Source organism: Diabrotica virgifera, chromosome 4 (genome assembly GCF_917563875.1).
Source record: "Diabrotica virgifera virgifera chromosome 4, PGI_DIABVI_V3a".
Lineage (NCBI taxonomy): Eukaryota > Metazoa > Arthropoda > Insecta > Coleoptera > Chrysomelidae > Diabrotica > Diabrotica virgifera.
In genome coordinates, this window is record NC_065446.1 from 10,547,981 (window position 1) to 10,676,742 (window position 128,762).

Sequence of the window (128,762 nt, forward strand, 5' to 3'; positions counted from 1 at the left end):
GTGCTAATTTGTTTATAAATAAAATAACACACTTTCTGCGGACTTGTCATACCCCATATTACTAATATATGCAATCTTAAGATTCGATTTTAGCAATAAAATAGCTGGTAAATAATTTTTCCCAAAAATGGTATTTTTTCGATAATTTTCCCAGACTATCAACAAAATCCAAGAAACCGAAGCGCCAACCCAAATTCTGAGCAGTCTCAACATGATAAGGTTAATATCCCCAAGAATCGCTATACTCTCCGGCTGTCATGGCGGTGTCGAAATAAAATTGCGACTGTCGAAATGAATTAGAATCAGGCCCCAGTAATCACCAGTGATGTGGGAGAGAGGTAATCACTGACAGTGACGTAGTGACGTTGTCACTGATCATTTGTTGACGTTTACTAAAAAACAAAAATAAGATTATCTATGTATATAATAGTTTTTATTTTAATAATGTAATTATTCTCTTCGTATGAAAAATGTTTACGTTAGTTTATGGATTTTATAAGCATATGGTACAGAAAGATGAATATTGTGTATTAATTTTGGGCCTTGACAATGCAGGTAAAACGGTAAGCAGCATTGGAGTCTGTTCATAAATGTTTCTTTTAATAATAAAATTTTTGAAACTTTACAGACCTACTTAGAAGCTGCAAAAACTAAACTTACTAAAAACTACAAAGCAATTCACCCTACGAAAATTACAACAACTGTAGGATTAAACATAGGCAAAGTAGATGTAGGAGGAATAAGATTAAATTTTTGGGATCTAGGAGGACAAAACGAATTGCAGAGTCTTTGGGATAAGGTAACATATTGATCATAAAGTTTTATTATTGCCGTTATCCCTATGAGGGGTTGGTTTCCCAAATTGCATCTCTCCATAAGTTTCTATCTTAGATCATATTAACATCAATCCCCTTTACCGACATGTCCTGCCTAATTGTCTCCCCCCATATCTTCTTTGGTCTTCCTCTCCTGATTCTATCACAAACCCACAGTTCAGCAATTCTTTGTATTGGGTGATTAACGTCTTGAAGATGAACATAACCATATCATCAACATATCGTCGTCGTCACGGCAAAACTCACTAAGTCCCCTTTTGCTGAATTTGAGTTAAGTGTCCTGATAGATTCACAACATCAGTTTTCATAGTCTGGTAGAAATAACGAAGTCCTAGAAAGTACGTAGAGATGGTTGCCTAAGTCACATTACCATTTTGTTGTCAGGCAGAAGCCACTAAATGTTCGTTTTCTCAGATGTTATTTTGGACTTAGTGACTTTTGCTGTGACCCTGACGATATGCTCCATCATTTTGGCATAAATTAGTACCACCCCTAGACTTCCCCTAATATACTCATTTCTAATTTTATCCTTTTTGTTACTCCACTCATCCATCTACGCATTCTCATTTCTGTCACATGCATTTGTTGTTCCTCATTCTTTTTAACTGCCCAACTTTCAGTTCCATACCTCATAGCCAGCCTTATGGCTGTTTTATAGAATGTTCCCTTCAGCTTCATTGGAATTTTTGTGTCACACAACATACTACTCACTTCCTTCCATTTCATCCATCCAACCCTAAATTGCATGCATCTCCATCTATTTCCCCATTACTTTGTAATAAGAATCCTAGATATTTAAAACTCTCACTTTTCACAATCATTTCACAATATAAAGATATCATTTCATTTGTAGTAACTCCCCTGTAGTAACTAACAATTGGGCCCTATCTTATCTAAGTAATAGAACTCAAGTAGTCACAGTGGATATTGTAACGTCGAGGCCACTTCAATGTACGATGGGTGTACCTCAAGGCTCAATACTTGGGCCTTTATTTTTCATTATATTTGTAAGTGACCTAAACACGTTTTGCTCAATGCCAGATAAAATTGTTCAGTATGCTGGTGATACCAATATTCTTATCTCTCACAGTGAACCCATACAACTGGTGGAAAATACCAATGTTCCGTCTTCTGAATTTAGCACATATTGTAAAAATAATGGACTCAAGCTGAACATAACAAAAACACTTTTTATGCGTTTCTTACCAAACAACTTAACTCCAAATTCTGACTTTTATTTACATGTGGATGGCAAATCAGTAGAAAGTTATACTACAACGAAATTTTTGGGGGTAACCCTAGATCATAAACTTACATGGGAAACTCACATAAATCATGTATCAGCAAAGTTAAGTACATGTAGCTATAAAATGTGTAATTTAATATTTTGGGGTTGCTCATCTCATTTTGAACGGGCATTTATAGCTCAAAAGAAAGTTTTAAGAAGTATGTATGGCGTTCCATTTTCGGATAGTTGCGCCATTGCGGATTTTGATAGAGTAAGCCATTATTTTAAGAAGTCTAATATTTTAACACTACCTAGCCTTTTAATTTTCCAATTAATATTGCACATTGAGGAAAACAAGCTCAAGTTTGACAGAAATGAGGACATTCACTCACATGATACTAGAGGTAAATCAAATTTTCGACAACCTTTCTCTAGATTAGGTGTATCCCAACATGCACCTGAATATATTGGATTAAAATGTTACAATAAAATAGTCAATATATTAACTCTCAGTAATTCTTCTCATAAAGGTTTTCGCCAAACTGTGTGTTCATTTTTAATGGACAACACATTCTACAATATTGATGGATTTTTAAATTTTTAACATTTTTGCAACAATAGTTGTAAAATTTTTATTTGTAACTTTTATTTATTTCTTATTTATTTTATTGTAATCACTGTTTTATTGTAATCATGTGTACTTTTACTATACAGTGATGAGTGCGCTAATAACCAGCAAAATAGCACAAGAGATGGAAAACGTGTATTAAGTTGTGAGATAAAAAGAAATGAAACTAGTTGAGTTGGGAAATTAGCGATATTAACCAATAAATTTACGTTATATTGATTGTTTCCCACATTCACCCATATCAGAGGAGTATGTCAACTAAAACTGTCACTATGACAGTGGTAGTTGCCAAACTCGTGCTATACGTCTTAAGGTGAGAAACAATCAACATAATGTAAATTTATAGGTTAATGTCGTTAAATTTCCCAACTCGATTCGTTTCATTTCTTTTTATCTCACAACTTAATACGTTTTCCATCTTTTGTGCTATTTTGCCGGTTATTAGATCGCTCATCGCTGTATATTATACTCTATTGTACTAAAATTTTGACTAGTCCGATAAGATTTATACATTTTTTTTTGTAAGAATTGTGTAAACTTTGTGGATGAATAAATTCTATCTATCTATCTATCTCCTTCTTTAAACAAACATTGCAAGTCTTTGTCCTACTAAGCTTTAAACCTTTTTCCTCAAGAGCTTGTCTCCACTGTTCCAGCTTTTGTTCTAAGTTGCCTTCATTATTTCCCACCAACACCAAATCATCAGCATACATTAAGCACCACGGGATTTTACCCTGTAGTTTTGCCGTTATCTGATCTAAAATTAATGACAATAAATAATGACTAAACACCGAGCCTTGGTGCAATCCTACTTTCACATGAAATTTATCAGTCTTTGCCACACCTGTCCTAATATTATTTGTTACTCCCTCATACATATCTCTCACAATCTTTAAATATTCACTGGTGACTCCTTTCTTATTTATTGCCCACCACAGAATTTCTCAAGGAACTCTATCGTATGCTTTCTCAAGATCAATGTGTACCATAGGAGCATTTGTTTCTATATTCATGTATTTTTCCATCAACTGCCTTATTTATTATAAATCATCATACCATTTATAATCATATTATTATAAATTATTATAAATTTTTATATTAGTATAAAATACCTTGTTCTATTTTATTTTTAGTATTATGAAGAATCCCATGCTGTAATTTATATAGTGGATTCTTCAGATAGAGAAAGAATGGATGAATCTAAAGATATATTTGGTAAGAAAACTGTAATATCGTAAAAATTATATTTATACTTTATTTAAAGGTTAGATAGTTGGAGAGTTCACAATTCAAAATTGTAAGAACAAGTAGAGTCAAATCACATATGGAGGAAGAACTGTATTCTTCTTCTCGTGTCCTTTTGCCCTCTCAGGCATATAATCGGGAGTCTGGTTCTTACTTTACCCATTTTTGTATGCATTTCTACTTTTGGCCATAGTCTTTAACTCTTTAATACATTTTTTATTGATTCCTATTTAATCTATCTGATCTGTCCTATTCCTTTTGGGTTTTCCCCTTCTCTTTTTCCTTCTAGTTCACAATTCTAATATTTGTCTTATAATTCTTTCTGGTTTCATTCAGTTAATATGTCCAAACCATAACATATGGAGGAACTGTATTTTAATAATAATATTTTAATAATTACCAAGTAATGATCAACTATACTTTGTTTTGAATATTATTGATAACATAGACAAGAAAGTATGTATTTTTATAGTTTTTCTTATTTGAACAATCTTGTATAAAGACTGTTCTGTCTTGTGTAGACTTGTGTGTAATCTTCTGTCATAAAAGCTGTGGTAGAGGTAATGGATTTTGACAAGAGCTATGACTTTGTAAATAACACTAACTAAAAACTAATTTAAAAAAGTTGAATGGGTTGCATATGCTAGTTCATTTTGAATGAAGTAAAAGACATATGTAAGTTAGTTTTTCCATTCCCTCAGGCAAAAAATATTCAACTACTACCTTGTCAGATTTTGACGTTTATTTGTGTCAGTCGAAACGAAAAAAAGCTAATGTCTAAAGGTGGGAAACTATCGTAAGTGGTAATGTTTTATAGGTTAATACCGATAATTTCCCACATCTACTATTTCCATCTCTTTTTATTTCACAACGCATTATGTTGTCCATCTTTTGCGTTATTTTGCCGGTTATTAGTGTGCTCATCACTGTATATACCTCCCTCCATGCTCCATGCAATCTTTAGGTGGAAGTGCAAATATATCTCTTATAGTGATCACTACTTTATAAGGAAAAATTTGTTATTCATATTCCAACACTGTGAGTGATTTTATTCTACCAGATGCCCTGTGGTTAAATGCTAATAATGATGTCCAGCTAGATTGTTCAAGAAATTCACCACACATGTATAAATATATGCTTTTGTTAATATGTATGAAGTGTTTGATACACCAAATAGCCTTCCCGAGACCCCAAATTCTTCCTGATATTTGTTAAGGCCAGTTTTATTATGCAAATAAGAATTTCTGTCTATTTGGTAGTCATCAGTATGGTGCAGTCAACTTAGAATAGAAGTATGTTAATTTGAGGTACATTATTTATTTTTTATTTATTTTTATTTATTATTAGACGGGAAACCCCCATTACAAAAAAAATAATAGTACATTTTTGATTAAAGGCTATATCAAAACTAATCTAAATAGCATCCTATTAAAAAAAGCTTAAAAGATACATATAGGTACAAATATATCACATACAGAATGAACAAAAAGTTATTTAAATAATAAATCCATTAGGTACATAAGTTATCACTAATAAACTGGCACATATGTAATAGCAATATAACATTAACATATTTCCAAGAGTTCTCTTAAATGACTGAAAAGAGTTATTAAACACATCCAATCTATCTTCTCTATTCATAAACTCTAGGGATCGATTCATGAATGAGTGTCTACCATAATTTGTTGCATGAAAGCCAATAAAAAATAAGTTATTTTGTCGAAGCATTCTCTGTGGAACAGCAAATTTGATTTGTGAAAGAATTTTTGAACATGATATATTTCCATTCAATAGTTTGAAAACAAAGCAAATATCAAACATGGTTCTTCTCTTCTCTAATGTATCCAGTTTAAGATACCTTAAAATATGAGAATAGTTGTGGTCAGGAATCATATTCAGATTGAACATATAATTATAATATCGTAGGAATTTATGTTGCACACTCTCCAGTAACGACTTATAGACATTATACTGAGGAGACCAGATAATTGACCCATATTCAAGCTGTGATCTGACCAACCCAACATATACTGTCTTCACTGCCTCCAAAGATAACCCTTTACAATTTCTTAGTGTAAAACCTAACATCCTGTTCGCTTTTACTGCTAGTTTATCTATATGATCACTAAAATTCAGTTTGGAGTCAAATAGTATACCCAAATCTTTAGCTACCTCATTTATTTTAAGATTTTGCTCATTTATAGAATAGAATGATGGTATTCTATTTTTTTTCCTATGAAATGAAATCTGAAAGCATTTATCAATATTAAGGTCTAAGAGATTATGTTCACACCACTGAGAAAGACTATCCAAATCTTTTTGTAGTAAACTAATGTCAAGATCATTACGTATAGTTAAAAATAATTTGAGATCATCAGCAAACATGAGAAAGTCACAATACTTCAAGACCTTTTTGAGGTCATTAACAAACAGGTTAAATAACAAAGGAGAGCAGTGTCCCCCCTGAGGAACCCCTGAACATACCTCAATCACTCTAGATATAAAGTTACCGATTTTAACTACTAGCCTTCTATCGCACAAAAAACTACGCAACCATTCCACCAATCTATCAGAGAAACCTATATTTCTCAGCTTCTCAACCAATAACAAGTGATTGACCTTATCAAATGCCTTGGAGAAGTCAGTATACACAGCACATATTTACTTTTCCTTTTTTGTTTTTAGATAAAATGATAGCCAGTGAATATTTAAAAGGCATTCCACTGTTAGTATTAGCAAATAAGCAAGATATACCAGAATGCATGGGAGTACGAGAAGTTAAACCAATATTTAATAAAAATGCACATCTCATTGGAAAAAGAGATTGCATGGTTATGCCGGTGTCAGCTTTAACAGGGTAAGCTATTGATTAATAGTTTATGATTAAATGACCCCGCAGAAACCTTATGGGAAATGGCTCTCTGTCAAATGCTCTGAAACTTTGGTTTCTGGTAGTCCTTGATGTGTAGAACAAAATACTCAATGGGCGCATAGCTCCAAAAAATCATGGTTTTAAGATATAAGCCTCTGAAGTTATAGGTACAGTGAGGACGTTTGAGTTGGAATAAATTCATTTTCTCGAGAATGGGCGACTCTGGAGATAAATTACAAATCAGGTCGATTTTTATTTTTAAATTATAATTTTTTGGCATATATCATACTAGTGACGACATCCATCTGGGCGTAATGGCGCAATTGATGATTTTTTTAAATAGGAATAGGGGTCGTGTGATAGCTCATTTGAAAGGTTATTAAATTCTCTATTCAATAATATAAACATGAACAATATTATTTATACAGGGTGCCCAAAAAATTTTTTTTAATTAAATTAATTGAGACAAAAAGAAGAATGTGTATAATTTATTTAATTCGAAATACATTTTACTGTTTTCCGAAACCAGGAAAAAATGTTTATTTGATAAATAAATATTGTTTTTCGTTTAATTTCAATATTAAAGCTGCCACTCACCTGCCTCTAAGCAGTTTGAACATTTAGTTTAAGCGAAAGGGGTCGTGTGATAGCTTATTTGAAAGGTTATTTAATTCTCTATTCACTAATATAAACGTTAACATAATTATTTGTACAGGGTGCCCAAAATTTTTTTTTGAATTAAAATAATTGAGTCAAATGAAGAATGTATGTAATTTATTTAATTCAAAATACATTTTACTGCTGTCAGAAAACAGAAAAAATGTTAATTTGAAAAATTAACAGTGCTTTTCGCTTAAATTAAATGTTAAAACTGCTAAGAGGCAGGTGGGTGGCAGCTTTAATATTGAATTTAAGCGAAAAACAATATTTATTTATCAAATAAACATTTTTTCCTGTTTTCGGACAACAGTAAAATGTATTTCGAATTAAATAAATTATATTCATTCTTCTTTTTGTCTCAATTAATTTAATTCAAAAAAATTTTTTGGGCACCCTGTATAAATAATTATGTTAATGTTTATATTATTGAATATAGAATTGAATATCCTTTCAAATGAGCTATCACACGACCCCAATTCTTATTTAAAAAAATCATCGATTGTGCCATCACGCCCAGATGGATGACGTCACTAGTATGATATACATGCCAAAAAATTATAATTTGAAAATAAAAATCGATCTGATCCGTAATTTATCTCCAGAGTCGCCCATTCTCGAGAAAAGGAATATATTCCAACTCAGACATCCTCACTGTACCTATAACTTCAGAGGCTTATATCTTCAAACCATGATTTTTTGGAGCTATGCGCCCATTGAGTCTTTTGTTCTACACATCAAGGACTACCAGAACCCAAAGTTTCAGAGCATTTGACAGAGAGCCATTTTCCATAAGGTTTCTGCGGGGTCCTTTCAGTAATCAACTATTTTTAATGGGAAATAAGCCACAATTTTACCAAAAAAATGATTTTATTAATATTTCGACGCCCAAGTCGGGTGTCGTTGCCAAAATACAAAATAATAATAATAAATTTCAGTACCAAATAAAAAATAAATTTTTTAATGACAAATAATAATTATTGTGAATTTATTATTACACAGACTGTTTAGGTTTATATTAGATGTACGTCATATAAATGGCAACACTGCTTTCCCGCTTCCCACCTAATCCACCTGATTCAGGCCGATTCATTCAGTCATTCGTCATTTTCCATTGGCAATGCAACTCATTCTCATAAACAATGTTGCCGATTTTAGCACTTCCTTTCCTTCAGTGGGATATGCAGCGGCGGATCCAGCATCGTTAAGAGGGAGGGCCGGTTGACTAAATTTCTATAAAAATAAATAAATGTTTTTATAATTTTATATATATAATTAAAAAGAAATTAAATCACTTGGTTTGAGAAGGCGCCCTGGATCCGCCACTGGGGCTATATCTAATCCAACACTAAACAGTCTGTATGTTATTTTATAAGCGATATACACACACTGGCAAAATTAACGGAACACCTTAAAAATGGGACATGTTAAATGTCTCGAATTTCCTAAACCTGTTGTCCGATTTGAGTGATTTTTTTAGTATGTTATAGCCTTATTCTTTAACAATATCGCTATAATAATATTGTTGCTAAACAGGTAAATTTTCATTGTATACCGGGTGGACCAATCAAACTGTTTTTTTCTCAAAGTTCGGAACACCCTGTGGAATATTCTAGCATTTATAAAATCATCATTCATCATTCTCTTTGCCTTATCCCTATGCGGGGTCGGCTTCCCTAATTGCATTTCTCCATACAATTGTATCTTGGGTCATATCAATATTAATCCCCTTTACCAACATGTCCTGCCTAATCGTCTCCCCCACGTCTTCTTTGGTCTTCCTCTCCTACTCCTTCCAGGAATCTGCACTTCAGCAATTCTTCGTATTGGGTGATTAGAATCTCGACGTTGAACATGACCAAACCATCTCAACCTATGCTCTCTCATTTTGGCATCAATTGGTGCCACACCTAGACTTCCCCTAATATACTCATTTCTAATTTTATCCTTTTTTGTCACTCCACTCATCCATCTAAGCATTCTCATTTCCGCCACATGCATTCGTTGTTCCTCTTTCTTTTTCACTGCCCAACATTCAGTTTCGTACGTCATAGCCGGTCTCATGGCTGTTTTATAGAACTTTCCCTTCAACTTCATTGGAATTTTCCTGTCACACAGCACACCACTCGCTTCCTTCCACTTCATCCATCCAGCCCTAATTCTACTGCATGCATCTCCATCTATTTCTCCATTACTCTGTAATACCATCCTAGGTACTCTGGCATTTATAAAATGCTGAAATTAAAACCCAACTATAGCCTCAGGTTTTCTTAACATTCTGTCCCGAGACAAGTCCGACAAACTTTAAGGGGTAATTCTGCATGAAAAAATAATGACCGTTTGCTTTATAAACATATGTCCGCAAGTGCTTCGTTTCCTAGATACAGGATGTTGAATTTTTTCTTGCAAACCGACGATTTATTTATTGCTCTAAAACCGGTTGAAATATGCAAATGAAATTTTTACTGATAATATGACCCGTATGCGCGCCAATGGAGAATATAAAATTCTTAATTGCATGTCAAAAATACGCAATAACTATTTCTTAAAATCTACCAAATTTCATTTGCATATCTTAACCGGTTTTAGAGCAATAAATAAATCGTCAGTTTGTAAGCAAAAATTCAACATCCCGTATCTCGTAAACGAAGCACGTGCGGACATATGTTTATAAAGCAAACGGTCGTTACTTTTTCATGCAGAATTACCCCTTAAAGCTTGTCGAACTTATTTAGAAACACCCTGAACTGATGAAGAGCACGGCTAGTTGTTGAAGTACCTAACTTTTGTATTATCCAACATAAGCGAATGGATCAAAAAACAGAATGTTAAGAAAACCTGTGCTTATAGTTAAGTTTTAATTTCAACATTTTATAAATGCTAGAATATTCCACAGGGTGTTGCGAACTTTGAGAAAAAAACACAGTTTGATTGGTCCATCCGATGTACAATAAAAATTTACCTGTTTAGCAACAATATTATTACAGCGATATTGTTAAAGAATAAGGCTATAACATACTAAAAAAATCACTCAAATCGGATAACAGGTTTAGGAAAGTCGAGACATGTAGCATGTCCCATTTTAAGGTGTTCCGTTAAATTTGACAGTGTGTATATTTTCAACTTTTATCTTTTTTTTTCAGAGAGGGTGTTGATGAAGGTATTCGTTGGTTAGTGGATTGTATAAAAAGAAATTCGTATTTAAGACCCCCCAGGAATCAAGAAGAACTGTAACGCAGTTTACAAGGAAAGTGACTGAGCTTTGTAAAAAGTATTACCTCATACTGCATATACGATGTATAAAACACATTCATTTAGTAAGAATATCGAATTATGAGTTGTATATATTGTATTGTACATTTTTATAATCAAGGAACATGTAAATATATAAAATGCCGAGTATTTTTTATTGTTCTTTATTAAAAAATCTGCGGACGGACCATTATTTGATTATATACAAATTGCTAATCGGTTAAGCATGTAAACCTAAGTAAACACCTATTTATATATAAAAATACGAATATACAGTGCGCCGGAATAAGTGTTACCCCCCCCCCCCCTTATTAACTTATTTTTAGTACATAAGCAAAACGCTCGGAGAGGTCAAAATAATCATAGTATAAAAGACTAAGTTTTCACTCTAATGGCATATAAAACAACATAATGCTATTCTACACCCCACCAGAATGAAAACAATGGGAACCTTCTCTGGTTACACCTCCGAGGCTTCTACAATTTGCAAGCCATACGGATGCTGAGACTAAGGAAGATGAGGGAATTCTAAAATTTACAATTCACGTCCCATCTGCTCAGCGCGGTAAAGTTCCAACGAGAATGGTTCCCTTCATACTCCACACAGAGTAAATGTAAATCAAAAATGAATAACCATTTTCAATTTCGTTGCAAAACGAAAACACAGCCGAACCATATTCTAGCCCAATCAGAGAGTGCTGCAAGCACCCCTACCGGTTTCGAAACTTATTAGTCTCTCATCAGGAGGCACATATAAGAAATAATATTTCTGAGTATATCTTTATCACTAATGTGAGTTGTTTCATAAACAACACTTAACTTATAATGCAAAGCTGGCATATCAAAATATTTTCATTATTTAATCCTAGTGAAATAAATTCCTCTGCGGGAAATTTTGATGAATTATAATTAGAAATATTAAATAAGAATATATTATATAATTCTACAAATTTTAATTCGTTAAAATTTTGAAAACGAAAATTCATTTTTTGTAGAATGTTATCAAAAGGTCTCTCTGTTGTCGACATTATCAATCTTCATTCTTTTTCTTTCATGTTCAAACCCCATATTTTCAGTTTTATTCCAAATATTTTTAAACTGCTTTCGTTTTTTAATTATCGTATTAATAAAGTCATCAGTTTGTCTTATACAAAATGCAATGTCAATTGACTTCATCTGTAAAATGTCAAATAAAAGATCAGTAAAAGGAAAAATCTCTGCAAAAAATTTAAATCGAAATATTCTTTAAGCGAATGTATGTACCTAAGCAGACTAAGCACCCCTTAGAAGCAGTAACAGTCAGAGCATCCCACTCTTGGAAGGCGATCGAACAATCGCTTCTGCAGGGTACCAAAATTCGCGCGACTAGTGGGTGCGGTCATTGAACCCTGACCAATTTTTATACGGGACAACTGCATGACAAGCGGCTATTTTGAGATGCGCTTCTGTCAGGGGTGGACCGAATAGTTGAATTGTGTGCATAGTGCATATCGAGTTCCTTCCTATGCGATTAATTTTTAATATTTTTCAATGCCTATTGCCTAGGTAATAATATGTATATTACTGGGATCGGGGAAAATTTTTGATAATTAAATATTAGTTAATAATATATTTTGTTATATCGAAGTATGTATATATTAATAGGGAAGCGGTGCTTCCCCCGCTTCCATGGACCGCACGCCTCTGATATGCATATACATATTGACATAGTATGTACTATTATAACGTATATTCGGTACACTTATTTCAGCTAGCCACCAATGATCGGTTATTAGAATATCCCGCTTATAAGAATATTTTTGCTTGGCACGAAAGCTATTCTAATAAGCGGGTTCAACTGAGTCTGTTGAAACGCTCAAAAAATTGAATTCTTATAGCTCCATGTGTAGTTCATCTCTTGCCATCGGTGCGATCACTCCTGTGATGATCGCTTCGCACTTGGTACACACAGACCCGAATTTGAGCTCAAACAGCTTCGATATTAATGCTGAGGAACAGTCAGATGTTTTAAAACTTGTATCGTGCATTGCTGTATGGAATGCAAAAGTAGCTTCTTTAGCAGCAATGGAAAGTTCTTTTCTGCGGGTTCAGAATTTTTGAAAAATGGTGTTATGGTATAGGGACTGATAGAAACCTGTCATTGAAATGTTTCACTAGCGGACGAACTTTATGTAGAGGATCGTATCCAGGGTTACCCCTTTCCGCAGCTACTGAGTTGTCATTATAGTGTAGGTACCGGCGTATGGATTCAAACCGAAGCAAAGGCATAGTCTGACGAATTGGCTCAAAAGAGTGTTTTCCCCAATATGATCGGACATTCGGATAGCGATAAACAGACATATATAGAAGAATGCCACCAAATTTTCGAATATCGTCGGACTGGATGCTGAATTTTGTTTGTAGGTATATCATTTTGCCGAGCGTACAAGTTTGTTTGTTCCACTAGATGATCAACCATTGTGTCATCCAGAAAATAAAGAAAACATTCGTATGGAGTGGCCAATTTCTTAATTTTTTCTGGAAACTGATTTTGGCCTCGAAATGCCACATCATTTACAAGTTGAAGGTGCTTACTTTCCCAAACAATAGATTCAAATTCGCTGGCTCATTTTTCATGGCAACAACATCACCTGTTCCACCACGAACTGCTACTACTGGACCACCATCTTCTTCCGTTAATTTTGACGTTCGAGGACGTTTCTGACGCCGGAAAGTGTTGTGTAATTAAGAATTTGGTATACAAAAATCAAAACTAAGAGCTAGGGAAATAATGTACCGGCCAAAAATGTCAAAAGACATTGAATTTTATATTGAAAACTGTGAACCAAGTCAGTTAAACAAACCTTTAAATCAAAATGAAACCTTGATTAATCACAAGCAACCTGAAAGGCCATGGCAATTTTTGTTCTCAGATTTTTTAGAATTTAAGTCAAAAAGTTACCTTTTAATTGTTGATCTGTACTCTCACTGGATAGAGTTATTTCCTGTGAATGATAAAACTGCAAATACAGTTATACGGTGTTGCAAAGAAACTTTTTCAAAATTTGGTATCCCAGATATATTTTTTTCAGATAATGTCCCATTTAATAGTTTTTGTATGAAACAATTTGCTCGGGAATGGAATTTTGAATTAGAGTTCTCAAGTCCTGATCACCACGAATCAAACGGTTTTACAGAAAAATATGTTGACATATGTAAAAATATGCTAAAAAAATTAGTACCTAACTTAAGGAGGGGGTATGGTTTGAAATCAACAAATCAAGCACATTTTTGTGAATTTTTTTCGAAGCTATGGTACAATTATTTTATTTTTAAATTAAATAAGCATATTAACTACAATTCAAAGAATATTTAGAAAAAAAAATCAATCCAAAATATTGAAAAATAAGCCATTGGTGACAAATTTTGACAGGCAGCTCACAAAAAAATGGATTTTGCGGTGGACATCAGAACTCGACACTCGATCATACGAATCAAAAAATTCAAAAAGATTTAATTAGATTATGAGTTTCACGAGGTCACAACGTCGAGTTTTTTATTTTTAATGACTTTTGAGTTTTTGGTATCACTCAGAAATCAAAAAAATGAAATTTTTGGTAAAAATTTTGTGAAAATCAACAGATTTATTATTGTTGAACAAAAAATAAGCAAAAAAAGAAAAATATCTCGACGTTGTTACCTCAAGAAATGTCAAAAGAAAATCTGTGCAAAATATCAGGTAGATCGGCCGAGTAGTTTTTCAGTTACAGTGTCCACCGCATTTGAAAAAGCAGTTTTGAGAAAAATGCGTTTAAAGTTTTGACAACTGCATCTTCATCTTCTTATTTGTCTGCCAAATCGTAAAGTGATGCACATTGGAATATGTTTTTTGAATCGAGGAGTAATCTACAAAAGAGAAGGCGAACAGTTGTTTAACGTTTCTCACTACGCTCAAGCGTGCTGGCGCGAAGTCGCGGCAAAGCGAGTCGAAGGTAGGGATATTCAACACCCTGTATCTCTGGTAATTTTACTCCGATTATTTTGAAATTTTCAGAGAGTATTCTTGAAAGTATGCACTTTTATTTGAAATAATAAAAAAATTTAAATATTTCAAACCATACCCCTCCCTTAAATGAGCTGCAAAACTGTTTGATGGAATACAGAAATACTCCTCTTACAGGTATAGGTTTTGCTCCCTCTCAATTATTGTTGAACCGCATTGTCAAAACAAAACTGCCAATTTCTTCTGAAAATTTAAAATCTAATATTGTTGATCCACAAGTAGTTTCAGAAAAATTAAAAGCAAATTCACAAAAAATGAAAGATTACTATGATAAAACAGCTAAAAACTTACCTATTCTTCAGAAAGGCGATAATGTATTAGTTCGGAAGAATAATTCATGGCAAAAAGGTAAAGTAGTTGATAGGTATAATGAAAGGTCGTATTTGTTAGTTGATACAAAAGGCCAACAATTCAGAAGAAATCGAAAGTTATTAAATAAAACCAACCAGCCAGTTACAGTTTCTGAGTTTTATTTTTCAAATTTATTATATGATGATACTCCTAGTTCTAGTTTCACGTGCCATGTTGAAAATGATATAGAGAAAATTCTCCATTCTCCACTGAAACAGCACAGAATGAGGAATCCAAAGATAATACTAATTGCTGTGGCAATCCTGTTGGTAATAATGAGGAACAGCCGTCCATCTCAGGTAACCATCAAGTAACTGAAAATAACATAGAGTTCATATTTGAAAGTGACTCAGAAACTTATAGAAATAGTGAAATAAGTGAATACCCTTCTTACAGTGATAAAAATTCACCTCTTATAAAAAGGAAACCACGTGAATGTAAAAAACCAAATTATCTTAAGGACTTTTTCTTATATTAATGTTTAAAAAAAAGAAAAAGCGTGTTGTGTAATTAAGAATTAAGTTTTATGTTTATTTGTGTTAGTTTGTATCAGTGGCGGTTATCCCTTTAGGTCAATTGGTCAATGACCTCCCTGTAATAATTGTACAATCAAACGATTATAATGTAATTATTTCCTTAAAAAAAGAAAATTTTCTGTATTAAAAATGTTCGGAATACAATAGTATCGTTAAAAGTTAAATGTTGCTTTTATTGTATTGACTTTTCAGTCATTTTTGTTGTTGTAAAATATAGCGACAAAGATGCGCCAAAAGATTACCGATAAATAAACATGAAATACGAGCTGTTTGACGTTACCGAAAAGCCAAATTTATCTTTGACTGAAACTACCGCAATATTACTCTTAAACAGCTAAATACGAACATTCACGATGGTCAAGAAATTTATTTGACCTCACTGTGAGAATACAGCACTGGAAATCCGAACGTTCACGAAAATACGCACTTATATGCAAGTTGGTACCAACTCGTGGTCATTGACCGTAGACCGTAGATATCGTTTTCGTTGTTGAGCGGTAGGTATTCGAACGATCACAAATTTCAACGAGCAAGTGATCGATCATTTCGCAAAATCTAAGGCCAGAAGAATCGATTTATATTACTTTTTAAATCCGCATAAAATGTAAGTTTTAGGTTTTGAGTTTAAGTAGTTTGTTGATGTTGTGGCTGTTATAATTACATATTATATCATACTATTTATCTGATTTATTTGACAATTAGTAATGAAGACTTGTTCCTTTTACTTATTTCATATTTACTTGTCAAATAAAGATCCGCTTAAATTTAAACAACATATTGCAAACTAAGTTATAAGAAACCAATACAGATGATGGAATAAGAAATTATTTAAAATGGGATTTGTAGGTATTGTTTTTCCAAAAAAATCTTGAACCACCGGATATGACCTCCCCCTTCACTTACAGACCAGCCGCCACTGGTTTGTATGCAGATTAAGACCATGAGCTTTAGTGTGTAGCGGGCTTAAGCTGACATCTCACAGACAAGAATGATGGCCGCTTGTTAGAGCCTTGTAAAATGTTATTAGATCATACAAAATAAAATAAAGTACTTATTTGTATAATATCCACCATCAATAAAGTAAAACACTTTAGATGGTCCTTGATCAATGGCCGGGGTGTAGGTGTTGTTCAAGTTTGACCGTGACGCTAATGCAAACCGGCCGGGACAAGGAACGCAAACCGGGACGTATGGTAAGCCTAGCTCTGGAGGTATTAAAAAACTAATTACAATAAGATGCCATCTTTAAGGAACTCTAGCTCCCTTAGGAAGCATTTTAGGACTAGGTGAATTGGGTTAAATTGTCTTAAAATTATCAGTAGTAATTGCACGAGAGCTCTAAAATTATCGATTTGTTTCCAGAGTGACACTTTGACAGTTTTAATTTCACGACCCGAAGGGGAGTGAAATTATGTCAAAGTGTCACGAGGGCAACAGTCGATAATAATTTTAGAGATCGAGTGTAATTCGCTGAGATTATTTCGTAAATAAAACTGTCTTTTTATATCATTTTAACTAATATTTTATTGATATCTTCACCTATATATTTGCTAAACCTGTTTCTTGATGTTCTCTGTGATACGTTGTAAAACATTAATCGTCATTCTCGTCATCTCCTATGAATGAAACAATCTGAGAAATATCAGTCTTCATTTGTCAAGAGAGTTTTTGGACACCCTGTATGTACCTACTTTGTTTCATAAAATACAAATCTGTATGTTTAAATTTACCGATGTATTTTTTTCAGGTATTAAATATTCACACTATTTTTTAAAACTTTTGCTACTTATTTATGATCCAACAACAACCTTAATATCGATAACATTATCGTTTATTGTTATTTAAAATACCTGGTGTTTACAAGTGTTTATTTTTAGTCGAAAGTGCATTGATCCTATTGCTTTTTTGCCTTATTTGGTGTTAATTATAAATTGAGTATTTTTGTATCAGTTTTATGTAAAATATTTTCCTTGTTCCCTTTTTCGTCTGTGTCCTACTACTACAAACGCTTTTTTTTTTTTCAAGGAGTTTATCATACTTCCGTGACATCGATATGTAAGTGTACTTTAAATACTTTCACGTAGAAAAATGTTGCTTTTTAAGCGACGTGTTTATCGTATTATTGACGTAAGTATGTAGTTTTTCAGTATTAAGATTTGATGTTATTATTGTGTAGAATATTGAATATATAATTAAGTTATTGACTGCAAGACAAATTTTTTGATAGAAATAAAATTCAAACAAATTGTAATTTGGTATATACAGGGTGTCCCAGACTAATTTAGCCACGCTATATCTCTTAAACGAATAGAGATTTTCGAATGGGACAAAAAGTGATATATTCTACTTGTAATACACTTTAATAAGCGTACAAAAAGATCATCCCCTAAATATTCATCCTTTAGTTACAACCCCTAACTTTAATTTTTTTAATAGCACCCTGTATATTTTTTTATAGTTTTGGATGTGGTCTTTTATCGTCTATTCAACACATTTTTTTGAAAATAAAATCGGTTCGTAAATAACCAAGAAACTATCAGTTTATCATTCTAAGCAAAAAAATGTTGTTACAAGTTTTTTCGTAGGATGCATAGTTTTCGATATAAACTATATATATAAAAAATCGAAAAATTGCAATTTTTGAACCCGAATAACTTTTGATTAAAAAATAAAAGAGCAATTCTGCTTACTGCATTTGAAAGTTCAAGTCAAATTCTATCGGTTTTGATTATTTCCATTGCTAAAAATTTATTTTTTTATTGTTAAACAAAGCTATAAACACAGAGTGCTTGAGTGATGTTTTCAATGCATGCATCTCTTATTTAAAAACGAACAGGCAATTTCTACGTAGCTTGCATTAAAACGTATGCATTTGGCACGGGAAACACTATTTGCTTATAGCTTTGTTTGACAATAAAAGAATAAATTTTTAGCAATGCAAATAATCAAAACCGGTATAATTTGACTTGAACTTTCAAATGCGGTAAGCAGAATTGCCATTTTAATTTTTGATCAAGAGTTATTCGGGTTAAAAAATTGCAATTTTTAAATCAATATTTTTTGTATTTTGACAACGGTATCCGATTTGGACGTCGAAACGTTAATAAAATAATTTTTTTAGTAAAATTGTCTTATTTCCCATCAAAACTAGTTAATTGCAATTTTTCGATTTTTTTAAAGTTCAACCGCGTTTATCTCGAAAACTATGCATCCTCCAAAAAGCTTATAAGAACATTTTTTGGTTAAAATGACCCAAAAAATACAAAATATCTTTTGTTTTCCGAAAAATCGCTGTTATGTAATTCCTCAAGTTCTTTGTTTATAACTACCTTATCGACATCCAGATCAACTGTTACCCAAAAAATTCGTGTTCTACGGGTCAAAATACATAAAAAACTTGGATAAGTCTATCTGAATAAAGGAGGTGGTTGTACCCCCCCCCCTTGGCGACAGGACTAATAGGTTGGGACAAATTTTATATCAAAGTTTAAGTGAAAACAAACGATATTTTCAAGAAAGTTTATGATTACTTACTTTACTTTATCGTGTCCGTACATGTCATTCATAGAATTTCAGCCCAGCATCGGGCTACGTCGGTTACATCTTTGTTGGCGAGCCACAAATCTTCGAGAGAGGAGAGTTTCTGCATGTAAGTAAGATGTTCCATAATCTGCGTTTCTCCACAGTCACAGTTCACTTGGTCTATTTCCCCCCATTTTACCATGTTTGATTTTACTGGAGCGACCCCCGTTCTTATCCTATTCATACTTTTCCACGTTTTGAAGTCTAGAAACTGGCCGGTCCATTGAACCTGAGGAAGAGGAAAATACTTAGACGGTTCATCCTACATTGTTCCAAGGAAGCTTTTCCTGGATTTTAGTCGCTTTCGTGGTGTTCGAGCTTTATACAGGGCGTTAGTAAATAAGTATGAAAATCTTTAAGGGGTAATTTTATATGAAAAAATAATGACAGTTTGCTCTATAAACGTATGTCCGCAAATGCTTCGTTTTCGAGATACAGGGTGTTGAAATTTTTAATTCAAACTGCCAATTTTTTTATTGCTCTAAGACCGGTTGAGATATGAAAATTACATTAAGTGGGTTTTAAGAGGTAATTATTGCGCATTTTTTGACAAACAAATAACAATCTTGTATTCATCATTGGCGCGCCTACGGGTAAAGGTCTGAATTTTTTTAAAGAAAAAAAATGGTACACCACTGAGGTATTTCAAATTAAAAATTGTTTTTGTATACCGCGTGTCATTTATGAAAAAGAACCTTTCTTGTATTTTTTCGTATGGTGCACCGTTTTTATGCGAAAAAATAAAACATCTTCGCGCGTATTTTTAATTTCTTAATACATTATCAAGAATTCTCCAATATAATACCACCAAAGTAGAACAATAACAGAAAATATTACTAAAAAGATTTTAACTAGGTGCAAAGCTACAACAAATGTTCAAAATGACCTCCTTTAAGGGGTGACAGAATAATTTTATATTCACTATTGGCGCCCGTACAGGTAGGTAATGGTCTGAATTTTTAAAAGAAAAAAAATAGTACGCCACTGAGATACCTACGTCAAACTAAAAATAATTTTTAAAGTCCTCGTTCAATTTACGACAAAAAATCATTCTTGTCTTTTTTTGATATGCGGCGCCGTTTTTATACAAAAAAATAAAACAACTTAACGCTGACAAATTATATTCGAGGTAGATATGCATAGGAACTTATTTCAAATACATTGTAGACGTTAAGATGTTTTATTTTTTTGCATAAAAACGGCACCTCATATGAAAAAAAGACAAGAACGATTTTTTGTCGTAAATTGAACGAGGAATCCAAAAATGATTTTTTATTTGACATATCTCAGTGGCGTACTATTTTTTTCTTTAAAAAATTCAGGCCATTACCCGTACGCGCGCCAATGGTGAATATAAAATTACTCTGCCACATTAAGGATGTAATTTTGAACATTTGTTGTAGCCTTGCACATAGTTAAAATCTGTTTAGAAATATTTTCTGTTATTGTTCTAGTTTGGTATTATTATAATGGACAGTTCTTGATAATTTATTACGAAATGAATAATACGCGCGAAAATGTTTTATTTTTGAAGTTATACTTCTTTACAATCGAGAGTGAAATTTTATAATGCCGGGCGCATTCGCACATAGACAGTATGTATTTCGTTGCTAATCTTTCAAGATATATATGTATCAGCGCTGTCAGCGCAAATAAGTCATATTATATCATAATATAAAAGGATCTATTAGTGTTCTTAGCAAATGTATTATTTATTATAATTTTTGTGTCTTTGGATTTGTCTTTCTCGGGAATAAGATATTTTATAATAATAGTAAGTATATTTAAAGTATTTATTCACTTGGTCTATTAAATTTGTCAGTATGTATGAGAAATCTTGTAACCTGTCAAAGCAAAAGGGATATAGCTCAGTGATAGAGCGTGTGACCGGAGATCAAGAGGTCCCGGGTTCAAATCCCGGACGATTCATATTCTTTTTTTTTATATTTTTAGTATCGTTTTAATATTTTTTTAAAGTGGTAGGTAAAGAAAGTTAGTTTAATAATTAAATAAAATACAAATAACCTGTTAAGTATATTCGTTTCGTTGAAATCATAATAATAGAAGTATAACTTCTTACGTGCATACAAAGTACACACATTCTTTCTTTTGCATAAAAACGGTGCACCATATGAAAAAAAGACTATTCTTTATCATAAATTTAAATACAAAGTGTAATACAAAAATAATTTTTACTTTAAAATATCTCAGTGGCGTACTATTTTTTTTTAATTCAGACCATTACTCCTAGGTGCGCCAATGCTGAATACAAAATTGTTATTTGTATACCAAAAAATGCGCAATAACTCCCTCTTAAAACACACCAAATTTAATTTCTATAGCTCAAACGGTCTTAGAGTAATAAAATAATTCGCAGTTTGAAATAAAAATTTCAACACCCCGTATCTCGAAAACGAAGCATTTGCGGACATACGTTTATGGAGCAAATTGTCATTATTTTTTCATGTAGAATTACCCTTTAAAGTTTTTCATACTTATTTACTAACAACGTGTATAGGCGTGCCGCTCGTCCGCGATCTGTGTATTTTCCCTATGTGCTCTGCAACGCCTATGCTTGAGGTTCTGCAAAACCCGCTGCTTTACCTATATCTATAGATTTGAGAGTGACGTTGGTTTCATGCACCCCGTTACTATCCTGCATGTCTCATTTAACGCAGTATCAACTTGTTTGATGTGGGCAGATCTGCCCCTAACAGCGCACGCATATTCAGCAGTTGAGAAACACAGTGCCTGTGCCGTTGTTCTTAAGACGCCAGGACATGCAACCCATTTACTTCCCGTTAGCTTTCTGAGTATGCTGTTCCTAGCTGTTACTTTCCCTCTCGTTTTTCTGCAATGTTGTCTGTAGGTGAGGGACCGGTTCAGAATTACTCCAAGATATATAGGTTGGTCTGTGTGTTCTAATGTATAACCATTCCACGCAATTCCGAGTTTTCGCTTGGCTTCCTTGGGTGGAAGGCGCAGACTTGGGTTTCAGAGGGATTGGGTCCCAGGGAATTCTGCAGGAAGTGCACGCTGTCATTGTTTTTAAGGCAGTTTCGAGTTTCTCCTGCACTTTTTCAAAACTATTTCCTTGAGCTTAGAGAAAGTGCTTGGTTTCAGTCGGCGTAGCTTGGTCGTTGGTATATACATATATTGAAGAGCATTGGTGCTAAAACACTTCCCTGTGGAAGGCCGTTATTTTGAACTATACCCACCTACTTACTTTGCCCTCTAGCATAACGAGAATACGTCTGTTTTAGAGTAAGGAATATACGACGTCACCCAGATGGTGGTCATTGAAAGTGTCATATAATTTGCGGAGCAATGTTTTGTGCCTCACTGTGTCATATTCTGCTGTCAAATCTTCAAAGTCCTCTTCAATGTGTTCTGTTAATACGAGGACTTGACAGGTGCAATATTTGCCGGGTCTGAATCTTCCGTGTTGTGGAATGAGGTGCTTGTCGACATTGTTTTCTATTCTGGCGAAAATGAGTCTCTCGTATATAGTATATAATTTGAAAAAGTGACACAACAGCGAAATAAGTCTATAGCTACTGGGATTTTCTGGGTCATTTCCTGGTTTTAACAAGGCTATTACTTTAGATTTTCACCGCTAAGTTTTTTTACAATGTTTCATGCTATTTTGCTACTATGTCATGTCCATTTTCCAGGGTTCAATCCACTTTTCCTTGCTGGCTTGACTTAGCTGTTGGAATAGGACTGCTCCGCAGTCAACCGTTTCTTGGCTACGAGGGTCAGTGGAATAGAGAGGGTTTAGTATGTCCTTATTAATTCTTTGAAATCGCTGGACATCCCGGGAACATTATTGTTGCCTACATCCTCTGGGAGTACCTTTTCTAGACAAATTCTTTAGTCTTCTTCTTCTTCTTGTAATAGGACTATGCCCTGTTTCTTCTGTTACAGTCTCTGCTGCGATCCGGAGCTCCAGTTCTCGTACCATCGTTTTTTGGGTCTTCCTATGGGTCGCTTGGTGTTGGGCTTCTGTGTCTTCGCTCATTGCGCCATACGTTCAGGGTCTATCCGATCTACGTGGTTTCTCCACATGCGTCGTCGTGCTCTTGTCCATCTCACTACGTCTTGAACGCCTAGCTCTCTCAATGTGTCTTCGTTTCGTATTCTATCTCTGAGTGTGATACCTCTTATGGATCTTAGGGTTTTAATCTCTGTTGTATTTTTTAGTACCTCTACAAATTTTTCGTAGTTCTCTACTTTTGATAAGAGACGGGTGCCACATATCTGGTGTCAGTTCAATAATGAGAAGGGTAAAAGAAGTAGGTATATCTAACGCACAATCCAACCAAAATAATTATGGTTTTTCTGATGTTTATACTCATACATCACCGATCCTCTCGTCATTTAATGATTTGAATAAATTAGGCATAACATAATTCATGCTCATAATAGTAAAACATAATATCACGTACCTACCTCTAGTTCATTAGGTAATAAACTATTTATATTTATGAATGGTGGATTTACTTAGCGAAACTCAAATATTGAGATACAGATGCATTTATTATTCATGACTAATGTTACTATTTGAATAGACAAAGTTTTTATTAGGTATTTAGGGGCACTGATACTTATCTACCATGAACAAATAGGTAGATAAAATAATAATTTCTCACTTACATAAACTTTACCTCTACCTATATAATTATGTAGTATACCTATACAAATATTTTATACATTTCACAATTTTTTAAAACAAAATGTAAGTAGCAAATGATTAATTAGAATATATCTTTAAAAATGATCAGTTTTCTCATTTCTAGGTAGCCTATCCCACACAACTGTTCAGGAAAACACAAATTCTGATATAAAACCTATCCGTGGTCTGATAAATTGATAATGAAATGTGTGTAACTTTCTTATCTCTATACATTTATTATTATCACAAGAATAAAGGCTTTTAATAGATATAGGTACATCAACGAACATGAAAATGTCTGTAAACACATCCCAGTAATTTGAAAAAGTGACAAATTCAAGAAGTATGTATCCTTATTACGAATCAGATTGGAGCGTATTGCCTCCGGAGGCCAACAGAAGGTAAGTATTTTAAATCCAACGATTTAAAAATTACCTACTAATATAAAGTCAGGTGTAGCTATGTAAATATGTTTAAGTTAAAACACGACACAGATATGAACATCTTCTACTCTGTCATAAATTTATCTCGTTTGCATAAGATTTATCTCAGTTTAATATTTGCGGAACAAACTTTACGAGTTTTTGCAACGGTTTTCAATATGTTGTTGGCTCCTGATGAATTAAACATTAAACATTGGCCATCAAAGGATCCAAGTAGGCTCAGTGCTACGTCATCGCTGTCCACATCACAAACTCGTGACGTCACAGAGTGCCGGCCATATTGCCAATGCCGAATGTCAAATCAGTGGGATGGTCTAAAAAATAATCTAATTGTTTATATTAGTTTTTAACAATATTTAAGTTTTAATATCGCGGCTGGACGGTTATGTGTGATATTCCAAAAAATAAACTGTGCAGCTATTATCTTTTCGTCGATTTTTAATGTCATCTGTCAAACTGTAAGGTGTTAAAAACAGGTGAATTTCTTGAGGACACAAATTTATTCCTTTGGTCTTGTTTTTTAAAATATCATTAACAAATTAAGTTCTTTTTAGTGTCAACTGCCTAATATAAATTGTTGTTAACGTTGCAATGGACATTGCGTGAATTATACGTGTGTGATATTAACAGACTTTAACCTGAATTTCTGTGTTGTGTCCAGACTAAATAATCACCATGAATGCTTCAGAGCATGGGTAATGCTCGCTTAAAAGCGGATTTACCAATTTTGAACTAATTTATTGCATTTTTAGATTTAATCCTGCTTTTAACATGGCCACAATTAAACAAGTTGTTAATGAGGCTATTGAAAGAGGTATGATTTTGCAAGCTTTCATCAGTCCTTATTATTACTTAACAATTATATTTTAGTTCGAATGCCGACTCCTATGCGACTGAGGGACTTAATTAGGCAGATAAGAGCAGCAAGGACTGCTGCTGAAGAACGTAGTGTTGTTAATAAAGAATGTGCCTACATTAGATCGACATTTCGAGAGGAGGATTCAGTATGGAGGTAAACAATTCATATATTTATGTTAGTTTAAATTCAATGCTAGTTACGTGTAGTTCATAGCTATCTAACAATATATTTTTACAAGTAGCAGGAATAAATAAGTTAAGAGAATAAATAATAGCGAATAGTACTTTGTATTTTATATTCTGCGATAATTCAGTTACAAACTCCTTTATTGCTGTACGTTTATCATCATCAGGAAATATGTCTTCATATAACACAACCTACATAGATACAGTCCGTCTAATTTACTTACCGTTGCATGTCATTATCTACGCCAGAGATCTAAGTTGACATAGTTGTCAAAGTATAAAAAAATCCTGAATCCATTTTAAATCAAAGATCACAAATTATTGTAAACGTGGATTATACAACAAAACAAATTAATATTCAATGTAAATAAATAAAAACTTAAGAAATAGAGAACAAGAATTGTTATAATCTTAAGTTAAAGTAAATAATAAAAACAGTAAATATAAGAAAACAAATACTTATATAGTCCGTTCGCTAAACTCAGACTCAACTGGCTAGTGATTTAAGCTAGTAATTTTGCCAATTTGATAAAATTACCAAAAAAATAATTACTAAATAGTTAATAATTACTAAATATTTAGTAATTTTGCAAATTTTGTCAAAATTGGCAAAAAACAAAAAAGTTACGTACTAAAATCTTTAGCCATTTGCGTCTGAGTTTAGCGAACCGACTATAGTAAAGAATATAAACAAATATGAAGTGTCATCACCGCAACTGTCAAATAAATGTTACCAATTTATTCTAAAATGTCACCTTCGTTCGATCACAGTTACAGTGTGTTCCGAGCAAATGTGCTTCATAAACAAGCTTTATAATCCATTTATACAAATTAAATGAAACATATTATTGTGTATTTCTTTAGGTTAATATTAATAGAAATCTTCACATATTATTTCTACGCGTATATAATTACGTTCAAAATTTTATATTTTAATTATTACGATGTATTTTGTATGTATTGGGTTTATCCCGTTAATAAATAAATAATAAAATAATATGTCTAATGGCTGTAATTCCAATGTACTAGGAAAAATGATTCTAAACAAGAACACCTACCGCCTAAATATTTCGTGTTGGTATCATGTGAAGTCACAGGCTGTGACACGGATGACGTGCAACGGTAAGTAAATTAGACGAAGTATAGTTGAATCCCACTTGTAGATTTTAGATCTCAATGTACAGTAGAACGTCGATAATCCGGACGTCAAAAATCCGGATCATCAATAATCCGGATTTGTATCTAGCAAAAATATCTGATTCTTTTAAAATAAATTAAGAACTTCGCTGCAAAAAACGAACGTCTACCGCAGTTCAAAATAATTTTACACATTTTTTTAAAAGCCCAAATAGGGTCTGATGTTTTACTGTACACATGCTGCTATTATAAATTATGTAATTACAATGGTTAAACATAAAAAAAGTTTTGATTAATTTCACCTCTAGACACTTTACTGTACAAGAGAAAACATAAAATTTTAAAACGTTTGTTGTACCTACTTTAATGTGTATACCAGCCTTTTTTTAAGGTAATTTCGATAATCCGGATAATTTGATAATCCGGATGGGGTCCGGTCCCAATTAATCCGGATTATTGACGTTCTACTGTAGTTGTAAATTGAATATAAACCAACGAACTGTCAACACTGATGGAATCGCCATGAATCGAATTTAATGACTTCAGGATGAGATAGAGATACTCAGGTAAAGGAGGGAAGATAATCGCAATCTTTCGTAAACAAACAAATTGACACTGTTAGTCAGGTACGTCAGGGTTGCCAGATCAGGGTATTTTCCCACAATTTTGGGGTAATTTGAAAGCGTATAGGGGAACTTCTCTAAGCAGAAATGGTTGGGAGATTTTTTGGGGTGAAAATTATGGAAGATTTTAAGGGGTCATGGGAAATTAAATTTGCGAATGTATAGTCCGTCTGCTATAACTTTTCCCATGCGGTACAATCCATTTTCAACCAAATTAAGTCAAAACAGAAAGTGAAACGTATGCCGATGTGTGTAGTATATATAGTATTCAGTATACAAAATGTATATACACATCGATGTTCGTTTCAATTTATGTTTTGACTTAATTTGATTGAATATGAAACATACATAGAACTGTATATTATACTCTCATATAATCGAAGAAGATAGGACCTATGAATTATTTCCAGGGCTCTCTGTTGATAAGTAGTATAATTTTTGTTTACTGTTCTCTACATTTGATTACTAATTTATTAAAATGTGGCAAAAATTTAAATTTGGGTGATTTGAGGGAATTTCAATATCTAAGTGGTGGTTTTATAAAATCACATCTGGCAACTCTGGTGGTAGTTATAGCAAATATTACCTGAAAAATTCTCTGTCTCTCTAGGACCTCTCTCTTGTATGTTGCAGTCAATCTCGCTTCACTGTTTGAATGGGACGGGGCCATTCCATCAGTGTTGACAGTTCGTTGATATAAACTCCGTTCGCTCAACTTCGACACATTTTGACAGATTCATATTCATAGTAGGAAACCTAAAACACAAAAATTTCTACCACAGGCTATTAACAGCTCAAATAAACTTGCCATTGCATAATTCTTTCATTGAAAAAAGAAGAATTATTAGAAATAATGGGAGTGTATACTAAACTCATAAAATTTTCAGTAAAAGTATGTATTCAAAATATATAATTTCAGTTGTAATAATTTAACATATAGTAAGTAATTGATATTTATATTATTAGATAAATAACAATCTTACATATTCTATCAACTTTCCGGTACTTTTCACAATGTAATAATAGTTGTTACTTTTAGTTAAAAATTATCACTTGGGTGTTATGTAACGTTAGGAAAGAGGGATACAGACGTTTCAGTGTGTTACATAGGTGAGGGAGGTTAGGGTAAAAAATCTTCAGAAGTTGCTTTACGTAATATTTGAATGCTCTCTAAATGTGACAATGTGATATAATATAATTAAAAGATAATATACACATGTCACCCTTAAAATAATATAAAAATTTCTTTATAAACAATATTTGCTTGACTAAACTGATCTATATATTTAATAAGATAAAGTTAATAAGGTAAATGTCTGCTAAATGAGAGACAAACTGTAGACAGACACACTAAGCCATATGTTAATAGAAATACATGTGTTGGGAATCTTTTATCATAATATTTCACAAATAGACTAATAGGTCAGCCTTTCAAAAATATTACTTTCAAGAAGTTATTTATAAGTTAGGTAATTGTGGTATGCTACATGATTTATTACTTATATAATAGAAAATCTTTGGCATATTTCAAAAATATGTTTTAGGGTGCTTATTCAACAGCTTTGTATTGCTGATTTTTACAGATTTTCAGTAATATTTGTTGTCTCAAACGTTTGGATTAATCAAGTAGTCGAAATGTTCAGGTATCTTAACAAATTCAAAGAATTAGAGCACATAAAATAAAAATGAATTTGAACTACATACTAGATTTATCATAGAGCTGTGAGGCTATAAATTTTATGACTCTTGATGCGTGCACCTCCCATTCGGAGGGGGTGGGGCGCACTATGGAGTCAAAAATGATGATTTTTTTGATAAAAATGTTTACAATTAACTGGTAATACTGTCCGACAAATTTTTAAGGGTACTCAGACTTATCTGACGAACAAAAGTTTATAGTGCAGGATCCGAATATAGGTCGATCTGCAGCACCCATCTGCTTTCCGAATGAAACATTTTTTTTATTAAATTTCATACATAGACAAACATTTATAGCATGGGTTGCCTATCAAAATCGTGTCATAGCTATCCTTAACCCGCCGTTACACGCGTCTTCTATTGTGACGTGGTTGCACGCATATGAGCGTCGCCCTCACCTACACCAATTCGACTTATTTCGAGGAAGAGTGAATGTCAACATGTATAAATATAAAATGGGTTGTACTCACATATCATGGAAAGTCTCGTAAACCAATTTTTTTATTAAGTTAACAAAACAAAAGTAAAAATAATATGATAATAGACAAAAGAGATATTCAATACACAAATGAAAAGTTTTAAAAATCCTCCTCTATTTCCCAACAGGAATTACACTAGTAATTACATTACATTAAGTTTTTGTGTGTTCTTTACAAATTGATCTTCTACAATTTGGCTTGCAGCATTTTGTCTGAATTTTTCTGTTCTTCTTCTTGGGACAGTATGCATATTTATTAGATACTTGGTTCATTTCTACAGGCTCTGCTTCATCTCGAATTCCCAAATCGTCCCTTATTTGCATTTGTAACAATACAGACATAGTTCTTATGTTCGCGGCAATTTAATATTAATATTTTCACAACCTTCGCTGTTTTCTTCATTTTCAATTTCAGCAAGCCACTGAACTAATTGACATTCTTTACGAGAATCCATTTTACTAACAAAGCAAATTAAAATTAATAATTGGTATGAAGCTATTTCTTTGTTGCATTTATGTAATTAACTATTAATATTTTGTATTTTGATAACGACGTCCGAGGTGGAATTCGAAATGTCAATAAAATCAATTTTTCAAGTTAAATTTTGGCTTATTTCCCAATTAGAATAGGTAAAATTAAAAATGGGTTCTTAACCAGTGGCGCACCTAGAATTTTCCTCTGGGGGGGGGGTTGGCTTGGTCACCGAAAGTTTTTTGTATTATTTGTGAAAGACAAGTTACATTTTCCTACTTTCTTTTATATATATTTCTATTTGCTCGGGAGGGATTTTAACCCCCAACCCCCCTCCCTCGGTGCGCCACTGTTCCTAACCTAACCTAACCAATAATATCTTAATTAAACTTACCCAAATATTAAACAAAAACCTAAAAGTTTCTTTGAAATAACAGAAACGTGATTTCACCGTGATTGCACGCGCAGTGAGGAATTCTCTCACTTGAGGAGGGATGGTCACTTCTTTCAAGTATCACAGCAAACTGACCGCCTGAAATATTCTATAACTTTGTCATACCCTCCCATGGACGATGCTAAAGGCATTCCTGGGTGCTCAAGGTTATCGTATTAGTTAAGACAATTTCATTGGTTATAAACAAATATGGTGAGGTATTCCCTCATAGCGCGTGTAATCGCGAGTTAAGAGGGGGGCTGTAGGGGTTGAAATCAATATTTCAAGTACATTTTTTTTAAAGTATGGTAGAACTTTATTTTTAAATTAAATAGGCATATTCAGTGTACAATTCATAGATTATTCAAGGAAAAATATTGAAAAATAAGCCAATGTTGGCAAATTTTTAAAGACACCTCAAAAAACACTGAATTTTGCGGTGGACATCAGAACTCATAATTGGATCATGGTAAACAAAAAATTTAAAAAGATTTTATTAGGTACCTTATAAGTTTTTTGAGGTATTGCTGTCGAGTTTTTTTCTTTCCAGGTGGGTTGATTAAGCAGTTTTTGAGTTACAATGTCTACAGCCTTTGAAAAAAGCAGTTTTGAGAAAAAAGCGTTTAAAGTATGGTTAACTTTTATTTTCAATTTCTTTTTTGTCTGTCAAATCGTAAAGTGATGCACACCGGAATATGTTTTTGAATCGTGGAGTAATTTACAAAAGAAAATGAGAAAAGCTGTTGACCGTTTCTCGCTATGCTCAAGCGTGCTGGCGCGAACTTGCAGCAAAGTAAGTTGAAGGTAGGGAGGTAGGGAGATAGTGTTGAATATCTCTACCTTCGACTCAGTTGTTGAACAACGGTCAACAGCTGTTCTCATTTTCTTTTGTAAAATTACTCTGCGATTCGAAAAGATATTCCGGTGTGCATCATTTTCTGCTTTTTTCAAAGGCTGTAGACATTGTACCTCAAAAACTACTTGACCGATCGATCTGGAATTTTGTATATATTTTATTTAGAAATGTCTTGAGGTAACGTTGTCGAGATATTTTTTGATTTATGCTTATTTTTTGTTTGACAATAATAAATATGTATATCTTCACTCTTTTTTCCAAAAAAATTCGTTGTTTTGACTTCTGAGTGATATAAAAAAGTCAAAAGTCGATAAAACTAAAAAAAATCGGCAGCGTTACCTCGAGAATCTCATAAGCTAATAAAATCTTTTTGAATTTTTGGTTTACCATGATCCAATGATGAGTTCTGATCAGTGGCAGCTTTTGGGGGTAGGCAGGATAGGCCGGGCCTAACCAATAATTTTAACAGCTTTAAAATTGAAAAACGTATATTCAAAAATTATGTTAATGCATGTAAATAACTTTTAAATGTACTAAATCACTCAATACATTAGCTTCCGTTAAAACAACTATGTTATATATTATCACAGAAAGCATTGAATCGTATCCAGGCATTTTAAATATCATTAATAGGCCCGTTCGGAGCCGGCCGACCCCGCTCACATAAGATCTCTGTACAAAAAGCGTTTGAAGTTAAGTCGCTTGCCGGACAACGATTTTTATATTGTCGTGTTATGCTTGCTGTTTAGGCACCAGACGATCGGGCCTTCGCCAACCATCGTTGCCGCTTGTAACGTAATTATCGAATTGTAATATAAATTTTCTTTTAAGTTATGATAAAAAAATATGTAACTGTAACATAATCTATAATTATTGTAACATATTTTTAAACAAACGGAATTTATTTCTGGAATTGGGCGATAATAAAAGATTCACACAGAATATGGCGCTAAATTTCCACAAAAAGCTTTGGACTCATTGATGGATACATATGAACTACTTTTTAATAAATTCTTATTAAAAACTGAACTGGAGATGATTTTTTCTGCTATTCATCGTGAACATTTTCACGATAAGAGTTTGTTAGAACTAATTAAAAGTATGTTTGACAACGAAACCAATGGAATTCTTCTTGAAAGCTAGAAGCTATTTTGTTTACTTGCTACAATACCTGCAACAAGCGCTTCAGTTAAAAGAACCTTCTCCACTTTAAAGCGAATAAAGTCATCTCTTCTCGGTGTCTCTTCGAAATACAACGACGCAAAATCGGCTTTCATTACTGTCTACTAATTATAGAAAGAGAGATTATAGAAAGAGAGAGACAACAGGGGTAAACAAGAGCAATATAAGCAACAGAGACAAAAAGGAAAGAACAGAAGCTGGATTCAACGACAAGCAGTACACTGGAGCAGCATTCCTGGACGTAAGCAAGGCTTTCGACAGAGTATGGCACAAGGGGCTATTATACAAAATGCGGGATTATGGGTACAGCGGAGCGATGACGAGGCTAATCTCGTCGTACTTAGGCGACCGGTGCTTCAGGGTTCGGATAGGACAAGTCCTGTCCGACCTCGGAAGCCCGGAAGCTGGAGTACCCCAGGGAGCGGTCCTGTCACCTCTGCTGTACACAATATACACCGCCGATGTACCTAGAACACCAGGAACCCTTATGAGCCTCTACGCCGACGATACAGCGATAGCGGCCAAACACAGAAATGTAGACATAGCAGTGACCAACCTGCAAACAGCGCTAGAAGACATCGAGGAATGGAGCATAAAATGGAAGATAGCCATCAACTCAGAAAAGACGCAAGCGGTACTATACAAGAAGGGAAGACAACAGCCAGAAGAACAGCTAACGGTACAGGACACCCCCATCGAGTGGAAAAATGAAGCAAAATACCTAGGAGTTATCATGGACAAAGGATTAACCTTCCAAAAACACGTAGAAGCCACAGTCCAGAAGGCCAACTTCGCGAGAGCAACATTAAGAGGACTCACAGGCAGAAAAAGTAAATTAAGACTAAAAACAAGGTTAAGACTAATAAACAGCATAATATTACCGGTATTAACATACGCATCTCTCGCATGGGGACAAGTATGTAAAACCCACAAAAAGAAGATACAAGCAGTCCATAACAACAGCCTAAGAGAAGCAGCCAGAGTCCCAAGATACGTAGCAGAACGATTCCTGTTTAGAGAACTGCAACAGGTGAGAGTCACCGAAGTGATGACAGACAAGGCAAGGGTCAAATTCGCGGATCTGGAGCACCACCCAAGCCACATACTGCGAGAGATGCTAGGGTATGACGCGTTCCACCGATGGAAGCACAGACGTCCTAAACAACAAATAGTGAACTAAAGCGATAAAGTGAAAAATAAAGTAAAAGTGATAGTAGTCAGTTCGTAGCTCGAAACTCCAAGTGCCGAAGAAAACACGAAACCCAAGCGTAGGTCCAACATCACGATCAGGTAAGTAAACCAGTAGAAAATTAGAGGAAAAGGCGCAAGCCAAACAAAAAAAAACACAAAAAAAAAAAACAAAAAAGGCGTAAGCCAACAAAAAAATCACACAAAAAAACCCAAAAAGATCTTGGGCTCCGAGCCATTGTACCGAGCCCAGTTGGGCCTGGTGCAATGGCTTGGGCCCCAAGCAACCAAGCAATTTTAGTTCCCGCGGATAAGTAAATAAGAGGATAAAGGCATAGAGCGCATCACGCTGGGCCTAGTTTTTGCATTCGATTAGGGCACCACAATGGAATCTTATTACCCAGGGTTCCATTGTGAAGAGCATTTGGCTACGATAGTTGTGCCCCCATCGCGCATCAGCGTGCTATGGGGGGGAAAGGGATGGCCTGGGGCATTGGGGCGAGGTGGGGTGATCCCTGTTTTACACTCGGGTCAAAACACCTCGCCCCAATGAATTGTTACACCCGAATGTACTTTTTCGATAGGGTGGACATCTCCCACAGGTCGGGTTTAATCAAATTGCTTGCTTGCTTGCTTGGAAAGAACAGAAAAAGAGCGGCTGTGCGAGCGAGAGAACGGTCTGGAAAGACGTGCCACGCGCGTAAGCCGAGAGTGGGTTTAGTTGGTAGGCATTGTAACACGGACGCATCCGGAGACAAGGCCCCCAGAGGGGGAACTGCTTTCGGATGTACTCCGTTTTCTCTGAATCCAACACACGCCAGGTACGATTCATCTGGTACGGTTTTTAGAAGATTCCCACTCTCACACAAACAAAAAATGTATTACACACACTGGCGGCTATTTTTTTGGGGGTCATGGATCTTGAGGGTGATTACTTTTCTCTGATGCAAGGTCACTTTTAGTCTTACCACCAATAGGATAAGTGGGTTTTCAAATATTTGGGGGGGGTCATGACACCGTGACCCCTCCCTCTGGATCCGCCACTGATTACACATAGCTATATGTAATTTGCTGGTTTGGCCTACCCAAAATTTTACCCCACCAGCCGCCACTGGTTCTGATGTCCACCGCAAAATTCATAATATTTTAAGGTGTCTTTAAAAATTTGCCACCGTTGGTTTATTTTTCCTTGAATTTTTTCTTGAATAATCTATGAATTGTACTGAATATGCCTATTTAATTTAAAAACAAAATATTACGGCCCCCCTTAAGGATAGAAGTGTCTTTTGTTTAACCCTCTTCTTGGCAATGTAACAAATTTGTAACATTTTCATTTTAGGTCCTAGGTGAGTTCTAGGTAACTTGAGGTATATTTTGTTAGTCATATTTTGTACTAATAATATGAAACTATCCCTAAATGGCAACAGTTGGCTTATATTTTTATTATTACCGATTTCTGATCATTTCTAATTGGTGCCATCTGTCATCTGTTGGATATATTTGATAAATTTTTGAGAAGGTCCTCGACTGCTTTTAGTAACTTTTAATTTTTTGTAAGAAATAGTGTTTTTTTTTATTTTAGTGATTGTTTTATATTGTGCGATTATCCTATAAATAGAAAGTGTACATTTTAGTTGTTTTTAGTTAGCCTCTGAAGTTATAGGTACAGTCAGGACGTTTGAGTTGGAATAAATTCATTTTCTCGTGATTGGGCGACTTTGGACATAAATTACGAATCAGGTCGATTTTTATTTTTAAATTATAATTTTTTGGCATATATATCATACTATAGTGACGTCATCCATCTGGGCGTGATGACGCAATCGATGATTTTTTTAAATGAGAATAGGGGTCCTGTGGTAGCTCATTTAAAAGGTTATTCAATTCTCTATTCACTAATATAAACATTACCATAATTATTTATACAGGGTGCCCAAAAATTTTTTTAAATAAATTAATTGTTTGAACATTTAATTTAAGCAAAAAGCAATGTTTACGTTTCAAATTAACATTTTTTTCTGTTTTCTGACAGCAGTAGAATGTATTTCGAATTAAAGAAATTATATACATTCTTCTTTTTATAGTAAAGTCAGAATTTGGTATTAATTTTGAGAGTAAATTAAATGTAAGACCAAATACTTACGATGTCGGGATAGTATCACGAGCTTTTTCCTGGTTTTCCCTCGTGATTTACTATGAGATCTCTAACGCGAGAATTTTAATGTCACCGTTGCATGTGGTTGTCTTTTTAAAGACAGATCACATGCTATGATTTTTTTGTGACGGATATTCTTGAGTTGGGGTTGATTTCATGTAATCGAATGAACTATCTTTCAGTAAAGTCGTCCCAGGAACGCAACTCATAAATATTGGCAATATCATTTTAAAGTCTTCTACTTTAAAATGTATCATATTATGTATCTGAATTGCCGATATAAATGAGTCAAATTAAATAAATTATTAGAAGAATTTTTTTACTAAGCAACAACATTTTTGTTTATGTTAGTAGTATTTTGTATTTTGACAACGGCACCCGATTTGGGCGTCGAAACGTTAATAAAAATCATTTTTTAATAATATTGTGGCTTATTTCCCATTATAAATAGTTAAAATTCTTCTTTTTGTCTCAATTAATTTAATTAAAAAAAATTTTAGGGCACCCTGTAAAAATAATTATGTTAATGTTTATATTATCGAATAGAGAATTGTATAACCTTTCAAATGAGCTATCACACGACCCCTATTATTTAAAAAAATCATCGATTGCGTCATCACGCCCAGATGGATGACGTCACTAGTATGATGTATATGCCAAAAAATTATAATCTAAAAATAAAAATCGATCTGATTCGTAATTTATCTTCAGAGTCGCCCATTCTCGAGAAAATGAATTTATTCCAACTCAGACGTCCTCACTGTACCTATAACTTCAGAGGCTTATATCTTAAAACCATGATTTTTTGGAGCTATGCGCCCATTGAGTCTTTTGTTCTACACATCAAGGACTACCAGAACCCAAAGTTTCAGAGCATTTGACAGAGAGCCATTTCCCATAAGGTTTCTGCGGGGTCCTTTGTAATAAATTCAAATTTGGTACTTAGCAATAAATGAAAGGTAAAATTTCTATTTCATGAATTTTTAAATTAATCTAGAAGGGCATTAATAGAAAGAAAACACACTTTTCACATTTTTATTTTGGTTTGCCAAGAAAAGGGTAAATAATGTTTTTAAGGGCCCAAGGTCTGACTTCAGAAGATTTTTTACCCCCCAACAAAAAAATAGTTTGGTTTTGGTTAATATTTTTCTTAGTGTCTTGTCTTTACTTAAAACTACTTGTTTCAATATATTGATTAGTAAACATATTAAACTTCAACTTAAGAATCAATTAATTATTATTTTCTTTAGGTGCCGAAACATTGCAAAACTCTTGTACATCCACATGCTAGGATATAAAGCACATTTTGGTCAATTAGAATGTTTAAAATTAATAGCAAGCTCAAGATTTACTGATAAAAGGATTGGTTATTTGGGTGCGATGTTACTGTTAGATGAACGTCAGGATGTGCATTTATTGATAACAAATTGCCTTAAAAAGTAAGTACATTTATATACATTTTATTTGATAAAAAGGTCGCTGACATTGGCAGTCTGGGGTAATGATTACAATAATTTTAATTTAAATTCACACATTTATTTATTTTTTAATCATTAGGGCATCACATGCTAAAAGATGTAAGTTGTGATTTTTGAAAAACAACATATTTTCTAAAATTAAATAAAATAATTAGTTTTACAGTCATTACATAATAAAAAAAACATAGGATAGGATAAATTAATAATGGCTAGACTTAGACAATAGACAGTAAACTATTAGTCCAAGTAATGAAGCTTTAAATAGGACAAAACCTCGCAATTTTTACAGAATGGATCCATTTGCTTGAAAATTTGAGAATAAGTAGTGGATGGTCCAAGGATCAAAATCTATATGATGCCAAAAGGCGCTTTTACCATGGGGGTGGTTGCCACCCCATGTCGGGGGTGAAAATTTTTTATTATATTTTGACCGCAAAAGTTGGTAAAAACATTCATTTTAAGCAAAAAAAATGTTCTATACATTTTTTTGATAAAATTAATAGTTTTCTATTTATTCGCTGTCGAAAGTGTTAGTTTTATATTAAAAAAATTAATGTTTTTAATCAGTTTTCTGCAAATAACTCAAAAAGTTTTTGTTTTATCAAAACAACTTTGCTTAACAAAAATGTACCTTTTTTAAAAAATCAACAAAACCGTTTTTATAAATTTTCTTTAAGACCGATAGTAATCGAGCTATACTTTATTATATGTTAGGTCTTCTTCGGCAAATGCTAAATATTGTAGTTTCAAAGTCAAAAGACGGGAAAACTATGCATTTTTCGAGGATCACTTGTTTAAACTAATTTGAAGTATTTAAAAGTATATATCTTCAGAAATAAAAAAAGTCTTCAGCTCAAAAATTAGGTGGCTTATAATGAAAAGAATGTCAGACCCTATATTTTTCAGCAAAAAAGTGATCGAAAGCAAACCCCTAATCACCACCCTGATTAAAATTAGTCATTGATCTTATTCTGTCTTCTTTACTTATGTATTATTAATAGGTTCTAGAAGTTTAACTGGTTTAAAATGATTAGTTTTTAAAAAAATGGAGTCAAAAGCAAATATCGAATTTTTGAAGTTTGGTAAAAAATTCCCTTTTCTTCAGAATAGAAAGATTATCATCAGAGATACAAAAAAATAATTAAATATAAAATTGTAGCTTGTTTAATTTCCAAGAACTTGGTTTGCAAAAATTTTCTCTACGGTAAAAATTGAGTGAGCTATTGACAATTAAAACTTGTAATAACATGCAAAAATCACCTTTACCAACCCTTTCAAAGTCACCACTTTTTGCGACTGAGGATTTTAAAAGGATTTAGTATTAATAGTCTTATAGATCTTGTAAAATCCTACAAAATTATTTTTTAACATACTTTATAAGATCAAAATTAAAAAGGTTACGGTTAAAAAATCAATATATTTAAAAAAAAAAAAAAAAGAAATTCAATTGGAAGCATAATAATGTAAGTTAGCTTTGCTTTTAGTCATTGGCCTTATTAATTCTTCTTTATTTATGTATTATTAATAGATTTTAAAAGTTTGACTGGCTTATACTGATTAGTTTTAAAAAAACTAGAGTTAAAAGCGAATAACGACTTTTTGTAGTTTGGTAAAAAATGCCATTTTCTTCAAAATAGAAAGATTAGCATCAGATATACGAAAAAATGGTTTTATATGAAATTGTAGGTTATTTAATTCCCAAGAACTTGGTTTGAAAAAATTTTTTCTACGGCAAAAATTGAGTGAATGGTTAATGAGTATATATCGAAAAACATTGATTTTTTCTATATAAAACTAACACTTTCGATAGCGAATAAATCGAAAAGTATTAATATTGTCAAAAAAATGTATGGAACATTTTTTGCTTAGAATGAATGTTTTTATCAACTTTTGCAGTCAAAATATAATAAAAAATTTCCACCCATAAGATGGGGTGGCAACCGACCCCATGGTAAAAGCGCCTTTCGGCATCATATAGATTTTGATCCTTGAACTAACCACTACTTATTCTCAAATTTTCAAGCAAATCGATCCATTCTGTAAAAATTGCGAGGTGAAATGCTTCGGTTCCTGGACTATATTACATTTTCACAAAATCGTTTATAATATTAAGCGTGAACATTTTTTTTTTCATTGCGGGTACACAATAACCACTAAACTGTGTCAGTAAAGTATGGAATACTTTAGTTGCCATGAGTTGCCACTTACCGTTCTCAATGTGAGGACATAGTATTTTTCACTTAGTAACCCACGTGCCTCTTGTGATATATACAGAGTAGGCCAAAGAAAACAGTCCACCTCGATATTTGGCAGTATTTATTAGATTTTAAGGAAATGACGAAACAGGTCAATTTTTGATCCAAGGGGGACACATTTTTACGGTACATACATATGTCATTTGTCAACCCCCTCCCTTCCACTTCCCCCACCCCTTATTTTTAAATAGGGAATAGGAGTCGTGTGCTAGCACATTTGAAAGGTTGTTCAATTCTATATTCAGTAATATTAACATTGACATAATTATTATAAAGGGTGTCCAAGAAAAATTATTTTGAATTAAATTAATTGACACAAAACGAAAAATGTATTTAATTTATTTTACTCAAAATACATTCTACGACTGACAGAAAACAAAAAAATCTTTATTTGATAAATAAACATTGTTGCTTAAATTCAATATTCAACCTACCAAGAGGCAGATGGGTGGCAGCTTGAACATTGAAATTAAGCGAAAAGCAATGTTTATTTATCAAAAAAACATTGTTTTCTGTTCTGTGACAGCAGTAGAATGTATTTTGAATTAAATAAATTACATACTTTCTTCTTTTTGTGTCAATTAATTTAATTAAAATTTTTTTTCTTGGACACCCTGTATAAATAATTATGTTAATGTTTATATTACTGAATAGAGAATTGAATAACCTTTCAAATGCGCTAGCACACGACCCCTATTCCCTATCTAAAAATAAGGGGTAGGGGAAGTGGAAGGCAGGGGGTTGACAAATGACAGATGTATGTACCGTAAAAATGTGTCCCCCTTAGATCAAAAATCAACGTGTTTCGTCATTTTCTTAAAATCTAATAAATACTGCCAAATATCGGGGTGGACTGTTTTCTTTGGCCCACTCTGTATAATGCCCCAGGGCCATATACTTAGGGATTATATCCACCTTTTGAATTTCATAATTAATTTTACAATATAAAAAACATTTAGTCAACATTTAAAACGTTTTAACCTATGTATTTTTGGTGGCTCCAAGCCTGTAACACTGATGATGCTCTTTTTAGAGAGCGAAGACGTTTTGTGATAATTGTAGCTCTTTTAAGGTTTTTTAAATAAATATACCTTTTATAAACGAAATTTTTCATTAAATTTATTTGGAATACTTTCATTATTTCCTAAATTATAAATATTTTGAGGAAAAGCTAAAACACGTCGATTTTCGACATCTCAATTTTTTTGAAATGTTATCCCTTGTATTTAAATCATTCGAACGAGCTGATTCCCATAAAGGACAATACTTAGGGTCTTTCTTGTATTTCCCAACCACATCTATCTTATAAAATAAAAATGTATACCATTTTTATTAAGTTGCAATGCGAAGGCAAAACTGTCTTATTTTTCATTTAGAACAGGAAGCGCAAATCAGCACTCTGAATCGACGATTTTCGACTCTTTTTGGAGTCATCATCGGAGAGGCGCAGTCTTGCTGCTCTCTGCTCGAAGTGACAAAACCACGAAAGCTTATCCCCGCATTGCAACTGACGTTAATGGAGTAGGTGACTAGCGTCATCTGGCAACTGAAAGGCAAAGTTTTCAACCTAATATAAACATTAATAATATTGAAAAATATTAAAAATATTACCAAAAGATTTTTAATTGAAAACTTATTGGTTCTTTTTTCCTGGTAACACCTCCATGGCTTCTAAAAATTGCACGCCAGATGGATGCTGCAGTGAAGACAAGAGGGAATTCTAAAAAGTTGCAATTCACAACCCCGTCTACAGCTTGGTAAAGTTCCAACGGAAAAATGGACCTAGTTACTTTATAGGAGTAATACTAATATAAAATAAAAATGTATACCATTTTTATTCAGTTGAAATGAGAAGGTAAAACTGTCTTATTTTTCACTTAGAACAGGAGCGCAACTTTACCAAGCTGTCGACGGGGATGTGAATTGCAACTTTTTAGAATTCCCTCTTGTCTTCACTGCAGCATCCATCTGGCGTGCAATTTTTAGAAGCCATGGAGGTGTTACCAGGAAAAAAGAACCAATAAGTTTTCAATTAAAAATCTTTTGGTAATATTTTTAATATTTTTCAATATTATTAATGTTTATATTAGGTTGAAAACTTTGCCTTTCAGTTGCCAGATGACGCTAGTCACCTACTCCATTAACGTCAGTTGCAATGCGTGGATAAGCTTTCGTGGTTTTGTCACTTCGAGCAGAGAGCAGCAAGCCTATGCCTCTCCGATGATGACTCCAAAAAGAGCGAAAATCGTCGATTCAGAGTGATGGTTTGCGCTCCCTGTTCTAAGTGAAAAATAAGACAGTTTTGCCTTCGCATTGCAACTGAATAAAAATGGTATGGGTCATTCCATTTCAAATCACTCAATTTTGGAGCAAAAAAAAATTTGGGCCTCCGATTTGTCTGAAAATTCGTATATAGCTTCTGCGGGACGTAAAAATAAGATATTTAAGGTCAAAAAATCTTCTTCTTTTTTTCTCAAAATGTTATTTTATGCGATTTTACAGTGATTTGGTGTTTATTTATACAAATTTAGAAAATGCAAAAAATTGTTTCCATTGATACTTTACGATAGTAAAGAATCAATGGAAAACATAATATTTTAATAGAAGGGACTCAAAAATGTCATTATATGGCATTATAACAAGTTACTTTGATTCAAAACAAGCTTTTGATCAAATTTTATAGTGTAGAAAACGTTAAAATACCGTTTTTTACATTTTTCTCCATTCCCAAAATACGTCATAATCGATTTGGCTGAAAATTTGCCCACAGATAGACAAAACATAGGACTTTAAGTGGTGAGAAGGATTTGAATTATATTACAATACCAAAAAAGTTACATGCAATATTATAGTCAAACATATAGGCGGATACTGTAAGTACAATTAACTCGAAAATATCGACCTCACGACAAAAATTGTTAAAAAGAAATTGTAATAATTGTAAATACGATTCATTTGGAACAATTTCAGTTCCTACCATTTTTGTCGAAAAGTTAAAAATGGCGGAGATATTGAGCAAAACAGGTTCTCCTTTAAAATCAAGATGGCGGCTAACATAACGGAGGAATTCATTCGTGATTTTAAATTTAGGCTACTATTGACTCCCCTAAAGATCAGAAAAATAAAATTTTGGGCAGCTCGGCATTCAAGGTCAAATGCTATCCCGACTGGACTAATATATACTTTTGAGTCTGATATTACTGCATGTAACTTTTTTGGTATTGTAATATAATTCAAATCCTTCTAACTACTTAAAGTCATATCTTTTGGTTATCTGTGGGCAAATTTTCAGCCAAATCGATGATGATGTATTTTGGGAATGGAGGAAAATGTAAAAACGGTATTTTAACGTTTTTTACACTATAAAATTTGATCAGAAACTTGTTTTGATTCAAAATAACTTGTTATAATGCCATATAATGACATTTTTGAGTCCTTTCTATTAAAATATTATGTTTTTCATTGATACTTTACGACGGAAAATGCAATTTGTTTAAATAAACACCAAATCACTGTAAAATCGCATAAAATAACATTTTGAGAAAAAAAGAAGAAGAAGATTTTTTGACCTTAAATATCTTATTTTTACGTCCCGCAGAAGCTATATACCAATTTTCAGACAAATCGGAGATCCAAAATTTTTTGCCTGAGTGATTTGACATGGAATGTACCGTATACATTTTTATTTTATATTAGTATTACTCCTATAAACTAACTAGGTCCATTTTTCCCTTGGAACTTTACCAAGCTGTAGACGGGGTTGTGAATTGCAACTTTTTAGAATTCCCTCTTGTCTTCATCACTGCAGCATCCATCTGGCGTGCAATTTTTAGAAGCCATGGAGGTGTTACCAGGAAAAAAGAACCAATAAGTTTTCAATTAAAAATCTTTTAGTAATATTTTTAAAATTTTTTCAATATTATTAATGTTTATATTAGGTTGAAAACTTTGCCTTACATCTATCTTACTTCACTCTCATCCAGTTTTTATTTAGTCTTCTTAAATTCTTAGTCCATCGTATAGGTCGTCGACTGATGTTTCTCTTATCTTGGTCTCCATTCCAATAATCTCTTTGTCCATCGCTCATCCGTCATTCTAGCTATGTGTCCTGCCCTGTCCTTTCGATGATGTCAGTCACCTTAATTCATCTCCTGATCGCTTTGTTTTTTACTTTGTCTCGCAGAGTTATTCCTAAAATGAATCGCTCTATTCTTCCTTGTGTGACACTCAATTTGTAGTTGAAGCTTTTGTTAAGTGTTTCTGCTTTGTATGTTAACACTGATAAGTCCATTGATCCACTTGAAAGGAAAAGTAGAACACTTTTCTTTTCAATCATATATTTAGGCATCATAATGATACCCAATACTGTATGTCCAAATGATGTTATAGGCAGAGTATTTTAAAAGAGAATAAGATGAATGGAAAGTTTTGTAATTTTCTTGATATCCAATACTGTATGTCCAAATTCTGTCATAGAAAGAATATTTTAAAAGAGAATAAGATAAATGAAAAGTTTTGTAATTTTCTTATTTAATTTTGGTGTCTAATGAGTGAATGACCCAGTATACATTATTAAATTGTTTTACAACATTTTGCTTATTATTCTAACCTTGACATGTTTTAGTATTCAATTGTATAATAAGGTTGATTTATTTCTTACTTGGAGCAAGTGGGCATTATATGATTTTCTTTAACATTGATACACATACATCAACAAAGCCTATACTAAATTTACAATCAACATGCAGTAGAAATACAGAAACTACTACTAGTAATGCTACTAGGAGCGCTTCCGAATCATAATTTATAATGTATTGTTATGATCTGCTTCTTATTAATTTTATATTAATTATTATTTATTTGATTAATTATTTAATTGTCGCAAATCATACATAAAAAATGAATAAAAAATCTCAGGGTGCCTTTTTATAATATTAAAAAAAATGTCTAAATTATCTTACGTTATACTTACTTATCTTCTCTCGTGGTTTCAGTATCTCTTAGTTGATCCTAATCGGGATAAAATAGGAAAAGAAATAAAGCAAAAATATAAAATAAACATACAGAATTGTCTTTTATTTATCAAAATCAATACTCTAAAAATCTATCAAATCTAAAACCTGTGGACACAGATGTCCGAATGAAATTTTTACCACTTAAATTTATTCTAGTTAAAAAAAAAAAACAATTTATCGGTTTGTTCCCGATGACTTTGGTAAAACAAACTAAACAAAACCAAATTATGTATTCGCAAGATTAGCTATACTTCCTATTTACTTTTTGAAATATTGGAATTTTAATTCCTACGCTTTTTACTCAAAATTTTAGTTTCCGAACATAAAAATATCTTTCATATAAGTTGACTGACCTTTTGCTTCACTCACTCTGATGTCTTCTTGTGACCCAAAACAGCTCTCCCTCGTTGACTATGTTAAAAGGCTACTCATCAAAGCCCTCTCTGTTCTCCAGTTTCAAAACTATCAGCATACCAGCACCAATTCTCCAACAAGTCAGGCCTCTTTTGACCAGTACTCGATTCAAACAGAACTCCAAAATTTCTCTGCTCTCCTTCTCACAATAATACAGAATCAAAGAGGTATTTCGTCTCAATTTGATCTGTCTCTCGTTCCACTTTTCAGCACTATTCTCCACTATCAAACAACCACTGGTACTTGCTAACTATCTATCCACGAAAACGTCGAACTGCTCCTCAGCGATGCCAATAACATACTGAATTCTTTCTCAAACTCAACTCAACATTCAAACCACTTTTCCCCTTCCAAATTGCCAAGAATCAAAAACATTTCTCTTTTCCATTCGACAAACAAACAGTCATTCTTTCAAAATTATTCCGACCATCTTAATTACTTTCGGGGAAACTCTACAACATTTATTCGGGGTGAAACAAAGATATTAAAATTCCAAACTTTCTTTTAAACCATTTTTCTAGAAAATGATAATTACCTCTACCTGTGGATTTTATAGTTCCCGTAATAAACAATCTTTTTCCATTTTAAATCTAAATACATCGTCCTTTTCACTTTAATTATTCACAAAAGTCTTTAATGGTTCATCGGAAAGCTCATTAAAAAAGAAATCCACTTACATCCAAACTAAATTCTAATAAATATTTACAGATCAATATACAGGGTGTATTAAATTTATGTGCCCGCGTTATTTAAAAAAAAATTTAATTTAATTTCCATTTTGCCTTTGATTGATAAATTGAAAACACAATAGTATATATAGTATTTTTACTACAAAAACGTTATTACGTAGGTCAAAATTTTTGACGTAAGAGAACTGTCAAAACATTACAATGTGACTTAGAATGATACTATACATTGTAAATCCCAAATCATGATTTCCAAAGTTTATACATTGTAAATTATGATTCGGAAGTGCTCCTAGTAGTATTTAACGTGTCTTGATTTGTTTATTTATACTGCATCTTGATTGTAAATTTAGTATAGGGTTGTTTAGGTGGATATTTTAACATCAATATTTATTTTTAAATCCGTATTGTTATAAGACTGTGTTTGTGTTGTGTTATCAAAGTTTTCTTGAAAAATGTGGACAAAAATTATTTTTTATGAAAAAAAAAATAGATAACAACGGTAGCACACACTAATATAATTTAAAAAATATTACTTAAGAGGGTAGGCGCAAATATTTTACGGCTATCCCTACTTCTTTCTTTACACGGCAAATTACGTGTAGTAAAATTCTTACTGGTATGGAGATGTAAACATTAGTTGACAATGACATTGTCATCATTAACATAGAGATGGATATTTCGTTCAGTTTTTGAATGTTCTTGGATAATCGTTACTTGTATAATCGGTTAAATTATTAATTCAGTTAATTAATAGGATTATTTTCCACTAACTCTGTATTCAGTGATTACAATCATTTATATACTATACAATAAAAACTAATAATCGAGAAAAGAGGAAAAGTGATAAAGTGCTTTTAATAATATATTGTTGCTGTGGAACGCCTAGATAAATTTTGAATATATTCAACAACAAAACACTTGGATCACAGAATATACCCTGGTGTATTCTGTGCTTGGATCTTCCATAAATAATAAACAATAAATAACTTTTTATTAATTGCACATCTTAAATCAATTATTTATCAAATACCGTGTCAAATATTTAGTAGCCTTGTTTGTCACTGTCTTGTCATCACATTATGTTCGATTGAGTGCATTGTATGGCAAAGGTAGCGAATGTTCGATTTGGAAAATATCAACACGGATATGGTGTTTATTTTTTTCGAACCCTGGAAAAACTAATATAAATTTTTACAAAATTTAAACGCAGAATGAAAGATTACATTATTACCGAGAGCCGAAAGTCCCTTAAAATCAACAAAAAGTTTCTTTTGGGTGAGATATTTAAAGTTAAAAATCACACTCAATTTTCTCTTTTTTTTTCACCCCTGTAACTTAAAATAAACATTATAGAAGTTTTCAATTTTTTAATTAATAATTATAGAAGTTATTAATAATTATAGAAGTTTTCAATTTTTTAATTAACAATTCAATTTTTAGTTGCTAAACGGTTCATTCAATTTCCATCGGCTTCTGGAATTATAATCTATACAAAAAGAGCTTTTATATTACCAATTTATTTAATTATTGATAAACAATTACTTATCTAAAATTTTAGTTGAAAATTAAAGATTTTGTTGGAAAAACCCGCGTTTTCCGAGGAAAATTTTCGTCGAAGTAAATCGGGAAAAACACGTCTCTATGCAGAATTTAATTACGGTGAATTTTTATTTGGGTGTTTTCGGTGTAAAATTAAAATATTTTGAGTTATAGAGCAAAAATTGAAAAAAACACGATTTTCGGGTGCCATTTTGTTTATAAAAAAAGTAGCACACTATCTGCGGACTTTGCATACCTATATTATTAATTAATATATACACAATTATATTATTAATATATAAAACCATAAGATTCGATTCCAGCAATAAAATTGCTGGTAAATAACTTTTCCTTGTATTTTGCTAATTAGCCCAGAGTATAACGCTGCTCTATATGTTTAATAGACCTAATCGTTATGTTGCTGTGTCGTGCGTCCCTAATTTGTCATTGTCATTTTTTCAATTTTTTACGTTCCTTGACGTGAATATGTACTTGTTTCCAAATATTTGTAATTTTTCATGTATCCAACAACTTCCTGATTTAAAACATCATGTGTTTTGTTATTGTATGTAATACTTTTTATGATTTTATACAGTCAATGCTTTCCAGGATATTTTTTATACGATAAAATTAATTACAATGCATTGTTATTTTTACGCGTCATTTGGTTGACTCATGCATTATTTTTTAATTTATTGAAAATACGTTACCTTCAGGCTATTGTTTATGATAATTATTCTCCCATTAAATTGCACATGTGGAAATAAAATATGTTTAACTAATGGAGCGCACAAAAGATCATGTGTCTCGTCAAATTTGCAACACAAAATTAACAAACAAATGTTAGAAAAACAAAATAAAATAGAACAATATGAAAACAGAAGATATTCCTATAAGGAAGTAAAGAAACAGTATTTTTTACAAATTTCTCTTTTGAGCTTACACTTACTGGGTCAAAAAAGGAAATGTTTCTCTTATATTAAGTTTGAGGAGTAGGGAGGATAATGTATTAGCTTTGTTCGCGCTGGACAACCCGAACGTACCCAGAGGGAGAACGCCTGCGCATTACAAAATCGAGCGTTCGCGGAGGTCGAATTTTTCCCTCTGGACACCCTCCGGATTTTTAATTCGGTGTTCGCGCAGTACAGAAAAAAGATCCTGAACGTGTCCAGGATACCCTCTCGACGTTCGAGAATTTTGTTTAGGATTTTAAGTTCGCACAGGCGCACAAAATATTTGGGAAGAATTTCTTGACATTCTGACCATTATTCTGTTCTTACTCCGTCCAATTCTTAATTTATTAACCTAAAATATTGTTTTGTTAAACAACTTGTAGATGTAGATTCTGGTTTTTAAAGTTTTTTAAATTATGTAAAGTGTTGTATCATTTCAATATTCTTCAAACAAATTTTAATATTTTTTATATTAAAGCTTTTTTAGTTGTTTTTGTCAATGTTATCCGTTTAGTATGTTTATAAATAAGTAGGTGGTACCTTTTCTAGTATTATTATCTTATTACTTTTCATTCGATATTCGATAATTATCTGTTACGGTAGTATTACAATAAATTGTACTCTGTTTTTACTTAATTTCTTCTATCTAGATGAGCTTATAAGTATCTATATATTTTTGTGGTTTATTTTGCAGTTTAATTTATGAGTTAAATTAGTCTCTTATTGAACAATGAATCATAAACAACACATCAAACTTACTCTGAAACTATTTCTTGTGCCTTGTTATATTTCATTATTTTTGTGGTGTAATAAACCACAACACAATGCCACAACCTATCAAATTCAATATATCAAAATTGGAAATGATTGCGTTACTAAATTATTCCTTCCTTCAGATAATGTTCAACCCCCAGGAAGTTAAAGGTAATTTTTATATCTAAATATCAAGATGCAATTTCCAAGTAACTCAACAATCTTTTACTCTCTACAAAAATTTAAGCCGGATTTCGGCGTGGAAATACCAAATTATATTGTCGAAATAATAAAGACGCTAATCAAATTTCTAACTTCTAAGAAAGGCATTGAATAGAAAGTTAGACCTGTGCCTGTTGCTGTTCTCTTTCTCTTTGTTGAAATAAAAATTTGTTGCATTTGCATTTTTTGTTGACATTGATTTCGAAATAAGAAAGGGACAAGAAAAGGCTCCCTTCTTCCTACCTTAATGTATGCAACCCGTCATTACATTACGAATCCGAAAATTGTTCGCGGAGTGAAAAATCCTGAACATGTCCAGGATAAGTTTACGTTGACGCCTGCGCATTGGAAACTAATCCCGAACTTACTCTGAATACGTTCTGGTTGTACAGCGCGAACACTGCTATTGGGACCGTGTAAGTTCGGAAGAGCGACAACTAGTGTCATAGCTCACTAATGTTGATTTTTTAACCAAGAGGAGTAAACTAAAAAGACAGATTCACACCCAAGAAAGTTACTAGAAAAGCCACCAAATTCATCTTCTTTTTTCGTTAATCATATCACCTTTCGATGACAATCCATACATATTATATTATACTAACACATCGCTAAAGAGTTCCAAAAACAACTGTTTATATAGAAGTAGACTAAAAATCTAAAAATTAAAGGAATAATGGAATAAAGGATATACTTAATTAACCTATAAAATGACAGAAGTGCCAAAATTTCATAAATGTCATTACTGTCAAAATTCAATAACAGTGGAGTAAACTTGCCTGCGGTTGGACCAATTAGAAACAAGCATCACAGCGCGGTAAATTTTAATCAATCCTCTTGGTTAAAAAACAAACAATAGCTCAGCAACATTTGTAGCACTTTTAATAACTATATTGGCCAATTATATTAGTCCTGGTTACTGGATAATTGTCAAGGCCATACCCCAAAAAAGAATAAGAAGAAAAAGTAAGATTGAGGTTATGTTATTAAAAGGTAAACATTGTATGTAGTAAATAACTAACTATGTTACTTCTGCTTTATTGTGATGGAAATCCACTTTTCTCTTTTTGTTAATTTATGCTTACCTCTGTGGCTCAGTGGTAAGAGCGCCTACCTTTGGATCGAAAGGTCCGAATGGTCGTGAGTTCGAATCTCACCTGGGTAGGGAATTTTTCGTTTATGTATTATAAATTAATAAATCTACATTTTTTTAATAGAATGGGTGGAATTCCATCTGGTCCAGACCCCTTATAAATGTCTAAATTGGCTAATTTTCCAAATATGATTTCAATAGATACATTACAGGAATTAGACTTACTGTTTTCTCATACTCTAAAATGGGCTGTATTAAATCATCATTATTAGCTCTGTAAACATTTTGAAAGCATTGCGCAAAATTATTAACGATATCCGCACCATTGTTAAGCACTGTGTTTCCAAGAAACATAGTGTTTGGTATACTATTATTTTTGCGTTTGCTGTTTTCCGATGACCAACCTTTTTTTGTTACACGGATGACCAAGGGGGGGGGGGAATGACCCCTGGGCCCGGATTACGTACACTCGATACGCATCGTATCCGCCATGTTTTCCCATAAGGCGCTACAGTAAAACATGGCGGATACGATGCGTATCGAGTGTACGTAATCCGGGCCCAGGTCAAATATGACAATTAACAAAAAAATAAAGTTTTTTTTTTCATTTTTAATTTTTTTTTGGCATGGACTTTATGTCATTCAGCCAGTCACAACATGAGTATTAGTGTCATGTGTAGGGTGTATGTTGAGTAAGTGTCTTGTTACTTTGCAAAGTCGACGTCATTAGCGTAAAACTACTTGTAATTACACATAATCGACACTATTTTACTAAACATCAACTTCCGAATATATTTTTTATTCGTAAAATATAGGGAATTTTTTTTATTTCAAAATATGAGGATATCTAGAATGATATTAAAGTCAAATAAAAAAATAATGAGTTAAAAACTGGGGTCACAATTTCCCTCGCTTGGTCATCCGAAGGTTAACAAAGTTCCGGAGTTTAAGCAGGCTATTTGATTTTGGTCTACATGGGGTTCCAAATATCAATAACCATACTTTCTATGTCTTGCAGTAAAGCAGAAAGGTTCTGACGAAGTCTTAATTAGTAGTATTCGCGCTGTATAACCCGAACGTATTCAGAGTAAGTTCGAGATTAGTTTCCAAGGCGCAGGCGTCAACGTAAACTTATCCTGGACATGTTCAGGATTTTTCGCACCACGAACAATTTTCGGATTCGTAATGTAATGACGGGTTGCATACATTAAGGTTAGAGAAGGAAGCCTTTTCTTGTCCTTTTCTTATTTCGAAATCAATGTCAACAAAAAATGCAAATGCAACAAATTTGTATTTCAACAAAGAGAAATAGAATAACAGCAACAGGCAAAGGATTAACTTTCTATTCAATGCCTTTCTTAGCAGTTAGAAATTTGATTAGCGTCTTTATTATTTCGACAATACAATTTGGTATTTCCACGCCGAAATCCGGCTTAAATTTTTGTAGAGAGTAAAAGATTGTTGAGTTACTTGGAAATTGCATCTTGTTATTTAGATATAAAAATTACATTTAACTTCCTGGGGGTTGAACATTATCTGAAGGAAGGAATAATTTAGTAAAGCAATCATTTCCAATTTTGATATAATATGTATTGAATTTGATAGGTTGTGGCATTGTGTTGTGGTACAAAAATAATGAAATATGACAAGACACAAGAAATAGTTTCAGAATAAGTTTGATGTGTTGTTTATGATTAATTATTCAATAAGAGACTAATTTAACTCATAAATTAAACTGAAAAATAAACCACAAGAGTGTTCAGAGGGAAAAATTCGACCTCTGCGAACGCTCGATTTTGTAATGCGCGTTCTCCCTCTGGGTACGTTCGGGTTGTCCAGCGCGAACAAAGCTTATGTCTACCGACAATATTTTATAAGTGTTCGATAGGATTTCTCGAGAATGTGAGGGGGCCAATTTAATATCTGAATATTTATCTCACGTAAATATTCAGTAACGACACAGTCCTGATACAGAGCGTTAATTTTGATGGGGCCGGCATAGTGCTATGGGGTGATATTTTTTGCATAGGACATATCGAATTTGTAGAGGTGATTGGGTGAATGACAGCTGACATGTATATTAAAAACATTTTAGGTCATGTTTTGTCATTTGCCAGCCATATTGGATATGACATGAATACTTACTTTGATGAGATTCAATTTAAAGTCATATTGCATCGCATTCGGAAAAGAAATCCTATTCCTATAACACTAAAGGGCTAAGGATTGCAACACAAAAAATTTCACTTCACATGATAATTTCAAAATATGTAATATTAATATTTTTGTCCGTGAGTACAGTTGAGTCCCTGAATCTTTACCCGTGCGTCATCATTTAAAGCATACGAAATAAGTCGATGATAAGTCGGAAATTGAAATTTACTAAACGCAACAGCAAGTCACTTACTGTCACTTGCTGTTGCGTTAGTAAGTTTCAATTTCCGACTTATCATCGACTTATTTCGTATGCTATAAATGATGACGCACGGGTCAGTTGATACAGGTACTCAACTGTATATGAGTGATATTGTGGCTCTTTAAAAACTTTGAAATTTTGCAAATTGTAATTTTTTACTCATCCGACTCAAAAAGGTTGCCGAACCCTAAGTGCTGTTTCACATTATAAGAATTTTGAACGTGCGAGGGTTTTCTCGTGCGGTAGTTTTGACGCACCTGTCCTTTTCACACAATTAGAATTGAGTCGCACGAAGATATTTTGCTGTGTTGTTTGGTATATTATTTTTATTTACACTTTGTGGCTGAGGTAGGTACATGATACGATGTCTGGTATGTTATGTATCATTAGGATGTATCATTATTTTTTGTCCATACTTTTGTCCTAATGTACTGTAATGCGTATTTAATTCATTTGGAATTTCTATTTTGTCAGTTATTATTAATTATGTTTTTAATTAAAAGTCTTAATTTGTTTTTATAATCGTTGTTCTACTAAGTTATTAGTGGGATCTTGGATTAGCTAATTAAACTAAAAAAATGATTTTATTAACGTTTCGACTTGGGCGTCGCGTCGAAACGTTAATAAAATTATTATTTTTTAGTTAAATTGTGGCTTATTTCCCATTTAGACTAGTTTATTATAAAAATTCCACAAGGAAACAGCTTCAGAACAACATTACAATCTATGTTTTTCATGTACAGAATTTAAAAGACCCTCTGTCATCCATTCATTTTTAAATGTTGTTTCCCTCGTTTTAAATGTTGTTTTTAGATAATTTCACAGAAGACGTGACCGCAGCCCTACTCCAGTTTTCACCGAGTTGTTTACCCTATAAAACTAAATATAATTTCGTAGAATAAAAGGTATATTTTATATGGAGCGAAATCAAATTATAGCGTTGTGTTTACTTTATCGTCGAAGAAAGAGAAATAAGTGGAACCGGTTTTTTCTTTATCACCTAATTCGTCAAATTAATTAATTCAAATTAATTCGTGCGCTGTTAAGTGCACGGCATACACCATTCCAAGCATTTCTCGTCAAGTTTCTATCTTTATATATTATTGTGTTTCAATTTATCAATCAAAGATAGAATAAAAATTTAATTTTTTTAAAATAACGCGGGCACATAAATTTGATACACCCTGTATATTGATTTGTAAATATTTATTAGAAGTTAGCTTTCACGCAAAGTGAGTTTCTCTTTTAATGAGTTTTCCATGAAGAATTAAAAACATTTTTGTAAATAAAAGTGAAGGGAAAGTTATTTAGGGTAAACTATTTTAGGTTATAAACTATAAAGGGTTAGTTATTTAGTTATTTGAGGTAAAGAGAATTGGAATTTTAAATATGTTTGTTTAATGATAGGAATATTTAGATAATTTCCGAAAAGTCATAAGTTTTGAGTAGAAGTATTGTTTGATAGAATGACTGGATTTTTTCGAATGAAACAGAGGAAGAGTGGAGTGAGAAATGTTTCTGATCGGCTTGGCAATTTGGAATGGGGAAAGTTTTTTTTTTTAATGTTGAGATAGTTTTGGAAAGAGGAATTCATTGTGTTACGGGCATTCGAGAGGAGCAGTCAAAAGTTTTCGTGAGTAGTTCAGAAGCAAGTACTAGTGGTTGTGTTTGATAAGTGAGAGTAGCTGAAAAGGGGAACGAGAGACAAATCAAATCGAGAAGAAATACCTCTTTGATTCTGTAAAGTCCAAGAGAGTAAGTTACAAGAATTATCGTTATTAAAATTATTTGTGACACCAAGTAAAAAAGATACTTGGGTCTCAGGAGATTATTGTTGAGAGAAAGAGAGGAGAGAGATTTGGAGTTTATTGAATGAGTCCTGGTCAAAGGAAGTCTGGCTTGTGTTTTAGAGAAATAGTTGCTGGTATCCTGCTGGATTGTTTGCTGAGAACGGAGAGGGCTTTGATTGGTAGCCTAACATAATCAACAAGGAGGAACTGTTTGGGTCAAGAGGAGACATCATTGTGTGTGAATAAAAAAGGTGGGTCAATAACCTATGTGATGGATTTTTTTTTATAATCAGAAGTTAATTTTTTTACGTAAAAGCATATGAATTTAAGATTCCAACATTTTAAAAATTTAATAGGAAGTATAAGTAATTTTGCGAATACCAAATTTGTTTGTTTAGCTGGGTTTATTAATGGTATCAAGAACAAAGCGATAAATATTTGTTTGACTTTGATTAATTTATATGGTAAAAGTTTCTTTTGGACAGTTATGCCCACAGAATTTAATTGATAAATTTACAGAACATTGCTTTTGATAATAAAGGTAATTGTATGTTTTTATTTATGATTTTTCTATTTATTTCCTTTTCCTATTTTATCCCGATAAGGATCAACTAAGAGATACTGAAACCACGAGAGAAGATAAGTATAACATAAGATAATTTAGACATTTCTTTTATATTATAAAAAGGCACCCTGAGATTCTTTCTTAATTTTTATGTATGATTTGCGTTAATTAAATAATTGATCAAGTAAATAATAATTAATATAAAAGTAATAGAAAGCAGATCACAACAATATTTCTATTGTTTTGTCCCAATGAACAGGTCTCGCTTCAATTAATGTTATTAATATTTCACTATCAATCTGAGACATCATAATATAATACGCACCTACTTTAAACAGCCACAAAGTGTAAATGAAAATAATGTACCAAAGAAACTACCTTCGTGCGACTGAACGACAGTATCATGTGAAAGGATGCATTAAGTCCCCTATGCTACTGGGTGCGTAAAGACGGCACGGTACGGCTGCCTTCTGTTGTAAGCGAGGGACGGCATAAACACGGCGACTTCACCGATCGTTCCAACCATCGTCTGGTGAGAAAGGCTCCATACGATTACATGCGCCACCATTGGAATGTCGTCGTGAGTTCTAACCCTCACACGTTTAAATTCTTATAATGTGAAACAGCACTAAACTTGGCCATATCGTTTACATGTTACCGAATTTCGTTATCTAATCAGTGAGATTAATTGAATATTGTACAATATCATAACAGGAATCTTTTGAAGGAAGGATTGTGGTGATATAAAAACACTTAATTCAAAAGACTATATATTAACCAATAATTGACCTTGGTTATGCCTCATAGAATAATTTTTTCAAGGGTATTTAACGTTTTAAATATAAATGAGCTTGCCGTAAATGTGTCATAATAACCACGGATATCTTTTGGTTTGTAATACTTCTCCAATATAAGATAACATACCTGACTCATATATTATGCGAATGGGATATTTTATTGTTTACAAAAATACACATAAAATTAAATGTATATCAATGGCGGCTCGTGATTGTTACAATAGGAGAGCCTATACGTAACTGTAAAATATCTAGACAAATTTGCACTACCAAAAAAATGCGCCAAAAAAATGCGCCAAAAAAGATTTAATTTAAGGCCCCATTTTTTGACCATTTCATAATATCATAATTTTATAATATCATATCATTTTAAAAATAGTTAGTCTAATTGTAAAAGTGCAATACCAAACTTTGTGTTGTTTATTTGTTAACAATTCCATCTTTGTAAGTAGATATGCATATCAAAATAAATACAGATTTGAAGTTTTGCGGTCCATACAGATTGAAGGTTCACATTTTTTAAGATACTCAACTGAAATTTTTTAATTCTAAACGCGGCCTACTGCGAATCCAAAAGCACGGTAAATTACAATAGTCCCATATCCTGATGAGGAGGGAAAAACCTCCGAAACCGGTATAGACTCTTCCTGCACTCTCCGATTTAACCAGAGTATTATGCAGCTGCTGCATTTTCGTGTTGCAAAGAAATTGAAAATGTTTATACATTTTAATTCATTTGCTCTTTTGTTGAGTACTAAGGAATCTTTCTTGTTGGAACTTTTACCACGCTGAGCAGATGGGTTGTGAATTATTTAAAATTCTCTCATCTTAATTTCATCGGCATCCTGTATGATTTATAATTTTTGAAAATCTCGGGAGGTTGTAACCAAAGAAAGTATTCCACCTGTTGTCAATCTGGTGGTATGGGAACGATATTTTTTGTCGTTTTCTGTGCTACTTCGATTGATAACTTATTTTGTTAATAATTTTAGATATTGCATTTCTTAATAAATTCTCTCGTATTTTGTCTTGTTATTAAAATTACCAGAGAACGGCAGTTCTCGCCAGTGGCGCACACCGAACTTTTCGATTTTCTAAATCTGACTGAATTGAAAATTGGGCCAACTCCCATCTTAAAGTTCAGGAAAAGACTCACCCATTCATATGTCAACCATCCGTTTTGGTCCAAGGGTGTGGATTTTACGGCCCTTCCTATTTAGGGTCTGTTTTTTGTTCTCGTCCCCAAAACTTCGAAAATTTAACTCCGACCTTTGCGGCTTCTAATAGAAGCGATCATTACCTTTCCAACGCATGTCTAATTTTGAAAATCGGTTATACCGTTCAAAAGTTACCGAGCTCAGAAATATGACTCAATTTTTATTTAAAAAAGGGAAAATGTTTGTGGATATGTATGTATGTATGTGTGTGGAAAAGTTAAACCGATCTGAATTTTTTTTCCGTGTTTGAGGGTGAGGCCGATTCAGAACCGGTGTAGTTTGTGAGTTTTGACTACCCATAAGCCATCTATAGGACTTGGTAGGTACAAAACCATGGTACAATAAATTTCCCAGGTATGGCACGTAATGTTCCAAAATCGGTCGCTTTCGAGCATGACGTAGTAAAGATCCTTCTTCACGCAATATTTGAATGTAGTTTTATATGAAAGACTTTTTAATTTTAAATTTTTAATATAATTTGGCTAATTTAATTATAGTAATTATAAAGAAATGATAAACTTGTGTTATTATAATATTTAATAATAAAAAATATTTTGTAGCTAATTTAATTTTGTTGATTCTCGGGTGGTTATTTTAGCGAGGTTTTGAAACTGATATTTTAGAAACTTGTTATTTTGTTAACACAGATATCCATTATAAAGCATTTTTTAATGATTATTTGTTTATTATACATACAGGTTATTCAAGTTAGAGAGTTCGATATTTCAGTTGTTTAAAGATACAAACAAAGTAATATCCACATAAAAATGGGTCGCTACAAATTTTAAAATTATTTTCAAATATACAGGGTGTCCCACTTCTTAATTTGTTGATGATCACTTTGTAATTTAGGCACTCAAAATTTGTAGCTACACTTGAGTCCAGACTTGAGTACAAACACCAAACACAAAAACAAACAAATACACGAAAGCAAATAAAACTATATAGACACTAACGAGTAAATGTCCTTAAATTAGTCTATACAAACTATAACACATATATACTATCCAAAAAACTGAAAAAAATCGCTAAAAACGAGTTAATTATAAGAATTTTGCAAAACACTCCACATAATAGTAACTACCATTACAAATAATGGCTCACAGGGATCTTGATCTTTGCTACGTCACACGCTTGACCTCAGCTGTCAAATGTCGTGCGCAAAATTGTACCATGAAACTTTATTGTACCATGGTACAAAACGGCATATTTTTTGGCGGTATATATCTTCGGTTCAAGAAGAGACAGGAGAACAGTAAATACACCAAATTAATAGCGTTGAGTTAAGCTTTCAAATGGTGTTTAAGCTGTCAGGATCAGACATACACACGGCTCAGTATTGCTGAAAAACTCAAAAACTAAACTTTGAAAATTTTGGTTTTTCGACAATTACTCAAAATTTCAACCTACGAATTACGCCAATAACTGAGCGTTTGTAGAAGGACTCTAGACGAATCTAACGGTGTATACCTTATATCCGGGAAAATTCGAATTTTTAAGTTATAGGCTTCATAAGTATGATCAAATCTATTTCTTATGAGAAAAACGGTTTTTTAAGCTCAATAGTTCTTGTAATAGCTTCAGTTATCATATTTGACCTTAGATGCATAAGATACTACTTGTCAATACGTTTGAAACTCATGTTTAGTGAACAAAATCGGTTAAGCCGTTTAGAAGTTATTAAGCTACAAAAGTATAATCCAATTAAAGATTATTCCCTAAATGGTTTATGTAGTTGTAGTGGTTACGACGCTAATTTGATCTGGCAACGGGCAATCCGAGTTGATTTACCGGCCATCCCAATATTTTTTTCAATCTATTTCGAATAGAAAAAAAATCTAGTGTACATTCGATGGACACTAGATCATTTGGGAGATAATGCGACAAAGGCGACCATTTATAAAGCTTAACGTGTAATCGAGAAACATTGCATTCAACTTGATACATTTAATTTATAAATAACTTTGAAAAACTCCTGATACAAGAATAAAAAACCGCTAAACGCCGTAAAAATGAGTGGCGCATACAATATTCCAGCTACAAAAGATCTGATATGAATATTACGTGGCGCGAAAATGTATTTTCATTTTGATGCAAAACAAAATTCTAGTTTTATTTTAAAATATTTTTTCATAATATTTGCTAAGTTTGAAGTAGACGCGCCACAAAAGAGTTTAAAAATTCAAACTGTATCAAAGTTACTCTTTTGTGGCGCGTTTTACTTCAAATTGGGCAAATATTATGAAAAATCTTTTAAAATAAAACTAGAATTTTGTTTTGTATCAAAATGAAAATACATTTTCGCGCCACGTAATATTCATATCAGATCTTTTGTAGCTGGAATATTGTATGCGCCACTCATTTTTACGGCGTTTAGCGGTTTTTTATTCTTGTATGTAATACACTTACGACATAATATATGCCATTTGTTCATCCCGTTTGTATTTTTCCCGCCTTATAGCACTTGTATTTACAAACTGAAGTAACCGTTTTAGAATTGTTTTTAAAATCCAATTTTTCGTTTTAGTGACTTGAATTCGGCTACACAATTCGTTGTTGGATTGGCGCTTTGTACATTGGGAGCCATCGCTTCCCCTGAAATGGCTAGAGATCTGGCGGGAGAAATTGAGAGGTTAATGAAATCGCCTAACGCCTATATTCGCAAGAAAGCAGCTCTATGTGCATTCCGCATCATCAAAAGGGTACCTGAATTAATGGAGATCTTTTTGCCAGCCACGAGAAGCCTTCTTTCTGAAAAAAATCACGGTAACTATATTATACATTAAGCGCCACGCTAGTAGACACACGGGTATAGTTCGTCCGCTATAACTTTTCCCATGCGTCACGATTAATTTTCAAACAAATTAAGTCAAAACATAAAGTGAAACGAACGTCGATATGTATAATACATTTTGTATACTGTATACTATATACTACACACATCGGCGTACGTTTCACTTTATGTTTTTACTTAATTTGTTTGAAAATGAATCGTGACGCATGGGAAAAGTTATAGCGGACGAACAATACTTATGTAATTGCTAGGCTTATGGGCTAATCCGGCCCGTTATCACATGTGACTTTCATGACTGTCATGTTATGTAACCGTCATGTTATGCCTGTCACGTATTTTATAACTTTTACAACTTAAACGCATGACAACAATAACAATAACAACTATCAACTTCAATTACAACTGTTCTACAAACTGTCAACTCTCTACGTTTATATACATTTTCTTGCGTTCTAAACGTCACTAGACATTTCTAGGATATTCAATGACATCTCGAATTTTATTATATTGACCAGTTGTGTTGTTTGGTTAGATGTCTAAGGATTTCTTCATTCCTAACTCTGTTAACTCATCTTATCTTTAGTAGTCGTCTGTATGTCTACATCTCAAACCCTTCCATGCGTTTAGGCATTAAAGTTTGTTTAGCAGTAAATGGTTGACTTCAATTAGTGCGGTCGTAAATATTGTTAAATTTATCTGACTTGGCCCATTGTTAAGACCGGTCCGGAGCGATAAGCAAACGAGGTAGACAGAGTTGGTCTTTTGACAATTAACACTGACTAGACGGTACTCCTATAATAAAGCAAAGGATCCACAAAATTTACAATAATTACGACGACAAAAAAACGGATGTAAAATATATTGATTTGCCTTATATACCCGAAATTAACGTTTTCAAATGAGTTTTAAAATAAATTAAATCTATTTTAATTGCTAAGATTATAGAAAAACAAACATTCAAACATATTTAAATTTTACCTGAAACCGGGCCTTTTATACTATTATCGGTTAACCCAGGATGTTTATAGTCGGTACTATTTGAAGTCAACCATTTACTGCTAAAAAAACTTTACCTTTGTCTTTCATCTCTGTCCGTTTGTTCAAAGTAATATTTTTGCCTTCAATATTTAAGGAGCTCCTGGACCTAATATCCATATTTTTATTAGTTTTTCTTCTATATCTGTTATTATTTTGCATTAACTTTGTACAAAGAATGTAAAGATTGTTTATTGATACCAAATTATAGTGATGAATTTTATTTTTAGGTGTATTAATAACAGGAGTGACACTCATAACAGAAATGTGTGAAAATAGTCCTGATACTTTGAATCATTTTAAAAAGGTAAATAATTAACTTTGTTTAACCAAAATAATAAGGTATTAATAAATTTGTTTCTTTTTTAAATGTACAGATCGTGCCAAATCTTGTAAGGATTTTAAAGAATTTGATTCTGGCAGGGTATTCCCCGGAACATGATGTTTCTGGTGTTAGTGACCCATTTTTACAGGTAAGATCAATATTTATTTTTATTATCATTGTTAAATATTTGAGCATTTTGGAATGAAAGTTGAAATGAAGAAAATAAAAATGAACGTCTAGTTTTTATAATCAAATTAAAAACGGCGTGTGGCACTTGGAGAGTGCCACCAATAAAACCTCAATCTGTTGTTGACATAAATCGAGAGTTTCATTGTGATACAACAAGTCGTGTAGATACAGTGAATTTTTGGAATTGAAAGTCGGTTGAAAAATTAGTGCAGTCATTGAAGCTTTTTAGCTCAGAATCTTACCCTTAACTTCAAAAGTGATATTGACCCGAACTCCGTTTTCACTCTGGGGGCGGTTGCCACCCCTTTTCGGTGGTGGAATTTTTTTTTCAAAATAACCTCGGATATAGATAGAAGACCTAATTTTAAGCAACAAATGTTTCATAAAGTTTTTCCAAAAACCCAATACTTTTCAAGTTATTGGCAATTGAAAATTCGGAATTTTCTCACGATTTTCAACAGTTTTTTGCAAATATCCCCAAAAATATGCATTTTAACAATAATATTATACTGGACAAAACTGTAGCAGGTAAAAAATTTACAAATTGGTCAAAAAATCCGAGCGGTCAAAAAATTGTTATAAACAATTTAATTGTTTATAAGGCTCTGGCTCATAAACTAAAAGAGATAAAAAAATGTTTCAAATAAAATTTGTTCCTTAATAAAAAACGAAGAAAAAAACGTTTACTTAACTTAAATCCAACAATTAGAACTCAAGATATTGTAAAATTAGTGCACAATGCAAATTGCAAAATAAGTATTTTTCGAAGCTTTATCGATCGTAACTTTATCGGCTTATAGGGTCTCATTTTAAAGCTTAATTAATAGACTCTTAAACAAAGTTTGTTAAATTACTTTATCTTCATTTGTTTTAAAGTTATACCCGTTTGAAGTTAAAATTTTCTTAAAAAAATTCTACATTAATTTGTTTATAAGGGTTTCATAATAATATAATAATGATAGAAGAACTCAAAAGGAACATTTTGAGCTTAGGAAAATGTTTGTAAGTTTATTTTTGGCCAAGATATCGATATTTTGGCTACGAATTTCGTCACTTACTTGAATGTGAGCCGATCTTGCGCCTCATAGAGCGCCATTAAAATATCAATATCTTGTCCAAAAATAAACTTAAGAACATTTTCATAAGCTCAAATTGTTTCTTTGAGGTCTTCTATCATTATTGTTAATTAAAGTATAAATGTTTATAGCTCAAATTTGCTTGAAACCCTTATAAACAAATTAATGTACATTTTTTTAAGAAAATTATAATTTCAAACTGGTATAACTTGAAAACAAATGAAGGTCAAGAATTAAACAAACTTTGTTTGGAAGCCGATTAATTAAGCTTTAAAATGAGATCTTCTAAGGCTCATTTGCATGCGTAGAAGCCGAGCTACGATCGATAAAGCTTCGAAAAATACTTATTTTGCAATTTGCATTGTGCACTAATTTTACAATATCTTGAGTTCTAATTGTTGGATTTAAGTTTAGTAAACGTTTTTTCTTCGTTTTTTATTAAGGAAAAAATTTTATTTGAAACTTTTTTTATCTCTTTTAGTTAATGAGCCAGTGCCGTATAAAAAAAAATTAAATTGTTTATAACAATTTTTTGACCACTCGGATCGAAATCCACCCTCGAAATTCGCGATCAGCCGCCAAAAATCCATAAGAAACCGTTGAGTTTGTCCATCAGAATTGAAAAGGACACGGTGACTCCTCTGGCGCCTAGACTACCAGTGAATAATTTTATTTTTTGTATGACTTTTTAAATACATTAAACGTTTAATTTTTGCCTCAGGTAAAAATATTGAAGCTTCTACGAGTATTGGGAATCAACGATGTAGATGCCTCAGAAGCTATGAACGATATCTTAGCACAAGTAGCTACCAATACAGAAACCAGTAAGAATGTGGGCAATACAATTTTATATGAAACTGTTTTATCAATAATGGACATCAAATCCGAAGGAGGTCTGAGAGTAAGTATAAGTTTATGTATTATTAAAAATTTTAAGAAAAGTTTAAGTTTCTTTCAGATATACTAATTGAACTAAAAGTAAAATATGCTTGAGATTTGGTTTCAGAATAGGGCTTCCACTATGTGCTTATGCGTATTTCGTTATCATAAATCTCGTCAGAGCAACTCCATACAAGCACTGAACTGGAAACAAATCTCTCTCAACTTTCGGCGTAATTAAAATAATTACAAAGAGGTACTACTAGCACCATCTATGAACTACTATAAGTCAAAAAAGTCGGAAACTAAAATTCGTATTATTATCCTTTCCGCTTTTTAAGATGTAAATATAAAGCATAGCAGTGATGAATTAATCGATAAGGGAATCTATAATTGAATTTACGACTTGTCGATCACCGTGATAATAATCTTTAGCGAACTAGTTTGTAACGGGATAACAGACTCAGTAAAACACAGGTTAAAAATAAAATAAATATATTCAGGATATTTATATACAGTTCAAAATTAAAAATAACAAAATAAAATATTCTATCTTCGCCCCGTTCCGGAGCGAGCTGCAAAAAAGAAAAATTTATAAAAATAAAATAAAAATTCCATTTTTAATTCAGTTGCAATGCGAAGTCAACACAATCTTATTTTTCACTTAAAATACGGAGAGCATTCCAGCCCTCTGAATTGACGATTTTCGACTCTTGTTGGAGTCTCATCGGAGAGAACTCAACACCGAGAGTTTATCCCCCACACCGCAACTGACGTGAATGGACTAGGTGACTAGCGTCAGCTGGCAATTGAAAGATGAAGTAGTTTTCAATCCTAATAACAATATTATTAATATTTAAAAATATTAAAATATTACTAAAATATTTTTTCCCGGTGTGGGCGATACACTCTCGGTGTTGATCACTTAAAGTATGGAGAAGCAGGCCTACGTTCTTTCCGATGAGACTCCAACAAGAGTCGAAAATCGTCGATTCAGAGGGCTGGACTGCTCTTTTAAGTGAAAAATAAGATTGTTTTGCCTTCGCATAGCAACTGAATTAAAAATGGAATTTTTATTTTATTTTTATATTGGTCGTTACTTCTTTGAGTAACTTAGGTCCATTTTCTGTTGGAATTTACCAGCTGAACAGACGGGATCGTGAATTGTAAGTTTTTTGAATTCCCTCTTGTCTTCTTCGCTTCAGCATCCATCTGGCTTGCAAATTTTAGAAGCCATGGAGGTGTTACCAAGAAAATGGACCAATAAGTTTTCAATTTAAAAATCTTTTATAAACAAAAAAGTGAGAAGATAATGTAGAACTATTAAAATTAATAAAATTCCTTCTTAGATTAATAAAACTAGCCATAAAAGGCTTTTCCTGTAAATTATTATCAGCTGTTAGAGCCTAATCACTTGTGTCCATAAAGAATAGTATTATTGCTTAATTAAAACAGCTAAGTAGAGAAATAATAAATTAGCAACTTATACTTAGTACATAGTCTCGTTACGATAATTTATCTTCTAAGCTCAGCTGTAATGCGGTATTCAAAAGCGTAGTAATATTTTGATATTTTAAAAATATTAATAATATTGTTATTAGGATTGAAAGCTACTTCATCAGACAAATTTATATTTATAACTATTATTAAAAATATAATAACAACACAGTATAATCGCAATCACGCTTCATGGAATTAATCTATCTACACATTCATACTCGTAGCTTATCACATTTCAATCCAATGCGATAACAATCAAACACCGACACATAGTCAGCCATTGACCGTCTCCTGATTGGAGATGGCTACTACCGTTCACTGCGCATACAGTTCCGGCGGAACGCCACCTCACTACAGAGCGCGTCCACTTCGGCAAAGTTCCAATTGCATCTCTTCCGTTTGAGTTCTTCCTGGTTCAGTACGCCAAGAGAAACTCCTTTGAAGATTCTCCTTGCTTGTCTTAAATACACTCTCGGTAGCCACCACTCATTTCGCCGGACTGATGGAACGTAGGGGGGGGGCTGCGCCAATATGGAAACTCGTTCGATCCTCTGCGGTTGATCTGCCGAACGCCGGTTGCAGGCATCATATCATTACAAGTTCCCAGCGAACCTCATGTCTAGGTCTCCATTCTAAAGCCCATCTTCCATCTCTGACTCTAGCAACATGTCCCGCCTAGTTCCATTTTAGCGTTGTAATTCTGTTAACTGCAATTCTGTAAAACTGTTATTCTGTTCTCCTAACTATTTGATTTGAAACTCTGTCTTTGAGGGATATATTCAACATTTACTTCTTCATTGCTCTCTGTGCCACTTGTATCTTATGGATTACTTTTCTGTTAAGGGTCAATGGATCTGCTCCATACGCTAGAACTGGGAGTACACATTAATCAAAGACCTTCTATTTCAAGCACCTGGGAATATCTGATCTAAAGACTTCCTTCAGTTTTCCATAAGCTTCCCATGTTAGTCCTATTCTCATGTTTAACTCTGTTTGATTGTCTCTTCCTAATTTAATCCCGTGGCCCAAATACTTATTGGTATACACTTGTTCAATTGGCCTGCCATTAGTTGACATATTTTTGGTCAGTACAAGGTTGGTCGTGTATTGTGTCTTGGAAAAGTTAATACTAACCACGGAAAGTCTTAAAAAAGTTTTCAGGTATGATCTACTCGGTCTACAATAAGGACTATATCGTCTTCAATCCTCAAGTTGCCGAGAAACTCCCCATTTATGTTGACTCCAATATTTTCCCCATTATTGTTTCTCTTGGCACACAATAGAGCAGTGAATAGTTTAGGAGCGATGGTGTCTCCTTGCCTAATACCTTTCTCCAAGGGAAATGTGTTTGTGTCGCCATAGTAAAATTTCACTGCAGTTGTTGCGCTATTATATTTATAGTAGAGAGATATTGCAAATTTAACACAGCCTACGTTGCGCTATTTACACCGCGCTATTTTGACAGAATTGACATTTCTCAGAAGTGTCATAAATACAGATATTGCTCAACATATTGGTTGCGGTATTTTTACGGCTCGATTAAGATTAGTTGTTTGTCTAATTTGTATGCAATTTTGGATGAAGATTTAGAAACTCTCATTTGGGCCAATTCTAATGATGAAGACATCGAGTATATCATCTTTCATAACATTCTGAGAGATGAACATATACCTATTACATGCTCAAAATAAAAGAATTTGATTTATATGGAAGGAAGGTTTGAATTTTCTTCCAAATATCGAGCAAGAGAAACAAAAATGATCCTTGAGTGTTTTTAAAATAAAAGATTTTCCAGTTGTACTTTTCATGTTTTCCTGAACTAAAGTCCAATTTTCTGGGTAGGTCAATTGATTTTGAAATAAAACTTATTTTAATAAACACAAATCGTCATCAGACGTAAATCTGATTCGTTTGCTACTGTCTGAGGTACTCATTTTAGAAAATTATTACAAATAAACTTGGTTTAAATAAAAGACAAACAACAAAAACATAACCTGAAAAAAATAGCGCAACGAATACCGCACAGCGTAACGGCTCCCCTAAAAACGGCAGGCACTATTTTCTTTCCAATAACGCAGCGTAAGCCAAATATCATATCTGCGCATGCTCTACTGTCAAAATAACGCGTGCTGTAATACAGCAAGTGCAAAAGTGACTGTACAATATCTCTCTAGTATTCTGAAGAAGAGTTGTGTAATTATGATCAATAATGCACTCTGTAAGACCCCTTAACATGGAGATACAATGCTTTTTCATATAATATACAGTATTATAAACATTCTCTGATCTGCTAATATTTATTTCGTTTATATTTTAAGGTGTTAGCCGTCAATATTCTTGGAAGATTTTTGTTAAATAACGATAAAAATATACGATACGTAGCTTTAAATACTCTACTGAGGACGGTTCATGTAGACACATCTGCAGTTCAGCGACATCGGTCCACAATCTTAGAATGCTTGAAAGATCCCGACGTCTCGATACGAAGAAGGGCGATGGAATTGTCGTTCGCCTTGGTCAATTCTCAGAATATTCGGACGATGATGAAGGAGCTATTAACGTTTTTGGAAAAGACAGATCCAGAGTTTAAAGCCCAGTGTTCCAGTTCCATAGTATTAGCGGCAGAGAGATATTCGCCGAATAAAAGGTGGCATTTGGACACTCTTTTAAAAGTTTTAGTAGCGGTAAGTCTATTTTGTATAATTATCATTGAAAGTCATAGCCTCAAGAAACTGCGCCGATTAATTTCTTCGCAACATTCACACCTGTATAATTGTATTGATTTGACATCAAAATTTTTATTTATGTTCAAACGATTTTTAATATAGTCTACTATTGTTAAACATTATTATAGCGAAATGTTTAATTTTAGTATACAGGGTTGGTCGAAACTAGCAATGAATATTTCCTGAGTATTCTTAAATGGAACACCCTGTATTTTAGTATTGTAATGAAATGATATTTTATGGTAAGCATCTAACTACTTTAATTTGTAAGTTATTCGTGATTATGTAAGCCAAACATTAATTGCAACAAAAATTACGCAAAATTTTATTAGGTGGCCGTGAAAATATTCAATCAAAAATAATTTTTCGAAAAAAAAATATATATTAATCTAGACTGATCGTTAATTTATTAATATTGTATTAGATATTAAAATACCTACGTAGTGAAGATTGTTGTTGCGTAAAATATTAATAACAAGCTGAAAATGCGAGCATTATCATAACGAAAACTTTGTTTATATACGTATTTAAATTCATAATATAGAAAATTGCTATTCCGAAAAGCTGTTCAGAATTAAAAATTATGTTTTAATGTGCAAATATATCATTCTAATTTAAATGTTGTGAACTATAAAGATACTTTACTCGAAATTCATATTTTTTACATACCTCGTATAAAATTAATAAAATTTGATTCATGATGGTTGCATCATAAATCTTAGACCAAGAAGAGATTTTTATGAAGAATAACTTTTCTTCGCCAAATTAAAAATACAAGAGTTATAACTGAAAATGATGTTGGTATCCATAATTTGAGAAAATTCGTCAAATATTTTTTTCCATTAGAAGGATGTAATTTCATCTATCAGAACATACTTTTTTTATTCCAAACCACATTTTAAATAACAATTTTCCAATATTGTAAAATAAATAATACATACATGATAAAGATAAATACTTTTTACTGATGAACTTTACTTGGATCTACAGACCGAGCGAGTCTCGTAAATTCCACGGCTTTGTGCCACGCTTCACGCAACCGTATTTGCATACTTGTGTTTCGGGTTGTGTGGTCTATAATCGTTTCTATTGATTCATTATTAATATAGTATAATATGTATTATTGCTTTCAAAATATACTCAAATTGTATTTTTATACATTCATTACACATATTATTTTATATAATAATTAAATTCACTATAAAATGTCATTTATATTTTATTAATAGCTAAATAATTTAAAATTTAGTTTGACATTCACGAAGTGTCAAACTCAAATGTAAATAATAACATTTGCTTTGCTTAACAAATTCAGATTAAAAAAAGTAGCCTACTTCCTAATCAAAGATTTCAGCTGACGTTTAGTGCCTGGTAGGAGATAACCGGATTGTGACGTCACATTTTAGATTTTGAGGTCGATTATCTCGAAGACGGTTAGAGATATCGAAATGCCGTTTTCAGATTTGGATTCAGAAGACAAAACTACATAAGAATCCATCGACACATCTGCTCGTGCAGGAGCGGCAACGCAATAACACACAGACTTTTGCAAATTTATAAACGAAAAGTTTTCGTTGAAAACATACAATATTCTACCTAGTTGGCGATGACACTAAATTTGCTCAAACATTTGACATTATACTATTTTTATAGTTCCAGTTGCTTTGTTACCATTACTAATACGAATTTTTCTAACGAGGAACTGATTAATATGGTGACACTAATTATTACATTTAATTTATTTACAATAGTTTTTGTTCAATTAGATTTCACGTAATCTAAGTGTCCAGTCCGTTGAAATCTTTCTAGTAAACTTTGAAAACTTTCTCTTCTTGATTGTCGTCTATCAGTGAATTGCTGATGATAAATTTCTTATTGGGTGCGTTCACCAGACCAGTGCGCTACGTCAGCGCTCTGAAACTGTTTAGATTTTTCCGGTGAACGTCATGTCAATTTAGGCTAAACTTCAACGTGTTGACTAAGCGGTCGCCATTTTATTGAACGTAGTATTTGTATCGCTTCAATATTGAACGTGTTTAAGAAATATATTGTAATGGCGCGATTATTTGAAAATATTTATTTTACAATGGTTTTAATTATAAAGTAATTGAATCTTAGGAGATACATAATTGTATATGCTCACGAAATTGTAAATCTGTGTATTAAGGAACAATATTTTCAACATAATTCATATTTACGTGATTATTTCATTCATAGGAGATTCTGACCAATAGAAAGCTACAGAAGTCTGAATTAAATCGATAATTTTTGATAATCTCCCGTCGTTAAGCATATTACGTCAGATGCCCTTCGTTGCTACGAAAAAATACATTCAGTGACATTAATGAGAAATGTTTTAAAAATTATAAAAGTGATGACTTTCAACCGTCAAATACATATTTATAACAACTGTGTGTTTAATTGCACTAATTTGTACTTACATAAATAAATTACAATAAAATTTTGGTTTTGAGCAGTTTTATTCATGAAATAATCGCAACAAATTGCACTCGAACTCTAAAATTAATATAGAATTTTTGCCCTCGTGACACTTTGACATAGTTTCACTCGCCTTTGGCTCGTGAAATTAAAACTGCCAAAGTGACACTCGGGAAAAATTCAATAATTTTAGAGCTCTTGTGCAATTACTACTGATAATTATTATTTATTTATGGTGGGTCATCCAATGGTTCTGCTCTGCTAAGTCCAGCACAGCCAGCAGCACCAAAAATTATTTCTTGTTCATTTCATTATCAAACATCAATAAAGGTAGTATATTATCCATTTTTGAATTAAATTTGTTTAAGGTACGTCCAATTTATCGTTGAACGATAAGTATAATAAATCAACAAAAACAACGAATCTCGTTTTAGGTTAGGTTGATACATAGAACAGGTGGGAACACAAAAAAAAAACAACTATGAAAGTGTCAAACGGAAAAATACCATTCACCAGACTAAACGTAGTTTTAAAGCGCTGCAACATAGCTGTTTAGTTGAAACTTAAACCGATTATTTCTGGTGAACGCAGCCATTGCTATGGTCTGTTTTTAAACCAAGAGGAGTAATTCAAATTTACCGCGACGTAATGCTTGTTTGTAATTATTGGTCCAACTTCAAGCAAGTTTACTCCACTGTTATATAATTTTGACACTAACGACATTTATGCCATTTTGCCACTACTGGCATTTCATAGGTTAATTAAGTTATATCCACGATTTTTTTTGTTTTCTTCGTTATTCCTTTAATTTTTCGATTTTTAGTCTACTTTTATACAGGGTGTTTCATTGGGAAACGGAAATACTTTAATGGTGAATAGAGGTCACCGAGCCGGTTCTAGGTATACTACATTTTTTGCCCTACCGAATTTTATAACCGAGTTACAGGGTGTTTTATCGACTTTGCCCATTTCTTTCCTAAGCCATAACTTTAGCACCACCCTGTATATTTTTTTGATATTTGGTACACATATGTCTCATTCAAAACCCAAACGACCAACGTACTAACCATGAGAATAATCCAGGTCCGGATTAACAAAAAAAAATAAAGTAATTGTGACCTTGAAACAACACCCTGTATAATTAAATTTTGAAAATTTGTTTACGTATTTTAAAAGAACATAAAAAACTGCGTTAAAAGGTGCATGTCAAATTTTTGGGCAGATAATTTAATTACAGCAATTTTGAAATCATATTGATTAATTCTGTCAAGGTGACAAGAAGCTGCCAGAAAAATTAAGAACAATCCCAATGTAATTAGATAATCGATTCGAAATCTTTTAAAACGAGCAAGGAAATGCATCGAACAAAATGGCCGACATTTTGAGCAACTGTTATAGTTCAAATATTTTTAATTTATGTTAAATTTTTTAAAAGATTTTTTTTTATTAGATATAGCTGTTTTTTTAATTCTTGACTAAATCATTAAAATATTCCAATTCTCGCAATTCTAATTTTTAATGATGTGCATACAGCTACAAAGGACATCGCACACATCTTATGGAAAATATAATGTCACTCAAATTCAATAAAATTTATACGAATAGATTCGTTTTAAATTAACGGTCAAATCTTATCATTGCGCCAACTCCATATTTTCAATAATAAGAGCAGAAATTGATATAAATAAAACTGAAATCAAATGGATACGTACATAAGTTAGAGAGAGAAAAAATATTTTATAATACCCAAATTGTCGGTACTCCATAAATCAGCGGATTAGTTTTACTAATCCGCTTAGGCCCAGCGGGGTTTAAAGCTCTTTTGAATAGCACCCAGAGCAATAGTGATTGTAAACTGACACTTTTACTGACTAAAAAATTTGATTTCGATAAACTTTAATTGCAATTTGCGCCGTAATTAATCATAATTAAGAGTTGGCGCAATGATAAGATTTGACCGTTAATTTAAAACGAATCTATTAGTATAAATTTTATTGAATTTGAGTGACATTATATTTTCCATAAGATGTGTGCGATGTCCTTTGGAGAATCTATGAAGCCAGCGTAGTGAATAAGTATTCAGTATTTTTAAAATAAGTATTGATTCATTAAAATTGTTATTAAAAGTTAATAATACCTGGTTTTTAATCTCGGGTATCACAATCTCAAGGTCACAATTACTTTATATTTTTTTTGTTAATCCGGACCTAGATTTTTCTTGTCATTAGTAATTGGGTCGTTCAATGTGGTAAATAATTGTTGATTATTTTTAAAATGGGTATTTATTCATTAACTTTAATAATTTATAATTAAAAGTTAATAATACTGCTTTTTAATGTCAGAGTTCTTAAAAAATTCAATATAACTTCAAAATTAAAGACAAAAAATTGTCTGGCCGTCAAATTAAAGCAAACCAATAAACTTAGTTTTTTGTGCTATTTTCAAATATGCAAACAGATTTTCAAAATTTCAATATACAGGGTGTTGTTTTAAGAGGAAACAGTAGCGATCAACAGGTAGCGAAAACGCGTTCCAAGATTGCGGCTGTAATTTTGAATATTTTTTCGAGATATTTGGCACACGTATTCGTAATATAATAAAAAATGGCGGTACAGAGCCCAATTTGAAAAATATATTAATATGTGGAAATTTCTCTGTAATTAAATACATTATTAAAAAAACGAGCCTGTACCGCCATTAAGAAGAACAAAAAAATACACTTTCTTCAAATAAACTTTTTTATCCGATGCCTAGATTTTGTGTCATTTTGGAACTACGAAAATTTTTTATTTCATTAGTAGTTCCAAAATGACACAAAATCTAGGCATCGGATAAAAAAGTTTATTTGAAGAAAGTGTATTTTTTTGTTCTTCTTAATGGCGGTACAAGCTCGTTTTTTTAATATTTTATTTAATTACAGAGTAATTTCCACATATTAATATATTTTTCAAATTGGGCTCTGTACCGCCATTCTTTATTACATTACGAATATGTGTGCCAAATATCTCGAAAAAATATTCAAAATTACAGCCGCAATCTTGGAACGCGTTTCTGCTACCTGTTGATCGCTACTGTATCACCTTAAGGTCACAATTGCTTTATAATTTTTTGTTAATCCGGACCTGGATATTCCAGTGATTAGTATGTGGGTCCTTTGGGTTTTGAATGAGACATATGTGTACCAAAAATAAAAAAAAAATATACAGGGTGGTTCTAAAGTTATGGCTTAGAAAAGAAATGAGCAAAATCGATAAAACACCCTGTAACTCGGTTATAAAAGTAGGTAGGGCAAAAAATGTAATATCTAGAACAGCCTCGGTGACCTGTATGCACCATTAAAGTATTTCCGTTTCCCATTGAAACACCCTGTATAATAAACGGTTGTTTTTAGAACTCTGCAGTGACGTATTAGTATAATATAATATATATGCAGTACCGTCGAAGGTCGATATGATCAACCAAAAAAGATGTATTTGGTCATTTTTCTAGTGACTTTCTTTGGTGTGAATCTGTCTTTTTAGTTTATTCCTCCTGGTTTAAAAACAAACCATAGTAGCACATTTTTGTTATACAGTTCTAGAACAAAAACCGTATTAATAAGTTCCTCATTAGAAAAATTCATATTAGTAATGGTAACAAAGCAACGGGAACTATAAAAATAGTATAATGTCAAATGTTTAAGCAAAAGTGTCATAGCCAATTAGGTAGCATATCGTATGTTTTTATTAATACACCAACAATCAATGTATTTTACGAACCAACATTTTACCTACGTAGTATGTAGGTATGTAGGTATTTTGATATCTCATCCAATATTAATAAATTAAGGATCAGTCTAGATTAATGTGTATTTCTTTTCGAAAAATTATCTTTGATTGAATATTTGCAAGGCCACCTAATAAAATTTCACGTATTTTTTTTGCAATTAATGTTTGGCTTAAATAATCAGGAATAACTCAGAAATTAAAGCATTTAGGTATAGGGAATGTTTAATAAATAAAAAAGTTCCATAAAATATCATTTCATTACAATACTAAATACAGGGTGTTCCATTTAGGAATAGAAATTAACAAAAAAAAAAACGTAATTATCTTTTAAACTACCTCGTATAATATTACCAAACCCTATATTTTAAGAAAGAAGACATCGAGGAGAATCCAAAAATGTAAAAATATACAGGGTGTTCCATTTAAAAAATCATAGATTATCTCACCCTGTCAATACTGGTGGCTCTGTATATATGAAAATATTTTTTCCACCTACCTCTACCGAAAGTATACTTTTCCGGACCTGATTGTAGGGAGCAAAGTTGTACTTTTCCTCCCTAGGGAGGAAAATATTTTTCCTCCCTAGGGAGGAAAAGTAAAAGTGACGTCATGGTATTTCATTCATGAAATGTAACTTATTGACGCCTTGTACAATATCTATTTTCTATTACGTAAGTTTCTATACATTTTAAAGTTTATTTATAAAACACTCTGTATTTTGCAGAATGGTAAAAAACAGTAAATTGTTATTTTGATTTAACAATGTTTACATTATTAATTTGACTTATATTTGACAGTTGACAGTTATATTGTACGTACTTGTTAGTTTTAGTTCTAATAAATTTTGTTGGTTAGTTACATAAATAAATTAAGTAAAAATGAAAAAATGACTTGTTATTTGAGGAAGGTGGAAAAACCATATGTATAACATGGGAGTAAAGTGCCTTTTCCTCCCTTGAATGATTACTGCCCTCCGCTACGCGTCGGGCAGTAAACTTCATTCTCGGGAGGAAAAGTAGCACTTTCCTCCCTTGTTATACAAATAGCTATTAAATCATGGTCCTATCTGTGCTCCAACTTTTATCTAAATAACTTTTTTTCGTGTCAAACGAGTATGTAATTGGACTTCCTCGCACTAACGCCACATCCTGTATGTAGATAATTTTTTTTTGATAGTAATAAATTAATTTTGTAGGCTGGTAACTATGTTCGAGACGATGTCATCAGTTCAACTATCCAGTTAATTTCTGACAGCACTAGTCAGCAGGCCTATGTCAGTATTCAGTTATTTAAAGCGCTCTCAGAAGACCTTCAGAACAGACAGCCTTTGACTCAGGTAGCAGTTTGGGCGATAGGAGAGTACGGTGATTTACTGCTTCAAGGAACTCAAGATGATGAAAATGGTGTAACGGTTCCAACAGAAGAAGAGGTCATAGAGGTGTATCAAAGACTGTTATGGTCTACTCAGAACACTGTCATGACTAAACAATATACCCTTATGAGTTTGATGAAATTGAGCACTAGATTTAATTCTACTCACAAGTAAGTATGTTACTATGAAAAAACCATGAAATCCTTTATAAAAGGTATATTTGTTAAAATCCCTATACAGGTCTACATCATAAAACAAACAGAACTAGTTTTCAATCGGTTGACCGATCATCATCAGTGTTTCTTGAATCGAACATGCTAACCACCAAAGTAAAAATATTAGGGTAAAAACCCTTTAAACTTAATCCGTCATAGGAACATATAAAAATGATGTGATTTTACACATGGATGTATAAAATATCCAATGTTTCACGCTCGAGGTACCATTGAGCTAAATTTGACTTGATCACATCATGGCTGTGTAGAAGCAAGTGTATGTTACTATAGTTATAGCAACAGCATATATTTTTTTATGAGTGTGACTTTATATTGACAGCAGCTCTGAATAACCATGTAGTGATTTTCTATACCATTTCCTTAGATAACATTTTTATATACTTCACTTGTTCTTTGTCCGGTAAAAATCATGTAATCGATTTTAAACATACCTCCCGACTAGCTAAAGATCTGAAATTTCCAGAATAGCTCAGAACTCGATGACAATGCAATATTCAACAGCTTTTACATGGATGCATTGAGTTTTATTATTACAAAAAATCATAGTTATTTTAATACTGTTGCACTAGAACTTTTATGCCAAGTTTTTATCTCAATACCTAACATCCAATATGGTCTAGTGACTAGTGGATAGGATACCTGGCTTTCACCCGGGAGGTTCGGGTTCGATTCCCGGTATCGGAAATTCTTTTTGTTTTTAAAATTGACATTTTGATTCGAGACATAATTATTTTTATAATACTTTTTGTATATTGTGTTCTACAAAATAATAAAAACGTAGTATTATAAAAAGTTCTTTTTCATAAAAGTGTAATTATTTAACTTTTACTTTAAAAATACCATCATTTACACTTGAGTCCATGATTATTTACCCGCGCGTCATTAATATCTGGCGAGATAAAATACATACTTTTTATCTAACTTCATTCTCTTCCACGTATGAAACTAATGACAAACCAGCTACCGCCTGTTATTAAGTAAAAACACATGTTATTTTTATGAACGCTCTATACTCAGTATGTACATTGTAAAGATATAGGTACAAAAAAGACGATTGGGGATGTTTTCTCATTTTAAGTACAATTTGTGACGTTTCTGGTTTGTTTACTTTTGCGGCTGTCAGTCTGTTGAATTTTTTATTGTTATTTTGTCTAATTTTTGCATTTTGAAGTTTTTTTATAGTATACAAACAGTTGTTTTCACAACTAATTTTATATTGAAGTTTCAAATTTTATGGTAAGTGCACCTATTTTATTTTGCGATTAATTTTTACAACGTACAAAGCTAACCTCATTGACATAGTTAAGGAATGGTTGTTTGTGTTTAAGTTTCCGCCAAAGTGAATAAAATAACAAAAAGAAGATTTGTTATTGAATTTTTTTATAAATTGTTTATTTATTTGTTAATCAATGATATTAACCTTCCGATGACCAACCTTTTTTTGTTACACGGATGACCAACGGGGGTAAAAAATGACCCTAGGTCAAAAAAGACCTGAAATGAATGTTTTCAGCATTTAAATCTTCATCTAACAATACATCCTCGTTTTCTGATACTATTGCATTTTCTATATCAGCATAAAACTCTTCTATCTCATCGCTAGCAGTAACAATCTCCTGTAACTCAGCCTCAGTAAGATATTTGCGGGCCATATCTTATATGTATACAAAATACTAATAAACTATAATAATATACGCCAGGAAATAATAATAATGACTAACTGTAGCAGACAGGAATGTCATGATTCGTACATAACAGGCACCAGAGTCTAAACATAGATTTTGATAACGCGCAGTGTAAAACTACTTGGAATTCCACATAATAGACGGTATTTTACTAAACATCAACTTCAGAATATGTATATTTTTTATTAGTAAAATATAGGGAATTTTTTTAATTTCAAAATATGAGGATATCTAGAATGATATTGAAGTCAAATAAAAAAATAATGAGTTAAAAATTGAAAATACTTTTGAATTCATTAAAGAAAAACATACGCTGTGGTCCAAATTTACCCCCTTGGTCATCCGAAATTAAAAAGAATTTATTAAGCTACTTCAAATGTAGCTGTAATTAGGCACCAAAATTTTAAAGCAAAACTTACATTTGACATAGGTACTGTTTATTTGATAACGTCAAATTTTATACTATAACCCGTGATCGGAGTAGTACCCACTTTCTGTCACTTGTTGTTGCGTTTAGTAAATTTCCGACTTATTTCGTATGCTTTAAATGATGACGCACGGGTAAATAACCCTGGACTCAACTGTAGGTGCGTTATAATTAAAATTTGCAATAAAGTTTTTATCATTTTAGTAAAATTCAGCAAATCATCAGTTCTTTCTGTTCGAGTTTGCACGTAGAACTGCAACAAAGGGGCGTCGAGTATTCTCAACTTTTCGGTAAATATTCACATTTGAGACCGGCTTTGTTGGAAAGAATGCCTCCGATGGAGATAACACGGACGCAAACAGAGAATCAAACAAATGGAGACATTAGCGATTCTGAACCAAGATCTAATGAAGATAGTCCTCAACATAATGTAAATAGTGATTCTGTAAGTAATTTAATATTTGTTGGAATTAATCATATTTTAGGTGATACAATAGGGAACTTGCACATTTTTGTTTTATTACTTAATCATGCCTATTCTGTAACTCATTTCGATGATAGAAGTAAGTAAAATCGAATATAAGTGACCAAGTCGAATAGAAATAGTCCAAATCGGTATTCCATAACTACTTCGGAATCTCTACAATCGCAATAGTGAATAGAAATCACTTCGACACCATTTTACCCTGTCGAAATGAGATTTCGATAACGGAATTGTGCTTGACGCAAGCGTATTTTGTTTTGTTTTGACAGTTAAATATCTACTAAAAACATTTGATTACTACTTATTTATAATCATTTATAGTATTTGTACCTTTTTGTAGCTGCTTAATTTGTAGTCTGTGCTGTTATTTGTTTAGAGAATTATATATTTAATTTAGACATGTTGTACGAGTATGCATTGAAGATAACATTAATTTATTTGCTATTTGGCATCTGAATGTTTGCCAGTCACAGTGTTGCCATACTTTTTTTGCTTATTTCTTGTACAATTTCAATCAATGGTATAATGTACAAGAATAGCATACGATATACTTCTTATGCGTTGATTGATAAATATATTATACGAGTATACTTGTATATTTATCAATCAACGCTCCTAGTCTGAACAAATTATAGAAAAGAGGCCATTTTCTGGGAAACTTTGTTTAGCAGTTATTTCAGCTGGAATCAAATATTAAAGATTGCATATTATTAGTAATATCGATTTTAAATAATTTATTAATAATAATTAATAACATCAATTTAAATTATCTTTGATTTAAGAACATTTATACATCTTATCTTCATTTATCATTTTTATGTTACATATATTAATTTATCCTTTTTTTTATAACAATTTTAATTAACTTTTATTTAAAACCATTTATCCTCTTGAGCTTTACTTTTCAAAACTTTTCTTTTTTGGTGTTTCAGAACTTTTTTTTTTAAATATAACTTTATGTAATGTGATAGTATGGAAAAATTGAGGATATGGCAACGGTGTCATATTTGAAGTCTAACAAACAGGTCACAGAACACTCATTTCGCCTTTCAATGCGGGGTTGCCACCGCCTCCTGAGCGCGTGAAATAGAAGTTACCGATTTCGATTTACCCTGATTACGAATGACGCGATAGATATCAAACATTCCGATTTCGGGTAATTACGATTCGACTTGGTCATTTCTATTCGATTTGTTAAAAGTTACAGAATAGGGCTGAATAATGCTCAGTTTCGTTTAAAAATATGATTTCCAAAATTTCACGCCTCAAAAACTCATAATAACTTAGCAATACAAATTTAAAATCTTCTGTCCATTTAAATAATTTCAAACGATCGAAAAATCTCGCGAACACTTGTGACGTCACCAAGTTATATTCTGTAATGACATATATCCTGTTTCGTATACAAGTATACACCATTTTGTTTACATTGGTGTTACATACAGTTTTTGAAGAGATAGTATTGAATTGTATTTGTTTACTATGGGAAATAGAAGTAAATACTCAGTTGTTTAGTACCATTGTTTAAAAGTACCACCATTAAAACCCCCAATAAAATATTTATTAGATTACCAGTCGATAAGAAACTATTAAACTCCGTTTCTTTAGTGTAATTTAACCAACTGTAATTTACATGCATGTTTAAAGAACATTAGAGGCATTTTAGTTCATTCTTAAGGTCTTCATGTATGTGAAGATAATTTTAATGCAAGTATTTAATACCTGTTGTCTGCTTAATAGTTTTTTTAATAAATCAAGTGTATTTTGAACAAAAAGAAAATAGAATTTTTGGTATATTTTGGTATATGTACATAACAGATTGAATGATATTTTACCTATACAATATTTTTCTGGAACTGTTTTTACTATAAAATTAAAATAAACTACTCATAATAATAAAGTTTTATATTCATAATGGATAAGTTATCGGACTGCCTTTTAGAAAAACCCTCAAGAAACGTTTTTCTTTAGTTACGAATAACTAAAATTAAAAATATTATAAAAAAATCAACTAAAAAGCAAAAAATAAAAAAAAAATTGAAAAATCTACCACATTCGCCAAAGAAAAGCGTGGCGCGTCTTCATTGAATAAACGGTTTTCGCCCCACGCTTTTCTTTAACGAATGTGTTAGATTTTTTCATTTTTTTTTTATGTTTTGCTTTTTAGTTGATTTTTTTTATATTTTAGTCACTCGTAACTAAAGAAAAGCGTTTCTTAAAAATTTTTTTTTTCGTATTTTTTTATTTTTTACTTTTTAGTCTTACACTTTTCAAACATTAAAATATATCGTCATGTTTCTTAAAATATGTATAAAACATATGATGTACTAACATGAGACGTAGTCGGAATCGGCAAAAAATTTGAAACTTTATTGTTTATTTATGAAGCATAACGTAAACAATTAACGTAAAAAGTGAAATTATGTATAGTTCATATCATTAGCTACAACACGTAAAAGTTTCAAGTTTTTACATTTTACATTGTAAAAAACAAGAAAATTTAATTATTTTCCATTAAAATCGTTTTTTTATTTAAACAATTAATAAACATAAAAAAAATTTATTGATTATTCGTGTATTGTTCCCGCGAATGCATATGTCTGCAGATGTTCATTCATTTGCATTTTAGAAAAGGCACTCAAATTAACGTGTAAAGATTTTACGCAAAATATTGAACGAAATAAAATCGTTTAAAAATGATTCATGTAAGTTAAAACACTATACAAACCTTATTTATTAGATATTTAATAAACACAAATATTATGCTGTTTTTCTATCACTGTTATCAGTATTTTATCAATACATAATATGCCTAATGGTCGATGATTCATGATAGTTGAGTTACAGTAAAATAATTTTTACACAGAAGAAGGAACGCAGCGTTGCCGGCTGTATTTGCATTTCTGTGGACATTAATCAAATGCATTAAAATTAATAATTTTTTTTTTTGAAAACGGTTGACTTTACAAAAAAAATTGTATTAGACTTTTTTGCTCTAAATGGTGCACTTAGCCCGTACCTTGAAGGAACGCACTATTTTCCGGGACACCCTGTATTTATGAAAGTGTTTACATTGTTTTTACTGTTTCAACTGAGTCGTCCATACTTTGTATTGTTTTGATGTATAAAATAAATTTAAATTCAATTTTAGAATGCCTTATTGGACCTGTTGGGTGGAGACAGCGGTACAGATCTAGATATAATAAAGCCGAATTCGCAGCCTATCACCACGTCTCTTTCAAACACTAACAACCAGGATCTCTTAGACTTATTAGGCCTCGGTCCCATTTCATCTACACCAACAACGGATACAGGTGGCAACAATATGGGTTTGATCATGGAGAATAATAATAGCAATGTATTAATTAGTAATCAGAATTCGAATTTCTTATCCGGAGATCTGTTCGGTGATAGTAATACAAGTACAGGTAAGTGCGGTGTATAATTTTATTATAGTTAATATCGGTCTCCAATGCCTGGTTGCACCAACAGATCTTAAGCTTAGGACATGCTTTAAGTTCAGCTTGCGAAACATACACGTTACACCATTGGGTCTTAGATCAATTTTCAGCTTGTCACAATGGATTGCCATGTAAATTGGATCGATAACGATCGAAAATTATGGTGCAAAGTAAGTTAGACTTAAAGCGGCCCTATCTATAAGCTGAGCTGGGGTAAGTTGGAGCTTAAGATTTGTTGGTGCAACCAGGCATAAGAGAAGGATTATATTGTTACAAAAATGACTTTTACGCGGTTGACTTTACTATTTTATTATTTATGTTTTTAGGCACTAAGTTTAATTTTAGTTGACTTTATTTATTTTTAATGACTTACTTCTAAACAAATGAAAGACACTGAATTTATATCTTTTATTTTACAAACTACGATATCTAATTTATTTATTACACCAAATCTAATAATTTATTTACATAATTACAATTACAAAAATATAGTGCGCCCGATACATCAAAATACACCGACGTATTCAAATTCACAACTGACTTACTAATTCCAAAAACCCCTATTTATACATTATTACAATGTTCCAGAATAAGAAAGATTATTACGGAAGAATTCATCTTATTCTAGAATAACAATCGAAGAGTTGCTTACATAAATATCAAATAAGCATTTTCTAGAAATAAATATCGAGGTTAATATACCTGTTAAAAAGGTCCCCCTTTTAAGTGCATTGATAAATCAAATTCGGTAAACAAGACCCTTTATGTTAAATTATAATAAATAGGCAAGGAGCTGAAAACAGTCGGGTGACAAAATCACGTCACAGTACTTTAAGTCTAATTTTTTGTCTTTTATGGCTATATGCAAAACTAAAAAGACAACCCTCATATTAGTATGTTTTATTTTTATTTTATGTTAAGATTTTGTTCTAAATCTATAAAATAAAGAACAACGTCTGTTGTATTATTCATAATATAAATTTTTATTTTCAGAAAGGAACGTGCCTACAGTAACTGCCTATCAAAAAGATGGATTAAAAATAATATTTTCTCTAGAAAAAATACCAGATAGTAACACTTTATCTATAAATGTCGCTACGACAAATTGTACGGTATCCACAATGACTGACTATATATTCCAAGTAGCTGTTCCTAGGGTAAGTAATGTATTTTCTTATTTTGTTTGCATACATAATGAATTAGATTCTATGAATTATTCTTTCTTCTAAGGATATTACCAACTCCATACTGCAACTGGATGTCTATTGGCATATATTTTCTTATACCCTACTTTCACTTTTGTCCTTTCCTTTCTTAGTTCTTGCGCTTTTTGTCTGACATGTTTCTGTACAATTCTGTCGTTCTTTGATAGGTCATCGTTTATATAAACTAGACCTCCTCGATTTCTCAATTTGCTTTTGTTAAATATACAGGGTGAGTGGGGAGGAACGCGCCAAACTTTACTGTATAATATACGTAAAAATATTCAAAAATAACTCATATGTATGTTGTTATTCGATTTTCATTTGTTTCCGAGATACGGGATGTTGAATTTTTTCTTACAAACTGACGATTTATTTATTGCTCTAAAACCGGTTGAGGTGTGCAAATGAAATTTGGTGGGTTTTAAGACATAGTTATTGCGCATGTTTTGACATACAATTAAGGAATTTTATATTCACCTTTGGCGCGAGTAAGGGGAATAGTCTGAAATTTTTTAAAGATAGAAATGGTACGCCACTGAAATATTTCAAATTAAAAATCTTTCTTGAATTCCTCGTTCAATTTGTGACAAAAAATCTATGTTCCCTTTTTTCATGCGTCGCTTCGTTTTCATGCAAAAAATAAAACATCTTAACGCTTACATAGTTTTCGACGAAGTTTCTATATGAATGTTTAGAAACTTATTTCGAATACTTTGTAAGTGTTAAAATATTTTATTTTTTGCATGAAAACGAAGCGTCGTATGAACAAACATGAAGATAGATTGTTTGTCAGAAATTGAACAGAGAATTAAAAAATAATTGAAGATATTCTTCTTTAGGCGCGATTCGATTGAGGGTAAAATTGTACATAAATCTGCGCGCCTGCGCACACAGACAGTATGTAGTTCCTTGCTAATCTTTCAAGATAGGTGTTTATGTATCTGTATCCGTGCAAATAAGTCATTAAAAGAATATATTAGTGTTTTTAGTAAATGTATTATTTATTATAATTCTTGTGTTTTTGGATTTGTGTTTCTCTGTAGTAAAATAATAAAATATTTACACTATTTGTCGCCGTGTTGTGTAATTATATCCGAAACTTACATGTCAATTAGAAGGACCTCGCTGGTGTAGTTGCTAGGGCGTTAGCTCCAAGATTGGAATGACGCAGGTTCGAATCCTGGGCGATTCATATTTTTTTTTTATTTTTGGTTGTTTTAATAAAAAATTTTTAAGTGGTAGATAAGAAAGTTAGTTTAATTTTTAAATAAAATACAAATAACCTGTTAAGTATATTTACTTCGTTGAAATTACCTATATAATAGAAGAATATCTTCTTACGTGCGTACAAAGTACACACACATTCTTTTTTTTTTTTTTAATTTAAAATATCTCAGAGGTGTACTATTTTTTTGTTTCAAAAATTTTAGACTATTACCCGTACGCGCGCCAATGGTGAATATAAAATTCTTAATTGTGTGTCAAAACATGTGCACCAACTATGTCTTAAAACCCACCAAATTTCATTTGCACACCTCAATCGGTTTTAGAGCAATAAATAAATTGTCAGTTTGTAAGAAAAATTTTAAAACCCCGTATCTCGGAACCAAATGAAAATCGAATAACAACATATGAGTTATTTTTGATTATTTTTACGTATATTATACAGCCTTAAAGTTTGGTGCGTTCCTCCCCACTCACCCTGTATTTTTATTAAAAATATTCATATTTAGTACCTTTAATATTGAAAAAATTTCATTAATTGTAGAAAACAGAGTTTAAAATGTTATACATGTATTTCAGTCATTCCAGTTACAAATGTTTTCACCATCTGGTACGGTGTTGGCACCTAACGGCCAAGTAACGCAAGATTTTAGGGTAACTAATCCAAGTAAGGTAAGTAACAATGTATTGCTTAATTTTATTGTGCTTTTTCCATTGATTGTGCATTTTTCTACGAAATTTGATAAAATTCTGTAAAATAAATGTAGAATATCGGTATTGTTGAATTTAGGAATGTTAATCGTATGTGAGTACACTGAACAACGAAAACGAACTAAAAAAATATTAACAGAAAAGAAGCGAATTTACAATGAAAAACTGTGGGAAGAAATTAAGGAAAATTACAAAAATAAAGATATAAGAAATCTATATCGTGGGACAAAAAAATGAAAAGAAAGGATATTGCGTTAAACCTCTATTTATGAGAAACCAAAATGGAAAAACTCTAACAAATGAAAAAGACATTTTAAACAGATAAAAGGAATATTTCGAAAATTTGCTGAATGGACAAGAAAATCTGGAAGTAAACTTAGATAACGAGGAAGAATGTCAGAAGCAGACAGACAAATCCAAATCATATCGACGAGATGCCTCCCACTAAAGAAGAAGTTGAAAATATTATAGAGATATAGAGAGTCTAAAAAATAACAAACAAAAGAAAGTTAATCGTTACCGCTTCACAAGTTATTTTATTTATGTTGTGTTTATATGATCTGTAAGTTTCATCGATTCAACGTGCTTATTTTTGAAAAAATTGGTTTTAAAGTAAAATTTTTAATTTTGAAAGAAATGTTTTTTTTTTCAAAATAACTTAAAAATTAATAGAGGTACCAAAAATCTCAAACATTAAAAAAGTCGGCTTTGCTTTTCTGAATATCTTGTATTTTTTTGTTTTTTTTTGTTATTGGTTAAGATTTGGTGTTTATAAATTTGCATACACTCGTGATAAGTGACTCGTTCAAGCCCTTTCAACTACAGCCCTTTCAAAAACAAGAACTTTGAACCGATGAAACTTACATATCATATAAACCAGCGGTTCTCAATCATTTTGGGCCATGTACCACCAAATACTTTTATTATTTTTAGTGCACCACCTAACTAAAATCCCTATATAGCTAGGTGATCTAATTAACTATAATAGTGGTGCTGATTCTGGCTGTTTTTGCGTTTTATGTACCACCTCAAATAACGATATGTACCACATATTGAGAACCGCTGATATAAACAATACATACACCAGTAAAGAAACTTGTGAAATGATAACGAATAAGTTCATTTGAGATGCTAATTAGGGGGCGATTTTCCCGACTTTTTTACAAAAAAGGGACAAACTTTATTTTGAGCGTAACTTGTTTACTTTTTTGATGCTAGAATTTTTTTATAAAACAAAAATAAAGCTTTTTTAAACACTTTAAAAGAGTTGTAATGAGTTTTCCCTAAAAAGTGCTTGATTTTTGGTTATTTCACGTTAAAATATTCGATTTGGAATTGGACAATATGAACACATTTTCATTAGCTATAACTCTGCTTATACTAGGTCTAAATATCAAATACATACACCATTTTTTTAACTTTTCTATGGGCTATAGTTTTTCTAAGAATATTTTTTTCGACAAAATACTTTTTGAGTTATTGCGAAAAACCGTCTAAAAACGTGGTTATTTTGTTGAAAAATGAACATATTCACTCGCAAATAACGCGAGAAGTATTGACTTGGTGAAAAAACTCTATAGAACAAAAGTTACTTAGAATCATCAAGTTTATCGAATTCCGGACTTATTTTGGACGTATATTTTTTCACAACCACGGCAAAAGCACACATCGGCACAATACCACTTTTTTTCTTTGAATTGTTAGCTATGTGTATGCCAAATTTCATGCCAACCCAAGCGGTTCTATAAAATTTTGAGGTTTTGCAATATTTTACCGTTAAAGTTGTTCTGAAGCTATTTTCTTGTGGCATTTTAACAAATAGCTAGTTTTGATGGGAAATAAGCCACAATTTTAATAAAAAAATATTTTATTAACGTTTCGACGCCCAAATCGGGTGTCGTTGTCAAAATACAAAAATTATTAATGATTAATAAAAATTATTAATTAATGTAGGATTCGTTACAGACAATCGTAATAAAAGTCCGTGTGATGTTTAACAGTTTTAATTAATAAAATAGATAACTAAATTAAAGATACTATTAAATTGACGAAATGTAAAAGTGTTTGTGTAATTGCGACTAAAATTTTACGAGTTCCCACAAAAGAAAATGCCTTTGAAATAATCGCGTTTTCTATTTAATATATGACCGGCTTGTTAATATATAAGTCTGAAAAGCATCTCTTTAAGGGTCTTTTTGATTATCCCAAAACACGTCTGTCGTGGTTCTGATGTTAAAACCGACTAACTGTATTCTTCCCACAATAACCAAAATTCTCTTACTGTTAATCTCCTCTTCTCATGGTTTAATTCGCTTTCGTGAGAACTAACCTATTAAAATTGGTTCAAAGTATGTACTGGCCTTTTCCAATAAACGAAAACTATAAAAATTAGTCAAGCCTGCTACTTGTTTATCTTTACGTCTTATGAGCGATGGAAAATAAACACAATCTTCTCACTAAACTACCCGTCGATTAGATACGCCCACCCATCTGTCCCTAAGGGCGTCGACGGACACTGGTTTCGTGTTTTGTACTAATAATTAAGGAAAAAATATATACAGGAGTCTTCAAAATTAAAATAAAATATTTACAATTCTACATTAATACAAAATATTAATACATATTAATATTTTTTATATGTTGACAACGACACTCGATTTGGGCGTCGAAACGTTAATAAAATCATTTTTTTAGTAAAATTGTGGCTTATTTCCCATCAAAACTAGTTAATTTACCGTTAAAGTACGTAATAAGTTTGCAACTTCACAATATGTATTTATCATATGCTTAACCTCAAATTGTGATCTCCAAAAATGTCAGGTGAAGGTGCTAAGTGTCGCGTCAGTCATGCACGGAGCGAATACCATTACACGTTTATTTATTTCTAACATTTATGTTGCAGGCTGCGTTAAGAATTAAAGTTCGCCTGTCTTACATGATCGATGGCAATCCTGTCCAGGATGAAACAGAAGTTAACAGCTTTCCCGAAAACATTTGGGATTGACGGATAAAATATGGCTGAAGCAATCTAAGGGAAATCCCATCTTGTTGAATATTTATATTTATATTAAAGTTTTAAGTCTATTTTTACTATAGACTTTCGTATACAGAGTAAATCAACTTGAAAATCGAAAGGTGTTAAAAATGTTTGTTACTATTAGCAGAATCAATTTTGCAGTTTACTGTATATTTACTATTTAGCTTGGAGTACTTCTGTAATGTTGATATACTACATTTTTGTTTTTGTTGTAAATAATAAATTTTTTATTATTGTTAGACTTATCGCTGCACTCTTTGAAAACCTGTCAAAATATGAAGAACATAATTTCACTACTGTCAGAAAAGGACAGTACAGGACATGATAACTATTATATCGGATAAGGAAGATAGTAAATCAACTTAACCCACCTATTGTTAACGTAGATTCTCCACAGACCCGAATAATTGCAGACTACACTGCTATACTTCGCAACTGCACTCTGGCACTATTACTCTGGTATCAGATAATAAACGAAACTACCTCTCTCTCTGTGGAATCAACACAAATTGATGAAAACATATACCGGGTGGTGAAGGGGAAAACGGGCCATAGGAAACTCAATGTAAAATCCTAAACTGTTGAATTCCTGCTTCCCTAATTATTTTACATAAAAAAAATTAAAAACTATTTGTAGAGGATTGAATTCTGTATTGAAAACAACTGTTAAAATTGTTCTACGAATTAAACATATTCCAAAATTTTGTAAAAATGTAATACATTTTTCAGTTTTTCAGCCCAAAATTAGGCCACACACAGTGCAATAATGTGTCACAATGAAGTTATTATTTTCACTTTTTTGAACTGTCAATATTTTTATTTTATCATCTATTGTTTAAAAACAATACAGTTGATAAGATACCCTCAGTTGCGGAGAAAGTATTAATAATAAAGATTTTTTAATTCAGTCAATGGTGTGAGCACTGTCAGTTAAAAAGTAACGTGTGGCCTAACTTTTACACACATATCTACTGGGGCAAATGTATTATATTTTTCAAAATTTTGGAATGCGTTTAAATCGTAGAGCAATTTTAACTTTTCATTTTAATACAGATTTCAATCCTCTACAAATATTCTCTCATGACTTTTAATGTAAAATAATTAGGGAAGCAGGAATTCAACAGTTTAGAATTTTACATTGAGTTTCCTATGGCCCGTTTTATGATTCACCACCCGGTATATAAACTAACCTTTGCTCCAAAGAGTAAAGACGCATATTAACGTAATTCTTGAACGTTAATCATATTAACGTAATTATTGAATTCAAAGGGACATATTATTAAAAGAATTACGACAGATCAATTACTACTTGATATTACTTAACCACTTCCAATCCTAATCATATTTGTCTCTCCTTCGCTTGTAACAGATGTGATGATAATTTGGTTCAAACATCATACCATACAATACCATATCATACCATACCAATATTTTCTGGCTTGAAAAAATACTTGAATCATCATTCATAATTTACTTGAATTATTTGACAGTATGGTCGAAATACGATCAGAAAAGGTAACACACTGTCACAATTATTCTTTACCGATTTACTTGCTCATTGGCCATATCTCATTAGCTTCACATAAATCGCTCAATTTGATCCTACAAAGGCATCTGCCATTTTAAGCTGGCTTTTGTTATGCCCTACTACCACAATACTGTTCTTCTGGTGCCGTACGCTATGCAGAGTGTAGGCGTTCATAGCTAGTTGGATTTTGTGTAGGGAACCTTCTTATATTGCTTTTGTGTCTGAACCATGAGTGTCGTTTGCGACCTGGTCCCCTCCTGCCTTCAGTTTTGCTCATTATTGACCCACGGAATTTTAAGCAACCTTCTGAAACACCACATTTCGAACGCTTCAACACTTAAAGTGACCAGGTGTGGATGCAGTACATGATTATTGCCATGTGTAGCATTTTAGGTTATACAGTGGAAAATGGAAGTAAAAAGAGGACCGGGAAGACGACGCATGTCCTGGTTGAAAAATTTAAAGCAATGGAGTGGAAAAACAACAATATAACTCTTCAGGGCTGCTGCAGAGTAAAATGGACCGTAATGATTGCTAATGTCCTTAAAGGATGAGGCACGCGAAGAAGAGGAATTTTAAGACGCGAATACGAAGATCTCAAGGAGTTTCGCGCTGACAAAGGTAGTTTATTAAATCTAGTAAAACTATTTTTAGCTGTTGCTACCTTCACTATCTTCACTTCTATTCGCAGTCCTACTTACTATTTAACGTAGCTCCAAGATATTTAAATTGCTCAACTCTGTCTATAAGTTGTTTGTTTTTACTGTGGTTAACATGGGATTGTCTGCTGATTATCATTAATTTCGTTTTTGTAATGTTAATGTTGAGTATGGCATAAACATCGACAGCATCAGATACGCCGATGATATGGTGTTGATTGCGGATTTCGACTTAGATCTACAGGAAGACGTCTCATCGACAGGACCAACTCGGTCTGTGAGCAATTCGACATGAAAATAAACACTAAGAAAACCAAAGTAAGGTCAATGCGACAAAACCAGAATGTATCTCAACATTGCACAATAAACGGGCACATTTTAGAAGAGGTCAATAAATTTAAGTACTTGGGGTATTGGATCAATAGCAGCCTAAATCCTGATCTAGAAATAAGATCGAGAATAGAAGAGGCCAGAAAATCTTTCGAAAAAATCAATAGACTGCTATATGATTCTCGAATAAAACTCGAAACTCGACTATCTTTATCAAAATGCTACGTCTGGTCGAGTCTTCTTTATGCAGTTTAAACGTGGACCCTTAAAACAGCAACCGTAAATAAACTGTAGTCGTTTGAAATGTGGATCTACCAGAGAATCCTCAAAATTTCATGGACATTGCATACCTCAAATGATGACGGGCAGCATAGATTAAGCAAAGAACAAGAACTTTTCAACACAATGAAAAAATCATCATACCTAGGACACATACAGAGAAACATATGCTCAAAAAATAGTGAAATGAAAGATCGAGGGAAAGAGAGGACTAAGAAGATAAAGACTGCCGTGACTAAGAAACGTCCGACAATGGACAGGGCTAAATTTTGAACAGCTAATAATAACAGCAGAAGACAGACAAGAGTTTGTAATTATAGTAGCCAACCTCCATTGAGGAGAGGGCAATTTAAAAAGAAGAATGTTGAGACCATACTCCTCTCTTCTCTCTCATATTATTTACTATTTCGTATATTTTTATGTTGTCTGATATGATAGCTGTCATATTTATATTGCAAATTATTCCTTTTATTTTGTTACCTTTTTCATTCTGATGTGCAAATTGAAAATCTTCTTTACATGTACAGGGTGTCCCCGAAAATAGTGCGTTTCTTTAAGGTATGGATATAATGCACAATTTAGAACAAAAAAGTCCTATAAATAACATTTTTTTCTAAAGTTAATCGTTTCCAAGAAAAAAATTACATTGTTCTCCATATAAGTGAATTTTTATGTTCATAAATTTGAATGACATGACAACGTAGCCTAGAAGAACTTGCTGTGACTGTGGAAATTTAACCTAATAACCCCTTGTTTATTTACTTTGAGGTGTGATTTTTGGGGTTGTTGACATCGTAGGTACCTACCTGCAAAGAAATGGATACGGGTTTGGTTGATATTTACATTATTTTACTTACCAGATGCAACTGACCTACAAACTTACTTTTTTAATCTTTGGATTTTTGAGTTGCGCGTTGTTGCCAGACTTTAATTTGCATATCAAAATGTATTTTCGTTTTTTGGTCCAACGGATCAATTTAGAAAAAATGTTATAAAACTTTTTGCTCTACATTGTGCCTTCTACCTATACCTTTAAGGAACGCACTATTGTCGGGGACACCCTGTATATGTTAAACAGCAGGGGATGCAGCCCTATCTCACCTTTTTACTTATTTCTACTAATTCTAATAGGCTATCGACCGCTTGTAATCCTGAATTCTGCCTTTTGAGTCCAATACACCTGTTGGATCATCCTCATATCTTTCCCCTTGAGACGAATCTCCCTTAATGCCTTTATTAACACATCATGTTTTACATTGTCAAAAGCGTTTTAGTAATCGATAAAACAAATAAAAGTACTTGTCCAAGTGTTAAATGAACATCATTCTAAATCTTGTAATAGTAGTATTTTAAAATTTCAATCAATTTGAAACACATGACTACTTTTTGATTGCTATCTTTGGTTAGCTCTGTATATTGAAAAAATCAAGATTTTCTATGATTAGATTTAATTATTTTTAGTGAGAAAAACACCTGTAAATAATTTTAACAATTACTTGAGTACTTAAAGATGCGAGTTTTTTATAAGGTTACAGATATTCCCTTGTTGAATTTTGCTTTAATCGAAAAGTGTATCAGATTTTATTTGTTTGATGTTTTCTTTTACAAAAAGGACATTTTTGATTAAACAATGTTTAAGAAACAATTATATAGGATTGCATAGGGAAACTCAAAAAATGACTTGCAACAAATTTATTTAGACCCACTGCAAGATCATTCAAGAGTTCATTTTTACTAACCGCTTTGGTAAGGTCATTGATGTAATAATAGTAGTCAACAATGAAAAATGAATTACCTTACTACTGTACTTTCTGTTAGTGATGGGTTGATAAATAGCAGACTTCTTTTTTAACTACTCTCTGGTTCTTAGTATCAGCTACTGCTACCGCCTCCGAAATTAGCTGCTATTTTTGTAGCAGTCGAAAACTGTATTGTATAGGTAAATATCATTCAATCTGTAATGTACATCTACCAAAATATAACAAAAATTTTATTTTCTTTGTGTTCAAAATACACTTGATTTATAAAAAAACTATTAAGCAGAAAACAGATATTAAATACTTACATTAAAATTAGCTTCACATACATGAAGACTTTGAGAAAGAACTAAAATGTGTTTAGTGTCCTTTCAACATGCGTGTAGCCACTTACTCCGTTTCTTATCGACTGGTAATCTAATAAATATTTTTTATGTTGTTCTGAAGCTATTTCCTTGTGGCATTTTTATGATTAATTATTTATATGGGAAATAAGCCACAATTAAAATGAAAAAAATAATTTTATTAACGTTTCGACGCCCAAATCGGGTGCCGTTGTCAAAATACAAAATATTACTAAAATAAACTAAAGTGTTGTTGCTATGCAAAAAAAATTCTTCTAATAATTTATTTAATCTCACTCATTTATATTGGCAATTCAGACATATATTATACATTTTAAAGTAGAAGACTTTAAAATGATATTGCCAATATTTATGAGTTGCGTTCCTGGGACGACTTACTGAAAGATAGTTCATTAAAAAATATTCTTTTGGGGGTTTTAACGGTTGTACGTTAAGGTGATACAGTAGCGATCAACAGATAGCAAAAACGCGTTCCAAGATTGCGGCTGTAATTTTGAATATTTTTTCGAGATATTTGGCACACGTATTCGTAATATAATAAAGAATGGCGGTACAGAGCCCAATTTGAAAAATATATTAATTTGTGGAAATTACTCTGTAATTAAATACAATATTAAAAAAACGAGCCTGTACCGCCATTAAGAAGAACAAAAAAAATACACTTTCTTCAAATAAACTTTTTCATCCGATGCCTAGATTTTGTGTCATTTTGGAACTACTAAAATTTTTTATTTCATTAGTAGTTCCAAAATGACACAAAATCTAGGCATCGGATAAAAAAGTTTATATATTTTTCAAATTGGGCTCTGTACCGCCATTCTTTATGATATTACGAATACGTGTGCCAAATATCTGGAAAAGATATTCAAAATTACAGCCGCAATCTTGGAACGCGTTTTGACTACCTGTTGATCGCTACTGTTTCCTCTTAACACAATGGTACTAAACAACACTTATAGTATTTACTTTTATTTTCCATAGTATATACACACACACAATATTCAACACTATCGCTTCAAAAGCTAAATACGTTTATATGAGACAGGAGAAATGTCATTACAAAATATTACAATATTATGACATCACAAGTGTACGCTCGCTTTTTCGATCGTTTGAAATGTTTTAAATTTGTACTTCAATGGCCGGTTTCACCAACGACAAATAGTAGTTTATTCTATGAACATTTCTCCATTTTACTAACGTCAAATAAGACTTATTTTATTTATTTATCTAATAAATATTTACTCTTCGAATAAATTGGCAAGTTAATCTCGCTGTAAATATCTATAAGAAAGTAAATTCGCCAGTTTAACTTTAAATTATCAAAATTATATTGAAACAAAATATAAATATAAACGTCTAATAAATTTTATTCGACGAAAAGCTATCCATTGATTTATTTGTTGTTGGTGAAATCGGACCTAAGTTATTAAGAGTTTTTTAGGCGTAAAATTTTGGAAATCTTATTTTTAAACGAAATTGAACATTATTATGTAATAAAACAAAAATGTGTAAGTTCCCTATGACAATCTTTTGTAGAAGAAAAATTAAATATGGAGCAAAAGACAACTTTACTGAATATATGTGTTCTAATTTGTTTCTTTTAACCATTTGTTTAATCAATTTTGTTTTTTTATAAAGGGGAATAGGCCTGGATCCCGCGTACCAAAAAAGTTGATTAATAGCAAGCTGAAAATTTGTTATTAGCTTAAGGGTGTCTACTCGGACAAACTTTGTTGTACGAGAACACTGGCACAGGGGAAGTTTTATTTGTAGAAGAGGTTAAAAATTTGGAACGACAGACTACGAAAACGTTCCATGTATTTTGTCGGACAGAACTTCCAATTGATTTGTTACCATTTCATTAAACACTCATGCAAAAATCAGACTGGTATTTATCACCAACTGGGCATTTTAATAAGTGGAACACCTAGAACATGTCAAATGACAGGAATTATGTTGGTGATAAATAATAGCAGTTTGATTTTTGCATAAGAGTTTAAATAAAGGGTAACAAATCAATTGTAAGTTCTGTCCGACAAAATACACTGGCCGTTTTCGTAGTCTGAGGCTGCAAATTTTTAACCCGTTCCACAATTAAAACTTCCCCTGTTCCAGTGTTCCCGTACATCAAAGTTTGTCCGACTAGACACTGTTAAGCTATTAACAAATTTTCAGCTTGCTATTAATCAACTTTTTTTTGTTACGCGGGATCCAGGCCTAGAAATCAAAAATGTTTTTGTAGATAGTATGTTTTCTGATCAATTTGGTTAAACACGACTCTTGTGACCAGCTAGATATTTTCCTGCACTAGTCTATGGCCAAGTTCGACTAGAAATAACAAAATTTTATTATAATGTATTTTTTTTGGTTCCATGACATCTCGTAACGCGACAGTTTGTAACCCGACAAATGGTAACGGACTATTCGTAACGCCATCATATCGTAACGGCGAGAGTTTGTAACTACATATACAATTCGTAACGGTATAATTCGTAACGACAACCTTTAATTTTTTTAGAAAGTTTAGTATTACTGAATTTATACAAAGATGCATTTTGCATACATTCCTAAACTAGAAGTAATGGTACTTTATTTGAGACCACTTGATAATATGACAACTAAAGAATTTTTAAAAATTTTGGTCTTGAATTATCACTTTAAAATAGTAAAACTAAGTGAAAAATAAAACAAATAAAAACAGTTTAATAGTAATGTATTTACTATAATAAGTAATACAATTTACATTACTATATTAAATTTACAATCAAGATTCAGTAGAATTTAACAAACCATGACACACTAAATGCTACTAGGAGCACTCCCGAGTCATAATTTACAATGTATATACATTGTAAATCCCAAATCATGGTTTCCAAAGTTTATACATTGTAAATTATTATTCGGGAGTGCTCCTAGTATCATTTAATGTTTCTTGGTTTGTTTACTTATACTGCATCTTGAATGTAAATTTAGTATAGCTTATATTTATTTTAAAACATAATTTTAAAAATTTATTTATCCACGAAATACGAAATGTGTCAAAAATTTTGATCCTGATGCTGGTTTGTTAAATTTATAAACGTATGTCGCGTTGGAAGGGGAGCCGTGTCGAGTTGTCGTGTTGGATCCTCAACGGGACGAAAGGGGGAGCCAACTATTGGACCTTAGGAAAACACTGATTCTAACTTATAACTTTATTTACAGGTTGAAACGTCCATCAACGTAAGGTTACTAAGATGTTGTTTCGAGAGGTAGTCTTTCAGACACCCATCTCGCACGACTGCTAACTAGCATAGTAACGATCTTAATCTTAACATGAATAATAATGATACTATAATGCTTATCTTAATCCCTCTGTGGGCTTTTTATATCTTCTTATAATTTGGACTTTGAAAGTAAACGATACGTGAATATCCGCGAGGTTACACAAACAAACTCCGTCAATCAACCTTCGTTTTGTTTGTAATTGTAGAGACAACATCTTTTGTAACGACCTAATTATACTTAAATTATAGATACATATTATATTATACAGTAAGGCTTTTTTCCCTTACTGTACACGTAATTTCAATTGTAACTAATAAAAGTTGGTTTCCACGTTAACAAAAATAAACAGAATAATTCAGTTTAGACGTTACCAATTGTCCGTTACGAATTTGTATAGTTACGAACTGTCGCCGTTACGAATTGTGGGGTTACGAACTGTCGCGTTACGAGATGTCCTGTCACGATTTTTTTTGATACCTGAAATTATGACACCGAATTATCGTGGGACTAGCTTGTTAACAATAATTTATTTGCAGTAATGATTCGGCTTATTTATGGTATTTTTCTATTCTTACTTTAACCGTTCTAAAATGTGATCTTTTTATAGTCTGGTATATATTTTGTTTGGTCTTTATTTAAGGCTTAATTTGTTATACCGTGTTATTTGCGTCCATAATATTAATTAGGCCAATAAATTGTAAATATTATTAAACCCTTGTTTTATTTTGGTTCCATTTTATTCTTTAGACATTAGTGATGTTGATTATAGTTACTTTCGAGTATTCGTTACAAATCGTTACTTTTGTATAAAGTAATCATTCACAGTATTCGTTACTTTGATTATATGATTACTTTTGTTACTTTTGTATTTGAGTACCGGTAATCATATCGAGAGTCGTATTTCTCAGTAGGTAGGTATTTTGTATAAAGTAATCATTTACAGTATTCTTTATTTGATTATTATTATTACTTTTGTTACTTTTGTATTTGAGTACCGGTAATCATATGGAGAATCGTATTTCTCAGTAGGTAGGTATTTTGTATAAAGTAATCATTTACAGTATTCGTTACTTTGATTACTATGATTACTTTTGTATTTGAGTACCGGTAATCATATCTAGAATCGTATTTCTCAGTAGGTAGTTATTTTGTATAGGTATTCCGATATAACAACGACTTTCACCGATCTGGGATAAAAATGGTTTGATTACTATGATTACTTACTTTTGTATTTGAGTACCGGTAATCATATTGAGAATCGTATTTCTCAGTAGGTAGGTTTGTATAGGTATTCCGATATAACAACGACCTTCACCAATCTGTTTAAGGGATAAAAATTATTGATACTATGATTACTTTTGTTACTTTTATATTTGAGTACCAGTAATCATATCGAGAATCGTATTTCTCAGTAGGTAGGTATTTTGTATAGGTATTCCGATATAATAACGAACTTCACGAAGTACCAAGTAATCAGAGTAATCAAAGCAATCAAAATAGATATAATAGTCGTTACGATTGGTACGAAGTAATCAGAGTAGTCAAAGTAATAAAACTAGATATAATAGTCATTACTAGCTCTGATACGATTGGTACGAAGTAATCAGAGTAATCAAAGTAACGATTTGCCTCTCTATCGTTACTTTCGGTATTCGTAAGTATCGAGTACTTTGTAACGAATAGTTACTTTTTCAACATCACTATTAGACATACTATTTACAGTAGGAAAAATGAAAGAATACCCATGCGTCATCGATGATATGCATACGAATCAAATCAAAAATTTCTAGTCAAAACAACGTCTAAACTAAGTTAATACTGTAAAAAAACGGATATGACTACTACCCCACCTTACGATTTTTCGCTACGTAAAGGTGTCAAAAATTTTTTTGTGATGTTATTCTTTTTCTGATAATACCTATGCAGGGTGTTTGGTAAAGAATGGGCCATAGCTTAACCTCAGGTTCCTGACGTTAAAATAGACCGATTTAAGCTAACTTACCTTAGTACAAAGTTTATAATAACCGAGATACAGGGTGTCAAAGTTAAACTTTTTTTTTATTTATTATTGAATATTTCCTGACAGGTATGAGAAAACAACATGAAATTTGGTATGTGGGGGTTTTTTGGGCCGAGAAAACTAAATTCCCGACCAAAAGTTATGTATTGCCCAGAGGGCGCCACATACGCCTTTCAGCACTCATTTATTACGTTCAATTTTTTTTATCCCTCACTCTGTATAATTTTGACATTAAAATTTTTATTCTACTATTAGTTTTACTTAAAAAGGGTATACTTCTTTTATCTCCCTAAACTCAACCGTTTTCGAGATAAACGCATTTTAAATCTGCGATACACCATCATTTTTAGCATAATATCATTGTAGTTCCACCCGAAAAATAACTTAAAACCATAATAATTGTGCCAGGTCTCAAATTTATGTCATTGCATCGCAAATTCCATTTGAAGAAATTTGCGATACATTTTTGGATAATTTTATGGTTTTAAGTTATTTTTCGGGTGTAACTACAATGATATTATGCTAAAAATGATGGTGTATCGCAGATTTAAAATGTGTTTATCTCGAAAGCGGTGATTTTAGTGAGATAAAAGAGTAATAAATGAGTGCTGAAAGGCGTATGTGGCACCCTCTGGGCAATACATAATTTTTGGTAGGGAATTTAGTTTTCTCGACCCAAAAAACCCCCACATACCAAATTTCATGTTGTTATCTCATACCTGTCGGGAAATATTCAATAATAAATTTAAAAAAAGTTTAACTTAAACACCCTGTATCTGTTATTATAAACTTTGTACTAAGGTAAGTTAGATTAAATCGGCCTATTTTAACCTCAGGAACCTGAGGTTAAGCAATGGCCCATTCTTTACCAAACACCCTGTATATTTATTGGTAATAAATGTTACTTTTACTACCGTAATTAATTATTTGATATAGATTAATAATACAAAAATAATGAGTAAGCAAATATAGTATTATGAATTAAAGTTGCCGGACGTAAATACTAACAGGAAATTAAAAAATGTCGTTTATGTCAGCTGCATTAAGTGACTTAATGCAGCTGAATGAAAAGTAAACTTAATAAATTCAGATCATTTTGGTATCCAGATCATTTTCCAGACATTATCGGCAAATAAATGTACATTCGTAAAAATATACTAATCTGTAATTTTATACACTATGATTGAAAAGTCAGAGTAATATGTACACGTTTGGCAAACTCATAGACAGAAGTTAACCATATTGACAGATGATTACTTACAAATTTTATTGACTTATTTTAATTAAATAAATACTTACCAAACCAAAAATACAATATAATATCAAAATAGTTTTTAAAAGAACTGAATTTATTCAAGTAAATACGACTGATTATTAAAATTTATAAACTCTACCGAACATAACCCAGTTTCACTGTCAAAGTGACAGAAATTGAATCTGTCAGATTATAGTTGACCAGCAGGATTACTCGAATAGTAGTTTATACAATCATTATCTCTACTGATGTTGAATGATTTTCTAAGAATGACATTAGAAGTACAAAAATAGTCAAGTGTGAGTTTCAGTTTTCTACTAAATGAATTAAACTACGTTGAACAATAATTGTATCGCCGTCTCACTCTGTCAATTATAAATATGTAACTGGGTATGTCTTGGATAATGCTTTTGCTTTGTAGACAACATTTAATAATCTATCTCTCTCGTTTGTTATTTATAGAAAAACACAGCAAATCCAAAATATGTGCTTGATATGATCGTTCATGGGTATTCTTTCATTTTTCCGACTGTAGTTATCCTTAGAGATTCGCATTTTGGCTTTCGTAATGCTCTTGGCACAAGAGAAGTACTTTTTAGTCTACAGGTACTCATCCAGCGCTGCAGAGATATGAACAAAGACGTGTATACAAAGACATTTTTAGACTACGCAAAAGCATTCGATAATGTAAAGCACGAAAAGATAATTGAAGTACTCCATAAGATCGGAATCGACTACAGAGGCATTAGAAAAATAGCGAGTCTCTATTGGGGTCAAACAGCCAAAGTGAAGGTAGGATCTACATTGACCAATAACATTGAAATCAAAAAAAGGGTACGGCTGGACTTTATCTTGTCTCGTATTCTTTTTAACATATTATACTCGGAAGAAGTATTTGAGACAGTTGTACAGGATTTATATTAGCATCCAAAAAAATAAGAGTAATCCATATCGATTTAATTTTTAAAGTCTCAAACAAATATTATTTACATGTATTGTTTGGATTTCGTAAATAGGTGACATTGCTTCTGCAATGTAGGCCACTCGTTTTGAAAACAACGGAGTCGGCAATTATGTTACTATTAGTATTTTCATGGTCACATTCAAGTATGGTCAATCATAACAAACAATTGGGATTTATTTATAGATACGTAGAAAGTAAAGAAAGGGATTATTCATTATTATTATAAGAAACCGACGTGGTTAGAGTAGAGACATTATCCATCCCGACACCAACTAGTTACTGTCGTACATAGTGTTCTAAATAGATATATTTCGGTAATTAGTGTTTCAACCCCATCATCGGGGGTAACTACCCCCAGTACCAAGATACAGTGCTAGAGGAAAGTACAGAGGGCATAAGGATAAATGGAGAAATAATAACGAAGTTATGCTGATGACACTGTGATTCACGCGAGTAGCTTGGAGGAGCTGAGTTGCGTGATGCGATGTGTAAGATACAAAGAACAACTGTACAATACGGGCTCAAACTGAACATCATAAAAAACCAAATGGATGGTAGTAGGCCAAATCCAACAACGAGCAAGACAACTGATATTAGACAATCAAAGAATTGAACACGTGGATTCGTACACTTACTTGGCAACAATAGTTAATTCAAGTTGGATTGCAAAAGCAAGAGCGTCACCTCTAACAGCCTCACTCACCTCTCAAAATCCGACTTCTCAAATGCTATTGTATTTCCGGTTTTGCTATATGGGATGGAGGCGTGGACAATGACTGCAACATTAATTAAAAAAGTAGAGGTCTTCGAAATGTGGGCTTACCGACTTATTACGTATATCCTGGATCGAGCACGTGACCAACGAGGAGGTATACGCCTGATCGGCAAGGAGAGAGGTAGGAATAACTATAAAGAAAAGAAAGTTGGAATACTTGGGTCACGTTATGAGACACAGTAAATATAGAGTATTTCAGCTACTTATCCAAGGGAAAATAGACAGCAGAAGTGGTCCAGGGAGGAGAAGACACTCGTAGCTCCAAAACTTACGTCAATGGTTCGGATTGTCATCTGCCGAACTATTCAGATCTGCCCTAAACAGAATCAGAATAGCCATGTTAATTGCCAACGTTCGGAACGTACAAGGCACATGAAGAAGAAGAAGACATACCAGTGTACTATACTACCGTGCTAGGCCCAAGGGCGGTAACTAACATTTGACAAAATGGTGGCAAAATCGATTTCAAAATTGAATGCTAAAATTTTGGCAGTTAGGTATTTATGGACTAGCTAATACTTTTTATGCATGGATATATGCCCCAGTTTATTAAGAGAACCATTAATTATATTTTAAAACAAAGTTTTATATATATATATATATATATATATATATATATATATATATATATATATATATAAAAAAAAGGAGATACCGCTAAAACGTTTTATCAAAAATTACTATAAAACTAACGCCCGGTTTCATAATCGAGTTAAAGTGAACATTAACTAAAGTTCACTTTAACGTTGACATTTACCCATATGAATTGCATTGTTAAAGGTACCAACTTAAAATTTAAAGTCCACTTTAACTGATTATGAAACCGAGCGTAAGCCTATTAGCGGTATATATGTGGTTTACAGTTTTGTGCTTGATATAAAATAAAAAGCTTTTATGTGTATTAAAGTTTATTAAATTGAAACAATTAAAGTATTATTAAATGTTATTATTTTGTAGACTCACAATATGACAACAACAAATTGACAATATTTAGTTGTCGTTATTTCTGTTTTCTTTCAAGAGTCAATAAATACCTACATATTGGTTCATCAATAATAATGTTCTATTTGCGATAAAATATAGACAACCAAACAACATACCTTGTGTCTGGTACATACAAAAAACCTATTTAGTATTACAATGTATTACCTCATAATTAAAATTTTTTTAAAAATCTTTTATAGTGCGTCTAATAATTTGGCCAGAAACTGTATACAACGAAAAAAAAAACAGAATCTGTTCAGATTGTTATCAGATTTAAACAGCTGATGCTAAGCGTTTTAAAGAATTCTTCAACTGTGAATTTAAACCATACTTTCACTTTCTCAGCTATTATATTTTTATTTTGTTTCTTAGCGACAAAGGCTTCCTATTTTACGACATATTATTATAGAGTTTTAAAGATTTTTATGATCGCCGACACCGACCCTAATATTATTATGCAGGTTATTTTTAATCTCATTTTAGATAAATACGATAAGTAATAAAATAGTATTGGGTATTTCACAATATTATATTCGGTAAAATACCATTACTTACACTAATTAGGGCAAATTTTAACATTTTATTAGTTGTATTGTATAATCTAGTTATATGTTATGATTAAAATATGATCACATTGTCTTTCAGACCGAAAGATACCTAATTATGGGATATATAAGATTTTTAAAATATTCAAACTGCTCTACTAAAAAGTTGCTTAAAATGACATAGTGTAGTTTACTTCCGAGGTTCACAAATATTATCAACAAATCTCTGATTTAAAAACAAATTTAATAGAATTGATTCATAGTTTTGAATACATCATTAATTTATAAACAAATTTTTGTATCGTTAACCAGGTATCTGACGCATTCTTAGAAAATTTATAGAGGAATAAAACCAGCATTTTTGTATAAAACTTAGGTAAAGGATTCTCAAACGATTAAGTAAAGATATCCCAAATTTACAATCCCGTATCTATAATAGCTTGTATTTAAACAAAAAAAAAAATGCAATCAATGGGACTGCTTATCCCATGTACGACCAACAAAGGGTTAATTACAGAAAACTTTAAGTATGAAACAAACCTTGCGCCTGTACAGGCTGAACATAATTTTTTTCCACCTCTTGTAATTGCTTTAGAATAAATTGTTCTCTTTCTATAATATTGTCTTCAGTGCTTTCACCTCGTGTTTCACAACTCTTACTCGACTCTACTTGATTTTTCTAAAAAAACATAAAATATTTTAAGTCACTTTTTCTAAAAATGTTTGTGGACAGTGTGTGGATATATTATAAAGACTTTAAAACCTAATTAAAAAAATAAGAAATTAATATTTTTTAACTATGAAAATCTCTTACCGCCTAATTCACGATATAAATCATCCACAGAAAATAAATGTCAATAGATATAATAATCTCGAAAAGTTCTTACCATCCTTGCTAATTATTTCTTTTACTAACACAACTCTTTTAACTAACACAATAATAATAACCATGTAAAGTTAGGCCGAATTTACTTTGCAATACTAAGGCGATTTGGCGGTTTCTAAATGTAGGCGTAGCATTCTTGAAAGTATATTAACGGTAAGTGCAATATGCTAAGGTATATGAGCGGGAACTGTAGCAGATACCGTCAAAACGCCATAGTATTTAACATTTGCCGCCAAATGGCTTAGTATTTTAATTGAAGTGTAGATACCACTAACAAAATTGCAATTTTATTTAAAATCTAATGAAAGACTAAGTTTTTCAACCTAATAAAAATATTTGTAAATTAAATATTTTTAAAAGATTTTTAATTGAAAAATTGAAAAAATTGAAAAAATAAGAAATAAAATTCAACAAAATCCAAATCTTTTAACACCCTTTTGTATTATTATATTATATAGCTACATTCATTGTTTGCACGGTCTGTTTAAAAATGTATAAATATGAATAGAATCGCAACTGCATGTTTAAAAATACTTAAAAACCGTTCACACTAAAGCACGAATCCCTTTGATGGACCGACAATAAATGGATCGCTCCGAGGCGTGCGGCGAACGATTTGAGCATATTTTCCGCGCCTCGGATGACGCCCTCACTGACTGCCTCGTACGGCCTCGGCTTGCCTCATGCGCGTTCGTGCTCAAGTGAGTACCCAGCTTAAGGTTAGGTAATTAACACTCAAAGTTAAGAACCACTAACAAAAAACATATTAGCTTTAATGTTTTAATCCAAATTTTGTTACAAATAATGTAAATTACATTGTTTTTATTAAAATTCATACTGTATTTTCTGTAGTTTATACAAATGTGTGCTGCCAGATCATTTCTCTTTTCTCAGAAATATATTTGGGTTTTGCCAGTTCCAATATTCTTCTCGTTGGCATATATCTCAAGGCGCTTGGACTGACATACGACATTGTACCTTCCATTTGAATTAATTTCTTGCGTTCAAATTTCGGTTGAGCTAAACTGATTATTCTTGCGGATGCTAAAAGTAAATATTCTTTAAAGAGTACAGAACACAAAATATTTGTGACAGCCTAGTCGATCTTCAATAACTTGTCACTATAATCGGAGAATGCAGTAAGCGAATGGGATTAGAGATTAATACCAAAAAGACCAAATTCATGGTCATCTCCAGAAACTTGGATACACTTGAAAACTCCACCATAACACTGAATACCAAGTCCATTGAAAGAGTGAGCAAATTAAAATAACTGGGAACGTGGCTTTTTGAATACTGGGCATCGGACGGGGAAGTAAAATGTCGCATTGAGTAAGCTCGACAAGCTTTCGTAAAATTCAGGAAGGTACTGTCTTGTTCAGAGTTCGATCTTCAACTGAGACTAAGGTTTACTAAGTGCTAGGTATGGTCGGTGCTGATATATGGCGTAGAGGGCTGGACATTCAAAACGAGGGATATAAACAGATTAGAAGCCTTCGAAATGTGGCTTTATCGCCGTATCCTAAAGATACCATGGACGGCGAAAGTCACAAATGTAGATGTCCTTAAAAGAATCGATGAAGAACGCCAGCTTTTCGAAAACATTAAGAAAAGAAAAACGGCGTATTTGGGTCACATCATGCGAAACGAAAAATACCAGTTCCTTCAACCTATAATTCAGGGTACAATTGAAGCCAAGAGAGGAATAAGACGCAAGAAAATGTCCTGGCTCCGAAACATAAGGCAATGAACAGAAATTAACGACATACAATCTCTGATACACATTGCAAGAAACAGAGAGTTAATGGAAAATGTGATCGAAAACATCCATTAGTGGATTTGCATCTGAAGAAGAAGAAGAAGAACACAAAAATCACAACAACTGGGAGACCATTTGGATGGCCCAAGTATTTTGAAAGCAGAGGTTGTACACGCCATCTAACTATTAAAAAGTAACAAGGCCCGGGACCAGATGATATGAATGCACAAACAAAGTCAAGTTTAATCAAGGAAATCTAGACATTTTTGTTAAGCTCTTTAACGATGTCTACGATATGGACCAGATTCCAAAATATGGGCTTCACTCTACATCTATCGCCCTACCCAAAACACCACGAACGAAATTCTGTAAGGACCACCGTCTTGACACGAGAGAGATGACTTTTATTATGCAAACATTAATACAGAATTGTTTAGATCAAAGAAAAAATATTTTTCCACCTACCTCTAGCGAAAGTATACTTTTCCGGACCTGATTGTAGGGAGCAAAGTTGTACTTTTCCTCCCTAGGGAGGAAAAGTAAAAGTGACGTCATGGTATTTCATTCATGAAATATAACTTATTGACGCCCTGTACAATGCCTATTTTCTATTAAGTAAGTATCTATACATTTTAACTTTTATTTAAAAACACTCTGTATTTTGCAGAATGGTAAAAAAACAGTAAATTGTTATTCTGATTTAACAATGTTTACATTAATAATTTGACTTATATTTGACAGTTGACAGTTATATTGTACCTACTTGTTAGTTTGAGTTCTAATAAATTTTGTTGGTTAGTTACATAAATAAATTAAGTAAAAATGAGAAAATGACTTGTTATTTGAGAAAGGTGGAAAAACTATATGTATAACATGGGAATAAAGTGCCTTTTCCTCCCTTGAATGATTACTGCCCTCCGCTACGCGTCGGGCAGTAAACTTCATTCTCGGGAGGAAAAGTAGCACTTTCCTCCCTTGTTATACAAATAGCTATTTCTATCTATCTAAATATACATATCTTTCGTACTGATAACATAAAACACCAACTAATGATAAAATATGACGTACCTACCATAAGTACGTCTTCAAAATTTCAACGAAACGGAAGATTTTTCAATAAAAAAGGGAATAAATAAAGGTATGCCTACTAGGCTTGTATACTTTCTCCACTGTTGTTTAACTTACACATAGAAAAAGCCTTCGCTGAAGCAGTGTGAAACTGTAAAATAAGGATATTAAAGTAAACGGCATATTTTTAAACAACATTCGGTATGCCGATGATACAGCGATAGTGGTGTCTTGCAAGTGAAACTTTGAGTTTGAAAGATTGTATACTTAGGGTACATACCTAATTATTAAGAGGAGAACGATACTCTGTCAGCAACTAATACTCGAGGGAAAGATAATATTGGGTATAAGCGTTATAAGAGAGATCTAGGACACAAAAACTGTCATGGCTGCGTAATAGTCGCCAATGGACAGGAATTTACAGAAATGAAATGCTTCGTAATGCTGCTAAAAACAGAATAATTGAATCCTGATTGTCTAACATCTCACCTGACAAGACAATGTATGGTAGACATCTGTTAAGAAAAAGAAGAAGCAAAACAGAGTGACAGAAAATTTATTTAAAATTACAATTGGACGATTTTTTCTGAATATTCGATTTTTTTTCTATTTTCTTCAGCTTCAACACAATATATCACCTACCTTTGTAATTTAAAGCAGATTCTTTAATCTTTATTAAAGCATTTTCTTCTTTAAGCCTATTCTTGATCTTTCGTAATTCTTTTATTTGCTGTTGGCGTGCATTGTACAAATAGTTTGAATCTTGCCTTAACCATTTCTAGAAAAACATTGCTTAAAGAAACGTTACTTGTTTCCTTTAAGGGGGTCGACGCAAAATCTTGGTCCAATGCTATTTAAATGCGAATTTTTTTTTTTGTATCCTGAGAAAACTAATAAGTATTTTTGAAAAATTTAAACGCAGAATGAAAGATTACATTATTACCGAAGGCTGAAAGTCCCTGAAAACTTCTAAAATGTTTATTTGAATAAGTTATAGGGGTGAAAAAAAAAAGAGAAAATTTAGTGTGATTTTCAATTCCAAATATTTCATTCAAAATAAACTTTTAGTTTATTCTAAAGAACTTTCGGTACACGACAATTAGACCGAAATCATTAGACCGAACGCAGTAGACCGAACTCATTAGACCGAAAAGCACTTTACCGAAATCTCACTAGACCGAACAGCATTAGACCGAAATGGTAAATAAACTAAAAAAGATTGCAGTAAATTATGCCAACATTTTGTATGTCTGTCTTTTTGTTTATTGTATTTTTTTTGTATTATTTTATATATCGACTGTGTGAATTGTTACTCTGTACAGCCTGATATTAAATAATTTTCATCCGTTAAACAAATAAGTGAAGGTAAAAATAAATTAAGGGTAAAGTGACGTTAACACCATTTTAACTGTTTATAATAAATAATAACTATCCAAATAACATTTAGTTGTAATTACATTAGTCTTATCTCTTTTACTGCGACAAGTAAAAAGAACTGCTTTTCGGTCTTCTGCTGTTCGGTCTAGTGAGGTTTCGGTAAAGTGCTTTTCGGTCTAATGATTTCGGTCTCTTTACAGTAAACCAGAACTTTCGGGCCTCGGTAATAATGTAATCTTTCAATCTACGTTAGACTTTTCAAAAATATTTATTAGTTTTCTCAGGATTCGAAAACATGAAAGCTTCTTCTTCTTACTGTCTTTCTTGGCTTGCATACTTGTGCATCTGCCAGTACATTTGATTTTATTGCAGCTGGTCTTGCTTTAAGCAATTCTGCAACACTGAAATCCTAAATTTTGCCTTGATTTACCAAGTAACCAAGAGAGTATTTAGGGATGTTTAAAAGAAGTGCGGGTCGAAGTATTTTAAATTCATAAATTCATTTTGTTAATATTTAAATGATTAATCACTGCCTGTAGTTATACTCTTATTGGACATTGTAGAAGAATCTGATCTAGATCCTCAATTTGTCCTCACTCACAGTAAGGATGTTCTTTTACTCTTAATCTATATAGATGTGAGCTTGTGCAACAATGTCCTGTTCTCACTCTTATTATATTTGTCAAATGCCTTCTATCTATATATGGGAATTTCTGAAACCAGGGTTTTTCTGGAAATGTTACTTGTATTTCTAAATACCATTTTCCTTTAATTTCAACTTTTGACTTCCAAGGATGATTGTGTTAATTTTTTATATTAATTTTTAGAGTTGGCCAAAGTTCTGTATAGTTTATTTTTATCTCCTGAGGAATCTTACGACACTTGCCAATGTTTGCCAAATTATCCACATGTTCATTGCCCTCTATTCCTCAGTGACCTGGAATTCAGCATAGTCTATAGTTTCTGCCGATGGAATTGGCCTCAATAATTATTTTTTGGTTTCTAGTGCAATATAGTCACTTTTTGAATTAAAACCTATTTGACTTCATTTTTGTACCTATATCTCTTTTGGAATCACTAAAGACAATACAATCAGTAATGCCTTTATTCAAGTACACAGTTACTTAGATGAAAATGAAAAATATAAGTCAGGAATATACACGCCATAACCAGTTTGTATTTGTTGATCAATTTCACATTTTGATGCATCAGTGTAAATAAATGTACCCAAGTATATTTTCTAGAGAACTTCTCAGTGACTATTTTAAATATTGTATTTTGATTACTGCCTCTTTTATTAATATTTAGTTGCATTGTAGGAACTCGTCCATATCATAATTTTGTATGAAATCAGCTATCACATCAGAATCTGTTTTATGGACTACTTTTTTTATATGGTTTTAGATAATCTAACGCTTCTACTAAATATGGACGCTCTTTCTGTCTCCAGTAACGGAAATTGTAACTGCATGCCTGGTTTACTTCATGTGTTAATACCAACAGTGGGTGATTTTGGTTGCTGTATATTTTTGACATGAATTTTGTTGCTAACCATCTCCTCCTAAGTTCCAGGGTCATGTCTCCTGTTTCCGCTAACAGAGCTGTAGGGGAGGTTGATTTCATGCATCCTAGAATTAGCCTTAGTGCTTGATATTGTATAGTGTCAAGTTTTTGCAGGGTTTGCTAAATAGCATTGGAACACGATTTTGCGCCTACCCCCTTAAATAATTAAGTTTGTTGTAGGTATATATCAAATACAGAAACGGATGTGTAATTACAAAAAAAAGGTAAGGTAAGGTAAAGTTTTCATCCTAATAGCAACATTAATAATATTGAAAAATATTAAAAATATTACTAAAAGATTTTTAAATAAAAACTTTTTGGTCCATTTCCTTGGTAACACCTTCATGGCTTCTACAATTTGCAAGCCAGATGGATGCTGAAACGAAGGAGACAAGAGGGAATTCAAAAACTTACAATTCACGACCACGTCTGTTCAGCTGGTAAATTCCAACAGAAAATGGACCTAGTTACTCAAAGGAGTAAAGACCAATATAAAAATAAAATAAAAATTCCATTTTTATTCGATTGCAATGCGAAGGCAAAACAATCTTATTTTTCACTTAGAATAGGGAGCGCAGCAGTGCCGAATTAACCATTAGGCGGACGGGCACTTCATGGGGCCCGAGTCCCACACAAATGCATTAATTAATATTTAATTATTTAAGCAGTTATTAAAAAAAATTAAAATGTTAAAAAAATCAAATAGGGCTAACTGAGACAAAAAAAAAAAAGAAAATGGTTAATTTATGATTAACCGACAGAATATCAGAATAATACAACCGACTTTAAGACAAAGTAAGCAGTTATCTTCAAAGGCATTTTTATATTCCATGTTCTAATCATTCCCTCAATTTGGTAATCAATATTGCAAGCACATTTTGATAAAAGCTGGTAATTATTTTGGTATGGTACGTTTTTTTTTTCAATTTCTACCCACCGATGGGTCTTAGTAGTCCATTCACTCACGTTAAAATATTGCAAAACCTCCGGATTTTAAAAAACCTTTGGATTTGAAACAAGAGCTTGGATTGACATGAAATTTGGTATAAGCATAGCTAACATGTCAAATAAAAAAGTGATATTGTGCCAATGTGTGTTTTTGCTTTTAAAAATATAGCTTTTAAAAAATTGAAAAAAATGGTGTATGTGTTCAGTCTGTAGACCCAGTAGAAGCAGAGTTGTAGCTAATGAAAAGTAGGTTCTTATTCGTCCAATTCCAAATCGAATATTTCAACGTGAAATAATCAAAAAATGAAGCACTTTTCATGGAAAACTCATCATAACTTATTTAAATGTTTTAAAAAAGCATTATTCTTGATTTTTAAAAAACTTTCTATCATAAAAAGTAAGCAAGATACGCTCAGAATAAAGTTGATCCCAGTTTTTGGGACAAAAACTGGTGAAAATACTCCCCTAATTAGCATCCCAAATTAAATGAATCCTTAACGCTTCACAAGCTACTTTACTTATGTATTGTTTATATTCTCTGTAAGTTTTATCGGTATTAAGTGCTTATTTATAAAAGTTTTGTAGTAGAAAGGGCTTGAACAAGTCACTAATCACGAGTGTATGCAATTTTTTTTATTTAGCTTAATGCCTTGACAAATAATGGCCATTGGCATGGTACAGTTGATTTTTCCAATCAGGTACCTAGTGTAGTGGGTAGTGTGTGTGTTGAGTAAATGTCTTGTTACTTAGCAAAGTCGTCATTGATTTTGCAAAGAGACGCTAATTGTATCAGAACGTCTGCGGTCCCTCCGGTGAGTACCGATCCCACAAGGATAGAAACTATTTTCATTTATTAATTTTTAATAAATGAGAAAATTATCTACCCAGGGTATGCAAATTTTGAACAGTCAACCAATTTTTATCTTCCAAAAAAGCAAAAATCAGAAATATTCAGAAAATCAAAACCTATATTTTTTACTCTTTAAGATTTTTGGTACCACTAATAATTTTCAAGTTATTTTGAAAAAAAAGACATTTTTTTTCAAAATTTCAAAAAATTTGTTTTACTTTAAATCCCAATGTTTTGAAATTATAAGCACTGTGAACCGGTGAAACTTACAGATCATATAATAATATACTTATAAGTTTTTTCAAGATTTTCATAAATTTTCAAGATTTTTGTGCCAAAAAAAGGAATTAACATTATTTTAAGCTTTACTTGCTTAATTTTGATACTTGAAACTTGTTTAAAAAAAACAAAAATAAAACTTTTTTAACACTGTAAAAAAGTTGTGATGATTTTTCACAGAAAAGTGCTTCATTTTTTGGTAATTTACGTTGAAATATTTGATTTGGAATTTGTCGAATAAGAATCTACTTTTCATTAGCTCCAGTTCTGCTTATACTGGGTCTACATACTTCATACATACACCATTTTTTAAATTTTGTATACGCTATATTATTTCTAAGAATATTTTTTCGATAAAATACTTAATTTTGGAGTTTGCGAAAAACCGTCTAAAAAGGTGTTTTTCTTTTTGTTGAAAAATGAACATATTCACTCGCAAATAACTCAAAAAGTATTGATTTAGTGAAAAAACTCGATAGAACAAAAGTTACTTAGAATTAATCAGTTATCCATTATTTTAAATGTATGTTTTTTCACCCCCGAAGGGGTGGCACTCATACCCAGGGCAAAATCACATATCGACACAATATCCCTTTTTTTCTTTGGCATATTAGCTATGGAATATTAATGAGAAGTTAACGAAATGTAAACAAAAGAAAAATGATATTTTTTATATTATCGTAATTTATTTTTGGAGTAACTACTTCCCAAAACAACATAAATATCTGTAAATTTGTTTTAAGTAAATGGTCGATATAAAGGGGCCTACTTCTTATGGCCGCCTAGGGCCCCATGGTGCCTTAAACCGTCACTGGAGCGCAGACCAGCACTCTGAATCGACGATTTTCGACTCTTGTTGAAGTCATCCTCGGAGAGGCGTAGGCCTGCTGCTCTCTACTCGAAGTGGCCAACCATGAAATCTTATCCCCACATTGCAACTGATGTGTATGGAGTAGGTGACTTGCGTCATCTGGCAACTAAAAGGTACCTTACCTTTCGTCAGTTGCAATGTGGGGATAAGCTTTCACGGTTGGTCACTTTGAGTAGAGAGCAGCAGGCCTACGCCTCTCCGAGGATGACTTAAACAAGAGTCGAAAATCGTCGATTTAGAGTGCTGGACTGCGCTCCCTATTTTAAGTGAAAAATAAGATTGTTTTTCCTTCGCATTGCAACTGAATAAAAATGGAGTTTTTATTTTATTTTTACAAAAAAAAACTTTAATAATATTAAATATGCTTATTTACCTTGTGTCTATGTTTATTTGGAGCTTTTCTCTTTGGCGTCAAGATTCTACAGAAATTTTCCGGAATATTGGAATGTTTTGAACATACCATATTTTTGTACTTATAATTTTGATTTCACTAATTTTGATTATTACCCTATTGACATTTATTCACTGACAGTAAAATTTGAAAATCTTGTAATTTAATGACAGTTATAACCAATAGACTAAGAGCCGCTATAGGTGAAATTTCTTAATCATTTTAGGCACGATATAGTAGAACCTAAAAGAAAACGATTGAACACCGTGCCGTTACTTTTCAGTGGCACATGCGTCGACAGTGGCGCATCAAACTTTCCAGTTATGGACGGAATAAATAAATTAAAAGTTAACAGAACTTACTAAGAGAATTAATTTTTGTTTATTTTTTTAAGTTCTATGTGATTAGCACATAGGATTCATCGTGATTTTAACCCACCACCCGCTTCCCCCTGCCCCCACCATCAAAAACTTCATTTTTCGTTTTTATTTTTTTTTTGTGGGATGCAATAAATTTTAAGATTTCAAAAAATTCACACGCATAGTTGAGGCTTTTATAAAACATGCCTATTTTTTATAGACCCATAGGTAGAGTGTACATAACCTCAAAAAATTAAAAGAAATTTTTTTTTTCAAAAAAGCGTATAACTTTTTTTGAGGAATAGCTGCAGGTCTAATTTTTTCTTAATCTTGTGTGTTTTATCAAACACTATATTTTTAATTTTTTTCAGATTTTTCCGTAAGTCTCCCCACCTTCAAAAATCCGAAAAACTGTTTTTTGGGGGGTTTTGGGGGATTTTCGCTATTTTATAGACTTCATAATATATCAAATCAATTTTGTTCTTATAGGTTATATGTAACTTGAAGTAACTGAGTTCTTTAGAATATTTAAAAATCAGAAAAACACGTTCAAACCCCCCAAAATCCCCTTAAAAAACAGTTTTTTGGATTTTTGAAGGTGAGTAACGTTACAGAAAAATCTGAAAAAAATTAGAAATATAGTGTTTGATAAAATACACAAGACTAAGAAAAAATTAGATCTGCAGCTATCCCCAAAAAAAAGTTATATACTTTTTTTCAAAAAAACATTTTTTAATTTTTTTGAAGTTATGTACATTCAACCTACAGGTCTATAAAAATAGAAGTGTTTTATAAAAGCCTTAACTATGCGTGTAAATTTTTTGAAATTTTAAAATTGATTGCATCCCACCAAAAAAAAATAAAATCGAAAAATAAAGTTTTTGATGGTGGGGGCAGGGAGAAGGGGGTGGTGGGTTAAAATTACGATGAATCTTATGTCTTAATCACATAAAACTTAAAAAAATGAAAAAAATTAAATTCTGGTAATGAGGGAGGGTATTTTTTAATTTATATATCCCGTCCATAAGTGGAAAGTTTGATGCGCCACTGTAGACGCATGTGCCACTGAAAAGTGACGGAACAGTGCTCAAACGTTTAGGTTCTACTCTACTATTTAAGTGTCAATGATCCGGGAAAGGTTACAATTTCATAGATCAAATTTATTTTTTATTGAACAAGACATCGTAAGTATTGAAGATTTGCTTTACGGAATGATATCAAATTCTGATTTTGATCGAATTATTTTTAGTTTACACATAATTTATCAAAATTCATATCAGAATCAAAGAAATATACATTTAAATAAATTTAATATTCTTTTAGAACAAAATAGTATACATACTTTTGATAACCTAAATAGAAATAATGACATATTAGCGACAGTTGTCAATCTATCAAATAGACATTTAAATGCAACGGAAAATTTGGTATTGTCAAAAGGTTTAAACTATGCTGTCACTCATCCATCTATTCCAAAATTAGACATAATTAGCGCAGTGGAAAAAATATCCCAGTGTTTACCAACTCATGAAAAAGAACAATATAGGGTACTATGCAAACTTGAATTGGAAAAATCTAATAAAATTAAACAGAACATCAATAAAGAGGAAATGAAAGCTTTAAAAACTTTAAAAAATGATGACTCCATAACAATCCTACCAGCGGATAAAGGAAATGCAACTGTAATAATGGATAAAGTACAATATGAGGACAAAATTACAGATCTAATTACAAATGGACCTTATAACAAATTAACGAAGGATCCAACGAAGACACTGGAAAACAAAATCTATAGAACTTTATTCAAATTTAAAAATGACCTAACGTACTATCAAAGAATAAAGAAAATTAATGACACCTCATTACAGTAAGACACCACATTTTTATGGAGTACCGAAAATTCACAAAGCAAATATTCCACTTAGACCTATTTGTAGTACCATCAATTCTCCTTGTAGTTAACTATCAAAATTTTTATTAAATATTATAAAACCATTTGCAAATAATAATGACACATTTATAAAAAATACACAACATTTTTTAAACAAATTATCAAATATTGAATTTAATCCAAATAATATTTTAGTAAGTTTTGACATAAACAGTTTATTTACAAATGTGCCATTAGATAAAACTTTAAACATAATCAAAACGAAATTAGAAAATGATAATACATTAACAACTAGGACAAGACTAAATGTATCAGCTATAATGGAGTTATTGACATTATGTACTAATAATACCTATTTTCAACTAAATAATGAATTCTATAAACAAAATTTTGGTCTCGCAATGGGCTCTTCTTTATCTCCATTATTGGCTAATATATTTATGGAGGATTTCGAAACTAATATCATTTCTAAACAAAATTTAAAACCCACAGTATGGTGGAGATATGTAGATGATGTGTTTTCCATATGGCCTCATAGATCGGAATTGTTGGATACGTTCGTGAATATTATAAACGATCAAGAAGAGACAATAAAGTTTACAATGGAAAAGGAATACAATAACACCCTACCTTTCCTCGATGTTTTGGTCTCAAAGAAGGATACTGGATATGAGACTCAAGTGTATAGAAAACCAACACACACCAACAGATATCTCAATTACAAATCAAATCATAACATCAACGTTAAAAAGGGAATCATTAAATCCTTATATGATAGAGCCAAAATTACTTGTTCTAACGAAAATTCATTTTTTGAAGAAAAACAATTGTTAACATCTGTTTTATTAAAAAATGATTATCCCATATCGTTTATAAATAAGGAATTGTCAAGATTGGATCGAATGGAACAGAACAACTTAGAACGGGATCCTACAACATTCACAAGAAATAATACGAGGAAAATATCAATACCATATGTAAAAGGACTATCCGAGAAACTTAAAACAATAGGAAATAAATTCAACATTCAAAACAACAAACACACTGAGATCTATTCTATCTAAAACTAAACCTAACAGTGAACAAGAAAGAACAAAGAATTGTATTTATAAAATACCTTGTGAATGCGAACAATTTTATATAGGTGAAACGTCAAGACCATTAGACGTTAGAGTAAATGAACATCAGTCTTATATAAAAAATAGAGAATTTGATAGATCTCAAATATGTCAACACGCATGGGATAATGAACATAGAGTTCAGTGGAGAGATTCAAGTATAGTCCTAAAAGAAGCAGATAGTAAAAAGAGAAAAATCAAAGAAGCGGCTCTAATTATGCTAAATGAAACCAATTGTGTCGCAAATTCCTCGGTAGAATGCAGTAGGATATGGTTACCCATATTAAAGGAGGAAGTCAATAGAAAGAAAATACCACAATTACTAAATCAGTAACATATCGAGTTAGTACATTGAGTATTTTAGTATTATTTAAAATTTAAAATATCAAGTCAGAATTCGGTATTAGTTTTGAGAGTAAACTAAATGTAAACCCAAATACTTACGATGTCAGGATAGTATCACGAGGTTTTCCTGGTTTTCCCTCGTGATTTACTATGGAATCTCTAACGCGAGAATTTCAGTGCCACCGTTGCATTTGGTTGTCTTTTTAAAGACAGATCACATGCTATGATTTTTTGTGGCGGATATTCTTGAGTTGGGATTGATTTCATGTAATCGAATGAACTATCTTTTAGTAAAGTCGTCCCAGGAACGCAACTCATCAATATTGGCAATATCATTTTAAAGTCGTCTACTTTAAAATGTATAATACCTACGTGTCTGAATTGCCGATATAAATGAGTCAGATTAAATAAATTATTAGAAGAATTTTTTACTAAGCAACAACATTTTTGTTTATTTAGTATTATTTTGTATTTTGACAACGACACCCGACTTGGGCGTCCAAACGTTAATAAAATCATTTTTAGGTAAAATTGTGGCTTATTTCCCATTTGAATATACTTGATTATAAAAATGCCACAAGAAAATAGCTTCAGAACAACATTAAGTTATAGGGTCCCGTCGTGCCTAAAATGATTAAGAATTTTCACCTATAGCGGCTCTTAGTCTACAAATTGGAATTAATGCATTTTGTTTATACAGTGTGGCAAAGACAAATAGAATAAAATCAATAAAATCATTCGTGAATGAGCGGTTTTGGAAATAATTTCCCGAAACAGGTCGATTTTTATTTTTAAATTATGATTTTTTGGTATATTTATCATACTAGTGACGTCATCCGTCTGGACATGATGACGTAATCGATGATGTTTTATATCATCGTAATCATGGAACGACAAGGTATGAATACAAGAAACGTTTTCATAGTCTGACGTTACCAATTTTTAACCTGTTCCACAATTAATAGTAAACAGTAGCGATCAACGGGTAGTAACAAAATATAACTTCGGGAGATGGTATCATAAACTTTGGCAACAGTGGTAATCTTTGACATTATCTAAGATTAATATTTTGACAATATCATAGTCGCGCTAAATGGAAGTAATAGAAAACGATTTTATTATTAATAAATAGATATTTATAAAAATAAACCAAAATGGGTGAAAATTTTATGTTAAGATAGGTATTTAGAAAGGTATTTGCCTGAAATATCTAATAATAAAACAATAATAAATAATCATTATTTATTATTTTTTGTTATGAAGCGAAACAAATTTCGATTTTCGCATAATTTTGGCACGGTTTTTAATGGACTTTTTCTTGGAAGGTTTCACTTTATTTTTCGTTTGATTTACTTTTTCCATTTTGTTAAACTATTGATAATATTTTTAGAATAAAAAATCCTCCTAAAACTTTATATACGTACTCGCATTAGAATTCGAAATATTTTTACGCAAAATATACTTACCTACCTACATATAACTAAAACTCACAATTAACAACAATCCATTCTTTCAAATAGGCCAACAACTTATACAACAACAACAAATATATAATAAATTAACTATCAATACATACTACTTTCCCATGAAACAACAAAAACGAATTCTTAAATTAACACACTACTGCACTGAACAGATATCGATAAAGATGACAGAACAAATTAGAGAAAATCTGACGCAGGTTTGTCAAAATGACAGTGATAATTTCTCTATGTTGCCTAATTAGTTATTTAGTTATAATATGTTCGATTTCTTGTTCGAAATAAAAAATTTTAGTAGTTCCAAGATTACACAAAATCTAGGCATGGGATAAAAAAGTTTATTTGAAGAAATTTTATTTTTTTTCTTCTTCTTAATGGCGGTACAGGCTCTTTTTTCAATATTTTATTTAGTTATAGAGTAATTTCCACGTACTAACATATTTCTGAAATTGGGCTCTGTACCGCCATTCTTTATTATATTACGAATATGTGTGCCAAATATCTCGACAATTTATTCAAAATTAGAGCCGCAATCTTGGAACGCGTTTGTTGCTACCTGTTGATCGCTACAGTAGCCTCTTAAAACTTCCCCTGTTCCAGTATTCCCATACATCAAAGTTTGTCCGACTAGACACCGTTGAGCTATAAACAAATTTTCAGCTTGCTATTAATCAACTTTTTTTGGTACGCGGGATCTAGGTCTATATGAAAAATTTAAAACATTTTAAATTAATCGATGACTCACTCACTGAAGATATTTTTAACACCACAACTTTCCTCGCAAATAAAAATTGTAGATTCGTTTTTATAATAGTTATTAATATTTATCGAAAAGTAAAAATTGTTGAAAAGAGCGAGATGAAGATGTAGCTTTAAAAAGGTGTAGATTCAACAAATGCAGGCAATCTGGATTAAGGGAAGGAAAACAGCGCAAGCGATGAGTGGAATGGGAATAAGTAATGTCAGAAGATATTGTGATGTTAGTGATTTTATTGGGTTTTAGCATAATTTATTTTTTATTTTTTATTTTGTTTGTTATAATTTGTTTTTTTATTTTACATATATTACACATTATGTTTTTACTGCATTTTTTATGTCGTTTTCAAACATATTTTTTAAAAGTGGACCATCTATCTAGCAGTTATGTTGAATTCGATTATATTTCCACTGCCTATTTATCAAATAATAAATATTTTAATCCTAGTTTAAACAGACGTTAACTATATATCTATTATTAAAAAAATAGACGTAATAAAGTAATAAAATAAAGGCAACTAAACTAGCATAACAGTACCTAGAACATAAATTAGTAAGTAGTATGATTTTATTAATTCCGTAAAGCACTTTTATTTACAGATTATCGTTTTATCAATGAAATTATCGATAATATAATTTCAAAATTATATTATCTATAATTTATGCTTTCTACTTTTATGAATCATTTAAGTATTTCATCCATCGTAGAATGTAAGCCTCCCTTAGGTATGTCCATTCAATTCTGTTAGTTGTCTTTTGCATCCATTCGTGACCAGCTTTCCGCTAGTCCATCTGGTTTGAGGTCTGCCTCTACTGATCTTAGTCTTATTTGCTATTGGAGTCCATTCAACATTCATCCAGTCTTCCATTCTTCCTATGAATCTTGCCCAGTTCAATATATAGTTCATTCAGTGTGTGTGTGTGTGTTGAACCACATAAATGGTACAAGAGCACAATTTTCACCCTCTACTTATGAATTGGTATTCAATAGGATGATACACGTTGCGATGTCTCCACCTCATCAGCCATCCAAGTAAAATACAAATTCACAAGCAGAAGATAATAATTGATGTATCTTGGAACTTATATTAACTTACATGAAACCTATCTGAATAATTTCTACATAATATAGTCATATAATTTATTGAAAAATGAAAATACAGTTGCACTCTAAAACTATCTGTTACATTTTTTTCTTAGGATACTTTGGATACTTTGTTTTTTCTTTCAGTCTCGTTCTTTTGGTTTGGCTAACTCTAGAATTCTGGGAGTAGGCTTATATCTTAAAACGTTTTTTGGTATAGCCCACGGATCCCATTCCGAGTCTTCCACTTCCTTCACACTGCGTTTTTTGGGTATAGCTAGTTCTTCTACTCGTGGTGTTACTAAAATTTATTCAATTGAAAAATGTTGTTTATGTTTATAAAATTATAATGTAGTTAAAAATAATGTGTGGGCAATCCTCGTATCCAGGTGTAATCTAGATGAGATATTGCTATATATAAGTATTTAATAATATGAGAAAAGTAGTTGTAACTATGTACTGTTTGGCCGGCGTTCTTGACCAGCCAGTCAGGAGTGATGACTGCCGAGAGTGTAATAAAGACGAGAAAAGGAGAATCATGAAATCAGTTCCTCTCGGTGTGCTGAACCGGGAAGAACTCAAACGGCAGATATGCAATGTAGTGAATTGGAACTCTGCCGAAAAGCATAGACTTGTAACCATATTATAGTTGTATTAAAGTGCGAAAAGTAATATCTGTATTTTTTTGTGAATATGTTGAATTTAAGCTCTGTCGAGCTCTAGTTCGAAAGACGAACACTACATGGCGACCCTGCAACACTACATGAGACGGCACATAAGAAAGAATAAGTTTATTTACATTTCAATTAATTTTTAATCTGATAACAGCGTTCTTGCGATTATGATTTCAAGTTGAATTTTTTTAAATTTTAAAAATGTTAAAAATAATTTTGAAAATTTCTTTTATAAAGGAATGTTTAAAAAACAAAGTTTTATTTGCTTATTCAGCAATCGTCCACAATAATAAAAACAGGCCGCTTACTTTTATATCGAAGAGCACTTTTATTAACTTTTCCCAATTCCAGAGGGGGCAATATGGATTTAAATCTTTCAAAATGGACAGCCAACTTGAGTGTATTATCTGTTGGAGTATAAGTTAAAGCAGCTGGATTCACCCACTACAAATTAAAAGGGGTCATAAATATTAGCTATAATTTTTTCCAATCATTGGATAGAGTTAAGAGCGTACGAGAAAAATTTCAGACCAATGCTTTTTAAATGCATTAATTTAAAAGCAGAATGAATGATTACATTATTACCAATGGGCCGAAAGTCCTTTTAGGGCAGTCAATGAGGGTATGTGGCTCCGAATTCTATCCTACTATATCGATTTACGTGATATTTTCACAGTAAGTAGGGAACAACCCAAGAAACAAAGTATACCCTATGCCGATGTGTGCTTTTGTCTTGGGGGCAGTTCCCACACCTCGGGGGTGGAAATTTTTTTGCTTAAATAACTACGGAAGTTGCTAATGAACCTAATACTAAGCAAAAACTGTTCTATAATTTTTTTTCGAAAACTTAATACTTTTTGAGTTATTCCTGGTTGAAAATTGGCCATTTTCATTGAAACATAACACCTTTTCAAACGGTTTTTTTGCGAATACCTTAAAAACTATGCATCTAGCTAAACAACTAGATAAAACATTTTTGTAACTTATAAAATAACAAAGAGATTCTTTCCTTTATGAATCTTCTAGTTATAACACAAAAAGAGATATGGTAAGTGAAAAAAACTTGTTTTCTTGGTGCATGCTCAAATCAGTGTATTTAACTTGAAATAATAGAGAAAGGGTCGATTTTAGGTGTATAATGCTACCAATAACTTTTGTTGTGCTTGAAAAGACCTTTAGAATAAGCAATATTAAATGTCGATTACATTCAAACTATGCGAGATAAACTGTAAAAAATTTGATGACTAACGTATTTTAAGAAAAAAATGAGAAGTATATTATTATTTAACCCCTCATCCACAAGAATTTAAATGCATCGTTTTCCTTCTACAATACATTTTACTATAGTGTTCTTTTTATGTTTAAAAAGGTGGGCGGGTTTAAAATAAATGGTTTTTGAAAAAAATAAGATCAAATTATTGAGCGCATTTTTAAATTTTCTTAAAAATCTCCTTTTCTCTCCATGTAACTCGAAAATGATAAGAGATGCCAAAATAAAGATGCAATACAAAAATGAAGGTTTCTTCTAGATAAACATTTTGATTTTATTTTTTATAACAGTATCTCTTATCATTTTCAAGTTACATGGAGAAAAAGAAGATTTTTAAGAAAATTTAAATATGCGCTCTATAATTTGATCTTATTTTTTTCAAAAACCATTCGTTTTAAACCCGCGCAACTTCTTGAACATAAAAATGACACTGTAGTAAAATGACATTGTAATAAAATGTATTATAAAAGGAAAACGATGCATTTAAATTCTTGTGGGTGAGGGGTTAAATATATTTCTCAATTTTTTTCTTAAAATTCGTTAGTCATCAATTTTTTGCAGCATATCTCGCTTAGTTTGAATGTAATCGACATTTAATATTGCTTATTTGAAAGGACTTTTCAAGCACAATAAAAGGTATCGGTAGCATTATATACATAAAATCGACCGTTTCTCTGTTATTTCAAGTTGAATACACTGCTTTGAGCATGCACCAAAAAAACAAACTCTTTTTTCCTACCATATCTCTTTTTGTGTTATAACTAGAAGATTGAAGAAGGAACGAATCTCTGTTTTTTTATGAGCTACAAAAATGTTTTATATAATTTTTTTAGTTAGATGCATTGTTTTTAAGGTATTCGCAAAAAAACCGTTTGAAAAGGTGTTATATTTCAATGAAAATGGCCAATTTTCAACCACGAATAACTCAAAAATTATTGAGTTTTTGAAAAAAAATTATAGAACAGTTTTTGCTTAGAATTGAGTTCTCTAGCAACTTCCGTAGTTGTTTAACCAAAAAATTTTCCACCCCCGAGTGGGGTTGGGAACCGCCCCCAAGACAAAAGCACACATCGGCATAGGGTAGACTTTGAATAAGGAGATATTTTCAGGCTATTCCTAAAATTTCATTAAAATCCATGCAGTAGGATAGAATTCGGAGGTAATATCCTGTTCTTGCTCTCATTGACTGCCCTATTTAGAATAAACAAAAAGTTTTTTTGAATGAGATATTTGAAATTAAAAATCCCACTTAATTTTCTGTTCTTTTTTACCCCTGTAACTTATTAAAATAAACATTATAGAAGTTTACAGGGACGTTCGGCCCTTGGAAATAATGCAATCTTTCATTGTGCCTTTAAAATACTTATTAGTTTTCTCAGGATTCGAAAAAAATGAATCCATTTAAAAAGCGTTGGCCCAAAATTTTGTGCTTACCCTCTTAACAAACTACAAATATTATAAAATGGCAAGTAATAATTAATTAATCGCCAAATAATTCTGTATCCTAATTAAGATATAATTATTGTATTACTTAAGCTTACATTAATCGTAGATCACGATAAATAATAGATTATACTTATAGTTTTTAATAATAGGATTTAATATCCATAAAATTAAATAACTTTTTTTCTTAGTATTAAAACATGCTAAGTATTAAAGTATTAGCAGATCTTAAGTTAGCTTAATTAGTACCTAAACTAAAGTGGAAAACTCAATTGAGAAGTACCTACCACCTGCTGTAGCTTATTCTACAGGGGAAAATAAAAAGTCGAAGATTGGCAGGACGGAGAGGAACATCGTAACTGCGGAACCTGGGAGCATGGACGACAATGACACTGACAGGTTTATTCATAGAGGCAATAAATAGGATAATGTGGTCCAATATCCCCAGATGGTAGGCACTTTAAGAAGAGGAAGATAATAATATAATCTTTTAACATGATGATTGATGTGATTATTAAAAAACATAATGGAATGAACACATTAATAGAATTCAAGACGGAATGCTGATAAAAATCGGTAGGTAACCTAAAGCACAGATCAGCGAACTGTATGGAAAGGAAATTTACACAAAAATTAAGAAGCAAGAAGAAGAAATCTTCAAAATAAAAGGCAACGTAAATAATAGTTAAAGGAATAGTTACTCCAAGTTTTCTTTCTGGTTGCGTTGGTCTATGTACGGGTGTTGCTAACGTATCCAAATTTACAGGACAATCTACGCAATCTTTCCAAGTTTTCTTCTTCTTTTTAGACTGGAACAACGAAATCATTGTTAATAAAAATAATGTTTATCTTAAAATTACTTTACCTCTATTTTTTGTGGTAAAAATATTTTCTTTGGTTGAGCAAGTGATTGTATCCTTTTAATGTCTATTTCTTTCTTTTTCTTTTTTGGATCTACCTTAATAGATTTTAAGATTCTACAACATACAATAAATATTTGAAAAGAGGTTACTATGTAGTGAAATGAGATAAATAAGCTTAATAAAATTCTACAAATTGATAAACATAGTTGAAAACAGTGGATGCTACAAATACTGAAAATAAATTATTATTTTTAAAGTGGGAAAGTTCACGGGGTTGGTTGTAATCCATAGTAGTTAAAAAAATTTCAATGGAGTAAAAACTTCTGGTGTAGTTGGTACATGTTCAATAAAACATTAAAAATACAAATCCACATGGATTACAACTGTTAAAATTGTTCAGAACGAACGTATTCGGTCTTATCAGGCGATCTTCAGTGAACTGTTACGCTAGTTCCCTGCCCATCGAACAATTAGCACACTGTTAAATGATATAAATGACCGTTTTTGAGTGTAATTTTATACAAATAGTGTTAAAACAACTATAAATTACACGTTTACATACCTTCTACGTCTATCTCTTTCCTTTTTCTTATAGTAATTGTATACCGAGTTCCACGATTTTTTAATAATCCTGTCAAAGTATTTTCTTCTTTTTTTGGCTACCATCTTTTGAAACAGACCTTTATTCGTCACTATATACCTGTAACAAAACAAAAAATGCATGAAGTAAAATAAAATTTTGATATTTGATAAATCAAGATCTTGGAGATAGAAAATATTTAAAAAAAATTATTTCTCGAAATGTACTACATCAACAAAAACAAAAAGTCAATCAATTATAAGACAGATACTTGAAAGTTAAGTGACATATATTGCAATACATAATCATTTTCAAAAAAGGACGATGTACTGTGGACTATAATTAAAAAATTAAAATTACCGTAGTGGTGGCCTAGACAATTGATCTGAGTAAAATACAGATGCTGGGTGTAATGGAAGAAATACTTTTCTACGCCTGGGAGCAAAAACGCTTACGTATTTACTTGTTTGTTTTCTTGGTACCTAAACAAAAGTGAAATTTAGTCAAATAAATTGAGGATGTCCCTTCAATGGTTTCTGTGCGTATGAGCCCGTCGATTGCTCTTTGGAAACTGGCTACACCATTGGTAACATCAAACGGAAAAGGATGAAATTGTACATATGCCTTCAACATAATAATTGTGCCAAATTATGACCTTTTCATCAGTTTTACTTATAAATCTGAATGTTGGGAGGTGAAAAAGAAAGAGGAACATCGAATGCATGTGGCGGAAATGAGAATGCTTAGATGGATGAGTGAAGTGACAAAGAAGGATACAATTAGAAATGAGTATATTAGGGGAAGTCTAGGTGTGGCACCAATTGATGCCAAAATGAGAGAGCATAGGTTAAGATGGTTTGGTCATGTTCAACGTCGAGACGTTACCCAATACGAAGAATAGCTGAAGTGCAGATTCCTAGAAGAAGTAGGAGAGGAAGACCAAAGAAGACCTGGGGGGAGACGATAAGGCAGGATATGTTGGTAAAGGGGATTAACATTGATATGACCCAAGATAGAATTCTGTGGAGAAATGCAATTAGGTAAGCCGACCCCGCATAGGGATAAGGCAAAGAGAATGATGATGATGATGATCAGTTTTACTTATAAATCGTTCTTACGTATCTATCACATTAAAAGGAATATGTTTTTTAATTAACCTAGTTCAAAGTATAATTGAATGTTTACTTACATACATATATACAAAAATATGAAGTATTTCTTATAAATACCTGTTTTGATAATTGATCCAGTCTCCAGTTATATGGATATTTTTTTAAAAAGGGTATTAGATGTGCTGGCACAGTGACTGGAGGAGGTGGAGGGGATTGGGGTCGAAGTGGAAAGGCATGGATGTCGACAGCAACAAATTCAGTAGGTTTTTCATATTGAACTATTTCTTTAGGGTCACACATTGTATGTTTTTGTTGAATGAAATGTCTGAAATGATTTTATTTTATGAAATCACTGAAAATTTTGATGAAGGTGATGATCGTGAATGATTGACAAGTTTGACGTTATGTAAAAGTAAAATGTTTAACGACATCTTGATATTTTATGATATTTTTTATCTTCTTTTTGTGACGTAATGCCCATTTTCAACGAGAGTAATTTTACGTCAGTCAATTAAAACAAAAACAGGATATTACCGCCGAATTCTATCCTACTACAAGGATTTTAATGAAATTTTGGGAATAGCCTCTACTTATCTCCTAATTCAACGTCTACCCTATGCCGATTTGCACTTTTATCTTGGGGGTGGTTCGCACCCCTTCACGGGGGTGGAAAATTTTTTATTCAAAATAACCACGGAAGTGGCTAGAGAACCTAATTCTAAGCAAAAAGTGTTCTATAATTCTTTTTTGAAAACTCAATGTTTTTGAGTTATTCGTGGTTGCAAATTTGCCATTTTCATTTCCTTTTTGGACGGTTTTTTGCGAATAACTAAAAAATTCTGCATCTATCGAAAAAAACTAAATAAAATTTTTTATAGCTTATGAAAAATCAAAGAGATTCGTTTCTTCATAAATCTTCTAGTTATAATACAAAAAGAGATATGGTAGGTGAAAAGAGATTTTTTTTGGTGCATGCTCAAATCAGCGTGTTTAACTTAAAATAACAGAGAAATGGTCGATTTTAAGAGTATAATGCTACCAATATATTTTGTAGTGCTTGAAAAGACCTTTAAAACGAGCACTGTTCGTCGATTACATTCAAAATAAGCGAAATATGATGCAAAAAGATGACTAAATAATTTTTAGATAAAAAGCCACGTATATTTTATCACCCCTTATCCACCAGATATAAATGCATCGTTTTACTTCTACAATAACTTTTATAGTGTTACGAAAAGTTGGACGGGTTTAAAATAGATGGTTTTTGCAAAACTAGATAAAATTATTATAGAGCGCCTTTTAAAACTTTCTTAAAATTCGTCCTTTTTCTCCATGTAACTCGAAAATGGGATAGTCGAACTTAATAACCTTCTGTTACAGGATTTTATGCCTCAATCACAATTTAGGTAACGTACTGTCAAGTTGACAAATAACTGTCAAATTTTTCTCAAGATATAAAGAATATTTAGTCGGGCATTAAGCGTTGAAGGCACCACGGGTATAACGGATACTAATGCTTTCGGTCAACGTATATCTTTAGGGCCACGGGCCCTCGGGTTACACACCTTAAACGATATTATCCTTATAATACCTTTGATACTTTAATAACTACAACTTTGTTCTATTTTTGATAATATTTGACGGAAACTTATTTTGTATTCTGCTAATATTATGTTATGCAGACGACGCCGCATTAATCGCTGAGACAGAAGACGATCTCCAAAGATTAACACACATATTCAATACAACAGCTAAGAAATACAATATGATAATATCAGCAGAAAAAACCAAATGTATGACATTTAAATACTCACTACGATGTAAAATCGAAATTGATGGGAAAATATCACTTTTCTGCTTTAAAAAGCAAGGTTTAGACATCTGGGAATAGATATAACCAGTTACGGAGATGTTGAAGAGGAAGTACGACAACAAAGCTTAAAAGCAAGTAAAGCGGCGGGATCCCTTAATGACACAATCTGGAAGAAGCAAACACCTAAGACAAGACACAAAAGCAAGAATCTATAAAGCAGCAAGCAGCAATTAGACCTTTATTGACATACACGGCGGAGACAAGACCTGACACATCTAAAACGAGACGACTACTAGAAACAACAGAGATGAAAACACTCCGACGAATATCAGGGAACAGTTTGTTGGATAGGGAGAGAAGCGAAAACATAAGAAGATCATGCAATGTAGAAGACATAAATGGATGGGTGACAAAACGGAAACAAGAGTGGAACGAACACATTAGTAGACTGGCAGAGGATACGAATAGCACGAGATAAGTCACCAAATGGACGAAGAAGTATTGGCAGACCAAGAAAAAGATGATGCGATAATTTAAACAATTTAGGAGGCTAATATTAAAGAAGAAACCGGCTTTAAAGCCTACATAAAAAAGGAAGAAGAAGAAGAAGCTTACATTACTATTATTATTGCTTATGTACTTATTTATAGTCCAAGTAATGAAGCTTAAAATACGACAAAACCTCGCAATTTTTACAGAATGGATCGATTTGCTTGAAAATTTGAGAATAAGTAGTGGATAGTCCAAGGATCAAAATCTATATGAGGCCGAAAGGCGCTTTTACCATGGGGATGGTTGCCACCCATCTCGGGGGTGGAAATTTTTTATTTTAATTTGACCACAAAAGTTGGTAAACACATTCATCCTAAGCAAAAAACGTTCTATACATTTTTTTGATAAAGGTAATAGTTTTTGATTTATTCGCTATCGAAAGTGTTGGTTTAAATCGAAAAAATCATTGTTTTTAATCAGTTTTCTGCTAATAATTCAAAAAGTTTTCGTTCTATTAAAACAAGTTTGCTTAACAAAAATGTACCTTTTGAAAAAATAAACAAAACCGTTTTTTATAATTTGCTTTAAGACCAATAGTAATCGAGCTATACTTTATTATATGTTAGCTCTTCTCCGTAAAATGCTAAATATTGTTGTTTCAAAGTCAAAAGACGGGAAAATTATGCATTTTTCGAGGATAACTTGTTCAAGCTAATTTAAAGTATTTAAAAATATCTATCTCCAGAAAAAAAAATAGTCCCTAGCTCAAAAATTAAGTGACTTATAGTAAAAAGATTGTCAGTCCCTATTTTTTTCAGCGAAAAAATGATCGGAAACTTCCCCCTACTCTCCACCCTAATTAAAATTGGTCATTAACCTTATTTGGTCTTCTTAATTTATGTCTTATTAATAGGTTCTAGAGGTTTGACCGGCTTAGAATGATTAGTTTTTAAAAAGAATTGAGTTAAAAGCGAATAACGATTTTTTCTAATTTGGTAAAAAATACCCTTTTCTTCAGAATAGAAAGATTAGCATCAGAGTTACGAAAAATATTTAAATAAAAATTGTAGCTTATTTAATTCCCAAGAACTTGGATTGCAAAAATTTTTTCTACGGCAAAAATTGAGTGAGCTATTGAACATTAAAACTTGTAATAACATGCAAAAACCACCTTTACCAACCCCTTCAAAGTCACCTCTTTTTGCGAATGAGGATTTTAAAAGGATTTAATATTGATAGCATTATAGGCCCTGTAAAAACCTACAAAATTCTTTTTTGACAAACTTTCTAGGATAAAAAATAAAAAAGTTACTGTTAAAAAATTAATATATTTTTTTGAAAAAAAAAACAAGATATTCAATTGGAAGCATAATAATGTAA

General features: G+C 32.1%; 4 protein-coding genes across 9 annotated transcripts; 2 read left to right on the forward strand and 2 right to left on the reverse strand.

Annotated features, from left to right (window-relative positions):
- Window positions 1–326: 326 nt before the first annotated feature.
- LOC126882911 (ADP-ribosylation factor-related protein 1) lies at window positions 327–10,868 on the forward strand. 2 transcript variants are annotated; one of them, XM_050647988.1, is made up of 5 exons: window positions 327–563; window positions 629–799; window positions 3,826–3,907; window positions 6,623–6,794; window positions 10,610–10,868. In XM_050647988.1, the coding sequence occupies exons 1-5, from the start codon at window positions 471–473 to the stop codon at window positions 10,698–10,700; spliced, it is 609 nt and encodes a 202-aa protein (XP_050503945.1). In that variant the 5' UTR covers window positions 327–470; the 3' UTR covers window positions 10,701–10,868. The 2 variants fall into 2 exon arrangements, with proteins under 2 accessions (XP_050503945.1, XP_050503946.1); XM_050647989.1 differs by having other exon boundaries at window positions 389–555.
- A 13,174-nt stretch (window positions 10,869–24,042) lies between these two features.
- Window positions 24,043–96,278, forward strand: LOC126882908 (AP-1 complex subunit gamma-1). Of its 5 annotated transcripts, none has more exons than XM_050647984.1 (16): window positions 24,044–24,305; window positions 24,902–25,042; window positions 25,100–25,161; window positions 25,218–25,359; window positions 36,864–37,052; window positions 59,334–59,572; window positions 60,866–60,942; window positions 61,013–61,108; window positions 62,947–63,126; window positions 66,923–67,288; window positions 74,732–75,078; window positions 77,461–77,701; window positions 80,892–81,168; window positions 82,195–82,358; window positions 84,210–84,302; window positions 87,244–96,278. In XM_050647984.1, the coding sequence occupies exons 2-16, from the start codon at window positions 25,023–25,025 to the stop codon at window positions 87,343–87,345; spliced, it is 2,595 nt and encodes an 864-aa protein (XP_050503941.1). In that variant the 5' UTR covers window positions 24,044–24,305; window positions 24,902–25,022; the 3' UTR covers window positions 87,346–96,278. The 5 variants fall into 5 exon arrangements, with proteins under 5 accessions (XP_050503937.1, XP_050503941.1, XP_050503940.1 ...); XM_050647983.1 differs by lacking the exon at window positions 24,044–24,305 and adding an exon at window positions 24,401–24,823 and having other exon boundaries at window positions 24,892–25,042; XM_050647981.1 differs by lacking the exon at window positions 24,044–24,305 and adding an exon at window positions 24,401–24,823.
- Window positions 96,279–103,761: 7,483 nt separating this feature from the next.
- Window positions 103,762–112,252, reverse strand: LOC126882915 (uncharacterized). The gene is made up of 3 exons (XM_050647992.1): window positions 112,084–112,252; window positions 106,465–106,600; window positions 103,762–104,039 (listed from the first exon to the last, which is right to left on the reverse strand). Exons 1-3 carry the CDS (start codon window positions 112,171–112,173, stop codon window positions 103,849–103,851), a joined length of 417 nt encoding a protein of 138 aa, XP_050503949.1. The 5' UTR covers window positions 112,174–112,252; the 3' UTR covers window positions 103,762–103,848.
- Window positions 112,253–119,178: 6,926 nt separating this feature from the next.
- LOC126882916 (uncharacterized) lies at window positions 119,179–125,488 on the reverse strand. The gene is made up of 7 exons (XM_050647993.1): window positions 125,195–125,488; window positions 124,326–124,447; window positions 123,948–124,085; window positions 123,388–123,499; window positions 123,224–123,331; window positions 120,118–120,253; window positions 119,179–119,436 (listed from the first exon to the last, which is right to left on the reverse strand). Exons 1-7 carry the CDS (start codon window positions 125,375–125,377, stop codon window positions 119,279–119,281), a joined length of 957 nt encoding a protein of 318 aa, XP_050503950.1. The 5' UTR covers window positions 125,378–125,488; the 3' UTR covers window positions 119,179–119,278.
- Window positions 125,489–128,762: the final 3,274 nt, after the last annotated feature.

Coding starts and splice junctions, on each gene's coding strand:
- LOC126882911 (XM_050647988.1), top strand. CDS start 471: ATGTTTACGTTAGTTTATGGATTTTATAAGCATATGGTACAGAAAGAT. Junction 3,908..6,622: donor TGAATCTAAAGATATATTTG/GTAAGAAAACTG, acceptor TTTTGTTTTTAG/ATAAAATGATAGCCAGTGAA. Junction 6,795..10,609: donor CCGGTGTCAGCTTTAACAGG/GTAAGCTATTGA, acceptor TTTTTTTTTCAG/AGAGGGTGTTGATGAAGGTA.
- LOC126882908 (XM_050647980.1), top strand. CDS start 24,250: ATGTATCCTTATTACGAATCAGATTGGAGCGTATTGCCTCCGGAGGCC. Junction 24,306..25,099: donor CCTCCGGAGGCCAACAGAAG/GTAAGTATTTTA, acceptor TTGCATTTTTAG/ATTTAATCCTGCTTTTAACA. Junction 81,169..82,194: donor TGATAGTAATACAAGTACAG/GTAAGTGCGGTG, acceptor TTTTATTTTCAG/AAAGGAACGTGCCTACAGTA.
- LOC126882915 (XM_050647992.1), bottom strand. CDS start 112,173: ATGGTATGTTCAAAACATTCCAATATTCCGGAAAATTTCTGTAGAATC. Junction 106,601..112,083: donor CAAATAAACATAGACACAAG/GTAAATAAGCAT, acceptor ATGTTTTTCTAG/AAATGGTTAAGGCAAGATTC. Junction 104,040..106,464: donor ATCTGCTTTAAATTACAAAG/GTAGGTGATATA, acceptor ATTTACTTTTAG/CATCCGCAAGAATAATCAGT.
- LOC126882916 (XM_050647993.1), bottom strand. CDS start 125,377: ATGTGTGACCCTAAAGAAATAGTTCAATATGAAAAACCTACTGAATTT. Junction 124,448..125,194: donor TGGATCAATTATCAAAACAG/GTATTTATAAGA, acceptor ACTTTTGTTTAG/GTACCAAGAAAACAAACAAG. Junction 119,437..120,117: donor AAGTGCTCTTCGATATAAAA/GTAAGCGGCCTG, acceptor AATAAATTTTAG/TAACACCACGAGTAGAAGAA.